We start from the raw sequence: 144,179 nt of genomic DNA, 5'->3' as shown, positions 1-144,179 counted from the left end.
TCCAGCTATCAGCGGTGTCGGTGAAGAAGTTTAACCTACTGACACAACACTGCAGCTGTCTCGTCCTTTGAGGTTGGGATTACGTTTTGTTATTTTAGTGATTATATAGATTTTTTTTTAATCGGCATTTTCCTTTCTATGTTTCATTCAATGCAGCAATTCCTGAACCTGCTAGCAGGTGATGAAGAGGAACATGCAGTTCTGCTCTGTAACTATTTCCTAGCAATGGGGAAGAAAGCTTGGCTGGTGATCGGAACTGCCATTCCTGAGGTAAGAGACTGTTTGTTCTTCATTACCATGTTTGCAGAGTTTCCATAGAGAGATGAATTCTTCAGTGACATTAGCCAACCTTCTCGTAAAATGATGATTGCTCTCATTTTATATTATAAAATAACTTGAGTATAGAGGATTAAGAGGTGATCTAACAGGTATTTTTAGATGAATAAAGGAGTTAATAGGATAGATGGAGAAAAACTATTTCCTCTGGTGAGGGGCTCCAGAACAAGGAGCATAATTTTAAAATTAGAGCTAGGCTGTTCTGGGGTGATGTCAGGAAGCACTTCTTCACACAAAGTGTAGTGGAAATGTGGAACTCTATCCATCAAAAAGCTGTTGAGGCTCGGACAATTGAAAATTTCAGAACTGAGATTGATACATTTTTTATTGGGTAAGGGTATTAAGAGTTACGGAACCAAGGCGGGTAGATGGAGTTAAGTTACAGATCAGCCATGATCTAATTGAATGGCAGAACAAGTTGAAGGATAGTCTGCTCCTGCTCATGTGTTACGATCCTTGTGATTCACCACATGGTCCAGTTGGTAAACGGATCACATGGTGTAGAACGGAACCATACAAACCAGAAAAAGTCCCAAGTTTGATTCCTAACCCAAGTCATTAGCTGATCTCAGCTAGAGAGGCAGAGGGGGGCACTACAACTGACTAGTGCTCCCGCTTCCAATTATTATCCAGTGACCCACCCACTCCCCCGCCACCAGAACATACACATGAGCAGGGACTTGAGAATTGAATCGGGCTCAGCTATGGTGTTCTCCGTACTGGATATTCTTTCAGCACTCACTGTCCAAGCTCACATGTGAAGACACAAAAACCATGCCAAAAATTGCTGGTCACGGGAATGTGGGACGGGAGGACCTTGAGATAATCACTATCACTAGGGGGGTAGTGCTGGACAGGCTAATGGGACTCAAGGTAGACAAGTTCCCTGGTCCTGATGAAATGCATCCTAGGGTATTAAAAGAGATGGCAGAAGTTATAGCAGATGCATTGGTTATAATCTACCAAAATTCTCTGGACTCTGGGGAGGTACCAGCGGATTGGAAAGCAGCTAATGTAACGTCTCTGTTTAAAAAAGAGGGCAGATAAAAGGCAGGTAACTATAGGCCGGTTAGTTTAACATCTGTAGTGGGGAAAATGCTTGAAGCTATCATTAAGGAAGAAATAGCGGGACATCTAGATAGGAATAGTGCAATCAAGCAGACGCAACATGGATTCATGAAGGGGAAATCATGTTTAACTAATTTACTGGAATTCTTTGAGGATATAACGAGCATGGTGGATAGAGGTGTACCGATAGATGTAGTGTATTTAGATTTCTAAAAGGCATTCGATAAGGTGCCACACAAAAGGTTACTGCAGAAGATAAAGGTACGCGGAGTCAGAGGAAATGTATTAGCATGGATAGAGAATTGGCTAGCTAACAGAAAGCAGAGAGTTGGGATAAATGGGTCCTTTTCGGGTTGGAAATCGGTGGTTAGTGGTGTGCCACAGGGATCGGTGCTGGGACCACAACTATGACCTGGAGGAGGGGACAGAGTGTAGTGTAACAAAATTTGCAGATGACACAAAGATTGGTGGGAAAGCGGGTTGTGTAGAGGACACAGAGAGGCTGCAAAGAGATTTCGATAGGTTAAGCGAATGGGCTAAGGTTTGGCAGATGGAATACAATGTCGGAAAATGTGAGGTCATCCACCTTGGAAAAAAAACAGTAAAAGGGAATATTATTTGAATGGGGAGAAATTACAACATGCTGCAGTGCAGAGGGACCTGGGGTCCTTGTGCATGAATCCCAAAAAGTTAGTTTGCAAGTGCAGCAGGTAATCAGGAAGGCGAATGGAATGTTGGCCTTCATTGCGAGAGGGATGGAGTACAAAAACAGGGAGGTCCTGCTGCAACTGTATACGGTATTGGTGAGGCCACACCTGGAGTACTGCATGCAGTTTTGGTCACCTTTCTTAAGGAAGGATATACTAGCTTTGGAGGGGGTACAGAGACGATTCACTAGTCTGATTCCGGAGATGAGGGGGTTACCTTATGATGATAGATTGAGTAGACTGGTTCTTTACTCGTTGGAGTTCAGAAGGATGAGGGGTGATCTTATAGAAACATTTAAAATAATGAAAGGGATAGACAAGATAGAGGCAGAGAGGTTGTTTCCACGGGTCAGGGAGACTAGAACTAGGGGGCACAGCCTCAAAATACGGGGGAGCCAATTTAAAACTGAGTTGAGAAGGAATTTCTTCTCCCAGAGGGTTGTGAATCTGTGGAATTCTCTGCCGAAGGAAGCAGTTGAGGCTAGCTCATTGAATGTATTCAAATCACAGAGAGATAGATTTTTAACCAATAAGGGAATTAAGGGTTATGGGGAGCGGGCGGGTAAGTGGAGCTGAGTCCACGGCCAGATCAGCCATGAGCTTGTTGAATGGCGGAGCAGGCTCGAGGGGCTAGATGCCCTACTCCTGTTTCTAATTCTTATATTCTTATGTTCTATTATTGACCATTTGAGGGGAGGGGAGAACATAATCTGTGGAAATGCGCACCAGCATTTTTTCACAACCTCCGGATTGGAGCCTTTTCAAATTCTGATTCTTCATCTGTTTACTTCATCAGTGTTGGGCATTTGTCAGTAGTAATCGACAATATGAAATTCAAGAATTATAATATAAAGTGGGTGAACAATTGCCCATGTATGAAATGCATGTGCGGTAATAGTGTTACAATTATTAATCCTTCTATTAACATGGAAGCTATTGCACATCATGGCTGGAATTTTCCCAGTCCTGCGAGTGTGGGTTTGGAGATGGGCCCGCTGTCAAAATGGCCGTGATTGACAGTGGATCGGGATCTCGCTCTGAACCCGCCTCTGTATGAGTTTCCCACATGTCAGATGTGCGTTCGGATAGCAGACCCGACAGCAAGTGGTGGGATAGGTAATTAACATCATTAAAAGGTACTTAAATGCTAGTTAAGAGGCTTAAAAGCAGGCACTCACAATTTTCCCAAACCTTTGACGGGTTTGCCGTTCCTCAGGTTTCATGCCAGGTAAGTGTGTTGGGTTCTCAGTGACTATTGCTTTGGTTAGTTGACAGCTGCAGAACTGGTATAAAAGCTACGATTTCACAGCTGTACACGTTCCAATGTCAGAAGCTGAAGCCTTCAGGATTTGGAAGAGTTTTTGAGCTGTATGCACTTTGGAAGTGTTTGCAATGAACTTTCTATTCACTGTCACCTCCTTGGCGTAATCTCTCTCACCATTGACAGATCGCTTCTGTCATCTCAGCCTCACCTGCCATCTATTCCAGTAGCATCGGTACCCTTCAAAAAATTTCACCTTGGTCCTTAGAATCCCTCCATGATCAGCCCCAGCACCAATGTCACTAAACACACAGTAGCTCAATGCTGCAAAAAACTGACAGAAGAACTGTCCAAAAAAAGTTGGGAATGGTCCCTTTAAGGAAACCAGCTAATTTCGTGTCATCAGATGACGGCATCAGACCGGCTTTCGGTTAATTGGCTGGGAAACCCGCAGGGAGAACTTAACAAGCCCCAGCCACAGAAGAGATCCGACTGTTCTTCGGAACGGGTTCCCCAAACTGCACCAATGCCACCCGCATCGAACTCGCCTCTGTTGGCGAAATCCTAGCCCATAAGTATGGAGCACACTTGTTGTTACCTGCACTGCTCCCTAAAACAATAATTACATTTTCTATGTTTACTCTCATATTTATTAATTTCTCAGTTGCTGTCTTGCAATCATTCCGTTAGTTGATATAAAAACTTTCACTATAAAACAATTCTCAAATTTATTTTCAGGGTCCAACGGCATACGTGCTAACACATGAACAGAACCAGTATGTGATCTGGAACGCCACCACTGGACAGTACTATGGACAGTTTGATGCATTCTGTCCATTGCAGAGTGTCAGCTGCTTGATTAGTGCTGACAATGTAAGTGTCGCTTAAATTTTCTCCGATAAATGATAGTGAAATCCAGCAAAGTAATCAAGTTATCAGTCCCATTAATCCCACCTCATCTGAATCCTGAAAGTTGATTAGATCAAAAACAGTCTCTGTTGATTGAACTCAATGTTCTAATTTGTTTACTTTGAAGATTTGTTTGCTACTTAAAAACTGCAGCTTCTAATCAAAAACCTGCTGAACTTCCATCAGCTGCACACAAGTTACATTCCTAGCTTGTACTTGCTGCAAAGTCTGGTTAATCAGTCGGTGCTTTACATTGTTGCTATTTTCCCACATAAAAGTAATATAAGAATTGTTCAGGTACCATTTTTTCTCTGCTAATCCATGTAGGATTTATTTTCTAGGTCTGGTTCAACATGCAGAAATATGACACTGTCATGAGAATACATTTTGACATCAGCAAGTCAAACTTCTGGAAGCCATTTTTTTCACGAAGCTTTCCTTTTCCAGGCTTGTCTAGTGTTCAGGTACAGTGGTATAAATGAAGATTCTGTTTTTTAAAACTACCATAATATGGATAAAATATTTGCAAGAAATGGCCTAAATACTGTACATAAGTGGCCAAAAAATGCAGTGGTATTATTTTATGACATTGTTATACAGTGTGTATATATCAAATGAATAAATTATGATGTGTGTCTGTGTATAGATATATATGTGTGTGTGTGTGTGTGTGTGTGTAGTCAATTGTGAAGGGCATTCTGGAGTACTGACTGCAGGGTTGGAATGCAAATCAATTAGCCCAGCTGTATTATTGACTGATCATGATGGTGGCTATTAAGGTATGACTTTATTGCCATGCATAAAGGGTAAATAACTATAAAAAGGTTTAGTCCAATGAGGACCTGGGCAGAAAAGTTAGCACACTGGTTGATGGATCAGCAGAGGAAAATCTTCAAAAAAAGAATGACTTGCATTTACATAGTGCCTTTCACGACCACCGGATATCTCAAAGCACTTTACAGCCAATGAAATACTTTTGGAGTGTAGTCACTGTTGTAATGTGCAAAACACGGATGCCAATTTGCACACAGCAAGCTCCCACAAACAGCAATGACCAGATAATCTGTTTTTGTTGTGTTGATAGAGGGATAAATATTGGCCAGGACACCGGGGATAACCTCCCTGCTCTTCAAAATAGTGCCATGGGATCTTTTATGTCCACCTGAGTGAGCAGACGGGGCCTCGGTTTAAGTGCTCTGAGAGTGCAGCACTCCCTCAGCACTGAAGTGGAGTGTCAGCCTCGATTTGAAGATACGAAGGCAGAGTTGCCTAAAGTGGACTGGGAAAATAGATTAAAGTGTAAGACAGTTGCTAAACAGTGTTAGACATTTAAGGAGATATTTCATAACTTTCAACAAAAATATATCCCAGTGAGAAGGAAAGACTTTAAGAGAAGGGAGAACCATCCGTGGCTAACTAAGGAAGTAAAGGATGGTATCAAATTGAAAACAAAGGCATACAAAGTGGCCAAGATTAGTGGGAAGCCAGAGGATTGGTTCCCAGCCACTTACAGTATTTATGCCAATTTGGCCAGAAAAATGTTGGACTAAACTAACTTAGGGCAGGGTATGTGTCCACTTTTGTCCACACAGAAAGACCATACTTACAGTTAAGGAATCGGCGCAAGTAACTACATTTAAAGCACCACCAAGCACCAAACAAAGCACAAAAAGTAAGAAACAATTAATTAACAAATAAAATAGAAGGAACCCTGCCCCTAAAGCACCAAGAACAAAGTAATAAACGATCAATAAATAACAAATAAAAAAAATAGAAGGAACCCTGCCCCTAAAGCACCAAGACCAAAGTAATAAGCAATCAATAAATAACAAATTAAAAAAATAGAAGGAACCCTGCATTTAAAGCACTAAAATCAATCAGTAAATAACAAATAAAAAATAGAAGTCCTACCTTAGGGAACGCAGCGGGCTGCCGATGAGGGAGCCCATTCGGCCAAGGCTAGGGACAGCGTGCTTCGGGCCCCTCCCACACAGCCTGCAGTGTGTACTCACAGATTCGGGCTGCCAGGAGCTACTGCACATGCGCGCAGACTCTAACCTGGCTCCGCCCCCAATCCATTGGGCCACGCTGCGCTACAACCAAAGAGAGGCTTGGGAGCCGCCAGAATACCGACGTCTTTTTTTGCCGTGCTTGGAGGCGGACAAAAACGGTGCACCCCTCGGGCGAGGGTGCCAGAAAAACAGGTTAGGGAAATTCTAGCCCATGGAGTATAAAAGCAGGGAAGTCCTGCTACAATTGTACAGGGTATTGATGAGGCCACACCTGGAGTACTGCGTACAGTTTTGATCTCCTTATTTAAGGAGGGATATACTTGCATTGGAGGCTGTTCAGAGAAGGTTCACTAGGTTGATTCCAGAGAGGAAGGGGTTGACCTATGAAGAAAGATTGAGCAGGTTGGGCCTATACTCGTTGGAGTTTAGAAGAATGAGAGGTGATCTTATTGAAACATATAAGATACTGAGGGGACTCAACAAGATAGATGCAGAGAGGATGTTCACCCCCCATGGGGGAATCTAGAACTTGGGGGCATAGTTTCAGAATAAAGGGTCGCCCATTCAGAATGGAGATGAGGAGGAATTTCTTCTCTCAGAGGGTCGGAAATCTCTGGAATTCTCTGATCCAGAGAGCTGTGGAGGCTGGGTCATTGAATATATTTAAGGTGGAGATCGACAGATTTTTGAGCGATTGTGAAGTGAGGGGTTATGGGGAGCAGGCAGCTAAGCCCATGATCAGATCAGCCATGATCTTATTAAATGGTGAAGCAGGTTCGAGGGGCCAAATGGCCAACCCCTGCTCCTATTTCGTATGTTCTTAAGTTCTTATTTATGTGCTCAAGTTCCTGGAGTGGGACTTGAAACCACAACCTCCTGACTCAGAAACAATGGTGCTACAGCTGACTCTACAAATATGAGATGGATAGAATACAAAATAAATATATTCCTATTAGGTAATTGGATAGCAGATGCAAGTTAATGTAGATAAGTGTGAGATAATACATTTTTGGGAGAATAAACAGGAACGGGAGTATATAATAGAGAAACCAAGCAGTGTGGATGAATAGAAAGATTCACAGTTCAAATGAATAATTCTTGGAAAGTGCAAATGCAGGTAGATTAAATATAGAATCATAGAATGGTTACACTACAGAAGAAGGCCATTCGGCCCATCGTGCCTCTGCAAGAGCACTTCAGCTAATCCCACTTCCCTGCAAATCCTTTTCCTTCAGGTACTTATCCAATTCCCTTTTGAAAGCCACGATCAAATCTGCCTCCACCACACTTTCAGGCAGTGCATTGCAGATCCTAACCACTCGCTGCATAAAAATGTTTTTCCTCATATCGTCTTTGGTTCTTCTGCCAATCACCTTAATCTGCGTCCTCTGGTTCTCGACTCTTCCACCAATGGGAACAGTTTCTATCTAATCTGTCTAGACTCCTCATGATTTTGAATACCTCTATCAAATCTTTGCTCAACCTCCTCTGCTCTCAGGATAACAGCCCCAGCTTCTCCAATCTATCCATGTAACTGAAGTTCCTTATCCCTGGAACCATTCTTGTAAATCTTTTCTGCACTGTCTCTAAGGCCTTCACATCCTTCCTAAAATGCAGTGCCCAGAATTGGACACAATGGGCCCAAGTTTCCACAGGATAAAAAACGGGCGCCCCTCCGAGCTGGGCGCCCGTTTTTCGCGCCTAAAACGGCGCCAGAAAAAAAACCCGCTATTCTGGAACGCTTTGCAGCTCCTTGTCTGCCTGGCGCGGCGCCCAGGGGAGCGGAGCCGACACTCGCGCCGATTTTGTAAGTGGGAGGGGGCGGGTACTATTTAAATTAGTTTTTTTCCTGCTGGCAACGTTGCGCGTGCGCGTTGGAGCGTTCGCGCATGCTCAGTGTGAAGAAAACATTGGCACTCGGTCATTTTTGTAGTTCTTTGTAGCTGTTTAATTTTTGAACATTTTTTAATAAAAGCACATTGCCATCAGCACATCAGCACTTGCAGCCTTCTCACTGTCTCCTCCCCCCCCCCCTCCCCTCCCTCCACGGCAACAAGCCGCTGTCTCCCTCCCCTCCCTCCCCTGCGCGGCAACAAGCCGCTGTCTCCTTCCCCTCCCTCACCTCCACGGCAACAAGCCGCTGTCTCCTTCCCCTCCCTCCCCTCCCTCCACGGCAACAAGTCGCTGTCTCCTTCCCCTCCCTCCCCTGCGCGGCAACAAGCCGCTGTCTCCTTCCCCTCCCTCCCTTGCGTGGCAACAAACGGCGGTTTCCTTCGAACGATGGCTGAAGCACTTTCACACAGGTAGGAAGATGGCTTATTTAATATTTTCTTTGCTTATAAATGTTTATTCAGGTTGGATTTATTTGTATAATATTTGTAGAAGTATAAATAAAGATTGATTGTAGAATTTAATGACTTCCCTTCCCCCCCCCCCCCCCCTCGTTCTGACGCCTAATTTGTAACCTGCGCCTGATCTTTTAATGTGTAGAACAGGTTTTTTCAGTTCTACAAAAATCTTCACTTGCTCCATTCTACTTTAGTTTGGAGTACGTTTTCACTGTGGAAACTTTGAAATCAGACGTCAGTGGCCGGACACGCCCCCTTTTGAAGAAAAAATTCTGCTCTAAAGTAGAACTGTTCTACCTGACTAGAACTGCAGAAAAGAAAATGTGGAGAATTGCGATTTCTAAGATAGTCCGTTCTCCACCAGTTGCTCCTAAAAATCAGGCGCAAATCATGTGGAAACTTGGGCCCTAAAAGCTTACCTACTACTGAGGTTAAATTGACTGGCCTGTAGCTGCTGGGTTTATCCTTACAACTTTTTTTGAACAAGGGTTTAACATTTGCAATTCTCCAGTCCTCTGGCACCACTCCCGTATCTAAGGAGAATTGTAAGATTATGGCCAATACTTCTGCGATTTCCACCTTTACTTACCTCAGCATCCCAGGATGCATCCCATCAGGTCCTGGTGATTTATTTACTTTATAAAAAAGGTCAACAACTTTTTTGGTTTCATGAACAGGGGCATAGAGTTATTGGGGTTTTTCTCTCTGTGCTAATGCAGCCGGAAACGAGCGTGTACTGGTTTCAAGCGATCTTTATTCAAGCGCATGCAGGGAGAGGCTCTCTCAGCCACAGTCTAAATTTTACATTCGAGCAGTTGGTTTATGTACAATCTTCGGGACTTGGCCAATTGATTTTCCAAATCATGTACACTTAATCACATCTCCACAAAACACATCTTGTTTTATCTCATTTGCCCTGTTTCCACATTGTTCTACTCTTCAGCTTTTATCCAATTTATGTACACTTAACCACACCGTCATAAAACACATCTTGTTTATCTCATTCTCCGCACGTCCTTGATTGGCGGCCCATTGTTCAATACATGTCCCCAATCATCGTGTAATATGCTGCTTCCAACATTTGACAACTGTCTTTGTTTTTGCCAGACTTCTCCTTTATTACATCAACCAGCTAGTCAGTTCAGCATGCTGATCTAACTTTTAACCACTTCGGAGTAAAAGAATAAAGGTGCAATAAATGTTCATAAAAACATTGATTAGATCTTGGTTAGAGTACTATGTGCTGTTTTGGGCATCCCATTGTAGAAAGTACACTATAGCCATAAAGTACAGGCCGCATAAATCGACCAGCATGATGCGAGGGATGAGAAACTATAGTAGTTACAAGGATAAGCTTGAGATAGAGGGACTATTTCCACTGGATCAGAGAAATTTAAGTGGAGATTTAATGGAGGTTTTTTTAAATTATGATGTGTTTTGATAGGGTGAATAGGAAAAGATTAGTTCCTGTGTTGGGGAATCAGTGACAAGAGGTCACTGAGAGTGAGAAGAGGGATTAAGAAAGAACATTTTAAGCAGAGGGTTGTTGGGGCATGGAGCTTTACCACAGTGGTTGATTAACCATTATTATCTTTTAAGGAAAAATGTGGTAAATATTTAAAGCAGAGGAAGAGACAGGGTTATGGGAGGAGGGGCGTGAAACGGTGGGATTAGTTTTGGATTGTTCTAGCAAAGAGCCGGCACAGACATGATGGGCTAAATGGTTTCTTTCTGTGCTGTAAACTTCTATGGCACAATGTTTTCCTTGTGTTGTGTTCATCTAATGAGATAAAGGAGTTCTGTGCTCAGTGGCATAAATTGGTTTATTTTCTTATGACTTTAATATTTAATCTGTATCCTCTGTTTATTGTGAACTTCTGTGCTCTATGTTCACATGTTCATGTATTTTCTCTCTTTTAGCCAGAAGAGCTGGTTTATCGCCGTACTGACAAGGCTGCTGCAGTAGAACTTCAGGACAAGTATGGCTGATTTATTGACAACTGAACTTGTGTTTTTAAAACCTTTTATGGTGGCCGCCATAAGTGAGAGTTTTTGGATTTCCTTAGCAAACAAACTACCTGTACTTCATTTCATACCATGAAGTTTTGTCTAAATTAATTTATCCTTGTTTTAATGTGTAAATAAGAAAGACACTTCAGTGCTTAAGTACTTTGTATGATATTTTTCTCTTGGTCTCTTAAGTGTCTAACACATGCAGATGCCCATCACCATGCTTAAGCGACTTCAACTCAAACTACTAAGAAACCCTGTTATACCATTCTCCATTGTGCACAGTCCATCATCTACAGGGATTGAGGTATTTGCTATAGATTTTTTAATTACCTTTATCTTTTGTGTTAATTCATGTAGAATTGAAAAGATTTTGAAAGAGAAGATTATGGAATGGAGACCAAGACATCCAACTCGCTGGAACAGATACTGTACCTCTACTCTTCGACAATTCTTGCCTAAACTGGAGCTCAGCCCGGGGGGAGAGGTTGGAGATGACCATTGTGCGGAACTGCAGAGTCTGCTGGGAGATTACAGGGTAATGACCCACTTTTAAACTCATAGGGCTCAAGTTTCGGCTCGAGTTGTTCCTATTTTTTTGGAGCAACTAGTTTAGTATGGACTATCTTCGAAATTGCAATCCTCGGCATTTAGTTTGTTCCAATTCTTGTTAGTTAGAATAGTTTTAGGACAGTTTTTTTTTCAAAAGGGTGCGTTACCAGCCACTTATTCCTGTTTTGCAAGTTTAAGCAGCGAAAACTTACTCCAAACTAACTTAGAATGGAGTAAGTGTCGATTTTTGTATGCTCAGAAAAACCTTGCCTACATTTTAAGAATTAGGCGCAGGGAGCGAGAGATGGGGTGGGAAGGGAAGTTAGGGGATTTTACAAAGCATTAAACACTTCACTTTTACCAATAAAGAGCCATCATCAATAATAAATGATAAATAAATCAACCAATAAATCAATCAATCAAAAAAAAAATTAAATTAAAAATAAAAAAAATAATAAAATATCAATCAATAAATAAAAAGATTAAAAGTTTCTATTCACTTACTGCAGCACCAGGAGCCTTCCTGAAGAGGAAGGCTGGATGGTATCTTGTACGGCCAATTCTATAAATTGAGAACCTACAGTCAGCTAGATCTTCAATGATTCATTTGCAGCTCTATTTGTCCTCTTTTTGCTCCTCCTTGTTCTCACATTCAGATTTTGCTTTTTCTGCTTAATCAAAACCTCCACTTCCTTCTGCTGGAGCACCTTTATGCGCGTTTTCCCGTTTTCTCTGGTTAGCGTTGCAATTTCCACATTTTCGGCCGATAGTTTGCTGACGTCCATAGTCTTATTCAACACTTTAACTGCCAATGCAAGTGCTGACTTTAAAGTCATATCTCCTTCTTTGAAGTCTTGTTTCAGCATAGATACTGCAGCGGCACTGTTATTCCCTCCGTAGTTTCCACTGGGGTCACTCTGATACAACTGGTAGCTATAGTGCTTATCCCATCCTATGTAGAGCAGCGAAACACCAAAAGGACGCTTCCCTCCGAACTGTGTGCAAGCCTGCTTGATATCACAGAGTGTTGTGACCAACTGCTCACATGGCCCGCCACCGAGGAGGCGTTCGGGCGGGCCCCGCCGTCGAGGAGGTAAGGGCAGGCAGGCTACTCGGCCCGGGATAGAGGCGATGTCCCTTCGGCCAAGGATAGGGTCGTTGCCCAGAGACAGGACGCGCTGGGAGGGCCAGGAGCTACTGCGCATGCGCGCAGCCTCCACTGGCTTTTGGCGCAGGGCTGTACTTCCAGCCCCTGCTGCACCGCGCCGAGCTGCAAATGGGTCTACAGATATCGGAGAATCACGAGGCAAATATTTGGCGCTTTTTCAGTTCTACAAATTAGGCGGGCCTCTCCCAGGTGCACCATTCTACCGGAGGTCCGAAACTTGGGCCCATAAATAGCAGTCCAAAATAGGGATCTGATTTGCTTTTGCCAGAAGTTTAATGTTTTAGTGTTTAGTAAACTAAATCAAATAATAATACATTTTCCTATGGTTGACTTCATACATTTCCTTTTGTCTCATTATTATTTGTTCTAATTTATTTGTGAGTAGTCCTTTTTAATCGTATACATGCAAATGATTTTTCAAATGAAACAGACTTTTCACAAGTATGTAATCCTAACATAAGAACATACGAAGTAGGAGCAGGAGTAGGCCGTACGGCCCATTGAGCCTGCTCCACCATTCAGCATGATCATGGCTGATCTTCGACCTCAGCTCCACATTCCTGTCCTATCCCTTGATTCCCTTAGAGTCCAAAAATCTACCTATCTCAGCCTAGAGTATACGCAACGATTCAGCAACTACAGCCCTTTGAGACAGAGAATCCCAAAGATTCACAACCCTCTGAGTGAAGAAATTCCTCCTCATCTCTGTCTTAAATGGCTGACAGCTTGTCCTGAGACTAGTTCTAGACTCTCCAGCCAGAGGAAACCACCTCGCAGCATCTACCCTGTCAATCCCCCTCAGAATCATGTCTGTTTCAATGAGATCACCTCTCATTCTTCTAAACCCCAGAGAGTATAGGCCTAATCTACTCAATTACTCTTCATAGGACACCCCTCTCATCCCAGGAATCAACCTTTTGTGGAAATAATGCAATAAAAAGTTTGAGGCTATGTCAAAAGATCTGGACATGTTTATTTAAGGACCTGCCTTACGTTCAGCACCAACTTCTATGTACATATGCATTATCAAAAAAACTGCAGAGGTTAATGAATTGACCAATAGTAGTTAAGCAACCTCTTCTTTGTTCTGGACAGAGAAAGAAAGCCTTTCTGCTTTTTCTCCTCTCCCATTATTACCCAGAGAACATTAAGAATTAATGACTTGGTAAAACATAGTCATAAAGTTATTTAAAAGGAACTCAAAATATTCTTTGTATTTGAATGCTCTCTTGGGCACAGACTGGTGATTGTGTTTTTTAGATATAATAAAAAGTTGATCTTGATTAACTTTGTATCAAATTTTTCTCTGCAGATTTCTGGGTTTCCTATTAACATGTCTTTCTCTGAATTGAGACCCGTTGTTGAAGCTGTACACAGCACTGGCGTCCATAACACAGAGGTTCCAAATGTAGAGTTTGCTTTGGCTGTGTATATCCAGCCGTATCCCAACAATGTATTGTCTATTTGGATTTATGTGGCATCCTTGGTCCACAACAGATAACAGAAGCAAAGGGTTGTAATCCTTGCCATCTTGATATCAGCAGAAAATGCCTCTTTGTGTGTCTGGTCCTGTCTATTTGAGAGGTTATTGTGTCTTGACACTAAGTACAGAAGCCAACAGTGGTTTTATTTGCTTTCAACCTGAAGCAGATTAGACCTAATGTCAAGTGGAACACAATGTAATACTACCTGTATTTTAACAGACTTATTTCAGTTTTATTCAAAAGACATTCTATAACTTTATTTTGTAAATACATATTTCTTGCACCTCCATGTACAATATTTTTAAAAATTGTTTTGTATTTATAAACTGGTGAGCCATTCCTCGTAATGCAGCCAGTCCGAATTCCTTCTCAGATCTGTGAACCTGTCACATATGACACGTGATGACATGCCACTTGCAGCCTCGTGGTTCTGACTGGGCACCTATGACAGACATGAAAGCATGTACTTTGGATCAGTACTCCGCTGCCCAGGAAACAATGTCATTTCCGCAGCTGTTTGCAGCTTGTTACTGCAGCAAGGCATGCATTGAAAGTGGTATCCCTGGTGCAGCACTGTCTGCGATTCAGGTTCCAATTCAGTTTTTTTGATAATTTTATACTTTTACAAGGCAGGTTGTTTTTACAATCACAGTTAACTTTGTGACCCTGATGCTCAAAACTATGGCACTTTCTTTTATCGTTCCTTTCTCTTACAGTTTTAAAAATGTTAAAACTATAACTTGGTATCACCTTATCACTGTTTTCTGATTTATTTCATTTTTCACTGGCCTTGTGTTCATTGTGGTGATGTTCTGCAATATGGACACTTCATCCTGCTTCCTCAATTTAAAAATATATGATATTTTTCTTTTTCTTCCTATATTCAAATAGGAAAACTATTTGATAAAACAGATCTCAAATAAACAGCAAAACTCTGTAAATGCTGGAAAGCCGAAACTAAAAAGGAAAATTCTGGAAACTGCTGACTGATCTGGGTGTTTCTAATATTCACTGCTTTTGAAATAGATCTCAAATGTTACTGAGCAAATCACAGGCTTGGAGTTTCTGCGAGGGTGCAATCGATGATATACTCTGGACACTGCACCCGTTTTGGAGTTACGCCCAAATTGACACTCAAACTCATTAACATAAGCCCGAACTTAAAATCTCCGTAGAATAAGCACATTCAAGCAGCATTAACGATGGTAATCGATTATTGACTGGGACATGACCGATGGGGCTTGAAAATGATTGAATTTAGTATCATTTAAACTGAAAATGTGTTCAAGTAATTGCAGCAGCTGAAGAAATAGGCCAATCATGGTTTCAATTGACTGCTGTTCACAGGTCTTCATACCAAGGACAGATCAGTTGACTGAATTTGAACTCATTTAAACTAAATTTCAAGTAATTGCAGCATCAGAATGGGAATCGGACTTGAGTGAGGCTTCAGTTGACAGCTGGTCACTGCTTCAGGTCATTAATGATGGATTAATGTCACCATGGGTGCCTGGCACCCGAGAAACTGTGGACCTCCCCAAACTAGCACAATTGGCAGAAACACTCCATCCCGCTCTGGGGGCATGGTCAATTTTGTGGATAGGGACTGATTCAGATAAATGGACTTTTGAACCAGCGTAAAAGATCATGGAAACTTCAGTGATTTATGGGGGTAACTCACATACACTTAAAATTCAGCGATCTCTTTTCCGGTTTCATTCCGCCCAGATTCCATTATTATCTGAGCAGAAATCATGCAGAAACTCTGGGCTACAGTGTTTTAAACAGTTTATTTATCACAGTAAATACTATTTACTTTAATATACATGGTGTGATTGTAATTTTTAAGGTTTGACTTTTCACTCGAGAACAATAATTGTAAAAAGATTCTTTGTATATTGAATATTACAGAAATGGCATTTTACATGTGAGATTATATTTTGTAAAAGTGTACAATTGTATCAATTTATTTGTTATTCAAATGACTTTCATAATAAAAATGATGGAACTGATGCCGATCCTTTCTGAGGATTATCATCTTAATATTGTACAGAACACAATCGTTTCCTAGGAGAAGAAATGGATTTAATGATGTAAACTTTGCAAGCGTTTATTTACATTATATAACAACCACAAATTTATATAGCGCCTTTAAAGTAGTAAAACATCACAGCGCATAGATAGATAGAAATTACTACTCAGAAACCGGCCATTCTGTCCAACTGGACCATGTTGGTGTTTATCCTCCACTTGAGCAATGATCCTAATCCCATGTGCCTGCTCTATTCCCATATCCCTTTTTTCCTCCTTCCCTTTGAACAAATATCTAACCCGGTTCTTAAATATTGACATGGTGTCTGCTTCAATCATTAACTCTGTTAGGGCATACCACAGCCTCACAACCCTCTACGTTAAAAAAAAAGGTTCTCCTGCTCTCTGTCCTAAGTATCTTGCATTATATCTATGTCCCCTCATTCAAGACTTCTTAATCATTGCAAATAATGTTCCTATCTATTCTTTGCCATCCCTTCTCTAATTTTAAACACCTCTATCAAATCATCCTTTAATCTCCTCTGCTCTAATGAAAATGACCTCAATTTTTCAAGCCTTCATTTATAAATCTCCTCAGACCAGACAGCTTCCTATTTTCACAGCACCCTTTCTATTGGTCAACATCCTTCCTGCAGTGTGCAACCCAAAACTGCGCATATCATCATCATCATAGGGGGTCCCTCGTATCAAGGATGACTTGCTTCCACGCCAAAAAGGGATGAGTTCATGGCTGTTTCAATGAAGGACCTAATATTCCAGGTCCCGAACTACATGTTGAAGGGTAGAAGAAGCCTGTGTGTGAATTTTATTAATGTGTGGTGGTCGTTGCACACCAGCCACCACACGGGCTTGACAGAGCTAGGTCCTGAGCCTGTGGTAAGGATTAACCAAGATGACTGGAGACCAGCTCTGCTGCACTGGGCTGTTAACTAGGCTAGATAATTCCTTCCATGCTCCAACAAAAGATAACTTGCACCTCAATTTTCCGTTGACTAGTTCTGCATAATGGATGCAGTATTCAATACTGGAGCACTCCTCTTTATATGGCTGCTAGCGGCACTGGATTATTGTATTGCACACACATCTAAACTGTACTCATTGTTTATTTATTCTTGAATCCAGTACCAACATGCACTGGTGTGCATTAGATGTCACAGTGGTAGCACTCTTGTCTCGGAGTCAGAAGGTTGTGCAGACAGCACTCCCAATGGCAGCAAAACTTGGGTGCCAAGTGGGAGGGACCTTATCAAGTGTTATTGACCACCCAGGCAGCTGTTAAAAGTCCAAGGAAAGAAAGCCTGGATCCACGCTTCACATGTTAAACGAGCACCCGTAACTGAAGCTGAAATCTAATAAGGACAATTACTTTTTGCTAAAATGTATAAATTTACTGTATTACTGATTGTAGGTATTCTAGGCATAGGCCTACTTCTTACTAGCCGACCCTCTGCACCAAAGGGAAATAGTAGGGTAGCAAGGGAATTACATGTAAATACCTTTTTATATATGTCATACATTTATGCCAAACAAGGTAACATTTCTAGTTGTTGGGTGTGTGCGCATATTCCTATTCACTCAAAGGGAGGGATTTCCTTGAGGCCAGTTCCCTTAAATATCTCGGAAATGGCTGTGTGGATAATTAATCAAAACAAAACAAACAATGCGTTTCAGGATACGGAAAACTGGGCACGTAAATGGAAGTCAGCAGGTTACAATCTGACTACCTTTGAAGGGGGATACCAACCGTGCTACAATAATTCCAAACGGCCCCCATTTTTTGTTATCACTAATACAACGGGAATAGGAAGACCGGGGGAATTGGTCTGTCTGATTAGAAACATCAAAGGAGGCCAAAATATGAGGTATAGTAACTGCTCCCGGAATTATAATATAATCAAGCCACGGAACCGTCCAAACTGGGCCGATGTGGGAATTTTTAACGTAACGGAGATTCTGAATAAAACAGATGGAAAAGCCTGGACAGGCCCCGGAGTGTTGGTGACAAAGAAACAGCTATCCTTCATTGCCTATAATGGCACCTATTGGGTGTGTGGCCACAAGGCCTAACCTTGGCTGCCCCAGAATTGGACGGGATTCTGCTATTTAGCCTACATTGTGCCTTATATGTATCATATAAAGTCACTGTCGGAAGATTTACACTGTCCTAAGAGAGCTATCACAGAAACAGAGAGGTTCTTTGCCATTCTGATCCCCGGGTGTGGGACCGCCAGACTGGAAGGGAATCCATTAACATGGCATCCATTGTGGAACAGGTAGCCAATGATACCTCAGAGGCCCTAGTTAAAATCAATGCAGAAATGGTAGCAATCCGCACAGTAGCCCTACAGAATAGACTGGCCCTGGACTACATCCTGGCTGAAAAGGGAGATACTTGCGCCCTACTCGGAACTGAGTGTTGCAGGTATATCCCAGATAGCTCCGAAGAAATTACCCACTTAGCGGAGCATATCCAAAAGGAGGTAGAAAAACTTAAGCAACTCCCATCATTCACTTTGTGGAGCGGAGCCACTGAAAGGCTAGGTTCAATAGGAACTTCATTGGTGGAAGGTATAATTCTATTCGTTGTAATTATTTTACTTTTATATTGTTTGTTTATATTGATTAAATGTTGTTGTGACCAGGCGGCTGTAGCTGCTGTCCCGCATGTGAGACACCTTGCAGGTCCCAGTAGACCATCTGTACGTGGCACAGGGGTATGTTATGCTTAAGGGAAGGTCGTTTACTGGTTGAATTAAGATATTGATTTGGATTAAATTGGAATAAGGTTAATTAACGTACTAAAACCAGACTTCCATTGTGGCCACAGATGGAACTCGGGTTGGTGTAAATTTATGTGGAAGCTACTAGTCCGGACATGTGGCGAAACACATCAACAAATTTTAGAAGGAAACTCTATTAACATGTATGAAATTATTTTGTAGAATGTTTAACCAGTGATACCGAATGTTGTATGATTCTGTTTGTGAAAGAATCAAAGAGGGGATTGAGAGAGAATTCAAGCTCTGCAGCCTGGCTGCAGTTTTTGAAAGAACACAGACCACATTGCATAAAGTCATCAATCAACTTGACATTTTAGGACCTTGGGTAGCGAGCCAATTAAAGGTTAAAAGACTATCAATTGAGCCAATAAGGTCAAAGAAGGCGAGTTCTTTTCTGTAAATTGAACCAGGTATAAGTACAGCCATTTTGGCCATGTGGTCTCAGAAGGACAAAGGCCTGGCTTAAAGCCAGAAGCTTGTTGCTGCTGCCAGAATAAAGTTACATTAAAACTACAATCGGAGTTCGTATTTCATTGGAAATTAAGAGATCTAACAATGCCATCATGCAGGACAAATCCAATCCAGCCACTTACTGCTCCATCAGGTTACTCTCATTTATCAGCAAAGTGATGGAAGATGTCGTCAACAGTGCTATCCAGCAGCACTTACCAATAACCTGCTCACCGATACTCAATTTGGGTTCCGCCAGGACCACTCGGCTTTAGACCTCATTACAGCCTTGGTCCAAACATGGACAAAAGAGCTGAATTCCAGAGGTGAGGTGGCAGTGCCTGCCCTTGACATCAAGTCAGCATTTGACCGAGTGTGGCACCAAGGAGCCCTAGTAAAACTGGAATCAATGGGAAACGGAGAAAACTCTCCACTGACTGGACTCATACCTAGCACAAAGGAAGATGGTTGTGGTGGTTGGAGCTTAATCATCACAGCCCCAGGATATCACTGCAGGAGCTCCTCAGAGCAATGTCCTAGGCCCAACCATCGTTAACTGCTTCATCATTGACCTTCCCTCTATCATAAAGTCAGCAGTGGGGATGTTCGCTGATGACTGCACAATATTCAATGCCATTTGCATCTCCTCAGATAATGCCAGATAATGCAGTCCATGCCTGAATGCAACAAGACCTGGACGACATTCAGGCTTGGGCTGATAAGTGGCCAGCAACATTCGCGCCACACAAGTGCCAGGCAATGACTCTCTCCAACAAGTGAGAGTCTAACCACCACCCCTTGACATTCAACAGCATAACCATCGCCGAATCCTCCACCATTAACATCCTGGGGGTCATCATTGACCAGAAACATAAATACTGTGGCTACAAGAGCAGCTCAGAGGCTGGGTATTCTGTGGCGAGTGTCTCACCTCCTGACTCCCCAAAGTCTTTCCACCATCTACAAGGCACAAGTCAGGAGTATGATGAAATACTCACCACTTGCCTGGATGAATGCAGCTCCAACAACACTCAAGAAGCTCAACACCATCCAGGACAGAGCAGCCCGCTTGATTGGCACCCCATCAACCACCTTAAACATTCACTCCCTCCACCATCGGTGCACTGGTGCAGTGTGTACCATCTATAAGATGCACTGCAGCAACTCACTAAGGCTTCTTCAGCAGCACTTCCCAAACTCGCGACCTCTACTACCTAGAAGAACATGGGCAGCAGGCGCATGGGAACACCATGACCTTCACGTTCCCCTCCAAGTCACACACCATCCTGACTTGGAAATATATTGCTGTTCCTTCATCGTCGCTGGGTCAAAATCCTGGAACTTCCCAACAGCACTGTGGGAGAACCTTCACCACAACGGCTGCTGCTGTTCAAGAAGGCGGCTCACCACCATCTTAAGGGCAATTAGGGATGTGCAATAAATGCTGGCCTTGCCAGCGACGCCCACATCCCAGGAACAATTTTTTTTTTAAACACAAAAGCTTCTTAGTGCCCTGTTTAGACCACACTTTGAATGTTGCATTCAGTTTGGGTCACTGTCTCTCTTGTCTCATTCAAGCTCTGGTGCAACGAAGAATGGCAAGTGTGATCACTGAGGTCCAGTCAGGGAACTGGATTATGGTGAAGGGTTAGGAAAACCAAACTTCTATCTTGAAAGGAGGTGTATGAGAGGAAACTTTATAAACACATACAAGGTACTAAATGGAATAGAAAAGATTCAAATTAAACCATAACTGCAGGACATAGGTATAAACTAGTAAAAAGGTAAGTTGAGGACTGATATCCGGATGTACTTTTTCAAATACACTAATACCTGCAGTGGAAGCAATATTTCAAATCATTCAAGAGACAACTGAATGCTTGCAATGGATGAGGGGATTGTAGGTTCCATGGAAGAATGAATTATAAAGGCCAAATAGCATCCCTCAACTGTACTCAGCTGTGAGGATCAGTAGGTAAGAAAACTGATGAATCAGGAGCTCAGTAATTGCCCAGGCTGCTAATTCAACCAATGAAAGCATGAAGCACACAATAACATTTCTGTTTTCAGCATAATCTGAGGGTGAAGCTCTGTTTTAGTCTAGATAAATGCCCATCCCAAGGTGCACACACTGCTCACTTGTTTCTGATTGATTGGGATTTAGTCTGATGTAGAACCATAGTGTCAAATCTGATAATTATGGCAATATTTTGCGGCTTCATGTTCATTATGCAAGGCACTAACTACATAATAAGTTTCTGATACTCATACCAGAGGTTGGTTTTGCTGTTATAGGATGGCAATACATTTCTAAAAAGACACCAAAAAACCTGCAGATCTGGAAATCAAACAAAAACAGAAATTGCTGGTTGCACTCAGCTGATAGCAAGTCAGTACCTGTGACAAAAGCTTTGATATTAACTTCCCCATCCTGTCATGTATCCTACATGACTACTGTTTGTACCATCACAAGGTGTACCACCAGAGGACACAGCAGTGGGAGACTTTTAGGTTACCTGTACAGGTGTCCCTGGCCTAGTATAAAAGGCAGGCCACCAGGTGTCATCCTCAATCTGGAGTTATCAATAAAGGACTAAGGTCACTACAGTTCAAGTACAACACGTTGCCTTGTGGAGTCATTATCAGAGCATCCAAGGACATAACAATTGGCGACGAGATTACGGACTTTCATGCAAAAATGGCTACCCTTTGGACGTTGCAGCAGTTCGCCGATGATGATTGGGATGCCTTTGTGGAGAGGCTCAACCATTTCTTCACAGCAAACGACCTGGCAGGAGAAAACCCGGCCACACTTTCTGGCAAGCGCAGAGCTATCCTCTAACCAGTTATGGGTCCACCCACTATGGGCTCGTCAGGGACTAGCTGGCACCAGCGAAGACAACGACCAAGACGTACGAGGAGCTTGTAACACTGATCCAGGAGCAACTCAAGCCCAAGGAGAGCAGCCTCACAGCCAGACTTCATGTTCTACACCCACCGACGACCCAAAGGCCAGGAAATCGCGAAATACACTGCAGACCTCAGGAGGCTGGCGACACCGTGTGATTTTGGTGACCACCTCACCGAAGCGCTGTGGGACATTTTTGTCATTGGAATAAGCCATGAGAGACTTCTTCATGAGCTACTGTCGGCAGATACCACAGTCACACTGCAGAAGGTCATCTCTGTGAGCCAGGCATTCATGACCTCGACCTGCAGCTCTAGGCAGATGACTCACCCTCAGGACTCAAACCTGGCAAGTACTGTGCACAGAGTGGCGCCTTTTAGAGGCTGGACTGTAGAACGCGAACCCTCTCAGGGAAGAGAGAACAGGCCCCCAAGTCCCTTAACTCAGAGTCTGCCGAGGGATCTAATCGAGTAGCTCCATGCTGGCGTTGTGGAGGGAATCACAGGGCTCATCAATGCCGCTTTAAAGACGATGTATGCAAAGACTGCAGCACAAAGGGCCACCTCCAGCGAATGTGTAAGAGAAATATGATTCACTGTGTCGATGAAGAGTCTGCAGATGGCCATGAATCCAGCACAGATAAGAAACGATAGTTAGAGAGGCAGCTCAGCCCCACGAGGAGGTATATAGCATGTTCACCTGCACCACCTAGTGTTCCCTGTTGAGGATGGAAGTCGAGATAGATGGTGTTTCAGTCTTCATGGAAGTGGACACAGGGGGGCGAGCCAGTCAGTAATGAGTCAAGAAGCCTTTGAGAGGCTAGGGGACAATCAAACTGAACGACCCAAGTTGGTCCCGGTTCAGGCAAAGCTGCACACCTACTCCAATGAACTTATCCCAGTCGTTGGTAGTGAGAATGTAAAGGTACTCCATGATGGCACGGTGCACAAGTTACCTCTGTGGATTGTTGCAGGTGATGGACCAACGCTACTCGGAAGAAGGTGGATGGAGAAGTTCCATTGGAAGTGGGAAGACTTCACCCCTCCAGCGATCGACACCCTCTGCGCTCAGAGGCAAAGCAAGCCCTCACCTGAGGTTGGATCCGGCACCAGAGAGCAGACCAGCACAGCACTCGAGGCACAGACCGCTCAGCTCGACTGCGTGGAGATGATCCAGCTGAGACGATCTGAATGCACCTTCCAGGCTCCAGTGGCAAGACTCCGGAGAAAGAAAATCGGATCCAGAGGCGACTTCCCAGTTTTGGAGGCAGAACCCGGAGAGAAGAGGATCACCGCAGTCGACATCGTGGATGGAGGAAAGATGGCGCCCGAACCACGAGGTAATGTGCTGAAGAAAAAGATGGCAGCGGCCAGACCACGAGGTGCAGCGCTGATGGAGCAACACGTGGCACCAAACGGAGAAGAGGATTGGGGTAAAGAAAGCAAGGCTCTCTAAATGAGGCCTGCATCCCACCACACTTAAAGGGACAGTTCCACACAATGTAATAGCAACTGTGAGTTAGAGATAAAATGTGTAACTGATGATCAGAGTTGTGTACATGCAATAAGCAAGGAAAAGTTGCGCGATTGCAATCATGTAAAATGTGTAAGTGATGATCAGAGATGTGTACATGCAACAAGCAAGGAAAAGTCATGGGATCGCAATCAAGTAAAATATGTAAGTAATGATCAGAGTTGTGTACATGCAATAAGCAAGGAAAAGTCACGGGATCGCAATTATGTAAAATTTGTAAGTGATGATCAGAATTGTGTACATGCAACAAGCAAGGAAAAGTTGCGCTATCGCGATCGGAGCTCCAGGGTATTCACAATAAGTAATGAAACGTTGTGCGATGTAGGATTTCAACTGCACACAGCCAATGCAGCAGGCAAACACCCATTGGGAGCACACAGGTCCAGGGAGCTACCCAATGCTGTAACCTGTGTCTGTGGGACCAGAGTTATGCACCATGGTGTGTGGCCACAAGCAGCCAATACACAGGAGCTGCAGAGCAAGCGATCTTTGGAGGGCAACGGCACGGGTATCAATACCCTGCTTCTGATCAGCTCCGACTCTCAGGCACCCGATGGCACCAACCACCACGAGCCTGAGAGAATAAACTGTGCTAAGGCGCCGCCCCCAGACCCCATCAACGCCATAAAGGGTCACCCGCAACAGTGCTACCAAAGGGGACCGGGACCAGCCAGGATCCCAAACCAAACAACGCCCAGGCCAACGAGTCAGCAGTTCCCTGTGCACTGCTAGACGACAGCTCCTCAGGGAGCAGCAGTGACCCAGGGTGCAAAGAAAGGACAGGGAGGTCACAGACATCTGTGAACCTGCCCGACGCTAGGAACCACAGCAACAGCCCCGAGAGCAGGCAACTTGAACCAACTGAGTTCCCACTGCCAGCCCTGGGCACCGTGCCGCCACAGACTGCAGGGACACCATCCAGCAGTTCTGGAACTAGTTTGTCCTTGCGCACCAGTCACCAACCCCCAGTACACATCGATAATGTATCTCACCTGTCGAACGTACTTTTCTCACAACTGAACCACAAATGTAATGCAAACTTGTTTTTCTGGACTTGAATGTATATGAATTTAATAAGCCCCCGGCATAATCGATATGTGGGGGGGGGAGAATGGAGTGGTCAGGGACACACACAAACAGCAACCACCAGCACTCTACTTCACCAACCACTTACCCAAGATTGAAACGGCCTGCCAAGGGTCAAACAGATAGAGCTAAGCCCAGAGCACAGTCAATGCAGAGGCGATTTGCACTAAAGGCTTGGGGGAGAGTGATGTCATGTATCCTACATGGCTACTGTTTGTACTATCACAAGATGTGCCACCAGAGGGCACAGCAGTGGGAGACTTGTAGGTTTCCTGTACAAGTGTGCCTGGCCTAGTATAAAAGGCAGGCCACCAGGTGTGATTCTCAGTCTGGGGTTATCAATAAAGGACTAAGGTCACTACAGTTCAAGTACATTGCCTCGTGGAGTCATTATCAGAGCATTCAAGGACATAACATATCCCCTCCTCCCACGACAAGTGGGAGAGGGTCAAAGTGGGTGGTTATAAAGTGAAATATGTGCAAAGCAATTCCAAACTCCACAGCGGGACACTTGGACGTCCCGATACCTGCCATGTGCGCGGCGAGACTTTTAATTAACATTTAAATCAGGCTCCTACAGTGCAATGGGAGCCTGATTTAAATTTTACTGTTGCTGCATGGGTTTCCATGGGGTTTGAAAACTTGGTAGCAGTCGACTCTACAAGGTAAGTGCCTCTTTCAGCACTCCTTGTGGGTCAAGCATAGCAGGAGTGCTCCCAGCCTCGATTGCTGATCACTCCCCAGCCCTCCGGATTCCCAACGGTTCCCAGCTGCGGCCTCCTGCCAGCCAAGTTGTCGATATGGCTAGCTGAGGTCTTGACATTAAGATTGACAGGACCTCCACATCTCCGGCCTTACTGGGTTCTTCAGCTGTTTTGGCCTTACCAGCACCTTCCCCACCTACCCATAAATATGTGGCCACGGTTTCTGCTGTTGGATTAGAGCAATGAGAAGGGGAGAGAAGAAGCAGAATTGACATGCAAAGTGCTGAAGTGGAAAACAGCAGAGACTTAAATGGTTGAATTTATATTAACGTGACATGGGAGAAATTAAAGGCATTGATGAGATACAGAGAAGATGCGAAAATGATTGGGTAATTCCATCATCAATCACACCTGGAGACCTGCTTTGCTGTTTACTGTAAAATTCACTATTTAGCAGTGAATCCGGCAGGTCGGAAGCGCCGACCCACCTCCAATCTCATTGGCTGAAACTGGTGTCAATGGACACTCCGAAGAAAAATAGTAGATTAACACCAAGGGTGCAGACCTCTCACTCTACACTCAGGTTGCAGACCACCTCACCAACACAAAGGGTCCCTTGATGCTTAGGGTGGTAATTCTCCATTGGAGCACTGTTGGTGGGCAGTCTGTCATCATCATCATAGGCAGTCCCTTGAAATCAAGGGAGACTTACTTCCACTCTAAAAGTCAGTTCTTAGGTGACTGTACAGTCCAATATGGGAATTACAGTCTCTGTCACAGGTGGGACAGACAGTGGTTGAAGGAAGGAGTGGGTGGGGAGTCTGGTTTGCCGCACGCTCCTTCCACTGCCTGTGTTTGATTTCTGCATGCTCTCAGCGACGAGAGTCGAGGTGCTCAACGCCCTCCCGGATGCTCTTCCTCCACTTAGGGCCGTCTTGGGCCAGGAATTCCCAGGTGTCGCTGGGGATGCTGCACCTTATCAAGGAGGCTTTGAGGGCGTCCTCAAAACGCTTCCTTTGCCCACCTGGGGCTTGCTTGCCATGAAGGAGTTCCAAGTAGAGCACTTGCTTTGGGAATCTCGTGTCAGGCAAGCGGACAATGTGGCCCGCCCAACGGAACTGGTTGAGTGTGGTCAGTGCTTCGATGCTGGGGATGTTGGCCTGAGCGAGAACATTGACTTTGGTGTGTCTATCCTCCCAGAGGATTTCCAGGATCCTACAGAGGCAGCGCTGGTGGTACTTCTCCAGCGCTTTGAGGTGTCTACTGCATATGGTCCACGTCTCTGAGCCATATAGGAGAGCGGGTATCACTACTGCTCAGGGCAGTCTGTAACCTGATGTCAACTCCTTTTTCCTTCTCCCACGCTACTGGAGCCTGCTGCACTTTACCGGGTTTTCCTGTTTCCATTCCTTACCCCTCCCCCAACTCAGCCGTTACTTATTTTCTGTGTCTTATCCGTATCTTTAATTTCTCATTATACCTCTTGCTATCTCTTGTCATTTAACTGTCTCATGCATTTCAGTTAAGGACTTTACAGGTCAAAATGCATCCATGTGTGTGAGTGCTTTCTGCCCCCTTCCTGTTGTTTGTTCCTTTTTAAATGCTGTTCTTCTGTGATTTAATCCAGTCCTAACAAAGGAGGAAAAATTCAATTTGTGTCTGTTTTCAGTGCGAAATGGGTGGCATGATTTGAATGCAGACCTGAAGACATTGGCGCCAGAACCCAGCCAAATTCTGCGGCGGGCCTTATTTGAATTAAACCAGCAAGCTGCAGATGCCAATCGGACATCCCAGTGGACCTCGCCGGGCAGCACCTTCGGAGTTTCTTCCAGCTCTGAAGCCAAACCGGCTCTGTGGTCAATCCCAGGATGAGGCGGGACGTGAGCCCAGGCCAATAACAGCTTGCTGTATTTTTGCCGAGCCATGAGGAGAATTCCTGGTTCCACAGAAATTAAGTGATTAGTTTTAAAAGGCTGCCTCCAGTGGTCTGTCCAAGGACCCAGAATAACTGGGTGTCAAAAATTCTGCCTATGTGATGATGAATGCACTTATGTCCAATTGTGCCCCCAATGTTCAATAACCTGCTCGTTCCACAAATTCTGACTGACCGGCTGATGGGTTCCAGCATTTTCTGTTTGGATTTGATATTAATAATCTGTTGTTTTAATAGTTTTTCAGTAGTTAATTATTAAATGTATCTTGCCACATCAAGTTTGTTTTCCATCATACAATTCTGATATGCTCAAGGACTAGTGAAAGAGTGCAGACGTGTATCTTTTAGTGCAAGAGCTTTGTTGAAATTGAGAGACTGGTAAGTTTTCAAAATGCCTAAATGGAGCATGGTTGTGTTTGGAATCCTACTGATGGGTTGCTCAGCTCCAGTCGATACAGCGATGAAGTCATGGCACGGAATTGGTACTGTTCACAACTTGGAAGAGATCATAATTGGCAGATGCTACAACTACATCAGAGTAATGAATCCTACAGTAGGGTAAGCCAACGGATTCTTCATAATATTTTAATGGAAATACAGATTGGCATGGCCCTTAGGACCATTAGCCACTTAACCTCTTTGTCAGTCGGCAGCTTTTAACTGTCATGGGCAAAATGCATGATGACAGAGTTGACTGCCAAGCAGAGTGGTTGATGGCTCCTGTGCTGTGAGTGGTTTGGACAAAGGGGCACAGCTAGAAGAATATTGCCAACCGTGAAGTTATTGATAAATATAAGGAAAAGCTGAGGCCCCAGTAGAGATCGCTGAGGGACACCACTTGTCAAATCCTGCCAATTGAGGTACGTACCCATTATCCCTACTCTGCCTCCATGTCAAAAAGTTGCCTCCATTCCATGCGTTTTCATTTTTGCCAAAACCTTAGCGAATGCCTTCTGGAAGTCCATATAAATAACATCCATAGACACTCCCTTATCTACTGCGTTAGTGACCTCCTCAAGAAATTCAATTAGGTTAGTTATACATGACTTGCCCTTTACAAATCTATGCTGGCTCTCTGATCAGTTCATATTTGTTCAAGTGCTCAATCACTCTGTCCCTAATAACAGACTCATTCGGGACAGAATGCCAGGAGCTACAGGCATGGAACCTGTCCACCTAAGGCTCGTGCATTGAAAGAAAGTCTTGCATTGAATTGTATTTGCAGCACAAATAACCTTAGTGTTCCAGCACACAGCTTTGTTATCTATTCACAGGGGGTGAGATAATAGTGAGACTGAAAATGACTGCAGAATCTTGCAGCTATCATTGGCTCTTAAAGTAGTTCTTCAGGTTGTTCTGGCATATATCATGCTGTAAAGGCATGCAGAGTAATCACAAGGGAACAAGCTACATTTTTCTCACGAGGAGTGTATAGAACAATGTGGTTTTATTTGAGATCTCAGAATGTCACAAAGCTCGGGACAACAACTTATGTTGCCTTGTCTAGTCATGTCCAAGCTGTGCCTAAGTTCTCTGAACTTGGATACATGGGTGCATCCCTACTGGAATAGAGCATGCAATCTGTATTTGCCAAACATAAACTCTACAGGTGTGGATTTCTCACAGCTTTGTTTGGAGACTCTGTAACATGGTCACGTGTTACTGTGCTTGTCTGACACCTGACTAACCAAACGAAAGGTTGGCAAGAAGAGATCAAAATGACGAAAACTTTGTTAAATTCATAATAAACGCAGACTTAGTTTGTCTTCAGGTATGACCCTCGTTAAATCACAGCTGCTGCCAAAAGCAACTTTTCTTCTCGTTGGGCCCTTTTGACAGCGATTCCATTTCTGTACTAGGTTTTGCAGCTTTTTAACTTTTAGAACAATTCTGTTCAAGCTTTAACTTGATTTTTACCTCTTCATTCAGCCACTATGGTCTTGATATTTTTCTCCTTTTTTAAAATCTTTTCTTGCCATGAATCTGAGAGAGATTCAAACCTAAAAAATAAGTGGGTTAACAGCACAGTTAAAGTAGCAGAGATCGGAATTTGATACACACTCATCTGGCATTCATATTATAAAGTTTTTGACCATTTGTGTTTGTAATATTTGAAATATCCTGTATTTCCCTATGTCTTAATGCTCCAGCACAGACACTTGCACAACAAAAGCGCAAACCAGAAATACAAGTGCACATTTTTCCAGCCAATAAAATTGATTCAGTCTGTCCATTAAAATTATTGAAGTGAGAACCATGGGGATGTGTGCCTGAATTCCAAATACATACTCTCAGCATTCAAAGTTCTCAGGCGTGCTAAAAACAAAAATTAACTCAATAAAGCAACGACAACAAGTTGTGTTTATATAGTGCCTTTAATGTAGTTAAACATTCCAAGATGCTTCACAGGTGTCATGTATCTCACATTACTGTATATCTGTATCTTACCATGCTATACATGACTGTAACTGGATATGACCTGCAACAATAAGCATACCTTACCATCAGGGATGCACTTGCAGGAGACACTCCATACCTGTCCCACTGTGGTATATAAAGGGGGGTCTCAGGCAAGTGCAGCAGTGGAGAGCTGGAATTAAAGGTGCAGATCCTGAGTGACCTTGAATTCAGCATGTGTCTCGTGTAAGTCAGTACAATAGAGTCAGGACTTAACAGTGGCGACGAGGATGGGATCACAGAATCCACAGAATGGCTACCAACAGCTCAGATGAGAAATACAATGCTAGAGACAATTGGGATGACTTTATAGAAAGGCTCCAGCAAAGATTTGTGACCAAAGACTGGCTGGGCGACGATAAGGCAGACAAGAGAAGAGCCCATCTCTTGACCAGCTGTGGCTCGAAAACATGCACTTTAATGAAAGACCTGCTGGCACCCGAGAAACCAGCAAGCAAGTAATTTGAGGAGTTCAGCACACTGGTGAGAGACCAACTGAAGCCAGCAAACAGCCTACATATGGCCAGACACAGGTTCTACAACTACAGACGCTGTGTGGGCCAAAGCATACCCGACTTCGTGGCGGAACTTTGGAGGCTGGCTAGTTCATGTGAGTTCCCCGATGAACTAAGGAGAGAAGTACTGAGAGACTTTTTTATTGAAGGAATAGGCCACGCAGGCATATTCCGAAAGCTTATAGAGACTAAGAACTTGGCTCTAGAGGCAGCAGCACTGATCGTACAGACATTCTTGGCAGGCGAAGAAGAAACAAGGCTGATCTATACTTCGGGTACGAGAACCAACGAGGCATCGGAACAAGGGGTTCACATTGTGAAACAAACCACTACCCCCACACACAGACAAAGGCAGGAGAGCAGACCTTCAACAGCAGACAGTGGCGCCAGAAGTCATCAAAATCAAGGGCCACATGAATGGCCGATCACACTTCATCAACCCACAATGCGAGCAATCAACAACAGATTGAGAGAAGCTCAAGAGAGATCAGCCAGACGCAGCTCATCCTTCGGAAACAATGGAAACGGTCTGTGTTGGAGATGTGGGGGAAGGCACTCAACCAGGGTGTGTCGATTTCAGCATGCCGTTTGCAGAAACTGCAACTACACAGGGCATCTGGCTCACACGTGCAGAAAAACAGCAGCTCGGATGGTATACGAATCGGAAGGGTCGGAAAGCGGACCAGAAGACAGTTGGAACAGTGCACGGGACTTTGGGGTACAGCGGGTTCTTACACCAAGACGCCTCCAATTATGATGAGGGTTCTACCCAACGGGATACCCGTCAACATGGAACTGGACACAGGGGCCAGTCAATCCTTCATGAGCGTTCAACAATTTGAACAGCTGTGGCCGCACAAAAGCAACAGACCAAAACTCACAAAGATCGACACCAAACTAAGGACCTATACGAAAGAAATCGGCCCAGTCCTTGGCAGCGCCATGCTCTCAGTCACACAAAAAGGGATGGTGCACCGACTTTCCCAGTGGATTGTCCCCGGGGATCTCCCAGCCCTGTTGGGGAGAAGCTGGCTAGCAGAACTTAATTGGAAATGGGATGAAGTTCACGCTATGTCGTCAGAGGAACGGACCTCCTGCTCAACAGTTCTAAACCGTTTTGAACATCTCTTTCAGCCAGGTGTGGGCACCTTCAAAGTGGCTAAAGTTAGAATCTACATCACACAGAATGCCAGACCGGTCCATCACAAGGCTAGAGCTGTGCCTTATGTGATGAGAGAAAAGATTGAAAACGAACTGGACCGGCTTCTGCGGTAAAGCATAATTTCTCCCGTAGAATTCAGCAATTGGGCAAGCCCCATCGTCCCCGTCATGAAGCCTGATGGATCCATGCGAACCTGTGGGGATTACAAGTCTACCATAAACAGAGTCTCCCTACAGGACCAATACTCGCTGCCCAGAGCGGAGGACCTATTTTCCATGTTGGCTGGAGGAAAACTTTTCTCGAAACTTGACCTCACATCTGCGTATATGACGCAAGGACTGACCGAAGAGTCTAAGCTACTCACCACCATCAACACACATCGAGGCCTTCTTGTGTACAATCGATGCCTATTCGGCATCAGATCAGCAGCTGCTATATTCCAGCGCAACATGGAAAGTCTGCTCAAGTCTATCCTGGGGATGGTTGTGTTTCAAGATGACATACTCATCACGGGCAGGGACACCGACTCTCATCTCCGCAATCTTGAGGAAGTACTAAGTCAATTGGATCAGGTAGGCCTAAGAGTTAAGAAATCCAAGTGACTGTTTCTCGCGCCTGAGGTTCAATTTTTGGGCAGAAGGATTGCCGCTGATGGAATCCACCCAACCGAATCCAAAACCGAAGCGATTCGCCTGTCACCCAGGCCCCGGAATGTCTCGGAATTGCGCGCCTTTCTCGGGCTACTAAATTACTTTGGGCACTTTATGCAGAACTTGAGCACGCTGCTGGAGCCTCTCCATGTGCTACTCAGAAAGTGGTGCGATTGGTTTTGGGGGGACGCCCAAGAACGCGCCTCCATAAGGCACACAACCTTCTATGTTCCAAGAGTGTTTTAGCCTTTTTTGACCCAGATAAAAAGTTAGTCCTTACGTGTGATGCGTCAGCGTATGGCGTTTTACAGCACGTCAATGATGCGGGTAAATTGCAGCCCATTGCTTATGCCTCCAGGTCACTTTCGCTGGCGGAGTGCGGGTACGGTATGGTTGAGAAGGAGGCACTCGCGTGCGTGTAGGGTGTCAAAAAGATGCACCAATACCTTTTCGGGGCCAAGTTTGCATTAGAAACCGACCACAAACCCCTCACGTCCCTACTATCCCAGTGCAAGGCAATCAACGCCAACGCCTCGGCGCACATTCAGTGGTGGGCACTTATGCTGGCGGCTTACGACGACACAATAAGGCACAGACCAGCCACAGACAACTGTGCCGACACGCTTAGCAGACTACCCCTGGTGACCACAGAAGGGTCCGATGAACAGGGCTGTGAGATGGTCATGGCAATCAATGCCTTTGAATCCACAGGTTCGCCCATGACGGTTCGCCAAATCAGAGCCTGGATGACCAGCGACCCCACGTTATCTCTGTTAAAAGATGCGTTTGACCTCCTCGGGGCAGAGGCTCGCGATGCCTGCCCCAAGGAGGTCAAATCCTTCCATAGGCGCATGGCATGAACTCTCACTACAGGCAGACTACCTGATGTGGGGCAGCCGAGTAGTTATGCCCTTACGAGGCAGGGAGGCGTTTGTCCGGGAGCTCCATCGCAAGCACCCGGGGATCGTCCTTATGAAGGCCTTAACCAGATCTCATGTCTGGTGGCCTGGCATTGACGCGGACTTGGAGCTCTGCGTCCATCGGTGCACCATTTGTGCCCAACTCAGTAATGCCCCCAGGGAGGCCCCCCTTATCCCCTGGCCTTGGCCCACCAAACCGTGGTCGTGGGTGCATGTAGACTATGCAGGCCCATTCATGTGCAAAATGTTCCTCGTAGTCATTGATGCATTTTCAAAATGGATCGAGTGCACCATTTTAAACTGGAGCACCACCCGAACGAATGTGGAGAGCTTTAGAACCATGTTTGCAACGCACAGAATTCCTGACATATTGGTCAGTGATAATGGTCCGTGCTTCACCAGCGCAAATTTCACGATTTTATAGTTGACCACGGTATAAATCACATTAAGACGGCACCTTTCAAGCCAGGTGGAGCGAGCAGTGCAGATCATTAAACAAGGCATGCTCAGAACCCAAGATCCCACGCTGCAGAGCCGCCTGTCACGACTTCTGCTGGCATCCAGATCTCGTCCGCATTTGTTGACTGGGGTTTCCCCCGCACAACTATTGATGAAACGAAAGACCAGGCTCTCGTTAATTTTCCCAGACCTGCATGAGATTGTTGAGGCAAAGCGTCAAAAGCTAACTGAGACCATGACCGAAATTCGAGGGGGAGGTGGAATGAGATAGGGGACAAAGTGTTTGTGCTAAACTATGGCAGGGGTCCCAAATGGCTTGCAGGGACAGTAACAGACAAAGAGGGAAGCAGGCTACTGGTTGTACAAATGGACAATGGCCAAACCTGCCGAAGTCATGTAGACCAAGTAAAATGTAGATTCACTGATAACACTGAAGAACCAGAGGCAGACTACAATGTGGAACTCACACCACACCTGGTGGACAGACAGGTGGAACAACCTGAGGAAAGGGCAGTCTCAACAGACAGCCCAGGCGAGATACCAGCAATCACACCGAACGAAACAGACAGCCCAGGCGAGATACCAGCAATCACACCGAATGAAAAACAGGCACCAAGGCAAACAACTGAACCACAACTAAGATGCTCCACGCTAGAGCGCAGACCACCTGAGAGACTGAATCGATAAAGGCAATAAGACCTTGGGGGAGGGTGATGTCATGTATCTCACATTACTGTATATAACTGTATCTTACCAGGCTATACATGACTTTAACTGGATATGACCTGTAACAATAAGCATACCTTGCCACCAGGGGTGCACTTGCAGGAGACACTCCATACCTGTCCCACTGTGGTATATAAAGGGAGGTCTCAGGCAAGTGCAGCACTGGAGAGCTGGAATTAAAGGTGTAGATCCTGAGTGACCCTGACTTCAGTATGTGTCTTGTGTAAGTCAGTACAGTAGATTCAGGACTTAACAACAGGAGCATCCAGCAATGCTTCAGTTTTTAAATTCTCACCCCTTGTTTTCAAATCCCTCCATAACCTCGCCCCTCTCTATCTCTAGCCTCCTCTAGCCCTACAACCCTCTGAGATCTCTGCGCTCCTCCAATTCTAGGTTCTTGCACATCCCCAAATTTCTTCCACCATTGACGGATATGCCTTCAGCTTCCTCGGACCTAAGCTCTGAAATTCCATCCCTATACCGCTCCGTCTCTCTACTTCTCCTCTTTTAAGACCATCCTTAAAACCTACCTCCTTGACCAAACTTTTGGTCACCTGTCTGAATATCTCCTTAAGTGGCTGGGTGTCAAATTTTGTTTGATAATCGCACTTGTGAAGCACATTGGGACATTTTACGATGTTAAAAGTGCTATATAAATGCAAGTAGTTGTTGTTCAAACATTATAACTTTTATTTGTCTGATCCCTATTTTATCTTAATATTAACTGGGCTTCCATTTTAGAATCCAAACACCTTGCGTTACTAACTTTGGTTGGACATTTCATCATTGGGCCTGTCACCTCCAACTGTCCTGCCCCACACTACAGCCCAAGGTCGCCCAACACGTCCATCCTCGTAGTACACCGCCTTTCCACACTAATTGGAAAATCAACAGACTCTTTGCTCCTGATTGGATCATTCCTTTTCCCTTCGTTATTATAACAAATAAACAAAAGCGTTCAAAGAAAATGAAAAAACACTTAAAAAAAAAATGGCGCTATAATTTTTCTCCCAGTTGCTCTCAGCAATTCGTCTTCAATTCCTTAAAACTCCACGACAATCCGGGAAGGTTGCCAACCCTATCTAGGTTATAAATTTTCTGCAATGCCTGATAAACCCAAGTTTTCATTTTATAAAATATGTATTTATACAGTTTAGGAACAAATGGATCTTGCTGAAAAAATGCTAAGGATGGGCTCATGGTTTGTGTTTTGATAACTTGGACCAAAATGAACATGCTGAGCTCTATTGTGTATGCATTATTGTTTGTAATTTGTTCTCCACTTTATTACTATTTACCTGACTAATGATAACATCTGTTACAATTGAACACAATGTAAGATTGCTGGTTTTCTTCCTGTTGTTGAGCAGGAATAGGATCAACTGTAGATATCAAATATACATTTGAGAATGGTCATTTTATTTTAGAGAAAAGAACTGCTCAGCAATCTGGGAAACATTTCGAAATGCCTTTGTTTATAAACACCCTTGCAATGTGAATCCAGTTGACTATGACGCTTTTATCAGGCTGGCACTGCATGATATCCCTCAGGATAAGGTAAGCTTCATTGATAACATGGAGTCACTTTTTTATCATATCATTCAAGCTGAATCGGGATTTGCTATTTTGTGTAATGTAAAAAGATGTGTAGTCCTGACTCCTTGCCCCTTGGTGCTGTAGTTCAGGCGTGGACTGCGTAAAAAATGTTTGCTTCTGTTATTTTCAAACATTAAGAGGACTATAATTTCGCATTTTGTGCCATTTTGTTTATGCCTCTAAAATTCTGACATGGTGAAATGTGTCCACTTTCATCGGAGGATTATATAGTTGTTCCGCAAGTAGTATGTGCCAGAGCGAATTGATTTATATTGCCTTTGGTCACTAACTGTCAGTGACATAGTTGACCTAGTGAGATGATCTCTTATTTTGCCCTTTCCAATAAAATCATAACAGCATTCGAGAAAAACATGCTTGGAATTTCATTAGAAATAGAGGATATCTCTACATTGTATTAACACATTTGTGCCAGAGGGAGTCTTTCAACCTGGTGGTAATGGATATGAATCATTCAAGTCCACGTTACTATAGTAGCTCTGGGCCCATAATGAACTGAGCACCATCTCTCCAAGCCATTCAATTTCTTGATAACTCCAAAAAGGCTCTCCTACTTTCCTTATTTATATGGAATAAATGATGCAACTGTTAACTTTTTAAAAAACTTAATTACAGGCATTATTCTGGGAAAATACCAAGCTTCTTGTGCATAGATATTCAGATAAAACCAGACGGATGATGCCTCTTGGTGAGACTCTGATTGGTTTCTTGGCAGATGACTTGGACTGGTGTGGACAAAATGAATCTCCAGGTGAGACACATGAACGTTGCATATGTTTAATGTTCTTAATAATAATACCAGGTAAAGATTACAGTGCATTACAAAGTCATGCCAGAAATAATTTGGGGCTAAATTGTATTGTGAATGTGCGTTCATCAGGAAATTGATAATGAACCATGCCTTACAGTATCTTTTTCTTTGTTCAGCCAGATCAGTCTGATGTGCATGGAAACCCATCACTACGTTTAAGAGTCTCCAAATGGAGTGCACACACTCTCTTCATTGGGACGCAATGCTCAAGGCACAATATATTCCAATTACCCATACTGAGTAATGGGCCATCACGATATCCTTTTGCAAGGCCATCCAGTGATCTGTGTCAATGTTGAATCTGCTTCATCACTCAGCACGTTGGTTTAAGGCCTCAACTGAAAGACAGTACCTCCAACAATGCAGCACACACTCAGTACTACACTCACGTGTCAGCCTACATTATGTGTTCAAGTCTCTGGAATGGGACTTGCAACCACAACTTTCTGCCTGCAAGAGTGCTACCACTGAGCCAAGGTTGTTACCTAGATGACTGGCCATTACCTAAATGACTGCCGAATACAATGGATCCAGCTAGTCTCTTTCTTGACCTCATTGCCTAAAGTCTCAAGGGTTCAAAAACATCAATTGAAAAGAGAGTGGCAAGCTACAAAGTATATGTAGGATTTTCCATACTGAAAGTGGGTTGTAGTCTTAGCGATAAAATATGCAATGAATACCAAAATCCCTCCCCCATTAAAGTAAGTGGACAAATAACTCTCACAAATATTGTAAAGTTGCCTCCTACCAAACCGGCATGCATTTATAGTCAATTTAGACTGACATCAATGTCACCATTAGAATATTCTAACTTTTATTGATGGTATTCTTATTGTTTGCAGGCATCAATTACCAATCCTGTCCCACAACAACTGAATGTGAAAATAACCCAGTGAATTCCTTTTGGAAAATAGCATCTGAGTCTGTAAGTTGTTTTTCGAAAAATGCCTTACTGAAGTTGCGCACAAATATTTTCTATGTCTCCTTCAAAAGGAAAGGCATGATAAATTTTCTGTTTCTTATACTCGCAACCATATAGGCATGCAAATCCATACCTTCTCAATGTTTCAATCATTTTTTTATTCAGTACTTCCATTATAGTTGCAAATTATAAAAATACTTCTATTCAGGAGTAAATCACAGCAAGTGATTGAGAACATGTATTTTATTAACTGTTATCATTGTTATATACGAATGCAAGTATTTGATTCTCATGTTTGTCCATCTTTGAATCTGGTTGTGTGTGTGTGTGATGCCCCATCTATTGTACTTAGACTGTCCAAATGTAAACTGAGAAGGCCTCACGCTGGATTTCAACGGTCTGTGCCAGTGGTGAAATTCTAAGATTTTCTGAGAAATCTTATGACCTTGTATCTTTTATGCCAATAATTTCAACAGGCATAATCTTACTCATTGGGCTGAAGTTTTACCTGTGAGTGGGTTCAGGTGCGGGGTTGGGCTCGTAGCAGGTCACCATCACGAACTTTCCATAAGTGCGCTCTCCACTCTGTGTTTAACTTAACTAGCTCACTTGACTGATTCATGCAGGTTTCCCAGCCAATTAACTGGAGCAGGTCTGATGATATCACAGATGACAACGCAGCCCACTTGATTGGCACCCCATCCAATACCTTAAACAGTCACTTCCTCCACCAGTGGCACACCGTGTCTGCGTGTGTACCATCTACAAGTTGCACTGCAGCAACTCACCAAGGCTTCTTCGAAGCACCTCCCCAACCCGCGAACTTTACCACCTAGGTGGACATGGGCAGCAGGTGCATGGGAACATGTCCACCTCCAAGTACCCAACCAAGTTGCGCTCCATCCTGACTTGGAAATATTTCGCTGTTCCTTCATTGTCGCTGGGTCAAAATCATGGAACTCAATCCCTAACAGTACTGTGGGAGTACCTTCACCACAAAGACTGCAGAGGTTCACGAAAGCAGCTCACTTTCTTTATTACGATTTACGAGGATGTTGCCAGGACTGGAGAATTTTAGCTTTGAGGAAAGGTTGGATAGGCTGAGGTTGTTTTCTTTGGAACAGAGGAGATTTAATTGAGGTGTATTAAATTATGAGGGGCCTAGATAGAGTGGATAGGAACAACCTATTCCCCTTAGAAGAGAGATCAATAACCAAGGGGCATAGATTTGAAGTAATTGGTAGAAGGAGCAGAGGAGAATTGAGAATTTTTTACACCCAGAGAATGGTGGGGGGTCTGGAACACATTGCGTGAAAGGGTGGTAGAGGCAGAAACCCTCATCACATTTAAGAAGTACTTCAATACGCACTTGAAGTGCCATAACCTACAAGGCTGCAGAGGTGGAAAGTGTGATTAGGCTGGGTAGCTCTTTTTCGGCTGGCATAGACACAGCCGAATGGTTTCCTTCTCCGCCTTAAATTTCTATGATTTTATGAATCTATGGTTCTCGAACAATTAGGGATGGGCAAAACAGTGACGCCCATATCCCATGAATGAGTAAACAAAAGGTGGTAATTGACAGTCTTGGCAATAGACCAGATGAGACTTAGAGCTTAGTTCTGGATCAAGATTGTGCAATGCTGAGTTTAGCAAAAGGGAGCAGCCAGGAAAGGACGTGGTATTGGGGTTTAGGTAGTGAAGTTTCAGGCGAGGGCTGAAAAAGATTGTTTGTGTTGATATTGCATTTAGCTAAGCACTACATTTTAAAAGTCAAATTAAATGTGTATTACATAATCACTTCCAAGCTATTGTTTTGTTTTAGTGATTCTGCTGGTTTTGAATTATAGTAATTTTATATTTAAAATTGTTACTTGCCTTTCTCATCTTTTACCAAAAATTAAGATTTGGTGTATCAGCAGATCTGTCAGTTATTTTTTTTAAGCATTTCATGAGGTAGGTCTTCTCAACTGGCAGGCAGTCCAAACTGACGTGATTGGTCCAGTGTCAAACGTCACTGGTTTTCAATAGTATTAAAGAACATAAGAAAAGTCATGGATGAGAAAAGGTAATTTGGTACATTGAAGATATCTCTTTGGTACCATGACTCTTTCGCTCTCTGTTATTTTAATGACCGCTAAATTATTTCCCCTCTACAATCTTGGATGGCAAATTATTCCAAAAAATTAACTAACTTGTTCTCATAGTGGTGAGGGAAAGTTGGAAACAAATGAATTGAAGTTATGTGACACTGAAATTAAAAAAGATACCAAAATTATTATTGAGTCAATCGGGATGAAATTTAACCTGGGTGGGAAGGGAAAACAAGCACTATCGCCTTGGTCACCTGTGAATACGCCCCTCATGATTTTAATTTCCACTGACTGCAATAGAACCGAATATTAGGCGCATCATACAGCAGGCATCAAAAGCGATTCTGCTTGCTCTGTGCCCCACCTGGATCAATTTCACCCCATTATGATTATAAATGGTGGATAAACATTGGCCCAGAATTTGCGGTGGGTAATGAGGGCAAACTATCTGCATTCGCCATCATTACTCCTCTGAAACTGACCGCAACTTCAGGATTTAGCACATGCGCATCTAATCTCGGAAATCCTGAAGTTGTGGTCAGTTATTCACTGCTCTGACACAGGCTGCACTGTGGATCTCCACTCCGTCCCACTCTTTCCCCCCCACCCTTCCGCCATAGCCGGCAATCAGTAGAACTGACAAAACTTAAGCTTTTCTGCACTAATATCGCTGTTATTAAATGTTAAGCCTTGTTGCAACAGGTGTAACTGGGGTTTTAACAGCGTATTGAATATTATATTTCAGTTGTGGCCCTAAAAAATAATGTTTATACTTATGGATTGTCAAATGTTTCCATTATGATAAAAATTACAATTTAAAAAAAGTTATTTTTTAAAAAGTTTTTTCATGATATTTGAGCTTTGTAACATGTTTTAAAAGTGCAGATAATTCAGTGCTTTTCATTTTCTGGTTTGCTATTATGTTAGAATTCTTTAATGTGATTGGCTGCTTAGACAGCTTGCTGACATCACTGCAGCTCTTCGCTGGGGATTCCTAATACATGGCGCTACAATCAATTGCACATCAAGAAAATAAACTTCTCACCACAGAGATTGTGAGATATCTGTGGGCAGCTTTCTTTGAGGTCAGCGGCGAGCGCCTTAACTTCACCACTGACCGCAAATTATGACCCAATCTTTTTGGTGTTTAGTTTAAAATATATTTGGGATTTCAAAAATGTTATCATGAAATGGTCTTGTCACTCATTATTGCGCAGTTTGTTGAATGACAAAGATGAAGGGATGTTAATTTATATGTTTGGAATGACACTTATCACTAGCCTCATTCCTAATTTAATATAATTATAAACGATAAAACATTGAATAATAGCTACCAATACAAGTTCTGAAAATTCTGAAAATGTCTTCATTTACTCTTCACTAAATACATTTCCTAAATTTGCCATTTCTTTTCAGTATGCAAAGGAGGCAGTGGGAATAGTGAGAGTGATGCTGAACGGCTCGATTTCTGATGGAGCTTTTCCAAAAAATAGGTAATTGAAAGGGTGTCACAAGTCTGTCAGAAATGTTCTGTGAAAATTGATCTTATTTTGAACTGCCCATTGAACAAGTTAAATGTATCAGCTTAGCACTTCTGTTCCTTTGGGGTGAGGTCAGGTATCCCAGTACCTGAGGGTCCCGAAATTAGGGCAGAACCTGTCTATTTGGGTTTTAATGCCTTCATTGGTACAGATAATTTCCAATGTAGTTGAGCATAAGGAGTTCCTAGAGGGGCTCATAGGCTCATCCAGAAATCCCATCAGATACGGCCAATTGTATGTATGTCTGCAAAGAGCAGGCATATATGCCAAACTGGGCTGTATGTGTGTCTTACTAAGCAGAATTCAAACAACAGTCAATCCAATGCTGTTTGAGTCTAGGGCCGACTGCCCAGGGAACAGGCAATTAGGTTTTCTAACTGCATTGTCAGATCAGCCTGTATTGTCCTCCCACAGGGTGGCAAAGTACTGTTCCGAAATCCATCCATGTCTGATGAGTGGGCTCCCACTCACAGCATCACTGCTGCTCCCAGCTTGGCAGGAAATATTGCACCATGCTCACCCCATCTACGAGTCCCCTTCTCTCCATCCCACCTTCGCCCCAGTCACCCCAACCCCCAGTCTACTACTAGGGTTGGAAGCATTCCTGGAGGTTTCATCAAGTGAAGTTCTGATCACGTGACCCGTACAAATGTATTGTATTTCACTTCTAAAGGTTGGGTCCCTGTAGTTGAGTATCTGTGCTTATGGTTTCACACCAGCAGATGTTGTATGAGAAGTTCCAAGTACCAGGCAGCCACCCATGAGCAGGCAAAGAGAGGAAACCAAGGGCTCGGAAGGGGGAAAATCAAAGGCGAGGAAGTGATTTACAAAGGGGAAACCAGAGATGGGAGGAACATAAATTCCACCAGTAACTAATGGTAACTCACTGAAATGGCACTGATAATTGAATAGTAATACTGGTAACACTGCGATATCCTTCATAACCAACAGTAATACAATAACTCACTGATAATCTATATGTATCTGGTATTAATGGGTGTAATGTCCTGATATCCTATCTTTAACTAGGAGTAATCCTATAACTTACTGATATTCACCCTGAAAATACAACTAGAATCACCCTGCAATGCACAAGGTATGTTTAGGCTACCCAGTCAATTCTGCTTTTAAAAGGCTGAGGGCTAGAATTTCCAAACAATCCACCAGCGCCCGATTGCCACCCAAAATATCGCTAAGATTTGCAAAATTATCGCCGGCGAAAAACTCCCCCCAAAAAAGAAAAAAATCCGCCCAGCGAAAAAAATGTGATTTGCACCTCGATTCTCGCCGAAAAAATGGAACCTTGGGCCGATTGGGCGGTTCTTTAAAAAAAAATGGACGATAATGAATAAATTTACTAAAAATTTGCACCGAGGCTACGGTTGGGGAGGAGAAAAATACAAAAAATATTTTTTCAAAAAACCAAATAAAAAATCATAAAAACATTCTCAGGACCCTTTTCACTTGAATCACGACAAGAGAATTTAAAAATAATTCGTAAAAAAACCAATTACTTACCTTTTTCTTGCAGGGTTACTCACCTACCGCCCAGCTCCACTGATTCTCGTGGGAGGTTATTTTTATACTTATTTACGGGTCACCGCTGAGCCAAAAATCACGCCGTGGCAATCTATGAACGGTGCACACCCACAGTCCGCTCCCCAGTGCTGCCTCTCAAACTACTGGCAGAACTCAGCTGGGGAATTTTTTGCCGACCCGGTTCTCATCCAAAAACAACCAATACCGCTGAGAAACTGGGCGGTGAAGCACTGGAAATTCTAGCACTACATCTCGCTCCCTATTTTCTTGAACTCTGGTTTGGATTCAGGTTCTGTGCGAAGGTGACAAATCTGAACTGGGAATCTCAGTCAAAGCCGATTTGTACTTGAATTTCACACGTCACAACTGGGTGGCACTGACCTGAACCAAAGCAAGGGACTACACAAAGGGCAGCATGCTCGGTGCTTGAGGCTCTTCTCACAGGGGACAGTCTCCTAAACTCAGCTTAGCACCAACATTTCTGAACCACTGTCTGCTCGGACTCAATAAGGAGAATATTAATAGAATGAAATTACAGCACAGGCCATTTGGCCCCTTGTGCTGGTGCTGGCACGCTCTCCTGTAACCCTGTTGCCCCCAGTTCCTTTTATATTCCACCTTTTCAAATATTGACCCATTCACTTTTGATGAAGGAGCTCATGGTCTATTAGACAACAGTTCAAGAACCTTCCTCGTCCCTTTCCCCTTGGTTCTTCCAGTAAGAATCTCTGGTCTCAATCCCCTCGTTCCCTATTCACCCACCAGTGGAAACAATCTTTCACTATTTCACCTCATTTCTGCCAGATATGCTGGATGGTCACCCACTTGGAGTGTGAAGAGGTTGGTGGTACAGTCTTTGCATCTGGCCTTCCTCAGATCAAAAGGTATACAAACCTGGAGAAAGTTTCTAAATTGCTGCAAAATGTTGCCTACACTTTAGCAGCACCTGTTAGCCCTTGTATTCCTTCAGTAGCATTCATACAGTGGTTGCAACCAGTAAAATGTGACTTCCTTTGATAAGACAGGTATTTCATTTGGAAGTTGAGCAAACTTGAAGCAACACCTGCCCCTCCCCCCCGCCCCCCGCATCCCGCCCTCCCACCCCACCACCACCCCTCCTCCCGATCTATATACAATGTTTTGAGTCCCAGTGTTGAATGTGGAGTTACACATGACAAGCTTGCTGGACTGGGTGTTAGTCTCGTCAGTGTGGTGCTGATGCAGATAACACCAGCGCCAGGTTAAACAAAATAGGTCAAAATATACAAGCTATACTGAAAAGTATATATATTTTTAATGTTTTTCTCTCTTCAGGTTTTTTGCTAAACATGAGCTTCCGAATTTGAGAAAAAGCAATATCTCTGAAATACAGATTTGGGTCATGGACAATATTGATGGACCTGATAGGTAAAGATGTGCTGTCTCTAATACTTGTCAACAGAAATATATAATTTTAACCAAACACAACAACATGGTATTATTTAGTTATCCCCAGTCTAAGCAATTTGAATTTAATAGTTAAGTTAGGAATCGCTTTGGTATATTTTCCAATTGGATTGTATCAAATTCTTGCTTGCCCTATTTTAATACAGGCAGTTAAATATCGCAGCATATAATGTATTTAGAAATGGATAGGGAAGGAAGTTGAGGTGGTAGGGCAGCTGATTTTATCAGAAATATCATAAAGGCAAAAGTAAGAAAGGACATAACTCACAGTGCTCGAAATCCAAACCAAATGATTGAGGCAAAGGATAGGAAGTGATCGGTCACACTATTATGGGTATACTACAGATCACAAAATAGTGGAAAGAAAATGGAGGGAGAAGTATGTAGGCAAATATATGAAATATATGCATATAACAGAATCATAATCATGGGAGATTTCAACTACCCAAAAATAAACTGATCGTTAGAGGGAGTGAAAGGGGAGAAACAGATGGAGTTTTTACTGTGTGTACAAGACTCCTTTCTGACCCACAATATAATAGGCCCAACAAAAGTGAAGTACTGCTAGACTTAGTAATGGGAAATGAATTAGAGCAGATAATAGCAGTAAGATTTAGAGAACATCTAGGGAGCAGTGATCACAATGTAAGTCTAAAGATAATGATTGAGAGAGATAAAGATAGTACAAAGACTAAATTAATAGATTGAAGAAAAGAGAACTTTGAGGGAATGTGGATGGAGCTAAGGGAAGTAAACTGGAGAAAAAAATTGACAAAGAAAGAAATTATATTTATATAGCACCGTTCATAATCTCAGGACTCCCCAAAGCACTTTTCAGCCAATGAAGTACTCCTGAAGTGCACTCACTGTAGTAAACACAGCAGCCAATGTGTACACAGCAAGGTGCCACAAACTGCATTGAAATAAATGAGCAGATAATATGTTTAGTGATGGTTTGAGGAATAAATATTGGCCAGAATACCAGGGTGAACTCCCCTGCTTTTCTTTGAATAGTGCCATGCGATCTTTCATATCCACCGAGGAGGGCAGACTTGGTTGAACACCTCATCCAAAAGAGTATACCTCTGGCAGTATTGATTTGGAGTATCAGTCTAGATTTTGTGCTCAAGAGAACAGCAGTGACCAGTATTTAATGGGGAGATAATAGCATTAAGGAGAAATATATTCCACTAAAGAATAAGAACAAAGTAACCAAGAATGAGATGCCATGAACAAATAAAGTGGTGAGAATAAAATTGAATCTAAAACAAAAGCCAGATGCAATGTACATAAAGAACAAAGGAGAGGATGTCACAAGGGAATATGATGAGCTTAGAAAAGAGTTTAACAAGACAAGAAGTAAGGAGACAAAATATGAATTTAAAATATCAAATAATATAAAAAGAAATAGTAAAGTTTCTATAGGCATGTTAAGATAGGGATAGGGTCACTAACAGATAAACAAGATAAACTCACAGGAGATGATACTGAAATAGTAGGAATAATGAATGGATGCATTGCTTCAGTTTTCACTGGAGAGGCTACCAAAGAGGAAATAACAACAGTAGAAGAAGTCAAGAGAGACATCACAACAGTTAAGATAGAAAGAAAGGAGACACTAGACAAACTAACCAAACTTAAGGAGGACAAATCCCCGGGTCCAAATGGATTGCACCTGCGGATAATCAAAAACTAAATTGGAGAGAGATGGCAAAGGCACAAGTAACCATTTATAAAAATTTAAGCAGATAACAAAATGGGATGGGATCTTGAGAAGATGAATATAATAAAAAAATGTCAATGTGAATTTCGAAAAGGAAGGTCATGTTTAACCAACATTATTTTATACTTTGAAGAAATAACAGAAAGTGTAGACAAAGTCAATGCAGTGGATGTGGTACATATGGACTTTCAGCAGGCCTTCGATAAGGTGCCACGTGAAACTCATGACAAAGATCAGAGTGTGTCTAATCAGTGGGCATGTAGCACAATGGAATGAAAGATGGCTACAAAACAAAAAACCGAGGAGAGGAGATAAGGGAAGTTTCTCAGTCTGGCAGAAAGTGGGAAGTGGTATCCCGCAGGGATCCATACTGAGACCACTTTTGTTTACGGTACACACAAATGATTTGAACTCAAAAGTAGGAGGTAGTGCATCAAAATTAAAATTGATACCAAATTGGGGGATATTGCTAATAATCTGGAGGACTGCACCAAAATACAGAAAAGCATAAGAATTGCTAGACAAAAATAGATTATGGTTCATCTAGTTTGCCTTCTACCATCCTGGTAGTTTCAGGATGGTAAAACAGGCTTCCAAGCATGGGAGGATAAATGGCAAAAGTAAATTCAATATAACAAGTGTGAGATGGTTCATTTTTGTAGGAGGAATAAGGAGGCCACTTATTCATTGGAAGGTAAGAAACATAAATGAGTTCGGGGAGAAAAGAAATCTGTGAAGACAGATACTTAGAATACTAAAAGTAGGAAATCAAGTTGAAAAGAATAATTATCATAAAGCATTCAAACAAAATAAGAACATAAGAACATAAAAAATAGGAGCAGGAGAAGGCCATATGGCCTCTCGAGCCTGCTCCGCCACTTAATACGATCATGGCTGATCCGATCATGGACTCAGGTCCACTTCCTTGCCCGCTCTCCATAACCCCTTATTCCCTTTTTATTTAAGAAACTGTCTATTTCTGCCTTAAATTTTTTTCAATGTCCCAGCTTCCACAGCTTTCTGAGGCAGCGAATTCCATAGATTTATAACCCTCTTGGAGAAGAAATTTCTCCTCATTTCATTTTTAAATGGGCGGCCCCTTATTCTAAGATCATGTCCTCTAGTTCTAGTCTCCCCTATAAGTGGAAACATCCTCTCTGCATCCACCTTGTCAAGCCCCCTCATAATCTTATACGTTTCGATAAGATCACCTCTCATTCTTCTGAATTCTAATGAGTAGAGGCCCAACCTACTCAACCTTTCCTCATAAGTCAACCCCCTCATCTCTGCAATCAACCTTGTGAACCTTCTCTGAACTGCCTCCAAAGCAAGTATATCCTTTCGTAAATATGGAAACCAAAACTGCACGCAGTATTCCAGGTGTGGCCTCACCAATACCCTGTACAGCTGCAGCAAGACTTTCCTGCTTTTATACTCCATTCCCTTTGCAATAAAAGCCAAGATTCCATTGGCCTTCCTGATCACTTGCTGTACCTGCATACTAACCTTTTGTGTTTCATGCACAAGTACCCCCAGGTCCCGCTGTACTGCAGCACTTTACAATCTTTCTCCATTTAAATAATAATTTGCTCTTGGATTTTTTTCTGCTAAACTGCATGACCTCACACTTTCCAACATTATACTCAATCTGCAAAATTTTTGCCCACTCACTTAGCCTTTCTATGTTCTTTTGCAGATTTAATGTGTCCTCCTCACGCATTGCTTTTCCTCCCATCTTTGTATCGTCGGCAAACTTGGCTACGTTACACTCAATCCCTTCCTTCAAGTCGTTAATATAGATTATAAATAATTGGGGTCCCAGCATGGATTCCTGCAGCACCTCACTAGTTACTGATTGCCAACCCGAGAATGAACCATTTATCCATACTCTCTGTTTTCTGTTAGTTAGCCAATCCTCTATCCATGCTAATATATTACCCCCAACCCCATGAACTTTTATCTTGTGCAGTAACCTTTTATGTGGTGCCTTGTCAAATGCCTTCTGGAAGTCCAAATACACCACATCCACTGGTTCCCCTTTATCTACCCTATTCAGTGCATCCTCAAAGAATTCCAGCAAATTTGTCAAACATGACTTGCCCTTCATAAATCCATGCTTGCTCTGCCTGACCGAATTTTGCTTTTCCAAATGTTCTGCTACTGGAGTTCATTTCTGGAAAGAAAGAAAAATTTGATCTATTTAGCAACTTTCACAACCACCGGACATCTCAAAGCGCTTTACAGCCAATTAAATACTTTTGGAGTGTAGTTACTGTTGGAATGGAGGAATGGAGGAATAGAAATCAAAAGCAGGGAGGTAATGGTAAATTTATACAGAACCATGGTTAGACCATGAGTACTCAGTGCAGTTCTGGGGGGTTAAATTGGATAAGGCCCAAAAATGGGCACAGGGATTACAATGCATGACCTGTCCATGCCCGTTGAAAGTAGTGCAGGCAGCATGCAAATTCATGTTGCCTGCTCATTAACAGGATTGCAGCACTAAGATCAGTGTTAAATGTGTTGCTGCTTGGCTCAGCGCTCAACAGTGGGCCCAATAACATGTGGATTCTTCCCTCTATTTAAAGGTTGCTTGCAGAGTGAAAGGCTGTCTGCACTTCTTAAAGGGGAGGTGCTTTGTGAGAGAAGAATCTCATTCGGACTGCAACTGGAACTTAGCAATGTCTCAACAAAGCAGAGAAAAGGCACCTTGATTCTCTGATGCAGCACTGGAGGCCTTGGTGCAGGGGTGTGCAGGTCCTCTACCCACAGGGGGTCAGGAAGCCTTCCATACACACTGTTCGAAGGCAGTGGGAAGAGATCACAGAAGCTATCAGTGCCACCTGTCTTTACCCCAGGACATGGATCTAGTGCCGAAAGATGTTTAATGACCTCACACAAGTGGTCAAGGTCATTGATGCATCTTCAAATGCTCTATCCCACCAACTGCACCATTAGCCTCACACACTTCTCAATGTACCACACCCTCATCGCTCACCTTCTATCAACCATGACTCATACTTCACAATTACAGCTTCACCTCCCCTTCACTTACCACTGTTGCAAGCCTCACACCCACATCACACACCTTGCACACAATGCTAGCTGTTCAGCCATGACTCATACTCATAGGCAGTTCCTTTGAAATCGAAGAAGACTTGCTTCCACCCTCAAAGTGGGTTCTCAGGTGACTGTACAGTCCAATAAGGGAATTACAGTCTCGGTCACAGGTGGGACAATCGTTGAAGGAAAGGGTGGGTGGGGAGTCTGGTTTGCCGCACGCTCCCTCCGCTGCCTACGCTTGTTTTCCGCATGCTCTCGGCGACGAGACTTGAGGTGCTCAGCGCCCTCCCAGATGCTCTTCCTCCATTTAGGGCGGTCTTTGGTCAGGGATTCCCAGGTGTCGATGGGGATGTTGCACTTTATCAAGGAGACTTTGAGGGTAGCCTTGAAACATTTTCTCTTCCCACCTGGGTGTTATGTCTTTGGATGCTCTGATAATGACTCCACGAGGCAATGTGTTGCACTTGAACAGTAGTGACAGTCCTTTATTGATAACTCCAGAATGAGGATCGCACCTGGTGGCCTGCCTTTTATACTAGGCCAGGCACACCTGTACAGGTAACCTGCAAGTCTCCCACTGCGGTGCCCTCTGGTGGCACACCTTGTAATAGTACAAGCAGTAACCATGTAGGATACATGACATCACACTCCCCCAAGCCTTTATTGCAAATCGCCTCTGCATTGACTGTGCTCTGGGCTTAGCTCTATCTGGTTGACCCTTGGTGGGTCGTTTCTATCTTGGGTGAGTGGATGGTGTTTTGTTGGTAGTGGAGTGCTGGTGGTTTCTGTTTGTATGTCGATGACCACTCCATTTCTCCCCCCCCACATATAGATTATGCCGGTGGCTCATTGCATTCATGTGCATTCAAGTTCAGAAAAAAATTTTGCATTTACATCATTGCATCTGTGGTACAGTTGTGAGGCAAGTACATGTGACTGGTGAGATACATTCTTGATACATACTTGGAAACAGTGCTGGTGTCAGCACCGGTGCGTGAGGACAAACTAGTGCCAGAACTGCTGGATGGTGTCCGAGTAGTCTGGTGGCAGCGCGGTGCCCAGTGCTGGCAGTGGGAACCCGGTTGGGTCAAGTTGCCTGCTCTCGGGGCTTTTGCCGGTGTTCCTAGCGTCGGGCAGGTTCACAGATGCCTGTGACCTCCCTGTCCTCTCCTTGCGCCCCGGGTCACTGCTGCTCCCTGAGAAGCAATCATCTAGCAGTGCACAGGGATCTGCTGACTCGCTTGCCTGGGCGTTATTTGGTTTGGGATCCTGGCTTGTCCCGGTCCCATTGGGGGAAGTGTTGTGGGTGACCCTTCGTTCCTGGGTATGGCCTTGGTGGCGATAGGGTCTGGGGGCTGCGCCTTAGCACAGTTTGCTCTTTCAAGCTCCTGGTGGTTGATGCCATTGGGTGCCTGAGAGTAGGAGCCGATCAGGGGCAGGGTATCGATACCAGTGCCATTGTCCTCTTGAGATCGCTTGCTCTGCAGCTTGTATGTATTGGCTGCTTGTGGCCACACTCCATGGTTCATTACTCTGGTCCCAGGGACACAGGCTACAGCGTTGGGTAGCTCGCTGGACCTGTGTACTCCCGATGGGTGTCTGCCTGCTGCATTGACTGAATGCAGTTGAAATCCTACATCGCATAACATTTCATTACTCATTGTAAATAACCTGTAGCTCCGATCGTGATCATGCGCCTTTTCTTTGCTTATTGCGTGTACACAACTCTGATCATCAATTGCACATTTTACATCTATCTCACAGTTGCTTTTACATTGATTGAGAATGTGAAACTTTCCTTTTAAGTGTGGTGGGTTGCCGGCCTCCTTTAAGAGAGCCTTGCTATCTGTACCTCAATCCTCTTCTCCGTTTGGTGCCACGTGTTGCTCCATCAGTGCTGCACCTCGAGGTCTGGCTGCCGCCATCTTTTTCTTCAGCGCATCACCTCATGGTTTGGGCGCCATCTTTCCTCCATCCACGATGTCGGCTGCAGTGATCCTCTTCTCCCCGGGTTCTGCCACCGAAGCTGGGAAGTCGCCTTTGGATCTGATTTTCTTCCTCCGGAGTCTTGCCACTGGGGCTTGTGTATATCCACCCGTATCCCAACAATGTATTGTCTGTTTGGATTTATGTGGCATCCTTGATCCACAACAGATAACAGAAGCAAAGAGTTGTAATCCTTGCTATCTTGATATCAGCAGAAAATGCCTCTTTGTGTGTCTGGTCCTGTCTATGTGAGAGGTTATTGTGTCTTGACACTAAGTACAGAAACCAACAGTGGTTTTATTTGCTTTCAACCTGAAGCAGATTAGACCTAATGTCAAGTGGAACACAATGTAATACTACCTGTATTTTAACAGACTTATTTCAGTTTTATTCAAAAGACATTCTATACCTTTATTTTGTAAATACATATTTCTTGCACCTCCATGTACAATATTTTTAAAAATTGTTATGTATTTATAAACTGGTGAGCCATTCCTCATAATGCAGCCAGTCCGAATTCCTTCTCAGATCTGTGAACCTGTCACATATGAAATGTGATGACATGCCACTTGCAGCCTCGTGGTTCTGACTGGGCACCTATGACAGACATGAAAGCATGTACTTTGGATCAGTACTCCGCTGCCCAGGAAACAATGTCATTTCCGCAGCTGTTTGCAGCTTGTTACTGCAGCAAGGCATGCATTGAAAGTGATATCCCTGGTGCAGCACTGTCTGCGATTCAGGTTCCAATTCAGTTTTTTTGATAATTTTATACTTTTACAAGGCAGGTTGTTTTTACAATCACAGTTAACTTTGTGACCCTGATGCTCAAAACTATGGCACTTTCTTTTATCGTTCCTTTCTCTTACAGTTTTAAAAATGTTAAAACTATAACTTGGTATCACCTTATCACTGTTTTCTGATTTATTTCATTTTTCACTGGCCTTGTGTTCATTGTGGTGATGTTCTGCAATATGGACACTTCATCCTGCTTCCTCAATTAAAAAATATATGATATTTTTCTTTTTCTTCCTATATTCAAATAGGAAAACTATTTAATAAAACAGATCTCAAATAAATAGCAAAACTCTGTAAATGCTGGAAAGCCGAAACTAAAAAGCAAATTTCTGGAAACTGCTGACTGACCTGTGTGTTTCTAATATTCACTGCTTTTGAAATAGATCTCAAATGTTACTGAGCAAATCACAGGCTTGGAGTTTCTGCGAGGGTGCAATCGATGATATACTCTGGACACTGCACCCGTTTTGGAGTTACGCCCAAATTGACACTCAAACTCATTAACATAAGCCCGAACTTAAAATCTCCGTAGAATCAGCACATTCAAGCAGCATTATCGATGGTAATCGATTATTGACTGGGACATGACCGATGGGGCTTGAAAATGATTGAATTTAGTATCATTTAAACTGAAAATGTGTTCAAGTAATTGCAGCAGCTGAAGAAATAGGCCAATCATGGTTTCAATTGACTGCTGTTCACAGGTCTTCATACCAAGGACAGATCAGTTGACTGAATTTGAACTCATTTAAACTAAATTTCAAGTAATTGCAGCATCAGAATGGGAATCGGACTTGAGTGAGGCTTCAGTTGACAGCTGGTCACTGCTACAGGTCATTAATGATGGATTAATGTCACCATGGGTGCCTGGCGCCCGAGAAACTGTGGACATCCCCAAACTGACACAATTGGCAGAAACACTCCATCCCGCTCTGGGGGCATGGTCAATTTTGTGGGTAGGGACTGATTCAGATAAATGGACTTTTGAACCAGCGTAAAAGATCGTGGAAACTTCAGTGATTTATGGGGGTAACTCGCATACACTTAAAATTCTGCGATCTCTTGTCCTATTTCATTCCGCCCAGATTCCATTATTATCTGAGCAGAAATCATGCTGAAACTCTGGGCTACAGTGTTTTAAACAGTTTATTTATCACAGTAAATACTATTTACTTTAATATACATGGTGTGATTGTAATTTTTAAGGTTTGACTTTTCACTCGAGAACAATAATTGTAAAATGATTCTTTGTATATTGAATATTACAGAAATGGCATTTTACATGTGAGATTATATTTTGTAAAAGTGTACAATTGTATCAATTTATTTGTTATTCAAATGACTTTCATAATAAAAATGATGCAACTGATGCCGATCCTTTCTGAGGATTATCATCTTAATATTGTACAGAACACAATCGTTTCCTAGGAGAAGAAATGGATTTAATGATGTGAACTTTGCAAGCGTTAATTTACATTGTATAACAACAACACAAATTTATATAGCGCCTTTAAAGTAGAAAAACATCACAGCGCATAGATAGATAGAAATTACTACTCAGAAACCGGCCATTCTGCCCAACTGGACCATGTTGGTGTTTATCCTCCACTTGAGCAATGATCCTAATCCCATGTGCCTGCTCTATTCCCATATCCCTTTTTTCCTCCTTCCCTTTGAACAAATATCTAACCCGGTTCTTAAATATTGACATGGTGTCTGCTTCAATCATTAACTCTGTTAGGGCATTCCACAGCCTCCCAACCCTCTACGTTAAAAAAAAGTTTTTCCTGCTCTCTGTCCTAAGTCTCTTGCATTATATCTATGTCCCCCCATTCAAGACTCCTTAATCATTGCAAATAGTGTTCCTATCTACTCTTTGCCATCCCTTCTCTAATTTTAAACACCTCTATCAAATCATCCTTTAATCTCCTCTGCTCTAATGAAAATGACCTCAATTTTTCAAGCCTTCATTTATAAATCTCCTCAGACCAGACAGTTTCCTATTTTCACAGCACCCTTTCTATTGGTCAACATCCTTCCTGCAGTGTGCAACCCAAGACTGCGCACATCATCATCGTCATAAGCGGTCCCTCGTATCAAGGATGACTTGCTTCCACGTCAAAAAGGGATGAGTTCACGGCTGTTTCAATGAAGGACCTAATATTCCAGGTCCCGAACTACATGTTGAAGGGTAGAAGAAGCCTGTGTGTGAATTTTATTAACATGTGGTGGCCGTTGCACACCAGCCACCACACGGGCTTGACAGAGCTCGGTCCTGGTCCTGTGGTAAGGATCAACCAAGACGACTGGAGACCAGCTCTGCTGCACTGGGCTGTTAACTAGGCTAGATAATTCCTTTCAGGTTCTAACAAAAGATAACTTGCACCTCAATTTTCCAGTGACTAGTTCTGCATAATGGATGCAGTGTTCAATACTGGAGCACTCCTCTTTATATGGCTGCTAGCTGCACTGGATTATTGTATTGCACACACATCTAAACTGTACTTATTGTTTATTTAATCTTGAATCCAGTACCAACATGCACTGATGTGCATTAGATGTCACAGTGGTAGCACTCTTGTCTCGGAGTCAGAAGGTTGTGCAGACAGCACTCCCAATGGCAGCAAAACTATGATTTTATATAGTCACCATTGCATTTCAGCTTTTATATCCTACACCTCGTGCCATAAAATACAGTATTCCATTAGTTTTTTTTATATGCCCTTATCCATTTGAGATTCTATTTTAATGTCTTGTGAATTTTTGCATCATGACTTTATAGTTATGATTTTATATTTTTATGCATATTTGTATTTTTATACAGAAACTTCTCATCGGGTGTTGCTATAATGGAAACAGAATCTACTTGTCAAATTTAAAATAGAAGTTATACATTGTTGGACTTGTTTATACATATGTGAATTGTACTTATATTTTTAAATATGAATCCATTTGCAGCTTGTACCTTCATTTTATGTTGCATCATAATGGCTCCATTGTACGAAAAGTGTTTCTTTAGCATAAAATATTTGTTTTGGTACTTGGTTTGCGAAAACGTTGCTATTTAAACCTTGAATACATTTTCCCAATAGCTTGCTAATGGTAAAATCATAATGTAATGATGTAATACAAAGCTGGTGGTACCATGTTTGATCCCCGATCTATGCTGAGTTAGCACTAAGGTGAGAATTGGGCCAGGGCTCCACCCCGGATTATCATGTAGATTCAATTGTATCCTGAAGATGTCCACTGTTAGAATATCTATTTCCTGATATTGGATGCAGTTATAGAAAATAAGGATTAATTTCTCCCATTACTATCTTGGAAGAGTGGGTCCATTTTGTCTTTTTTTTTATTGTTAATCATGCTTACAGCCACATTTTATGTTTTAAGTAAGGATTGTTTCCTAGAGTCTTTGCAATGATGTGGATGACACTTTCACACAAACTCAAATCTTCAATAAAGTTTGACGTGAAAGGGTACAACACAAGCTGAAGGCAACAGTCAACATAGGTGAATACAGAATTGAATAAAAGAGAGAAAACAGCAGATAATAAGGATGATGCTGGTCTGGGAGATATACTGAGTGGAGTGCCCCAGGGATCAGTGCTAGAGTCCTACAGTTTCTGATCTACATAAATAACCTGGATTCAAAATACTCAATGTAGTGTGGTAAGTTTCACAAATCATACTAATCTAGGCGGTGTGGCGGGCATGGAACAAAGAGAATAGTCGGGTAGCCAAGGAATTACACTAGGACGTAGAGCATACTTGCAAGTTCGATGGAATTCAATATATCTAAGTGCAAGGTTTTTACTTTGGAAGAAAAGATGGGGTACATAATAAATGGTGTTAAACTAACTTGAGAAAGGCTGAGAGAGATCTGGGAGGGATAGTAGACTCCACACTGACCATTTTCTAAAATTGTAGCACAGCGATTAACAAAGAGAACAGAATGCCGAACAGTACAGTTTAATGCCTGATAGAGAATTCAAGCTCTGCAGCCTGACTGCAGTTTTTGAAAGAACACAGACCACATTGCATTAACTCATCAATCAACTTGACATTTTAGGACCTTGGGTAGTGAGCCAATTAAAGGTTAAAAGACTATCAATTGAGCCAATAAGGTCAAAGAAGACGAGTTATTTTCTGTAAATTGAACCAGGTATAAGTACAGCCATTTTGGCCATGTGGTCTCAGAAGGACAAAGGCCTGGCTTAAAGCCAGAAGCTTGTTGCTGCTGCCAGAATAAAGTTACATTAAAACTACAATCGGAGTTTGTATTTCATTGGAAATTAAGAGATCTAACAATTTTGGTGTCACGAACAGGATTGCTGAGGAAAGAAACTGAATTTTGGACATAGGACCTACATACTGAGGTAAGGACCCCTCTTTATAAAAGTCCTCGGTCAAAAGCCTAAATTCGCGTCTCCTTCTACGCGATTCCGAAAGCCTCCGGTTTGCGAACCCTCCGGTTGGTAGTCGGCTCGAGGTCCCACAGACGTCTAACTTCGGCGGTGTGTTAGTTAATTAATCACCGACTGACTGATCGGCTGGAAAGCCTACGACTCGCGACCCCAGTAAAGAAATCAGTATTATGGCAGCAGGAGATAAGAGCAAAGAATTGCCTACAACTGTTAAAGGTGAGCAGGCAGGACCTGATATTTCGATAGATGAAATCCTCCAACAGTTGAAAGAATACATAGAGCAACAATTCAACTTATCTAAAACCCGTATTAAGATCGAACAAAAGTACGGAACCTCCAAAGGACAATGATCCTTGGACGAGATTTAAAGGGTCTGGGGAAAAACGACCCATATGAAAAATAAAGAGCGAACTAGATGGTCCCTAGCCGTTATGGGACAGATCCGAAAGCGGAATGAAATTATAATGCGTTCCCAACCTGATTAAGAACTGACCAGTACAAAGGACCAATTGCAAGCTGTTTGTGCACAGCTGCGACAGCAAAGATTTGAACTTGAAAAGTCGGAAGCGGAAGTTAAAGATCTTAAAGGTGAAATTAAAGAATGGAAAAAATCATTAGGTCAAGAGACAGTAATAGGAAAAGGAAAATGTATCGGTCAATTCCCAGGGTACCCATGTTTGAATAAATTAAAAGCGCAAACCCGAAGACACGACCAAGAAATAGATACGGATTCTGAATCCTCCGATGATACAGGGTCGGAGGATGAAGAATTAGGGGTGCCCCATTTAAAAAAAGACGAGTTGTAGTCAAATCAGAAGAGACTGCAGATGAGGGCGGAACCAAAAAAACGAGGAAAAGGGTGTGTGCAGAATACTTATTTCATGATCCGGCAGACCCGGAGAAAATTGATAAATGGTCCAAGGAATTGCCCAATCCAAAGAAAGGGGGAGTAAAAACATGGGACCAATTGGACCGCTTAAGAAATATATATCAACTTCATCCCTGGGACGGATGAAGTTGATATATATTTTGACCATAATGGTGCCAAAAACACAGGGAAGAAAATTGCACGACAAGGTAGAAGAAGCTTTGGGGCAGGATGAGCAAGAATTAGATGCAGGGTGGGATACGATTAAACACTGGCTGCAAGCCTTCAGTCCAGCTAAGACAGACTGGGGAAAAATTGCAGCCTGCCAACAGAAAGGAACAGAGGAGGTCCTGGAGTATGACGAGCGGTTTAGATGCACGTGGCTAGAACATTCGGGTATGAATAATACGGATGAGGAAATGGTTGAACAAGTGTTTGGACCCCTGAAAGCAGCTTTTGTGGCAGGTCTAAAGCCAGAACTGTCCAAAATGCTTAAGGTGGTGTTACCGGACTGGGAAGGTTGAGGAACAACCTTTGCAGCATTGGTGGATCGATGTAACCAATTAGATCGGGATATGGGAGCTAAAGTCCGAGCTGTACAGGCTATGGGATGGAAATTCCAGGATTACGATAAACAGTCATTTGGAAAATTACCCGGAAAACGTTATTATTGTGGGAAAGAAGGTCACTGGGCCAAGACGTGCAGGGCAAAACAGCAAGGTCGTGGCCGGGAACAAGGGCGCAGCCAGGGATACAATTCAACCAACAAACCAGGCTTGTCACAAGGTAATGACCTCATAGAAGCATTTAGGCGACTGACAATACAACAACAGAAGGAGTTACTTGGGATAGCAAAAAACGATTAGAGCCCATCCTGGCCCCCCTCCTCGCAACAATACAACAAAGGGGAGATAGGTTATATATAACTGTGAGGGTGGGCGATAAGGATGTGGACTGTCTTTTCGACACAGGGGCAGAATTAACATGCTTACCCCTACAATATGGAGACTCTTTGCTGTTGGATGGTACGGCATGTACAGCCTATGCAGTTGGGGGCCATAAAATGGAAATTAAAAGGACAACACCGGTACTTATAGGGCTGGGTCCACATGAACTAACCACGCCGGTCTGGATAGGCCCAGTAGATCGACCCCTTTTGGGAATGGATGTTCTAATCCAAGTAGATTCATCGTTGCATTTCGAGGATGGTCGGGTGACATGGTCAATTAGAACTTTGAAGAAAGAAGAATTGAAAGAACACCCGATATGGGCTAAAGATAAGAACGATTGTGGCCTACTCCAGGTGGAGCCTGCGTCATTTACCGGGACCAAGCCTCCATGCACTAAACAGTATCCCATCAGTCCAACTGCCATCGCGGGAATCTTACCGGTTATTCAACAATTGGAGAAACAAGGGGTGTTTATTAAAACGCATAGCTCCTCCAATAGCCCCGTGTGGCCGGTACAAAAATCTAATGAGACTTGGTGTTTGACTGTTGATTATAGGAAAGCTAACCAGTGTATTGATCAAAAAGCTCCTTTGGTCGCAGATCCCTCCACCATTTTTAATGCGCTCAAACCGGAACATAAATATTTCTCGGTTATAGATATGGCCAACGGATTTTGGTCGGTGCCTCTGGCACCGGAGGTTCGACAGTGGTTTGCTTTCACTGTTCAAGGACAACAGTATACTTGGACCCGGTTACCGCAGGGTTTCCACAACAGCCTTACGGTATTCCACATGGCTTTACAAAGCTATTTGCGAGAATTACCTCCCCTGTCATCCACAGTCATCCAATATGTAGACGATATCCTGCTAGCTTCAAACACGGCAGAACAGCATGAACAAGATTTACGAGCTTTGCTGGACCACCTTTGGATGAAAGGACATAAAGCCAGCATCGACAAAGCACAAATATCCCAAGAAGAGGTTGTATACCTGGGACAAAAGATTTCACAAGGAAAGAGAGAACTTACCCAGGATAGAACTGTAGCCATTCGGGCTGCGAAAAAACCCATCACTATTCAGGAACTAAGGTCTTTTTTGGGATTGTGTAACTTTAATAGAAATTGGATTGACTCCTTCACACAGCTTGCTCAGCCATTGAATGATACTTTAAAGGGGAAACGTGCCTCTAAAGAAGCCATCACCCTCACTAAGGAACAACAAGAGGCCTTCCTGAGTTTGAAAAAAGCTTTGTGTTCGGCACCGGCTCTGCGAATCCCCGACAGTGTTAAGCCATTTACCCTGTTTGTCCATGAGAAAGAAGGATATATGACAGCTATACTGACACAAGAACATGGGGATCGGCAAAGACCTATTGGCTATTATTCAGCAAAACTGGATGCGGTAGCCCTCGGATGGGGAAGTTGCCTAAGGGCCATGGAAGCTCCATGTCGAGCGGTAATGATCACTGCGGGTCTAGTCCTCGACCAAAAGCTGATTGTCAAGTGTCCCCACACCGTACATGCTTTGCTGTCTATGAATAGAATGTCTCAGGTGATGGCAGCTAGATGGACCCGCTGGACAGCAGTTTTGGAAGCTCCTAATCTCCATATCGTCCGGGCCAGGCCGGTTAATCCCGCAACTATGCTCCCGATGTCAGAATCGAGAGAGCAAGAGTGGGGAGAATGTGAAGAGCATGACTGCGTGGAGATTTAAAAGAAACAGAAGAAGCAGCCTTAGCAGCAGAGGAGCCTCTGCACAACCCAGACCTCATCCTGTTTACAGATGGTTCCTCCTTTGTTGACAATGGTACCAGAAAAGCAGGATGGGCAGTTACAACCTTATATGAGGTAGTGGCAAAAGGATGTTTACCCTCAGGAACGTCAGCACAACAGGCCGAGTTACGGGCCCTGTCAGAAGCATCTCGAATAGCAGAAGGACAGATAGCTAATGTCTACACAGATTTGCGTTATGCTTTTGGAGTCGCTCACGACTTTGGTCTGTTATGGCAGAAAAGAGGATTCCTCACTGCTGCTGGTACACCTATCCGAAATGGAAAAGATGCCCAAGACTTACTAGAGGCCATACAATTACCTCAGGAAGTGTCCATCCTGAAGTGTAAGGCTCATACCAAGGAAAATACCACAGAAGCACAGGGAAATGCCCTAGCCAACCAGGCAGCTAAAGATGCCGCCTCAAAGGGCGTTCCCCCAGAAGAACCAACACAGATGTGCAGATTGAAAGCACTCAGAACTCTGACATGAGACCTTCAAACAATGCAAGGCGAGTGCTCCCGAGAGGAAAAATGGACATGGATTGAGGCAGGAATTAAGCTATGTGAAGATGGTGTCTGGAGACAAAGGGTTACCGACAAGCTAGTTGCGCCACAAGCGCTTATGCCTTTTTTAGCCCAACAGATCCACTCGTGGGGACACCTGGCCTCACAACAGATGACGGAACGGTTCCAGAAAAGCTGGTGGGGTGGGGGATTTAAAAAACATGCCCAGCTGGTAGCAGACCACTGTGTGGTCTGCCAGAAAAATAATTCTGGACCCATCACGGTCATGCCCCAACTGAGGCCCCCTGCCCCAGTCGGACCATTCCAGCATCTGCAGGTTGATTATATATCTCTTCCTTCATGCCAAGGATACACTAACATTCTTGTCATGGTCGACAGATTCTCTAGATGGGTAGAAGCTGTCCCAACTAAAAGAGCCACAGCCAATCACACTGCAAAGGTCTTGTATAAGGATTACATTCCCCGATGGGGAGTCCCGAGTAGCATTGACTCAGATCAGGGAACACACTTCACAGGTGCTGTCTGCCAAGAAGTCTGTAGGTTACTGAACATTACGTGGGATTTACACTGTCCTTATCATCCACAATCATCAGGACAAGTAGAGCGTATGAATCGAACTCTGAAACAACAGCTTGCCAAATATCACCAAGAAGGAACACCATGGCCCCAGGCACTGCCAATAGTGCTATGTAGCATTAGGGCAACCCCGAACAGAACTACAGGTCTAAGGCCATTTGAAATTATAACAGGAAGACCCATGTCGCTGCCAGGAACTATCGTTTTAAGGAAAGCTGATGTTCACTTAATGAGTGACACTTTGTTATCATACTGTCAGAACTTAACCAATGCTGTTAGTTCTGTTTCCCGACAGGTATCGGCAGCTTGGGGTAATCCACCCGAAGGAGGACATGACATCATCCCGGGAGTCTGGGTCTATGTGAAAAAGTTGCATAAAGAACCTTTGGGTGCCAAGTGGGAGGGACCTTATCAAGTGTTATTGACCACCCAGGCAGCTGTTAAAGTCCAAGGAAAGAAAGCCTGGATCCACACTTCACATGTTAAATGAGCACCCGTAACTGAAGCTGAAATCTAATAAGGACAATTACTTTTTGCCAAAATGTATAAATTTACTGTATTACTGATTGTAGGTATTCTAGGCATAGGCCTACTTCTTACTAGCCGACCCTCTGCACCAAAGGGAAATAGTAGGGTAGCAAAGGAATTACATGTAAATACCTTTTTATATATGTCATACATTTATGCCAAACAAGGTAACATTTCTAGTTGTTGGGTGTGTGCGCATATTCCAATTCACTCAAACGGAGGGATTCCCTTGAGGCCAGTTCCCTTAAATATCTCGGAAATGGCTGTGTGGATAATTAATCAAAACAAAACAGACAATGCGTTTCAGAATACGGAAAACTGGGCACGTAAATAAAAGTCAGCAGGTTACAATCTGACTACCTTTGAAGGGGGATACCAACCGTGCTACAATAATTCCAAACGGCCCCCATTTGTTGTTATCGCTAATACAACGGGAATAGGAAGACCGGGGGAATCGGTCCGTCTGATTAGAAACATCAAAGGAGGCCAAAATATGAGGTATAGTAACTGCTCCCAGAATTATAATATAATCAAGTCACGGAACCGTCCAAACTGGGCCGATGTGGGAATTTTTAACGTAACGGAGATTCTGAATAAAACAGATGGAAAAGCCTGGATAGGCCCCGGAGTGTTCCTGACAAAGAAACAGCTATCCTTCATTGCCTATAATGGCACCTATTGGGTGTGTGGCCACAAGGCCTAACCTTGGCTGCCCCAGAATTGGACGGGATCCTGCTATTTAGCCTACATTGTGCCGTATATGTATCATATAAAGTCACTGTCGGAAGATTTACACTGTCCTAAGAGAGCTATCACAGAAACAGAGAGGTTCTTTGCCATTCTGATCCCCGGGTGTGGGACCGCCAGACTGGCAAGGGAATCCATTAACATGGCATCCGTTGTGGAACAGGTAGCCAATGATATCTCAGAGGCCCTAGTTAAAATCAATGCAGAAATGGTAGCAATCCGCACAGTAGCCCTACAGAATAGATTGGCCCTTGACTACATCCTGGCTGAAAAGGGAGGTACTTGCACCCTACTCAGAACTGAGTGTTGCACGTATATCCCAGATAGCTCCGATGAAATTACCCACTTAGTGGAGCATATCCAAAAGGAGGTAGAAAAACTTAAGCAACTCCCATCATTCACTTTGTGGAGCGGAGCCATTGAATGGCTAGGTTCAATAGGAACTTCATTGATGGAAGGTATAATTCTATTCGTTGTAATTATTTTACTTTTATATTGTTTGTTTATATTGATTAAATCTGTTGCGACCAGGCGGCTGTAGCTGCTGTCCCGCATGTGAGACACCTTGCAGGTCCCAGCAGACTGTCTGTACGTGGCACAGGGGTATGTTATGCTTAAGGGAAGGTTGTTTACTGGTTGAATTAAGATATTGATTTGGATTAAATTGGAATAAGGTTAATTAACGTACTAAAACCAGACTTCCATTGTGGCCACGATGGAACTCGGGTTGGTGTAAATTTGTGTGAAAGCTACTGGTCCGAACATGTGGCGAAACACATCAACAAATTTTAGAAGGAAACTCTATTAACATGTATGAAACTATTTTGTAGAATGTTTAACCAGTGATACCGAATGTTGTATGATTCATTTTGTGAAAGAATCAAAGAAGGGATTGATTGAGAATTCAAGCTCTGCAGCCTGGCTGCAGTTTTTGAAAGAACACAGACCACATTGCATAAAGTCATCAATCAACTTGACATTTTAGGACCTTGGGTAGCGAACCAATTAAAGGTTAAAAGACTATCAATTGAGCCAATAAGGTCAAAGAAGGCGAGTTCTTTTCTGTAAATTGAAGCAGGTATAAGTACAGCCATTTTGGCCATGTGGTCTCAGAAGGACAAAGGCCTGGCTTAAAGCCAGAAGCTTGTTGCTGCTGCCAGAATAAAGTTACATTAAAACTACAATCGGAGTTCGTATTTCATTGGAAATTAAGAGATCTAACAATGCCATCATGCAGGACAAATCCAATCCAGCCACTTACTGCTCCATCAGGCTACTCTCATTTATCAGCAAAGTGATGGAAGATGTCATCAACAGTGCTATCCAGCAGCACTTACCAATAACCTGCTCACCGATACTCAATTTGGGTTCCGCCAGGACCACTCGGCTTTAGACCTCATTACAGCCTTGGTCCAAACATGGACAAAAGAGCTGAATTCCAGAGGTGAGGTGGCAGTGCCTGCCCTTGACATCAAGGCAGCATTTGACCGAGTGTGGCACCAAGGAGCCCTAGTAAAACTGGAATCAATGGGAAACGGAGAAAACTCTCCACTGACTGGACTCATACCTAGCACAAAGGAAGATGGTTGTGGTGGTTGGAGCTTAATCATCACAGCCCCAGGATATCACTGCAGGAGCTCCTCAGAGCAATGTCCTAGGCCCAACCATCCTTAACTGCTTCATCGTTGACCTTCCCTCTATCATAAAGTCAGCAGTGGGGATGTTCGCTGATGACTGCACAATATTCAGTGCCATTTGCATCTCCTCAGATAATGAAGCAGTCCATGCCCGAATGCAACAAGACCTGGACGACATTCAGGCTTGGGCTGATAAGTGGCCAGCAACATTCGCGCAACACAAGTGCCAGGCAATGACTCTCTCCAACAAGTGAGAGTCTAACCACCACCCCTTGACATTCAACAGCATAACCATCGCCGAATCCTCCACCATTAACATCCTGGGGGTCACCATTGACCAGAAACATAAATACTGTGGCAACAAGAGCAGCTCAGAGGCTGGGTATTCTGTGGCGAGTGTCTCACCTCCTGACTCCCCAAAGTCTTTCCACCATCTACAAGGCACAAGTCAGGAGTGTGATGGAATACTCACCACTTGCCTGGATGAATGCAGCTCCAACAACACACAAGAAGCTCAACATCATCCAGGACAGAGCAGCCCACTTGATTGGCACCTCACCAACCACCTTAAACATTCACTCCCTCCACCATCGGCGCACCGGTGCAGTGTGTACCATCTATAAGATGCACTGCAGCAACTCACTAAGGCTTCTTCGGTAGCACTTCCCAAACTCGCGACCTCTATTACCTAGAAGAAGATGGGCAGCAGGCGCATGGGAACACCATGACCTTCACGTTCCCCTCCAAGTCACACACCATCCTGACTTGGAAATATATCGCTGTTCCTTCATCGTCGCTGGGTCAAAATCCTGGAACTTCCCAACAGCACTGTGGGAGAACCTTCACCGCAAGGGCTGCTGCTGTTCAAGAAGGCGGCTCATCACTATCTTAAGGGCAATTAGGGATGTGCAATAAATTCTGGCCTTGACAGCGACGCCCACATCCCAGGAACAATTTTTTTTTTAAACACAAAAGCTTCATAGTGCCCTGTTTAGACCACACTTTGAATGTTGCTATCAGTTTGGGTCACTGTCTCTCTTGTCTCATTCAAGCTCTGGTGCAACGAAGAATGGCAAGTGTGATCACTGAGGTCCAGTCAGGGAACTGGATTATGGTGAAGGGTTAGGAAAACCAAACTTCTATCTTGAAAGGAGGTGTATGAGAGGAAACTTTATAAACACATACAAGGTACTAAATGGAATAGAAAAGATTCAAATTAAACCATAACTGCAGGACACAGGTATAAACTAGTAAAAAGGCAAGTTGAGGACTGATATCCGGATGTACTTTTTCAAATACACTAATACCTGCAGTGGAAGCAATATTTCAAATCATTCAAGAGACAACTGAATGCTTGTAATGGATGAGGGGATTGTAGATTCCATGGAAGAATGAATTATAAAGGCCAAATAGCATCCCTCAACTGTACTCAGCTCTGAGGATCAGTAGGTAAAAAAACTGATGAATCAGGATCTCAGTAATTGCCCAGGCTGCTAATTCAACCAATGAAAGCATGAAGCACACAATAACATTTCTGTTTTCAGCATAGTCTGAGGGTGTAGCTCTGTTTTAGTCTCGATAAATGCCCATCCCAAGGTGCACACACTGCTCACTTGTTTCTGATTGATTGGGATTTAGTCTGATGCAGAACCATAGTGTCAAATCTGATAATTATGGCAATATTTTGCGGCTTCATGTTCATTATGCAAGGAACTAACTACATAATGAGTTTCTGGTACTCATACCAGAGGTTGGTTTTGCTGTTATAGGATGGCAATACATTTCTAAAAAGACACCAAAAAACCTGCAGATCTGGAAATCAAACAAAACAGAAATTGCTGGATGCACTCAGCTGGTAGCAAGTCAGTACCTGTGACAAAAGCTTTGATATTAACTGCCCCATCCTGTCATGTATCCTACATGACTACTGTTTGTACCATCACAAGGTGTACCACCAGAGGACACAGCAGTGGGAGACTTTTAGGTTACCTATACAGGTGTCCCTGACCTAGTATAAAAGGCAGGCCAGCAGGTGTCATCCTCAATCTGGAGTTATCAATAAAGGACTAAGGTCACTACAGTTCAAGTAGAACACGTTGCTTTGTGAAGTCATTATCAGAGCATCCAAGGACATAACAATTGGCGACGAGATTACGGATTTTCATGCAAAAATGGCTACCCTTTGGACGTTGCAGCAGTTCGCCGATGATGATTGGGACGCCTTTGTGGAGAGGCTCAACCATTTCTTCACAGCAAACGACCTGGCAGGAGAAAACCCGGCCACACTTTCTGGCAAGCGCAGAGCTATCCTCTAACCAGTTATGGGTCCACCGACTATGGCCCCGTCAGGGACTTGCTGGCACCAGCGAAGACAACGACCAAGACGTACGAGGAGCTTGTAACACTGATCCAGGAGCAACTCAAGCCCAAGGAGAGCATCCTCATAGCCAGACATCAGTTCTACACCCACCGACGACCCAAAGGCCAGGAAATTGCGAAATACGCTGCAGACCTCAGGAGGCTGGCGACACCGTGTGATTTTGGTGACCACTTCACCGAAGCGCTGTGGGACATTTTTGTCATTGGAAAAGGCCATGAGAGCCTTCTTCATAAGCTACTGTCGGCAGATACCACAGTCACACTGCAGAAGGTCATCTCTGTGAGCCAGGCATTCATGACCTCGACCTGCAGCTATAGGCAGATGACTCACCCTCAGCACTCAAACCTGGCAAGTACTGTGCACAGAGTGGCACCTTTTAGAGGCTGGACTGTAGAACGCGAACCTTCTCAGGGAAGAGAGAACAGGCCTCCAAGTCCCTTAACTCAGAGTCTGCCGAGGGGTCTAATCGAGTAGCTCCATGCTGGCGTTGTGGAGGGAATCACAGGGCTCATCAGTGCTGCTTTAAAGACTATGTATGCAAAGACTGCAGCACAAAGGGCCACCTCCAGCGAATGTGTAAGAGAAATATGACTCACTGTGTCGATGAAGAGTCTGCAGATGGCCATGAATCCAGCACGGATTATGAAACGATAGGCAGAGAGGCAGCTCAGCCCCACGAGGAGGTATATAGCATGTTCACCTGCACCACTGAGTGTTCCCTATTGAGGATGGAAGTCGAAATAGATGGCGTTTCAGTCTTCATGGAAGTGGACACGGGGGCACGAGCCAGTCAGTAATGAATCAAGAAGCCTTTGAGAGGCTATGGGACAATCAAACTGAACGATCCAAGTTGGTCCCGGTTCAGGCAAAGCTGCACACCTACTCCAATGAACTTATCCCAGTCGTTGGTAGTGAGAATGTAAAGGTACTCCATGATGGCACGGTGCACAAGTTACCTCTGTGGATTGTTGCAGGTGATGGACCAACGCTACTCGGACGAAGGTGGATGGAGAAGTTCCATTGGAAGTGGGAAGACTTCACCTTTCCAGCGATCGACACCCTCTGCACTCAGAGGCAAAGCAAGCCCTCACCTGAGGTTGGATCCGGCACCAGAGAGCAGACCAGCACAGCACCCGAGGCACAGACCGCTCAGCACGACTGCGTGGAGATGATCCAGCTGAGACGATCTGAATGCACCTTCCAGGCTCCAGTGGCAAGACTTCGGAGAAAGAAAATTGGATCCAGAGGTGACTTCCCAGTTTCGGAGGCAGAACCCGGAGAGAAGAGGATCACAGCAGTCGACATCGTGGATGGAGGAAAAATGGCGCCCGAACCACGAGGTAATGCGCTGAAGAAAAAGATGGCAGCGGCCAGACCACAAGGTGCAGCGCTGATGGAGCAACACGTGGCACCAAACGGAGAAGAGGATTGGGGTAAAGAAAGCAAGGCTCTCTAAATGAGGCCTGCATCCCACCACGCTTAAAGGGACAGTTCCACACACTCAAACAATGTAATAGCAACTGTGAGTTAGAGATAAAATGTGTAAGTGATGATCAGAGATGTGTACATGCAACTAGCAAGGAAAAGTCACGCGATCGCAATCATGTTAAATGTGTAAGTGATGATCAGAATTGTGTACATGCAACAAGCAAGGAAAAGTTGTGCTATCGCGATCGGAGCTCCAGGGTATTCACAATAAGTAATGAAACGTTGTGCGATGTAGGATTTCAACTGCACACAGCCAATGCAGCAGGCAAACACCCATTGGGAGCACACAGGTCCAGGGAGCTACCCAACGCTGTAGCCTGTGTCCGTGGGACCAGAGTTATGCACCATGGAGTGTGGCCACAAGCAGCCAATACACAGGAGCTGCAGAGCAAGCGATCTCAGTAGGGCAACGGCACCGGTATCGATACCCTGCTTCTGATCGGCTCCGACTCTCAGGCACCCGATGGCACCAACCACCACGAGCCTGAGAGAATAAACTGTGCTAAGGCGCAGCCCCCAGACCCCATCAAGGCCATAAAGGGTCGTCCGCAACACTGCTACCAAAGGGGACCGGGACCAGCCAGGATCCCAAACCAAACAACGCCCAGGCCAGCGAGTCAGCAGTTCCCTGTGCACTGCTAGATGACAGCGCCTCAGGGAGCAGCAGCGACCCAGGGTGCAAAGAAAGGACAGGGAGGTCACAGGCATCTGTGAGCCTGCCCGACGCTAGGAACCACAGCAACAGCCCCGAGAGCAGGCAACTTGAACCAACTGAGTTCCCACTGCCAGCATTGGGCACCGTGCCGCCACCAGACTGCGGGGACACCATCCAGCAGTTCTGGAACTAGTTTGTCCTTGCGCACCAGTCACCGACCCCCAGTACACATCGATAATGTATCTCACTAGTCGAACGTACTTTTCTCACAACTGAACCACAAATGTAATGCAAACTTGTTTTTCTGGACTTGAATGTATATGAATTCAATAAGTCCCCGGCATAATCTATATGTGGGGGGTGGGGGGGGAGAATGGAGTGGTCAGGGACACACACAAACAGCAACCACCAGCACTCTACTTCACCAACCACTTACCCAAGATTGAAACGACCTGCCAAGGGTCAAACAGATGGAGCCCATATAGAGCTAAGTCCAGAGCACAGGCAATGCAGAGGCGATTTGCACTAAAGGCTTGGGGGAGTGTGATGTCATGTATCCTACATGGCTACTGTTTGTACTGTCACAAGGTGTGCCACCAGAGGGCACCGCAGTGGGAGACTTGTAGGTTACCTGTACTGGTGTGCCTGGCCTAGTATAAAAGGCAGGCCACCAGCTGTGATCCTCAGTCTGGGGTTATCAATAAAGGACTAGGGTGGTAATTCTCCATTGAAGCACTGTTGGTGGGCAGTCTGTCATCATCATCAAAGGCAGTCCCTCGAAATCAAGGGAGACTTACTTCCACTCTAAAAGTCAGTTCTTAGGTGACTGTACAGTCCAATATGGGAATTACAGTCTCTGTCACAGGTGGGACAGACAGTGGTTGAAGGAAGGAGTGGGTGGGGAGTCTGGTTTGCCGCACGCTCCTTCCACTGCCTGTGTTTGATTTCTGCATGCTCTCAGCGACGAGAGTCGAGGTGCTCAACGCCCTCCCGGATGCTCTTCCTCCACTTAGGGCCGTCTTGGGCCAGGAATTCCCAGATGTCGCTGGGGATGCTGCACCTTATCAAGGAGGTTTTGAGGACGTCCCCAAAACGCTTCCTTTGCCCACCTGGGGCTTGCTTGCCATGAAGGAGTTCCGAGTAGAGCACTTGCTTTGGGAATCTCGTGTCAGGCAAGTGGACAATGTGGCCCGTCCAATGGAACTGGTTGAGTGTGGTCAGTGCTTCGATGCTGGGGATGTTGGCCTGAGCGAGAACACTGACTTTGGTGCGTCTATCCTCCCAGTGGATTTGCAGGATCTTGCAGAGGCAGCGCTGGTGGTATTTTCTCCAGCGCTTTGAGGTGTCTACTGCATATGGTCCACGTCTCTGAGCCATATAGGAGAGCGGGTATCACTACTGCCCAGGGCAGTCTGTAACCTGATGTCAACTCCTTTTTTCTTCTCCCACGCTACTGGAGCCTGCTGCACTTTACCGGGTTTTCCTGTTTCCATTCCTTACCCCTCCCCCAACTCAGCCGTTACTCATTTTCTGTGTCTTATCCGTATCTTTAATTTCTCATTATACCTCTTGCTATCTCTTGTCATTTAACTGTCTCATGTATTTCAGTTAAGGACTTTACAGGTCAAAATGCATCCATGTGTGTGAGTGCTTTCTGCCCCCTTCCTGTTGTTTGTTCCTTTTTAAATGCTGTTCTTCTGTGATTTAATCCAGTCCTAACAATGGAGGAAAAATTCAATTTGTGTCTGTTTTCAGTGCGAAATGGGTGACATGATTTGAATGCAGACCTGAAGACATTGGCGCCAGAACCCAGCCAAATTCTGCGGCGGGCCTCATTTGAATTAAACCAGCAAGCTGCAGATGCCAATCGGACATCCCAGTGGACCTCGCCGGGCAGCACCTTCGGAGTTTCTTCCAGTTCCGAAGCCAAACCGGCTCTGTGGCCAATCCCAGGATGATGCGGGACGTGAGCCCAGGCCAATAACAGCCTGCAGTATTTTTGTCGAGCCATGAGGAGAACTCCTGGCTCCACAGAAATTAAGTGATTTTTTTTTAAAAGGCTGCCTCCAGTGGTCTGTCCAAGGACCCAGAATAACTGGGTGTCAAAAATTCTGCCTATGTGATGATGAATGCACTTATGTCCAATTGTGCCCCCAATGTTCAATAACCTGCTTGTTCCACAAATTCTGACTGACCGGCTGATGGGTTCCAGCATTTTCTGTTTGGATTTGATATTAATAATCTGTTGTTTTAATAGTTTTTTAGTAGTTAATTATTAAATGTATCTTGCCACATCAAGTTTGTTTTCCATCATACAATTCTGATATGCTCAAGAACTAGTGAAAGAGTGCAGACGTGTATCTTTTAGTGCAAGAGCTTTGTTGAAATTGAGAGACTGGTAAGTTTTCAAAATGCCTAAATGGAGCATGGTTGTGTTTGGAATCCTACTGATGGGTTGCTCAGCTCCAGTCGATACAGCGATGAAGTCATGGCACGGAATTGGTACTGTTCACAACTTGGAAGAGATCATAATTGGCAGATGCTACAACTACATCAGAGTAATGAATCCTACAGTAGGGTAAGCCAACGGATTCTTCATAATATTTTAATGGAAATACAGATTGGCATGGCCCTTAGGACCATTAGCCACTTAACCTCTTTGTCAGTCGGCAGCTTTTAACTGTCATGGGCAAAATGCATGATGACAGAGTTGACTGCCAAGCAGAGTGGTTGATGGCTCCTGTGCTGTGAGTGGTTTGGACAAAGGGGCACAGCTAGAAGAATATTGCCAACCGTGAAGTTATTGATAAATATAAGGAAAAGCTGAGGCCCCAGTAGAGATCGCTGAGGGACACCACTTGTCAAATCCTGCCAATTGAAGTACGTACCCATTATCCCTACTCTGCCTCCATGTCAAAAAGTTGCTTCCATTCCATGTGTTTTCATTTTTGCCAAAATCTTAGCGAATGCCTTCTGGAAGTCCATATAAATAACATCCATAGACACTCCCTTATCTACTGCGTTAGTGACCTCCTCAAGAAATTCAATTAGGTTAGTTATACATGACTTGCCCTTTACAAATCTATGCTGGCTCTCTGATCAGTTCATATTTGTTCAAGTGCTCAATCACTCTGTCCCTAATAACAGACTCATTCGGGACAGAATGCCAGGAGCTACAGGCATGGAACCTGTCCACCTAAGGCTCGTGCATTGAAAGAAAGTCTTGCATTGAATTGTATTTGCAGCACAAATAACCTTAGTGTTCCAGCACACAGCTTTGTTATCTATTCACAGGGGGTGAGATCATAGTGAGACTGAAAATGACTGCAGAATCTTGCAGCTATCATTGGCTCTTAAAGTGGTTCTTCAGGTTGTTCTGGCATATATCATGCTGTAAAGGCATGCAGAGTAATCACAAGGGAACAAGCTACATTTTTCTCACGAGGAGTGTATAGAACAATGTGGTTTTATTTGAGATCTCAGAATGTCACAAAGCTCGGGACAACAACTTATGTTGCCTTGTCTAGTCATGTCCAAGCTGTGCCTAAGTTCTCTGAACTTGGATACATGGGTGCATCCCTACTGGAATAGAGCATGCAATCTGTATTTACCAAACATAAACTCTACAGGTGTGGATTTCTCACAGCTTTGTTTGGAGACTCTGTAACATGGTCACGTGTTACTGTGCTTGTCTGACACCTGACTAACCAAACGAAAGGTTGGCAAGAAGAGATCTGAATGACAAAAACTTTGTTAAATTCATAATAAACGCAGACTTAGTTTGTCTTCAGGTATGACCCTCGTTAAATCACAGCTGCTGCCAAAAGCAACTTTTCTTCTCGTTGGGCCCTTTTGACAGCGATTCCATTTCTGTACTAGGTTTTGCAGCTTTTTAACTTTTAGAACAATTCTGTTCAAGCTTTAACTTGATTTTTACCTCTTCATTCAGCCACTATGGTCTTGATATTTTTCTTCTTTTTTAAAATCTTTTCTTGCCATGAATCTGATAGAGATTCAAACCTAAAAAATAAGTGGGTTAACACCACAGTTAAAGTAGCAGAGATCGGAATTTGATACACACTCATCTGGCATTCATATTATAAAGTTTTTGACCATTTGTGTTTGTAATATTTGAAATATCCTGTATTTCCTTATGTCTTAATGCTCCAGCACAGACATTTGCACAACAAAAGCGCAAACCAGAAATACAAGTGCACATTTTTCCAGCCAATAAAATTGATTAAGTCTGTCCATTAAAATTATTGAAGTGAGAACCATGGGGATGTATGCCTGAATTCCAAATACATACTCCCAGCATTCAAAGTTCTCAGGCGTGCTAAAGACAAAAGTTAACTCAATAAAGCAACAACAACAAGTAGCATTTATATAGTGCCTTTAATGTAGTTAAACATTCCAAGATGCTTCACAGGTGTCATGTATCTCACATTACTGTATATAACTGTATCTTACCATGCTATACATGACTGTAACTGGATGTGACCTGCAACAATAAGCATACCTTACCACCAGGGGTGCACTTGCAGGAGACACTCCATATCTGTCCCACTGTGGTATATAAAGGGAGGTCTCAGGCAAGTGCAACACTGGAGAGCTGGAATTAAAGGTGCAGGTCCTGAGTGACCTTGACTTCAGCATGTGTCTCGTGTAAGTCAGTACATTAGAGTCAGGACTTAACAGTGGCGACGAGGATGAGATCACAGAATCCACAGAATGGCTACCAACAGCTCAGATGAGAAATACAATGCTAGAGACAATTGGGATGACTTTATAGAAAGGCTCCAGCAAAGCTTTGTGACCAAAGACTGGCTGGGCGACGATAAGGCAGACAAGAGAAGAGCCCATCTCTTGACCAGCTGTGGCTCGAAAACATACGCTTTAATGAAAGACCTGCTGGCACCCGAGAAACCAGCAAGCAAGTCATTTGAGGAGTTCAGCACACTGGCGAGAGACCACCTGAAGTCAGCGAACAGCCTACACATGGCCAGACACAGGTTCTACAAATACAGACGCTGTGTGGGCCAAAGCATACCCGACTTCGTGGCGGAACTTCTGGGGCTGGCTAGTTCATGTGGGTTCCCTGATGAACTAAGGAGAGAAGTACTGAGAGACTTTTTTATTGAAGGAATAGGCCACGCAGGCATATTCCGAAAGCTTATAGAGACTAAGAACTTGACTCTAGAGGCAGCAGCACTGGTCGCACAGACGTTCTTGGCAGGCGAAGAAGTAACGAGGCTGATCTATACTTCGGGTACAACAACCAACGAGGCATCGGAACAAGGGGTTCACATTGTGAAACAAACCACTACCCCCACACACAGACAAAGGCAGGAGAGCAGGCCTTCAACAGCAGAATGTGGCGCCAGAAGCCATCAAAATCAAGGGCCACATGAACGGCCAATCACACCTCATCAACCCACAATGCGAGCAATCAACAACAGATTGAGAGAAGCTCAAGGGAGATCAGCCAGATGCAGCTCATCCTTCGGAAACAATGGAAACGGTCTGTGTTGGAGATGTGGGGGAAGGCACTCAACCAGGGTGTGTCGATTTCAGCATGCCATTTGCAGAAACTGCAACTACACAGGGCATCTGGCTCACACGTGCAGAAAAACAGCAGCTTGGCTGGTATACGAATCGGAAGGGTCGGAAAGTGGACCAGAAGATGGTTGGAACAGTGCACGGGACGCCGAGGTACAGCGGGTTAACACGATCAATGTCCACTGTCCTTACACCAAGACGCCTCCAATTATGATGAAGGTTCTACTCAACGGGATACCCGTCAACATGGAACTGGACACAGGGGCCAGTCAATCCCTCATGAGCGTTCAACAATTTGAACAGCTGTGGCCGCACAAAAGCAACAGACCAAAACTCACAAAGATCGACACCAAACTAAGGACCTATACTAAAGAAATCGGCCCAGTCCTTGGCAGCGCCATGCTCTCAGTCACACACAAAGGGATGGTGCACCGACTTTCCCTGTGGATTGTCCCCGGGGATCTCCCAGCCCTGTTGGGGAGAAGCTGGCTAGCAGAACTTAATTGGAAATGGGATGATGATCACGCCATGTCGTCAGAGAAACGGACCTCCTGCTCAACAGTTCTAAGCCGTTTTGAACATCTCTTTCAGCCAGGTGTGGGCACCTTCAAAGGGGTTAAAGTTAGAATCTACATCACACAGAATGCGAGACCGGTCCATCACAAGGCTAGAGCTGTGCCTTATGTGATGAGGGAAAAGATTGAAAATGAACTGAACGGCTTCTGCGGAAAGGCATAATTTCTCCCGCAGAATTCAGCAATTGGGCAAGCCCCATCGTCCCAGTCATGAAGCCTGATGGATCCGTGCGAATCTGTGGGGATTACAAGTCTACCATAAACAGAGTCTCCCTACAGGACCAATACTCGCTGCCCAGAGCGGAGGACCTATTTGCCACGTTGGCTGGAGGAAAACTTTTCTCGAAACTTGACCTCAAATTTGCGTATATGACGCAAGAACTGACAGAAGAGTCTGAGCTACTCACCACCATCAACATACATCGAGGCCTTTTTGTGTACAATCGATTCCCATTCGGCATCAGGTCGGCAGCTGCTATATTCCAGCGCAACATGGAAAGTCTGCTCAAGTCCATCCTGGGGACGGTTGTGTTTCAAGATGACATACTCATCACGGGCAGGGACACCGACTCTCATCTCCGCAATCTTGAGGAAGTACTAAGTCGATTGGATTGGGTAGGCCTAAGAGTTAAGAAATCCAAGTGTCTGTTTCTCGCGCCTAAGGTTGAATTTTTGGGCAGAAGGATTGCCGCTGATGGAATGCACCCAACCGAATTCAAAACCGAAGCGATTCGCCTGTCACCCAGGCCCCGGAATGTCTCGGAACTGCGCGCCTTTCTCGGGCTACTCAATTACTTTTGGCACTTTATGCAGAATTTGAGCATGCTGCTGGAGCCTCTCCATGTGCTACTCAGAAAGTGGTGCGATTGGTTTTGGGGGGAGGCCCAAGAATGCGCTAACATAAGGCACGCAACCTTCGATGTTCCAAGAGTGTTTTAGACTTTTTTGACCCAGGTAAAAAGTTAGTCCTTACGTGGGATGCATCAGCGTACGGGGTCGTGTGCGTTTTAGAGCACGTCAATGATGCGGGTGAATTGCAGCCCCGTTGCTTATGCCTCCAGGTCACTTTCGCGGGCGGAGTGCGGGTACGGTATGGTTGAGAAGGAGGCGCTCGCGTGCGTGTACGGTGTCAAAAAGATGCACCAATACCTATTCGGGTCCAAGTTTGCATTAGAAACCCACCACAAACCCCTCACGTCCCTACTATCCGAGTGCAAGGCAATCAACGCCAACGCCTCGGCGCGCATTCAGCGGTGGGCACTCATGCTGGCGGCTTACGACTATACAATAAGGCACAGATCAGGCACAGACAACTGTGCTGACGCACTTAGCAGGCTACCCTTGGCGACCACAGAAGGGTCCGACAAACAGGACTGTGAGATGGTCATGGCAATCAATGCCTTTGAATCCACAGGTTCACCCATGATGGCTCGCCAAATCAGAGCCTGGATGACCAGCGACCCCACGTTATCTCGAGTTAAAAGATGCGTTTTAACCGGTGACTGGGCAGAGGCTCGCGATGCCTGCCGCGAGGAGGTCTAACCCTTCCATAGGCGCATGGCATAAACTCTCACTACAGGCAGACTGCCTGATGTGGGGCAGCCGAGTAGTTATGCCCTTACGAGGCAGGGAGGCGTTTGTTCGGGAGTTCCATCGCGAGCACCCGGGGATCGTCCTTATGACGGCCATAACCAGATCTCATGTCTGGTGGCCTGGCATTGACGCGGACTTGGAGCTCTGCGTCGTCGGTGCACCATTTGTGCCCAACTCAGTAATGCCCCCAGGGAGGCCCCCCTTAGCCTCTGGCCTTGGCCCACCAAACCGTGGTCGGGGGTGTATGTAGACTATGCGGGCCAATTCATGGGCAAAATGTTCCTCGTAGTCGTTGATGCATTTTCAAAATGGATCGAGTGCACCATTTTAAACTCGAGCACCACCTCCACCACTGTGGAGAGCTTTAGAACCATGTTTACAACGCACAGAATTCCTGACATATTGGTCAGTGATAATGGTCCGTGCTTCACCAGCGCAGAATTTCACGATTTTATAGTTGACCACAGTATAAATCACGTTAAGACGGCACCTTTCAAGCCGGCCTCCAATGGCCAGGCAGAGCGAGCAGTGCAGATCACTAAACAAGGCATGCTCAGAACCCAAGGTCCCACGCTGCAGAGCTGCCTGTCGCGACTGCTGCTGGCATCCAGATCTCGTCCACATTTGTTGACTGGGGTTCCCCCCGCACAACTATTGATGAAACGAACCTTAAAGACCAGGCTCTCGTTAATCCTCCCAGACCTGCATGAAATTGTTGAGGCAAAGCGTCAAAAGCTAACTGAGTACAATGACCGAAATTCGAGAGGGAGGTGGAATGAGATAGAGGACAAAGTGTTTGTGCTAAACTATGGCAGGGGTCCCAAATGGCTTGCAGGGACAATAACAGACAAAGAGGGAAACAGGCTACTGGTTGTACAAATGGACAATGACCATACCTGCCGGAGTCATGTAGACCAAGTAAAAAGTAGATTCACTGATAACACTGAAGAACCAGAGGCAGACGACAATGTGGAACTCACACCACACCTGGTGGATAGACAGGTGGAACAACCTGAGGAAAGGGCAGTCTCAGCAGACAGCCCAGGCGAGATACCAGCAATCACACCGAATGAAAAACAGGCACCAGTTCAAACAACTGAACTAAGATGCTCCACGCGAGAGCGCAGACCACCTGAGAGACTGACTCGATAAAGGCAATAAGATCTTGGGGGAGGGTGATGTCATGTATCTCATATTACTGTATATAACTTTATCTTACCAGGCTATACATGACTGTAACTGGATATGACCTGTAACAATAAGCATACCTTACCACCAGGGGTGCACTTGCAGGAGACACTCCATACCTGTCCCACTGTGGTATATAAAGGGAGGTCCCAGGCAAGTGCAGCACTGGAGAGCTGGAATTAAAGGTGCAGATCCTGAGTGACCCTGACTTCAGCATGTGTCTCGTGTCAGTCAGTACATTAGATTCAGAACTTAACAACAGGAGCATCCAGCAATGCTTCAGTTTTTAAATTCTCACCCCTTGTTTTCAAATCCCTCCATAACCTCGCCCCTCTCTATCTCTAGCCTCCTCTAGCCCTACAACCCTCTGAGATCTCTGCGCTCCTCCAATTCTAGGTTCTTGCACATCCCCAATTTTCTTCCACCATTGACGGACATGCCTTCAGCTTCCTCGGACCTAAGCTCAGGAATTCCATCCCGATACCTCTCCGTCTCTCTACCTCTCCTCTTTTACATACCCCCAATCCCATGTGCTTTAACTTTGCACATTAATCTCTTGTGTGGGACCTTGTCAAAAGCCTTCTGAAAGTCCAAATATACCACATCAACTGGTTCTCCCTTGTCCACTCTACTGGAAACATCCTCAAAAAATTCTAGAAGATTTGTCAAGCATGATTTCCCTTTCACAAATCCATGCTGACTTGGACCTATCATGTCACCTCTTTCCAAATGCATTGCTATGACATCCTTAATAATTGATTCCATCATCTTACCCACTTACCGATGTCAGGCTTACCGGTCTATAATTCCCTGTTTTCTCTCTCCCTACTTTTTTAAAAAGTGGGGTTACATTGGCTACTCTCCACTCGATAGGAACTGATCCAGAGTCAATGGAATGTTGGAAAATGACCGTCAATGCATCCACTATTTCCAAGGCCACCTCCTTAAGTACTCTGGGATGCAGTCCATCAGGCCCTGGGGATTTATCGGCCTTCAATCCCATTAATTTCCCCAACACAATTTCCCGACTAATAAGGATTTCCCTCAGTTCCTCCTCCTTACTAGACCCTCTGACCCCTCTTATATCCGGAAGGTTGTTAGTGTCCTCCTTAGTGAATACCGAACCAAAGTACTTGTTCAATTGGTCCGCCATTTCTTTGTTCCCCGTTATGACTTCCCCTGATTCTGAATGCAGGGGACCTACGTTTGTCTTCACTAACCTTTTTCTCTTCACATATCAATAGAAACTTTTGCAATCCGTCTTAATGTTCCCTGCAAGCTTCTTCTCGTACTCCATTTTCCCTGCCCTAATCAAACCCTTTGTCCTCCTCTGCTGAGTTCTAAATTTCTCCCAGTCTCCGGGTTCACTGCTATTTCTGGCCAATTTGTATGCCACTTCCTTGGCTTTAATACTATCCCTGATTTCCCTTGCTAGCCACGGTTCATCCACCTTCCCTTTTTTATTTTTACGCCAGACAGGAATGTACAATTGTTGTAGTTCATCCATGCGGTCTCTAAATGTCTGCCATTGCCCATCCACAGTCAACCCCTTAAGTATCATTCGCCACTCAATCCTAGCTAATTCACGCCTCATACCTTCAAAGTTACCCTTCTTTAAGTTCTGGACCATGGTCTCTGAATTAACTGTTTCATTCTCCATCCTAATGCAGAATTCCACCATATTATGGTCACTCTTCCCCAAGGGGCCTCGCACAATGGTATTGCGAATTAATCCTCTCTCATTACACAACACCCAGTCTAAGATGGCCTCCCCCCTAATTTTCCAACATTCCATTGACTCTGGATCAGTTCCTATCGAGTGGAGGGTAGCCAATGTAACCCCACTTTTTAAAAAAGGAGGGAGAGAGAAAACAGGGAATTATAGACCGGTCAGCCTGACATTGGTCGTGGGTAAGATGATGGAATCAATTATTAAGGATGACATAGCAGCGCATTTGGACAGAGGTGACATGATAGGTCCAAGTCAGCATGGATTTGTGAAAGGGAAATCATGCTTGACAAATCTTCTGGAATTTTTTGAGGATGTTTCCAGTAGAGTGGACAAGGGAGAACCAGTTGATGTGGTATATTTGGACTTTCAGAAGGCTTTCAACAAGGTCCCACACAAGAGATTAATGTGCAAAGTTAAAGCACATGGGATTGGGGGTAGTGTGCTGACATGGATTGAGAACTGGTTGTCAGACAGGAAGCAAAAAGTAGGAGTAAATGGGTACTTTTCAGAATGGCAGGCGGTGACTAGTGGGGTACCGCAAGGTTCTGTGCTGGGGCCCCAGCTGTTTACACTGTACATTAATGATTTAGACGAGGGGATTAAATGTAGTATCTCCAAATTTGCGGATGACACTAAGTTAGGTGGCAGTGTGAGCTGCGAGGAGGATGCTATGAGGCTGCAGAGTGACTTGGATAGGTTAGGTGAGTGGGCAAATGCATGGCAGATGAAGTATAATGTGGATAAATGTGAGGTTATCCACTTTGGTGGTAAAAACAGAGAGACAGACTATTATCTGAATGGTGACAGATTAGGAAAAGGGGAGGTGCAACGAGACCTGGGTGTCATGGTACATCAGTCATTGAAGGTTGGCATGCAGGTACAGCAGGCGGTTAAGAAAGCAAATGGCATGTTGGCCTTCATAGCGAGGGGATTTGAGTACAGGGGCAGGGAGGTGTTGCTACAGTTGTACAGTGCATTGGTAAGGCCACACCTGGAGTATTGTGTACAGTTTTGGTCTCCTAACCTGAGGAAGGACATTCTTGCTATTGAGGGAGTGCAGCGAATGTTCACCGGACTGATTCCCGGGCTGGCGGGACTGACCTATCAAGAAAGACTGGATCAACTGGGCTTGTATTCACTGGAGTTCAGAAGAATGAGAGGGGACCTCATAGAAACGTTTAAAATTCTGATGGATTTATACAGGTTAGGTGCAGGAATAATGTTCCCAATGTTGGGGAAGTCCAGAACCAGGGGTCACAGTCTAAGGATAATGGGTAAGCACTTAGGACCGAGATGAGGAGGAACTTCTTCACCCAGAGAGTGGTGAACCTGTGGAATTCTCTACCACAGAAATTTGTTGAGGCCAATTCACTAAATATATTCAAAAAAGAGTTAGATGTAGTCCTTACTACTAAGGGGATCAAGGGGTATGGTGAGAAAGAAGGAAGGGGGTACTGAAGTTGCATGTTCAGCCATGAACTCATTGAATGGCCGTGCAGGCGAGAAGGGCCGAATGGCCTACTCCTGCACCTATTTTCTATGTTTCTGTGTTTCTAAGACCATCCAAAAAACCTACCTCTTGGACCAAGCTTTTGGTCACCTGTCTGAATATCTCCTTAAGTGGCTGGGTGTCAAATCTTGTTTGATAATCACACTTGTGAAGCACATTGGGACATTTTACTATGTTAAAAGTGCTATATAAATGCAAGTAGTTGTTGTTCAAACTTTATACCTTTTATTTGTCTGATCCCTATTTTATCTTAACATTAACTGGGCTTCCATTTTAGAATCCAAGCACATTGCGTTACTAACTTTGGTTGGACATTTCATCATTGGGCCTGTCACCTCCAACTGTCCTGCCCCACACTACAGCCCAAGGTCACCGAACGCGTCCATCCTTGTAGTACACCGCCTTCCCACACTAATTGGAAAATCAACAGACTCTTTGCTCCTGATTGGATCATTCCTTTTCCCTTCGTTATTATAACTAATAAACAAAAGCGTTCAAAGAAAATGAAAAAACACTTTTAAAAAAAATGCCGCTATAATTTTTCTCCCAGTTGCTCTCAGCAATTCGTCTTCAATTCCTTAAAACTCCACGACAATCCGGGAAGGTTGCCAACCCTATCTAGGTTATAAATTTGCTGCAATGCCTGATAAACCCAAGTTTTCATTTTGTAAAATATGTATTTATACAGTTTAGGAACAAATGGATCTTGCTGAAAAAATGCTAAGGATGGGCTCATGGTTTGTGTTTTGATACCTTGGACCAAAATGAACATGCTGAGCTCTATTGTGTATGCATTATTGTTTGTAATTTGTTCTCCACTTTATTACTATTTACCTGACTAATGATAACATCTGTTACAATTGAACACAATGTAAGATTGCTGGTTTTCTTCCTGTTGTTGAGCAGGAGTAGGATCAACTGTAGATATCAAATATACATTTGAGAATGGTCATTTTATTTTAGAGAAAAGAACTGCTCAGCAATCTGGGAAACATTTCGAAATGCCTTTGTTTATAAACACCCTTGCAATGTGAATCCAGTTGACTATGACGCTTTTATCAGGCTGGCACTGCATGATATCCCTCAGGATAAGGTAAGCTTCATTGATAACATGGAGTCACTTTTTTATCATATCATTCAAGCTGAATCGGGATTTGCTATTTTGTGTAATGTAAAAAGATGTGTAGTCCTGACTCCTTACCCCTTGGTGCTGTAGTTCAGGCGTGGACTGTGTAAAAAATGTTTGCTTCTGTTATTTTCAAACATTAAGAGGACTACAATTTCGCATTTTGTGCCATTTTGTTTCTGCCTGGAAAATTCTGACATGGTGAAATGTGTACACTTTCATCGGAGGATTATATAGTTGTTCCGCAAGTAGTATGTGCCAGAGCGAATTGATTTATATTGCCTTTGGTCACTAAATGTCAGTGACATAGTTGACCTAGTGAGATGATCTCTTATTTTGCCCTTTCCAATAAAATCATAACAGCATTCGAGAAAAACATGCTTGGAATTTCATTAGAAATAGAGGATATCTCTACATTGTATTAACACATTTGTGCCAGAGGGAGTCTTTCATCCTGGTGGTAATGGATATGAATCATTCAAGTCCACGTTACTATAGTAGCTCTGGGCCCATAATGAACTGAGCACCATCTCTCCAAGCCATTCAATTTCTTGATAACTCCAAAAAGGCTCTCCTACTTTCCTTATTTATATGGAATAAATGATGCAACTGTTAACTTTTAAAAAAACTTAATTACAGGCATTATTCTGGGAAAATACCAAGCTTCTTGTGCATAGATATTCAGATAAAACCAGACGGATGATGCCTCTTGGTGAGACTCTGATTGGTTTCTTGGCAGATGACTTGGACTGGTGTGGACAAAATGAATCTCCAGGTGAGACACATGAACATTGCATATGTTTAATGTTCTTAATAATAATACCAGGTAAAGATTACAGTGCATTACAAAGTCATGCCAGAAATAATTTGGGGCTAAATTGTATTGTGAATGTGCGTTCATCAGGAAATTGATAATGAACCATGCCTTACAGTATCTTTTTCTTTGTTCAGCCAGATCAGTCTGATGTGCATGGAAACCCATCACTACGTTTAAGAGTCTCCAAATGGAGTGCACACACTCTCTTCATTGGGACACAATGCTCAAGGCACAATATATTCCAATTACCCATACTGAGTAATGGGCCATCACGATATCCTTTTGCAAGGCCATCCAGTGATCTGTGTCAATGTTGAATCTGCTTCATCACTCAGCACGTTGGTTTAAGGCCTCAACTGAAAGACAGTACCTCCAACAATGCAGCACACACTCAGTACTACACTCACGTGTCAGCCTACATTATGTGTTCAAGTCTCTGGAATGGGACTTGCAACCACAACTTTCTGCCTGCAAGAGTGCTACCACTGAGCCAAGGTTGTTACCTAGATGACTGGCCATTACCTAAATGATTGCCGAATACAATGGATCCAGCTAGTCTCTTTCTTGACCTCATTGCCTAAAGTCTCAAGGGTTCAAAAACATCAATTGAAAAGAGAGTGGCAAGCTACAAAGTATATGTAGGATTTTCCATACTGAAAGTGGGTTGTAGTCTTAGCGATAAAATATGCAATGAATACCAAAATCCCTCCCCCATTAAAGTAAGTGGACAAATAACTCTCACAAATATTGTAACGTTGCCTCCTACTAAACCGGCATGCATTTATAGTCAATTTAGACTGACATCAATGTCACCATTAGAATATTCTAACTTTTATTGATGGTATTCTTATTGTTTGCAGGCATCAATTACCAATCCTGTCCCACAACAACTGAATGTGAAAATAACCCAGTGAATTCCTTTTGGAAAATAGCATCTGAGTCTGTAAGTTGTTTTTCGAAAAATGCCTTACTGAAGTTGCGCACAAATATTTTCTATGTCTCCTTCAAAAGGAAAGGCATGATAAATTTTCTGTTTCTTATACTCGCAACCATATAGGCATGCAAATCCATACCTTCTCAATGTTTCAATCATTTTTTTATTCAGTACTTCCATTATAGTTGCAAATTATAAAAATACTTCTATTCAGGAGTAAATCACAGCAAGTGATTGAGAACATGTATTTTATTAACTGTTATCATTGTTATATACGAATGCAAGTATTTGATTCTCATGTTTGTCCATCTTTGAATCTGATTGTGTGTGTGTGTGATGCCCCATCTATTGTACTTAGGCTGTCCAAATGTAAACTGAGAAGGCCTCACGCTGGATTTCAACGGTCTGTGCCAGTGGTGAAATTCTAAGATTTTCTGAGAAATCTTATGACCTTGTATCTTTTATGCCAATAATTTCAACAGGCATAATCTTACTCATTGGGCTGAAGTTTTACCTGTGAGTGGGTTCAGGTGCGGGGGTGGCTGCGTAGCAGGTCACCATCACGAACTTTCCATAAGTGCGCTCTCCACTCTGTGTTTAACTTAACTAGCTCACTTGACTGATTCATGCAGGTTTCCCAGCCAATTAACTGGAGCAGGTCTGATGATATCACAGATGACTCGCCTTCATCTTACCTATTTAAAGGAGCCTTGCACACATGAGAGTTGAAGGTTGTTGTAGGAGGGTATGAGGTGGTTGTGAGAGGTGCCTATCGCTGTTACATCCAATACATTGACTGTGAGGGTGCAAGCATTTATAGTCAGTCTCAGTGCCAGAAGTCTGTGCCCAGGTTTTCTAATTCTTCCCTGGAAATCCTGCTCCAGGGAGTGAGATCACAGAAGGAGGTCCTCTTCCCTGGTAATGTACACACTGCCTATTTCAGGTTCAAAAATCGCCAAAGACCAATCTCTAGGCCTACGTATTTGAAACTCTTTGTTCATTCACACCATTCAGTGTCTTTTCTTTGTGTGTGTTCTCACATTCATTGTATTCTTCTCTGAAAATGTATTACCTCACACTTGTCCACTTAAGTTTTATCTGCCATCATGGTAGAGGAGAGGTAACCACATGTGTAGGCCAAACTCAAAAGCGCTCCCACATGGAGCTGGGAAAGTTACAGAGGAAGGGTGAGCAAGGCCCTGGAGGGATTTATATACAAGGAAAGGAATTTTGAAATCAATCCACTGGGTACTGGGATGCCAGTATAGGTTAGTGAGGGCAGTGGTGTTAGGTGAGCAGAATTTAGTGTGCAGTCACAGAGTTCTGGATGAGTTGGAATTTGGGTAGGGTGTAGCTTGGGAGGACATCAAGGAAATCATTAGAGATGGCAAGCCTGGAAGTCAGAAATGCATGAATGAAACTGGTGGTCGTGATATAGGGATGAAGACAGGCAATATTGCAGAGGTGTAATACTACATAGACCTAGTCTTCTTCACAACAGACCCAAGCAGCTCATTTTACAGACACAGGAAGGAAGGGACAGAAAGAGAGAGAAAGAGATACCATTGACCAGAATCTTAACTGGACCAGCCACATAAATAGAGTAGGTCAGAAGCTGGGTATTCTGCGGCGAATAGTTCACCTCCACAGCCTTTCCACCATCTACAAGGCATAAGTCGGGAGTGTGATGGAATACTCTCCACTTGCCTGAATAAGTGCAGTTCCAGCAACACTCAAAAAACTCGACACCATCCAGGACAATGTAGCCCACTTGATTGGCACCCCATCCACCACCTTAAACAGTCACTTCCTCCACCAGTGGCACACCGTGTCTGCGTGTGTACCATCTACAAGTTGCACTGCAGCAACTCACCAAGGCTTCTTCGAAGCACCTCCCCAACCCGCAACCTTTACCACCTAGATGGACAAGGGCAGCAGGTGCATGGGAACATGTCCACCTCCAAGTACCCAACCAAGTTGCGCTCCATCCTGACTTGGAAATATTTCGCTGTTCCTTCATCGTCGCTGGGTCAAAATCATGGAACTCAATCCCTAACAGTACTGTGGGAGTACCTTCACCACAAAGACTGCAGAGGTTCACGAAAGCAGCTCACTTTCTTTATTACGATTTACGAGGATGTTGCCAGGACTGGAGAATTTTAGCTTTGAGGAAAGATTGGATAGGCTGAGGTTGTTTTCTTTGGAACAGAGGAGATTTAATTGAGGTGTATTAAATTATGAGGGCCCTAGATAGAGTGGATAGGAACAACCTATTCCCCTTAGAAGAGAGATCAATAACAAAGGGGCATAGATTTAAAGTAATTGGTAGAAGGAGCAGAGGAGAATTGAGAATTTTTTACACCCAGAGAATGGTGGGGGGTCTGGAACTCATTGCGTGAAAGGGTGGTAGAGGCAGAAACCCTCATCACATTTAAGAAGTACTTCAATACGCACTTGAAGTGCCATAACCTACAAGGCTGCAGAGGTGGAAAGTGTGATTAGGCTGGGTAGCTCTTTTTCGGCTGGCATAGACACAGCCGAATGGTTTCCTTCTCCGCCTTAAATTTCTATGATTTTATGAATCTATGGTTCTCGAACAATTAGGGATGGGCAAAACAGTGACGCCCATATCCCATGAATGAGTAAACAAAAGGTGGTAATTGACAGTCTTGGCAATAGACCAGATGAGACTTAGAGCTTAGTTCTGGATCAAGATTGTGCAATGCTGAGTTTAGCAAAAGGGAGCAGCCAGGAAAGGACGTGGTATTGGGGTTTAGGTAGTGAAGTTTCAGACGAGGGCTGAAAAAGATTGTTGGTGTTGAGATTGCATTTAGCTTCGCACTACATTTTAAAAGTCAAATTAAATGTGTATTACATAATCGTTTCCAGGCTATTGTTTTGTTTTAGTGATTCTGCTGGTTTTGAATTATAGTAATTTTATATTTAAAATTGTTACTTGCCTTTCCCATCTTTTACCAAAAATTAAGATTTGGTGTATCAGCAGATCTGTCAGTTATTTTTTTTAAGCATTTCATGAGGTAGGTCTTCTCAACTGGCAGGCAGTCCAAACTGACGTGATTGGTCCAGTGTCAAACGTCACTGGTTTTCAATAGTATTAAAGAACATAAGAAAAGTCATGGATGAGAAAAGGTAATTTGGTACATTGAAGATATCTCTTTGGTACCATGACTCTTTCGCTCTCTGTTATTTTAATGACCGCTAAATTATTTCCCCTCTACAATCTTGGATGGCAAATTATTCCAAAAAATTAACTAACTTCTTCTCATCGTGGTGAGGGAAAGTTGGAAACAAATGAATTGAAGTTATGTGACACTGAAATTAAAAAAGATACCAAAATTATTATTGAGTCAATCGGGATGAAATTTAACCTGGGCGGGAATGGAAAACAAGCACTATCGCCTTGGTCACCTGTGAATACGCCCCTCATGATTTTAATTTCCACTGACTGCAATAGAACCTAATATTAGGCGCATCATACAGCAGGCATCAAAAGCGATTCTGCTTGCTCTGTGCCCCACCTGGATCAATTTCACCCCATTATGATTATAAATGGTGGATAAACATTGGCCCAGAATTTGCGGTGGGTAATGAGGGCAAACTATCTGCATTCGCCGTCATTACTCCTCTGAAACTGACCGCAACTTCAGGATTTAGCACATGCGCATCTAATCTCGGAAATCCTGAAGTTGTGGTCAGTTATTCACTGCTCTGACACAGGCTGCACTGTGGATCTCCACTCCGTCCCACTCTTTCCCCCCCACCCTTCCGCCATAGCCGGCAATCAGTAGAACTGACAAAACTTAAGCTTTTCTGCGCTAATATCGCTGTTATTAAATGTTAAGCCTGATTGCAATAGGTGTAACTGGGGTTTTAACAGCGTATTGAATATTACATTTCAGTTGTGGCCCTAAAAAATAATGTTTATACTTATGGATTGTCAAATTTTTCCATTATGATAAAAATTACAATTTTAAAAATGTAATTTTTTAAAAAGTTTTTTCATGATATTTGAGCTTTGTAATATGTTTTAAAAGTGCAAATAATTCAGTGCTTTTCATTTCCTGGTTTGCTATTATGTTAGAATTCTTTAATGTGATTGGCTGCTTAGACAGCTTGCTGACATCACTGCAGCTCTTCACTGGGGATTCCTAATACATGGCGCTACAATCAATTGCACATCAAGAAAATAAACTTCTCACCACAGAGATTGTGAGATATCTGTGGGCAGCTTTCTTTGAGGTCAGCGGCGAGCGCCTTAACTTCACCACTGACCGCAAATTATGACCCAATCTTTTTGGTGTTTAGTTTAAAATATATTTGGGATTTCAAAAATGTTATCATGAAATGTTCTTGTAACTCATTATTGCGCAGTTTGTTGAATGACAAAGATGAAGGGATGTTAATTTATATGTTTGGAATGACACTTATCACGAGCCTCATTCATAATTTAATATAATTATAAACGATAAAACATTGAATTATAGCTACCAATATAAGTTCCGAAAATTCTGAAAATGTCTTCATTTACTCTTCACTAAATACATTTCCTAAATTTGCCATTTCTTTTCAGTATGCAAAGGAGGCAGTGGGCATAGTGAGAGTGATGCTGAACAGCTCAGTTTCTGATGGAGCTTTTCCAAAAAATGGGTAATTGAAAGGGTGTCACAAGTCTGTCAGAAAGTTCTGTGAAAATTGATCTTATTTTGAACTGCCCATTGAACAAGTTAAATGTATCAGCTTAGCACTTCTGTTCCTTTGGGGTGAGGTCAGGTATCCCAGTACCTGAGGGTCCCGAAATTAGGGCAGAACCTGTCTATTTGGGTTTTAATGCCTTCATTGGTACACATAATTTCCGATGGAGTTAAGTGTAAGGAGTTCCTAGAGGGGTTCATAGGCTCATCCAGAAATCCCATCAGATATGGCCAATTGTATGTATGTCTGCAAAGAGCAGGCATATATGCCAAACTGGGCTTTATGTGTGTCCTACGAAGCAGAATTCAAACAACAGTCAATCCACAGGGATTGAGTACTGTTTGAATCTAGGGCCGACTGCCCAGGGAGCAGGCAATTAGGTTTTCTAACTGCATTGTCAGATCAGCCTGTGTTGTCCTCCCACAGGGTGGCAAAGTACTGTTCCGAAATCCATCCATGTCTGATGAGTGGGCTCCCACTCACAGCATTACTGCTGCTCCCAGCTTGGCAGGAAATACTGCACCATACTCACCCCATCTACGAGTCCCCTTCTCTCCATCCCACCTTCGCCCCGGTCACCCCAACCCCCAGTCTACTACTAGGGTTGAAAGCATTCCTGGAGGTTTCATCAAGTGAAGTTCTGATCACGTGACACGTACAAATGTATTATATTTCACTTCTAAAGGTTGGGTCCCCTGTAGTTGAGTATCTGTGCTTATGGTTTCACACCAGCAGATGTTGTATGAGAAGTTCCAAGTACCAGGCAGCCACCCATGAGCAGGCAAAGAGGGGAAACCAAGGGCTCGGAAGGGGGAAAACCAAAGGCGAGGAAGTGATTTACAAAGGGGAAACCAGAGATGGGAGGAACATAAATTCCACCAGTAACTAATGGTAACTCACTGAAATGGCACTGATAATTGAATAGTAATACTGGTAACACTGCGATATCCTTCATAACCAACAGTAATACAATAACTCACTGATAATCTATATGTATCTGTTATTAATGGGTGTAATGTCCTGATATCCTATCTTTAACTAGGAGTAATCCTATAACTTACTGATATTCACCCTGAAAATACAACTAGAATCACCCTGCAATGCACAAGGTATGTTTAGGCTACCCAGTCAATGCTGCTTTTAAAAGGCTTAGAGTTAGAATTTCCAAACAATCCACCAGCGCCCGATTGCCACCCAAAATATCGCTAAGATTCGCAAAATTATCGCCGGCGAAAAACTCCCCCCAAAAAAGAAAAAAATCTGCCCCGCAAAAAAAATGGGATTTGCATCTCGATTCTCGCCGAAAAATGGAACCTTGGGCCGATTTGGTGATTCGTAAAAAAAAAATGGGCTATAATGAATAAATTTACTAAAAATTTACACCGAGGCTACGGTTGGGGAGGAGAAAAATACAAAAAATATTTTTTCAAAAAACAAAATAAAAAATCAAAAAAACATTCTCAGGACCATTTTCACTTAAATCACTACAAGAGAATTTAAAAATAATTAGTAAAAAAAAACAATTACTTACCTTTTTCTTGCAGGGTTGCTCACCTACCGCCCAGCTCCACTGATTCTCGTGGGAGATTATTTTTATACTTAGTTATGGGTCACCACTGAGCCAAAAATCACGCCGTGGCGATCTATGAACGGTGCACACCCACAGTCCGCTCCCCAGTGCTGCCTCTCAAACTGCTGGCACAACTCAGCTGGGGAATTTTTTGCCGACCCGGTTCTCATCCAAAAACAACCAATACCGCCGAGAAACCGGGCGGTGAAGCACTGGAAATTCTAGCACTACATCTCGCTCCCTATTTTCTTGATCTCTGGTTTGGATTCAGGTTCTGTGCGAAGGTGACAAATCTGAACTGGGAATCTCAGTCAAAGCCGATTTGTACTTGGATTTCACACGTCACAACTGCGTGGCACTGACCTAAACCAAAGCAAGGGACGACACAAAGGGCAGCATGCTCGGTGCTTGGGGCTCTTCTCACAGGGGACAGTCTGCTAAACTCAGCTTAGCACCAACATTTCTGAACCACTGTCTGCTCGGACTCAATAAGGAGAATATTAATAGAATGAAATTACAGCACAGGCCATTCGGCCCCTTGTGCTGGTGCTGGCACGCTCTCCTGTAACCCTGTTGCCCCCAGTTCTTTTTATATTCCACCTTTTCAAATATTAGCCCATTCACTTTTGATGAAGGATCTCATGGTCTATTAGACAACAGTTCAAGAACCTTCCTCGTCCCTTTCCCCTTGGTTCTTCCAGTAAGAATCTCTGGTCTCAATCCCCTCGTTCCCTATTCACCCACCAGTGGAAACAATCTTTCACTATTTCACCTCATTTCTGCCAGATATGCTGGATGGTCACCCACTTGGAGAGTGAAGAGGTTGGTGGTATAGTCTTTGCATCTGGCCTTCCTCAGATCAAAGGGTATACAAACCTGGAGAAAGTTTCTAAATTGCTGCAAAATGTTGCCTACACTTTAGCAGCACCTGTTAGTCCTTGTATTCCTTCAGCAGCATTCATACAGTGGTTGCAACCAGTAAAATGTGACTTCCTTTGATAAGACAGGTATTTCATTTGGAAGTTGAGCAAACTTGAAGCAACACCTGCCCCTTCCCCCCGCCCCCCGCATCCCGCCCTCCCACCCACCACCACCCCTCCTCCCGATCTATATACAATGTTTTGAGTCCCAGTGTTGAATGTGGAGTTACACATGACAAGCTTGCTGGACTGGGTGTTAGTCTCGTCAGTGTGGTGCTGATGCAGATAACACCAGCGCCAGGTTAAACAAAATAGGTCAAAATATACAAGCTACACTGAAAAGTATATATATTTTTAATGTTTTTCTCTCTTCAGGTTTTTTGCTAAACATGAGCTTCCGAATTTGAGAAAAAGCAATATCTCTGAAATACAGATTTGGGTCATGAACAATATCGATGGACCTGATAGGTAAAGATGTGCTGTCTCTAATACTTGTCAACAGAAATATATATTTTTAACCAAACACAACAACATGGTATTATTTAGTTATCCCCAGTCTAAGCAATTTGAATTTAATAGTTAAGTTAGGAATCGCTTTGGTATATTTTCCAATTGGATTGTATCAAATTCCTGCTTGCCCTATTTTAATACAGGCAGTTAAATATTGCAGCATATAATGTATTTAGAAATGGATAGGGAAGGAAGTTGAGGTGGTAGGGCAGCTGATTTTATCAGAAATATCATAAAGGCAAAAGTAAGAAAGGACATAACGAACAGTGCTCGAAACCCAAACCAAATGATTGAGGCAAAGGATAGGAAGTGATCGGTCACACTATTATGGGTATACTACAGATCACAAAATAGTGGAAAGAAAATGGAGGGAGAAGTATGTAGGCAAATATATGAAATATATGCATATAACAGAATCATAATCATGGGAGATTTCAACTACCCAAAAATAAACTGATCGTTAGAGGGAGTGAAAGGGGAGAAACAGATGGAGTTTTTACCGTGTGTACAAGACTCCTTTCTGACCCACTATATAATAGGCCCAACAAAAGTGAAGTACTGCTAGACTTAGTAATGGGAAATGAATTAGAGCAGATAATAGCAGTAAGATTTAGAGAACATCTAGGGAGCAGTGATCACAATGTAAGTTTAAAGATAATGATTGAGAGAGATAAAGATAGTACAAAGACTAAATTAATAGATTGAAGAAAAGAGAACTTTGAGGGAATGTGGATGGAGCTAAGGGAAGTAAACTGGAGAAAAAATTGACAAAGAAAGAAATTATATTTATATAGCACCGTTCATAATCTCAGGACTCCCCAAAGCACTTTTCAGCCAATGAAGTACTCCTGAAGTGCACTCACTGTAGTAAACACAGCAGCCAATGTGTACACAGCAAGGTGCCACAAACTGCATTGAAATAAATGAGCAAATAATATGTTTAGTGATGGTTTGAGGAATAAATATTGGCCAGAATACCAGGGTGAACTCCCCTGCTTTTCTTTGAATAGTGCCATGCGATCTTTCATATCCACCGAGGAGGGCAGACTTGGTTGAACACCTCATCCAAAAGAGTGTACCTCTGGCAGTATTGATTTGGAGTATCAGTCTAGATTTTGTGCTCAAGAGAACAGCAGTGACCAGTATTTAATGGGGAGATAATAGCATTAAGGAGAAATATATTCCACTAAAGAATAAGAACAAAGTAACCAAGAATGAGATGCCATGAACAAATAAAGCGGTGAGAATAAAATTGAATCTAAAACAAAAGGCATATGCAATGTACATAAAGAACAAAGGAGAGGATGTCACAAGGGAATATGATGAGCTTAGAAAAGAGTTTAACAAGACAAGAAGTAAGGAGACAAAATATGAATTTAAAATATCAAATAATATAAAAAGAAATAGTAAAGTTTCTATAGGCATGTTAAGATAGGGATAGGGTCACTAACAGATAAACAAGATAAACTCACAGGAGATGATACTGAAATAGTAGGAATAATGAATGGATGCATTGCTTCAGTTTTCACTGGAGAGGCTACCAAAGAGGAAATAACAACAGTAGAAGAAGTCAAGAGAGACATCACAACAGTTAAGATAGAAAGAAAGGAGACACTAGACAAACTAACCAAACTTAAGGAGGACAAATCCCCAGGTCCAAATGGATTGCACCTGCGGATAATCAAAAACTAAATTGGAGAGAGATGGCAAAGGCACAAGTAACCATTTATAAAAATTTAAGCAGATAACAAAATGGGATGGGATCTTGAGAAGATGAATATAATAAAAAAATGTCAATGTGAATTTCGAAAAGGAAGGTCATGTTTAACCAACATTATTTTATACTTTGAAGAAATAACAGAAAGTGTAGACAAAGTCAATGCAGTGGATGTGGTATATATGGACTTTCAGCAGGCCTTCGATAAGGTGCCACGTGAAACTCATGACAAAGATCAGAGTGTGTGGAATCAGTGGGCATGTAGCACCATGGAATGAAAGATGGCTGCAAAACAAAAAACCGAGGAGAGGAGATAAGGGAAGTTTCTCAGTCTGGCAGAAAGTGGGAAGTTGTATCCCGCAGGGATCCATACTGAGACCACTTTTGTTTACGGTACACACAAATGATTTGAACTCAAAAGTAGGAGGTAGTGCATCAAAATTTAAAGTTGATACCAAATTGGGGGATATTGCTAATAATCTGCAGGACTGCACCAAAATACAGAAAAGCATAAGAATTGCTAGACAAAAATAGATTATGGTTCATCTAGTTTGCCTTCTACCATCCTGGTAGTTTCAGGATGGTAAAACAGGCTTCCAAGCATGGGAGGATAAATGGCAAAAGTAAATTCAATATAACAAGTGTGAGATGGTTCATTTTTGTAGGAGGAATAAGGAGGCCACTTATTCATTGGAAGGTAAGAAACATAAATGAGTTCGGGGAGAAAAGAAATCTGTGAAGACAGACACTTCGAACACTAAAAGTAGGAAATCAAGTTGAAAAGAATAATTATCATGAAGCATTCAAACAAAATAAGAACATAAGAACATAAAAAATAGGAGCAGGAGAAGGCCATATGGCCCCTCGAGCCTGCTCCGCCATTTAATACGATCATGGCTGATCCGATCATGGACTCAGGTCCACTTCCTTGCCCGCTCTCCATAACCCCTTATTCCCTTATTATTTAAGAAACTGTCAATTTCTGTCTTAAATTTTTTTCAATGTCCCAGCTTCCGCAGCTTTCTGAGCAGCGAATTCCATAGATTTATAACCCTCTGGGAGAAGAAATTTCTCCTCATTTCATTTTTAAATGGGCGACCCCTTATTCTAAGATCATGTCCTCTAGTTCTAGTCTCCCCTATCAGTGGAAACATCCTCTCTGCATCCACCTTGTCAAGCCCCCTCATAATCTTATACGTTTCAATAAGCTCACCTCTCATTCTTCTGAATTCTAATGAGTAGAGGCCCAACCTACTCAACCTTTCCTCATAAGTCAACCCCCTCATCTCTGCAATCAACCTTGTGAACTTTCTGTCATCTGCCTCCAAAGCAAGTATATCCTTTCGTAAATATGGAAACCAAAACTGCATGCAGTATTCCAGGTGTGGCCTCACCAATACCCTGTACAGCTGCAGCAAGACTTTCCTGCTTTTATACTCCATTGCTTTTGCAATAAAGGCCAAGATTCCATTGGCCTTCCTGATCACTTGCTGTACCTGCATACTAACCTTTTGTGTTTCATGCACAAGTACCCCCAGGTCCCGCTGTACTGCAGCACTTTACAATCTTTCTCCATTTAAATAATAATTTGCTCTTGGATTTTTTTCTGCTAAAGTGCATGACCTCACACTTTCCAACATTATACTCAATCTGCCAAATTTTTGCCCACTCACTTAGCCTTTCTATGTCCTTTTGCAGATTTAGTGTGTCCTCCTCACGCATTGCTTTTCCTCCCATCTTTGTATCGTCGGCAAACTTGGCTACGTTACACTCAATCCCTTCCTTCAAGTCGTTAATATAGATTGTAAATAGTTGGGGTCCCAGCATGGATTCCTGCGGCACCTCACTAGTTACTGATTGCCAACCCGAGAATGAACCATTTATCCATACTCTCTGTTTTCTGTTAGTTAGCCAATCCTCTATCCATGCTAATATATTACCCCCAACCCCATGAACTTTTATCTTGTGCAGTAACCTTTTATGTGGTGCCTTGTCAAATGCCTTCTGGAAGTCCAAATACACCACATCCACTGGTTCCCCTTTATCTACCCTATTCAGTGCATCCTCAAAGAATTCCAGCAAATTTGTCAAACATGACTTGCCCTTCATAAATCCATGCTTGCTCTGCCTGACCGAATTTTGCTTTTCCAAATGTCCTGCTACTGGAGTTCATTTCTGGAAAGAAAGAAAAATTTGATCTATTTAGCAACTTTCACAACCACCGGACATCTCAAAGTGCTTTACAGCCAATTAAATACTTTTGGAGTGTAGTTACTGTTGGAATGGAGGAATGGAGGAATAGAAATCAAAAGCAGGGAGGTAATGGTAAATTTATACAGAACCATGGTTAGACCATGATTACTCAGTGCAGTTCTGGGGGGTTAAATTGGATAAGGCCCAAAAATGGGCACAGGGATTACAATGCATGACCTGTCCATGCCCGTTGAAAGTAGTGCAGGCAGCATGCAAATTCATGTTGCCTGCTCATTAACATGATTGCAGCACTGAGATCAGTGTTAAATGTGTTGCTGCTTGGCTCAGCGCTCAACAGTGGGCCCAATAACATGTGGATTCTTCCCTCTATTTAAAGGTTGCTTGCAGAGTGAAAGGCTGTCTGCACTTCTTAAAGGGGAGGTGCTTTGTGAGAGAAGAATCTCATTCGGACTACAACTGGAACTTAGCAATGTCTCAACAAAGCAGAGAAAAGGCACCTTGATTCTCTGATGCAGCACTGGAGGCCTTGGTGCAGGGGTGTGCAGGTCCTCTACCCACAGGGGGTCAGGAGGCCTTCCATACACACTGTTCGAAGGCAGTGGGAAGAGATCGCAGAAGCTATCAGTGCCACCTGTCTTTACTCCAGGACATGGATCCAGTGCCGAAAGAAGTTTAATGACCTCACACGAGTGGTCAAGGTCATTGATGCATCTTCAAATGCTCTATCTCACCAACTGCACCATTAGCCTCACACACTTCTCAATGTATCACACCCTCATCGCTCACCTTCTATCAATCATGACTCATACTTCACAATTACAGCTTCACCTCCCCCTCACTTACCACTGTTGCAAGCCTCACACCCACATCACACACCTTGCACACAATGCTAGCTGTTCAGCCATGACTCATACTCATAGGCAGTTCCTTGAAATCGAAGAAGACTTGCTTCCACCCTCAAAGTGGGTTCTCAGGTGACTGTACAGTCCAATACGGGAATTACAGTCTCGGTCACAGGTGGGACAATCGTTGAAGGAAAGGGTGGGTGGGGAGCCTGGTTTGCCGCACGCTCCTTCCGCTGCCTACGCTTGTTTTCCGCATGCTCTCGGCGACGAGACTTGAGGTGCTCAGCGCCCTCCCAGATGCTCTTCCTCCATTTAGGGTGGTCTTTGGCTAGGGATTCCCAGGTGTCGATGGGGATGTTGCACTTTATCAAGGAGACTTTGAGAGTATCCTTGAAACATTTCCTCTTCCCACCTGGGTGTTATGTCTTTGGATGCTCTGATAATGACTCCACGAGGCAATGTGTTGCACTTGAACAGTAGTGACAGTCCTTTATTGATAACTCCAGAGTGAGGATCGCACCTGGTGGCCTGCCTTTTATACTAGGCCAGGCACACCTGTACAGGTAACCTGCAAGTCTCCCACTGCGGTGCCCTCTGGTGGCACACCTTGTAATAGTACAAGCAGTAACCATGTAGGATACATGACATCACTCTCCCCCAAGCCTTTAGTGCAAATCACCTCTACATTGACTGTGCTCTGGGCTTAGCTCTATCTGGTTGACCCTTGGTGGGTCGTTTCTATCTTGGGTGAGTGGATGGTGTTTTGTTGGCAGTGGAGTGCTGGTGGTTTCTGTTTGTATGTCCATGACCACTCCATTTCTCCCCCCCACATATAGATTATGTCAGTGGCTCATTGCATTCATGTGCATTCAAGTTCAGAAAAACATTTTGCATTTACATCATTGCATCTGTGGTACAGTTGTGAGGCAAGCACATGTGACTGGTGAGATACATTCTTGATACATACTTGGAATCGGTGCTGGTGTCAGCACCGGTGCGTGAGGACAAACTAGTGCCAGAACTGCTGGATGGTGTCCGAGTAGTCTGGTGGCAGCGCGGTGCCCAGTGCTGGCAGTGGGAACCCGGTTGGCTCAAGTTGCCTGCTCTCGGGGCTTTTGCCGTTGTTCCTAGCGTCGGGCAGGTTCACAGATGCCTGTGACCTCCCTGTCCTTTCCTTACGCCCTGGGTCACTGCTGCTCCCTGAGAAGCAATCATCTAGCAGTGCACAGGGATCTGCTGACTCACTTGCCTGGGCGTTATTTGGTTTGGGATCCTGGCTTGTCCCGGTCCCATTGGGGGAAGTGTTGCGGGTGACCCTTCGTTCCTGGGTATGGCCTTGGTGGCGATAGGGTCTGGGGGCTGCGCCTTAGCACAGTTTGCTCTTTCAAACTCCTGGTGGTTGATGCCATTAGGAGAGTAGGAGCCGATCAGGGGCAGGGTATCGATACCAGTGCCATTGCCCTCTTGAGATCGCTTGCTCTGCAGCTTGTATGTATTGGCTGCTTGTGGCCACACTCCATGGTTCATTACTCTGGTCCCAGGGACACAGGCTACAGCGTTGGGTAGCCGCTGCATTGACTGAATGCAGTTGAAATCCTACATCGCACAACATTTCATTACTCATTGTAAATAACCTGTAGCTCCGATCGTGATCATGCGCCTTTTCTTTCTTATTGCGTGTACACAACTCTGATCATCAATTGCACATTTTACATCTATCTCACAGTTGCTTTTACATTGATTGAGAATGTGAAACTTTCCTTTTAAGTGTGGTGGGTTGCCGGCCTCCTTTAAGAGAGCCTTGCTATCTGTACCTCAATCCTCTTCTCCGTTTGGTGCCACGTGTTGCTCCATCAGTGCTGCACCTCGAGGTCTGGCTGCCGCCATCTTTTTCTTCAGCGCATCACCTCGTGGTTTGGGCGCCATCTTTCCTCCATCCACGATGTCGGCTGCAGTGATCCTCTTCTCCCCGGGTTCTGCCACCGAAGCTGGGAAGTCGCCTTTGGATCTGATTTTCTTCCTCCGGAGTCTTGCCACTGGGGCTTGTGTATATCCACCCGTATCCCAACAATGTATTGTCTGTTTGGATTTATGTGGCATCCTTGATCCACAACAGATAACAGAAGCAAAGAGTTGTAATCCTTGCCATCTTGATATCAGCAGAAAATGCCTCTTTGTGTGTCTGGTCCTGTCTATGTGAGAGGTTATTGTGTCTTGACACTAAGTACAGAAACCAACAGTGGTTTTATTTGCTTTCAACCTGAAGCAGATTAGACCTAATGTCAAGTGGAACACAATGTAATACTGCCTGTATTTTAACAGACTTATTTCAGTTTTATTCAAAAGACATTCTATACCTTTCTTTTGTAAATACATATTTCTTGCACCTCCATGTACAATATTTTAAAAAAAATTTTGTATTTATAAACTGGTGAGCCATTCCTCGTAATGCAGCCAGTCCGAATTCCTTCTCAGATCTGTGAACCTGTCACATATGACACGTGATGACATGCCACTTGCAGCCTCGTGGTTCTGACTGGGCACCTATGACAGACATGAAAGCATGTACTTTGGATCAGTACTCCGCTGCCCAGGAAACAATGTCATTTCCGCAGCTGTTTGCAGCTTGTTACTGCAGCAAGGCATGCATTGAAAGTGGTATCCCTGGTGCAGCACTGTCTGCGATTCAGGTTCCAATTCAGTTTTTTTGATAATTTTATACTTTTACAAGACAGGTTGTTTTTACAATCACAGTTAACTTTGTGACCCTGATGCTCAAAACTATGGCACTTTCTTTTATCGTTCCTTTCTCTTACAGTTTTAAAAATGTTAAAACTATAACTTGGCATCACCTTATCACTGTTTTCTGATTTATTTCATTTTTCTCTCGCCTTGTGTTCATTGTGGTGATGTTCTGCACTATGGACACTTCATCCTGCTTCCTCAATTTAAAAATATATGATATTTTTCTTTTTCTTCCTATATTCAAATAGGAAAACTATTTGATAAAACAGATCTCAAATAAACAGCAAAACTCTGTAAATGCTGGAAAGCCGAAACTAAAAAGCAAAATTCTGGAAACTGCTGACTGATCTGGGTGTTTCTAATATTCACTGCTTTTGAAATAGATCTCAAATGTTACTGAGCAAATCACAGGCTTGGAGTTTCTGTGAGGGTGCAATCGATGATATACTCTGGACACTGCACCCGTTTTGGAGTTACGCCCAAATTGACACTCAAACTCATTAACATAAGCCCGAACTTAAAATCTCCGTAGAATCAGCACATTCAAGCAGCATTATCGATGGTAATCGATTATTGACTGGGACATGACCGATGGGGCTTGAAAATGATTGAATTTAGTATCATTTAAACTGAAAATGTGTTCAAGTAATTGCAGCAGCTGAAGAAATAGGCCAATCATGGTTTCAATTGACTGCTGTTCACAGGTCTTCATACCAAGGACAGATCAGTTGACTGAATTTGAACTCATTTAAACCAAATTTCAAGTAATTGCAGCATCAGAATGGGAATCGGACTTGAGTGAGGCTTCAGTTGACAGCTGGTCACTGCTACAGGTCATTAATGATGGATTAATGTCACCATGGGTGCCTGGCGCCCGAGAAACTGTGGACCTCCCCAAACTAGCACAATTGGCAGAAACACTCCATCCCGCTCTGGGGGCATGGTCAATTTTGTGGGTAGGGACTGATTCAGATAAATGGACTTTTGAACCAGCGTAAAAGATCGTGGAAACTTCAGTGATTTATGGGGGTAACTCGCATACACTTAAAATTCTGCGATCTCTTGTCCTATTTCATTCCGCCCAGATTCCATTATTATCTGAGCAGAAATCATGCAGAAACTCTGGGCTGCAGTGTTTTAAACAGTTTATTTATCACAGTAAATACTATTTACTTTAATATACATGGTGTGATTGTAATTTTTAAGGTTTGACTTTTCACTCGAGAACAATAATTGTAAAATGATTCTTTGTATATTGAATATTACAGAAATGGCATTTTACATGTGAGATTATATTTTGTAAAAGTGTACAATTGTATCAATTTATTTGTTATTCAAATGACTTTCATAATAAAAATGATGGAACTGATGCCGATCCTTTCTGAGGATTATCATCTTAATATTGTACAGAACACAATCGTTTCCTAGGAGAAGAAATGGATTTAATGATGTGAACTTTGCAAGCGTTTATTTACATTGTATAACAACAACACAAATTTATATAGCGCCTTTAAAGTAGAAAAACATCACAGCGCATAGATAGATAGAAATTACTACTCAGAAACCGGCCATTCCGCCCAACTGGACCATGTTGGTGTTTATCCTCCACTTGAGCAATGATCCTAATCCCATGTGCCTGCTCTATTCCCATATCCCTTTTTTCCTCCTTCCCTTTGAACAAATATCGAACCCGGTTCTTAAATATTGACATGGTGTCTGCTTCAATCATTAACTCTGTTAGTGCATTCCACAGCCTCCCAACCCTCTACGTTAAAAAAAAAGTTTTTCCTGCTCTCTGTCCTAAGTCTCTTGCTTTATATCTATGTCCCTCCATTCAAGACTCCTTAATCATTGCAAATAGTGTTCCTATCTACTCTTTGCCATCCCTTCTCTAATTTTAAACACCTCTATCAAATCATCCTTTAATCTCCTCTGCTCTAATGAAAATGACCTCAATTTTTCAAGCCTTCATTTATAAATCTCCTCAGACCAGACAGTTTCCTATTTTCACAGCACCCTTTCTATTGGTCAACATCCTTCCTGCAGTGTGCAACCCAAGACTGCGCACATCATCATCATCATAGGCGGTCCCTCGTATCAAGGATGACTTGCTTCCACGTCAAAAAGGGATGAGTTCACAGCTGTTTCAATGAAGGACCTAATATTCCAGGTCCCGAACTACATGTTGAAGGGTGGAAGAAGCCTGTGTGTGAATTTTATTAACATGTGGTGGCCGTTGCACACCAGCCACCACACGGGCTTGACAGAGCTAGGTCCTGGTCCTGTGGTAAGGATTAACCAAGACGACTGGAGACCAGCTCTGCTGCACTGGGCTGTTAACTAGGCTAGATAATTCCTTTCAGGTTCTAACAAAAGATAACTTGCACCTCAATTTTCCAGTGACTAGTTCTGCATAATGGATGCAGTGTTCAATACTGGAGCACTCCTCTTTATATGGCTGCTAGCTGCACTGGATTATTGTATTGCACACACATCTAAACTGTACTCATTGTTTATTTAGTCTTGAATCCAGTACCAACATGCACTGGTGTGCATTAGGTGTCACAGTGGTAGCACTCTTGTCTCGGAGTCAGAAGGTTGTGCAGACAGCACTCCCAATGGCAGCAAAACTATGATTTTATATAGTCACCATTGCATTTCAGCTTTTATATCCTACACCTCGTGCCATAAAATACAGTATTCCATTAGTTTTTTTTATATGCCCTTATCCATTTGAGATTCTATTTTAATGTCTTGTGAATTTTTGCATCATGACTTTATAGTTATGATTTTATATTTTTATGCATATTTGTATTTTTATACAGAAACTTCTCATCGGGTGTTGCTATAATGGAAACAGAATCTACTTGTCAAATTTAAAATAGAAGTTATACATTGTTGGACTTGTTTATACATATGTGAATTGTACTTATATTTTTAAATATGAATCCATTTGCAGCTTGTACCTTCATTTTATGTTGCATCATAATGGCTCCATTGTACGAAAAGTGTTTCTTTAGCATAAAATATTTGTCTTGGTACTTGGTTTGCGAAAACGTTGCTATTTAAACCTTGAATACATTTTCCCAATAGCTTGCTAATGGTAAAATCATAATGTAATGATGTCATACAAAGCTGGTGGTACCATGTTTGATCCCCGATCTATGCTGAGTTAGCACTAAGGTGAGAATTGGGCCAGGGCTCCACCCCGGATTATCATGTAGATTCAATTGTATCCTGAAGATGTCCACTGTTAGAATATCTATTTCCTGATATTGGATGCAGTTATAGAAAATAAGGATTAATTTCTCCCATTACTATCTTGGAAGAGTTGGTCCATTTTGTCTTTTTTTTTTATTGTTAATCATGCTTACAGCCACATTTTATGTTTTAAGTAAGGATTGTTTCCTAGAGTCTTTGCAATGATGTGGATGACACTTTCACACAAACTCAAGTCTTCAATAAAGTTTGACGTGAAAGGGTACAACACAAGCTGAAGGCAACAGTCAACATAGGTGAATACAGAATTGTTTAAAAGAGAGAAAACAGCAGATAATAAGGATGATGCTGGTCTGGGAGATATACTGAGTGGAGTGCCCCAGGGATCAGTGCTGGGGTCCTACAGTTTCTGATCTACATAAATAACCTGGATTCAAAATATTCAATGTAGTGTGGTAAGTTTCACAAATCATACTAATCTAGGCGATGTGGCAGGCATGGAACAAAGAGAATAGTCGGGTAGCCAAGGAATTACACTAGGACGTAGAGCATACTTGCAAGTTCGATGGAATTCAATATATCTAAGTGCAAGGTTTTTACTTTGGAAGAAAAGATGGGATACATAATAAATGGTGTTAAACTAACTTGAGAAAGGCTGAGAGAGATCTGGGAGGGATAGTAGACTCCACACTGACCATGTTCTAAAATTGTAGCACAGCGATTAACAAAGAGAACAGAATGTTGAACAGTACAGTTTAATGCCTGATAGAGAATTCAAGCTCTGCAGCCTGACTGCAGTTTTTGAAAGAACACAGACTACATTGCATTAACTCATCAATCAACTTGACATTTTAGGACCTTGGGTAGTGAGCCAATTAAAGGTTAAAAGACTATCAATTGAGCCAATAAGGTCAAAGAAGACGAGTTATTTTCTGTAAATTGAACCAGGTATAAGTACAGCCATTTTGGCCATGTGGTCTCAGAAGGACAAAGGCCTGGCTTAAAGCCAGAAGCTTGTTACTGCTGCCAGAATAAAGTTACATTAAAACTACAATCGGAGTTTGTATTTCATTGGAAATTAAGAGGTTTAACAATTTTGGCGTCACGAACAGGATTGCTGAGGAAAGAAACTGAATTTTGGACATAGGACCTACATACTGAGGTAAGGACCCCTCTTTATAAAAGTCCTCGGTCAAAAGCCTAAATTCGCGTCTCCTTCTACGCGATTCCGAAAGCCTCCGGTTTGCGAACCCTCCGGTTGGTAGTCGGCTCGAGGTCCCATAGACGTCTAACTTCGGCGGTGTGTTAGTTAATTAATCACCGATCGACTGATCGGCTGGAAAGCCTACGACTCGCGACCCCAGTAAAGAAATCAGTATTATGGCAGCAGGAGATAAGAGCAAAGAATTGCCTACAACTGTTAAAGGTGGGCAGGCAGGACCTGATATTTCAATAGATGAAATCCTCCAACAGTTGAAAGAATACATAGAGCAACAATTCAACTTATCTAAAACCCGTATTAAGATCGAACAAAAGTACGGAACCTCCAAAGGACAATGATCCTTGGACGAGATTAAAAGGGTCTGGGGAAAAACGACCCGTATGAAAAATAAAGAGCGAACTAGATGGTCCCTAGCCGTTATGGGACAGATCCGAAAGCGGAATGAAATTATAATGCGTTCCCAACATGATTAAGAACTGACCAGTACAAAGGACCAATTGCAAGCTGTTTGTGCACAGCTGCGACAGCAAAGATTTGAACTTGAAAAGTCGGAAGCGGAAGTTAAAGATCTTAAAGGTGAAATTAAAGAATGGAAAAAATCATTAGGTCAAGAGACAGTAATAGGAAAAGGAAAATGTATCGGTCAATTCCCAGGGTACCCATGTTTGGATAAATTAAAAGCGCAAACCCAAAGGCACGACCAAGAAATAGATACGGATTCTGAATCCTCCGATGATACAGGGTCGAAGGATGAAGAATTAGGGGTGCCCCATTTAAAAAAAGATGAGTTGTAGTCAAATCAGAAGAGACTGCAGATGAGGGCGGAACCAAAAAAACGAGGAAAAGGGTGTGTGCAGAATACTTATTTCATGATTCGGCAGACCCGGAGAAAATTGATAAATGGTCCAAGGAATTGCCCAATCCAAAGAAAGGGGGAGTAAAAACATGGGACCAATTGGACCGCTAAAGAAATATATATCAACTTCATCCCTGGGACGGATGAAGTTGATATATATTTTGACCATAATGGTGCCAAAAACACAGGGAAGAAAAGTGCACGACAAGGTAGAAGAAGCTTTGGGGCAGGATGAGCAAGAATTAGATGCAGGGTGGGATACGATTAAACACTGGCTGCAAGCCTTCAGTCCAGCTAAGACAGACTGGGGAAAAATTGCAGCCTGCCAACAGAAAGGAACAGAGGAGGTCCTGGAGTATGACGAGCGGTTTAGATGCACGTGGCTAGAACATTCGGGTATGAATAATACGGATGAGGAAATGGATGAACAAGTGTTTTGGACCCCTGAAAACAGCTTTTGTGGCAGGTCTAAAGCCAGAACTGTCCACAATGCTTAAGGTGGTGTTACCGGACTGGGAAGGTTGAGGAACAACCTTTGCAGCATTGGTGGATCGATGTAACCAATTAGATCGGGATATGGGAGCTAAAGTCCGAGCTGTACAGGCTATGGTATGGAAATCCCAGGATTACGATAAACAGTCATTTGGAAAATTACCCGGAAAACTTTATTATTGTGGGAAAGAAGGTCACTGGGCCAAGACGTGCAGGGCAAAACAGCAAGGTCGTGGCCGGGAACAAGGACGCAGCCAGGGATACAATTCAGCCAACAAACCAGGCTTGTCACAAGATAATGACCTCATAGAAGCATTTAGGCGACTGACAATACAACAACAGAAGGGATAGCAAAAAACGATTAGAGCCCACCCTGGCCCCCCTCCTCGCAACAATACAACAAAGGGGAGATAGGTTATATATAACTGTGAGGGTGGGCGATAAGGATGTGGACTGTCTTTTAGACACAGGGGCGGAATTAACATGCTTACCCCTACAATATGGAGACTCTTTGCTGTTGGATGGTAGGGCATGTACAGCCTATGCAGTTGGGGGCCATAAAATGGAAATTAAAAGGACAACACCGGTACTTATAGAGCTGGGTCCACATGAACTAACCACGCCGGTCTGGATAGGCCCAGTAGATCGACCCCTTTTGGGAATGGATGTTCTAATCCAAGTAGATTCATCATTGCATTTTGAGGATGGTCGGGTGACATGGTCAATTAGAACTTTGAAGAAAGAAGAATTGAAAGAACACCCGATATGGGCTAAAGATAAGAACGATTGTGGCCTATTCCAGATGGAGCCTGCATCATTTACCGGGACCAAGCCTCCATGCACTAAACAGTATCCCATCAGTCCAACTGCCATCGCGGGAATCTTACCGGTTATTCAGCAATTGGAGAAACAAGGGGTGCTTATTAAAACGCATAGCTCCTCCAATAGCCCCGTGTGGCCGGTACAGAAATCTAATGAGACTTGGTGTTTGACTGTCGATTATAGGAAAGCTAACCAGTGTATTGATCAAAAAGCTCCTTTGGTCGCAGATCCCTCCACCATTTTTAATGCCCTCAAACCAGAACATAAATATTTCTCGGTTATAGATATGGCCAACGGATTTTGGTCGGTGCCTCTGGCACCGGAGGTTCGACAGTGGTTTGCTTTCACTGTTCAAGGACAACAGTATACTTGGACCCGGTTACCGCAGGGTTTCCACAACAGCCTTACGGTATTCCACATGGCTTTACAAAGCTATTTGCGAGAATTACCTCCCCTGTCATCCACAGTCATCCAATATGTAGACGATATCCTGCTAGCTTCAAACACGGAAGAACAGCATGAACAAGATTTACGAGCTTTGCTGGACCACCTTTGGATGAAAGGACATAAAGCCAGCATCGACAAAGCACAAATATCCCAAGAAGAGGTTGTATACCTGGGACAAAAGATTTCACAAGGAAAGAGAGAACTTACCCAGGATAGAACTGTAGCCATTCGGGCTGCTAAAAAACCCACCACTATTCAGGAACTGAGGTCTTTTTTGGGATTGTGTAACTTTAATAGAAATTGGATTGACTCCTTCACACAGCTTGCTCAGCCATTGAATGATACTTTAAAGGGGAAACGTGCCTCTAAAGAAGCTATCACCCTCACTAAGGAACAACAAGAGGCCTTCCTGAGTTTGATAAAAGCTTTGTGTTCGGCACCGGCTCTGGGAATCCCCGACAGTGTTAAGCCATTTACCCTGTTTGTCCATGAGAAAGAAGGATACATGACAGCTATACTGACACAAGAACATGGGGATCAGCAAAGACCTATTGGCTATTATTCAACAAAACTGGATGCGGTAGCCCTCGGATGGGGAAGTTGCCTAAGGGCCATGGAAGCTCCATGTCGAGCGGTAATGATCACTGCGGGTCTAGTCATCGACCAAAAGCTGATTGTCAAGTGTCCCCACACCATACATGCTTTGCTGTCTATGAATAGAATGTCTCAGGTGATGGCAGCTAGATGGACCCGTTGGACAGCAGTTTTGGAAGCTCCTAATCTGCATATCGTCCGGGCCAGCCCGGTTAATCCCGCAACTATGCTCCCGATGTCAGAATCGAGAGAGCAAGAGGGGGGAGAATGTGAAGAGCATGACTGCGTGGAGATTTAAAAGAAACAGAAGAAGCAGCCTTAGCAGCAGAGGAGCCTCTGCACAACCCAGACCTCATCCTGTTTACAGATGGTTCCTCCTTTGTTGACAATGGTACCAGAAAAGCAGGATGGGCAGTTACAGCCTTATATGAGGTAGTGGCAAAAGGATGTTTACCCTCAGGAACGTCAGCACAACAGGCCGAGTTACGGGCCCTGTCAGAAGCATCTCGAATAGCAGAAGGACAGATAGCTAATGTCTACACAGATTTGCGTTATGCTTTTGGAGTCGCTCACGACTTTGGTCTGTTATGGCAGAAAAGAGGATTCCTCACTGCTGCTGGTACACCTATCCGAAATGGAAAAGAAGCCCAAGACTTACTAGAGGCCATACAATTACCTCAGGAAGTGTCCATCCTGAAGTGTAAGGCTCAGACCAAGGAAAATACCACAGAAGCACAGGGAAATGCCCTAGCCGACCAGGCAGCTAAAGATGCCGCCTCAAAGGGCGTTCCCCCAGAAGAACCAACACAGATGTGCAGATTGAAAGCACTCAGAACTCTGACATGAGACCTTCAAACAATGCAAGGCGAGTGCTCCCGAGAGGAAAAATGGACATGGATTGAGGCAGGAATTAAGCTATGTGAAGATGGTGTCTGGAGACAAAGGGTTACCGACAAGCTAGTTGCGCCACAAGCGCTTATGTCTTTTTTAGCCCAACAGATCCACTCGTGGGGACACTTGGCCTCACAACAGATGACGGAACAGTTCCAGAAAAGCTGGTGGGGTCGGGGATTTAAAAAACATGCCCATCACGGTCATGCCCCAAATAAGGCCCCCTGCCCCAGTCGGACCATTCCAGCATCTGCAGGTTGATTATATATCTCTTCCTTCATGCCAAGGATACACTAACATTCTTGTCATGGTCGACAGATTCTCTAGATGGGTAGAAGCTGTCCCAACTAAAAGAGCCACAGCCAATCACACTGCAAAGGTCTTGTATAAGGATTACATTCCCCGATGGGGAGTCCCGAGTAGCATTGACTCAGATCAGGGAACACACTTCACAGGTGCTGTCTGCCAAGAAGTCTGTAGGTTACTGAACATTACGTGGGATTTACACTGTCCTTATCATCCACAATCATCAGGACAAGTAGAGCGTATGAATCGAACTCTGAAACAACAGCTTGCCAAATATCACCAAGAAGGAACACCATGGCCCCAGGCACTGCCAATAGTGCTATGTAACATTAGGGCAACCCCGAACAGAACTACAGGTCTAAGGCCATTTGAAATTATAACAGGAAGACCCATGTCGCTGCCAGGAACTATCGTTTTAAGGAAAGCTGATGTTCACTTAATGAGTGACACTTTGTTATCATACTGTCAGAACTTAACCAATGCTATTAGTTCTGTTTCCCGACAGGTATCGGCAGCTTGGGGTAATCCACCCGAAGGAGGACATGACATCATCCCGGGAGTCTGGATGAGTTGCATAAAGAACCTTTGGGTGCCAAGTGGGAGGGACCTTATCAAGTGTTATTGACCACCCAGGCAGCTGTTAAAGTCCAAGGAAAGAAAGCCTGGATCCACGCTTCACATGTTAAACGAGCACCCGTAACTGAAGCTGAAATCTAATAAGGACAATTACTTTTTGCCAAAATGTATAAATTTACTGTATTACTGATTGTAGGTATTCTAGGCATAGGCCTACTTCTTACTAGCCGACCCTCTGCACCAAAGGGAAATAGTAGGGTAGCAAAGGAATTACATGTAAATATCTTTTTATATATGTCATACATTTATGCCAAACAAAGTAACATTTCTAGTTGTTGGGTGTGTGCGCATATTCCAATTCACTCAAACGAAGGGATTCCCTTGAGGCCAGTTCCCTTAAATATCTCGGAAATGGCTGTGTGGATAATTAATCAAAACAAAACAGACAATGCGTTTCAGAATACGGAAAACTGGGCACGTAAATAGAAGTCAGCAGGTTACAATCTGACTACCTTTGAAGTGGGATACCAACCGTGCTACAATAATTCCAAACGGCCCCCATTTGTTGTTATCGCTAATACAACGGGAATAGGAAGACCGGGGGAATCGGTCCGTCTGATTAGAAACATCAAAGGAGGCCAAAATATGAGGTATAGTAACTGCTCCCAGAATTATAATATAATCAAGCCACGGAACCGTCCAAACTGGGCCGATGTGGGAATTTTTAACGAAACGGAGATTCTGAATAAAACAGATGGAAAAGCCTGGACAGGCCCCGGAGTGTTGCTGACAAAGAAACAGCTATCCTTCATTGCCTATAATGGCACCTATTGGGTGTGTGGCCACAAGGCCTACCCTTGGCTGCCCCAGAATTGGACGGGATCCTGCTATCTAGCCTACATTGTGCCGTATATGTATCATATAAAGTCACTGTCGGAAGATTTACACTGTCCTAAGAGAGCTATCACAGAAACAGAGAGGTTCTTTGCCATTCTGATCCCCGGGTGTGGGACCGCCAGACTGGCAAGGGAATCCATTAACATGGCATCCGTTGTGGAACAGGTAGCCAATGATATCTCAGAGGCCCTAGTTAAAATCAATGCAGAAATGGTAGCAATCCGCACAGTAGCCCGACAGAATAGATTTGCCCTTGACTACATCCTGGCTGAAAAGGGAGGTACTTGCAACCTACTCGGAACTGAGTGTTGCACGTATATCCCAGATAGCTCCGATGAAATTACCCACTTAGTGGAGCATATCCAAAAGGAGGTAGAAAAACTTAAGCAACTCCCATCATTGACTTTGTGGAGTGGAGCCATTGAATGGCTAGGTTCAATAGGAACTTCATTGGTGGAAGGTATAATTCTATTCGTTGTAATTATTTTACTTTTATATTGTTTGTTTATATTGATTAAATCTGTTGCGACCAGGCGGCTGTAGCTGCTGTCCCGCATGTGAGACACCTTGCAGGTCCCAGTAGACCGTCTGTACGTGGCACAGGGGTATGTTATGCTTAAGGGAAGGTTGTTCACTGGTTGAATTAAGATATTGATTTGGATTAAATTGGAATAAGGTTAATTAACGTACTAAAACCAGACTTCCATTGTGGCCACGATGGAACTCGGGTTGGTGTAAATTTGTGTGAAAGCTACTGGTCCGAACATGTGGCGAAACACATCAACAAATTTTAGAAGGAAACTCTATTAACATGTATGAAATTATTTTGTAGAATGTTTAACCAGTGATACCGAATGTTGTATGATTCATTTTGTGAAAGAATCAAAGAAGGGATTGATTGAGAATTCAAGCTCTGCAGCCTGGCTGCAGTTTTTGAAAGAACACAGACCACATTGCATAAAGTCATCAATCAACTTGACATTTTAGGACCTTGGGTAGCGAGCCAATTAAAGGTTAAAAGACTATCAATTCAGCCAATAAGGTCAAAGAAGGCGAGTTCTTTTCTGTAAATTGAACCAGGTATAAGTACAGCCATTTTGGCCATGTGGTCTCAGAAGGACAAAGGCCTGGCTTAAAGCCAGAAGCTTGTTGCTGCTGCCAGAATAAAGTTACATTAAAACTACAATCGGAGTTCGTATTTCATTGGAAATTAAGAGATCCAACAATGCCATCATGCAGGACAAATCCAATCCAGCCACTTACTGCTCCATCAAGCTACTCTCATTTATCAGCAAAGTGATGGAAGATGTCATCAACAGTGCTATCCAGCAGCACTTACCAATAACCTGCTCACCGATACTCAATTTGGGTTCCGCCAGGACCACTCGGCTTTAGACCTCATTACAGCCTTGGTCCAAACATGGACAAAAGAGCTGAATTCCAGAGGTGAGGTGGCAGTGCCTGCCCTTGACATCAAGGCAGCATTTGACCGAGTGTGGCACCAAGGAGCCCTAGTAAAACTGGAATCAAAGGGAAACGGAGAAAACTCTCCACTGACTGGACTCATACCTAGCACAAAGGAAGATGGTTGTGGTGGTTGGAGCTTAATCATCACAGCTCCAGGATATCACTGCAGGAGCTCCTCAGAGCAATGTCCTAGGCCCAACCATCCTTAACTGCTTCATCATTGACCTTCCCTCCATCATAAAGTCAGCAGTGGGATGTTCGCTGATGACTGCACAATATTCAGTGCCATTTGCATCTCCTCAGATAATGAAGCAGTCCATGCCCGAATGCAACAAGACCTGGACGACATTCAGGCTTGGGCTGATAAGTGGCCAGCAACATTCGCGCAACACAAGTGCCAGGCAATGACTCTCTCCAACAAGTGAGAGTCTAACCACCACCCCTTGACATTCAACAGCATAACCATCGCCAAATCCTCCACAATCAACATCCTGGGGGTCACCATTGACCAGAAACATAAATACTGTGGCAACAAGAGCAGCTCAGAGGCTGGGTATTCTGTGGCGAGTGTCACACCTCCTGACTCCCCAAAGTCTTTCCACCATCTACAAGGCACAAGTCAGGAGTGTGATGGAATACTCACCACTTGCCTGGATGAATGCAGCTCCAACAACACACAAGAAGCTCAACATCATCCAGGACAGAACAGCCCGCTTGATTGGCACCTCACCAACCACCTTAAACATTCACTCTCTCCACCATCGGCGCACCGGTGCAGTGTGTACTATCTATAAGATGCACTGCAGCAACTCACTAAGGCTTCTTCAGCAGCACTTCCCAAACTCGCGACCTCTATTACCGAGAAGAACATGGGCAGCAGGCGCATGGGAACATCATGACCTTCACATTCCCCTCCAAGTCACACACCATCCTGACTTGGAAATATATCGCTGTTCCTTCATCGTCGCTGGGTCAAAGTCCTGGAACTTCCCAACAGCACTGTGGGAGAACCTTCACCGCAAGGGCTGCTGCTGTTCAAGAAGGCGGCTCATCACCATCTTAAGGGCAATTAGGGATGTGCAATAAATGCTGGCCTTGACAGCGACGCCCACATCCCAGGAACAATTTTTTTTTTTAAACACAAAAGCTTCATAGTGCCCTGTTTAGACCACACTTTGAATGTTGCTCTCAGTTTGGGTCACTGTCTCTCTTGTCTCATTCAAGCTCTGGTGCACCGAAGAATGGCAAGTGTGATCACTGAGGTCCAGTCAGGGAACTGGATTATGGTGAAGGGTTAGGAAAACCAAATTTCTATCTTGAAAGGAGGTGTATGAGAGGAAACTTGAAAACACATACAAGGTACTAAATGGAATAGAAAAGATTCAAATTAAACCATAACTGCAGGACATAGGTATAAACTAGTAAAAAGGCAAGTTGAGGACTGATATCCGGATGTACTTTTTCAAATACACTAATACCTGCAGTGGAAGCAATATTTCAAATCATTCAAGAGACAACTGAATGCTTGTAATGGATGAGGGGATTGTCGATTCCATGGAAAAATGAATTATAAAGGCCAAATAGCATCCCTCAACTGTACTCAGCTCTGAGGATCAGTAGGTAAGAAAACTGATGAATCAGGAGCTCAGTAATTGCCCAGGCTGCTAATTCAACCAATGAAAGCATGAAGCACACAATAACATTTCTGTTTTCAGCATAATCTGAGGGTGTAGCTCTGTTTTAGTCTCGATAAATGCCCATCCCAAGGTGCACACACTGCTCACTTGTTTCTGATTGATTGGGATTTAGTCTGATGTAGAACCATAGTGTCAAATCTGATAATTATGGCAATATTTTGCGGCTTCATGTTCATTATGCAAGAACTAACTACATAATGAGTTTCTGGTACTCATACCAGAGGTTGGTTTTGCTGTTATAGGATGGCAATACATTTCTAAAAAGACACAAAAAAACCTGCAGATCTGGAAATCAAACAAAACAGAATTTGCTGGATGCACTCAGCTGACAGCAAGTCAGTACCTGTGACAAAAGCTTTGATATTAACTGCCCCATCCTGTCATGTATCCTACATGACTACTGTTTGTACCATCACAAGGTGTACCACCAGAGGACACAGCAGTGGGAGACTTTTAGGTTACCTGTACAGGTGTCCCTGGCCTAGTATAAAAGGCAGGCCAGCAGGTGTCATCCTCAATCTGGAGTTATCAATAAAGGACTAAGGTCACTACAGTTCAAGTACAACACGTTGCTTTGTGGAGTCATTATCAGAGCATCCAAGGACATAACAATTGGCGACGAGATTACGGACTTTCATGCAAAAATGGCTACCCTTTGGACGTTGCAGCAGTTCGCCGATGATGATGATTGGGACGCCTTTGTGGAGAGGCTCAACCATTTCTTCACAGCAAACGACCTGGCAGGAGACAACCCGGCCACACTTGCTGGCAAGCGCAGAGCTATCCTCTAACCAGTTATGGGTCCACCGTCTATGGCCTCGTCAGGGACTTGCTGGCACCAGCGAAGACAATAACCAAGATGTACGAGGAGCTTGTAACACTGATCCAGGAGCAACTCAAGCCCAAGGAGAGCATCCTCATAGCCAGACATCAGTTCTACACCCACCGACGACCCAAAGGCCAGGAAATCGCGAAATACGCTGCAGAGCTCAGAAGGCTGGCGACACCGTGTGATTTTGGTGACCACTTCACCGAAGCGCTGTGGAACATTTTTGTCATTGGAATAGGCCATGAGAGCCTTCTTCATAAGCTACTGTCGGCAGATACCACAGTCACACTGCAGAAGGTCATCTCTGTGAGCCAGGCATTCATGACCTCGACCTGCAGCTCTAGGCAGATGACTCACCCTCAGCACTCAAACCTGGCAAGTACTGTGCACAGAGTGCCACCTTTTAGAGGCTGGACTGTAGAACGCGAACCTTCTCAGGGAAGAGAGAACAGGCCTCCAAGTCCCTTAACTCAGAGTCTGCCGAGGGGTCTAATCGAGTAGCTCCATGCTGGCGTTGTGGAGGGAATCACAGGGCTCATCAGTGCCGCTTTAAAGACGATGTATGCAAAGACTGCAGCACAAAGGGCCACCTCCAGCGAATGTGTAAGAGAAATATGACTCACTGTGTCGATGAAGAGTCTGCAGATGGCCATGAATCCAGCGCGGATTATGAAACGATAGGCAGAGAGGCAGCTCAGCCCCACGAGGAGGTATATAGCTTGTTCACCTGCACCACCGAGTGTTCCCTATTGAGGATGGAAGTCGAAATAGATGGCGTTTCAGTCTTCATGGAAGTGGACACGGGGGCGCGAGCCAGTCAGTAATGAATCAAGAAGCCTTTGAAAGGCTATGGGACAATCAAACTGAACGACCCAAGTTGGTCCCGGTTCAGGCAAAGCTGCGCACCTACTCCAATGAACTTATCCCAGTCGTTGGTAGTGAGAATGTAAAGGCACTCCATGATGGCACGGTGCACAAGTTACCTCTGTGGATTGTTGCAGGTGATGGACCAACGCTACTCGGAAGAAGGTGGATGGAGAAGTTCCATTGGAAGTGGGAAGACTTCACCCCTCCAGCGATCGACACCCTCTGTGCTCAGAGGCAAAGCAAGCCCTCACCTGACGTTGGATCCGGCACCAGAGAGCAGACCAGCACAGCACCCAAGGCACAGACCGCTCAGCACGACTGCGTGGAAATGATCCAGCTGAGACGATCTGAATGCACCTTCCAGGCTCCAGTGGCAAGACTTCAGAGAAAGAAAATTGGATCCAGAGGCGACTTCCCAGTTTCGGAGGCAGAACCCGGAGAGAAGAGGATCACCGCAGGTCGACATCGTGGATGGAGGAAAAATGGCGCCCGAACCACGAGGTAATGCGCTGAAGAAAAAGATGGCAGCGGCCAGACCACGAGGTGCAGCGCTGATGGAGCAACACGTGGCACCAAACGGAGAAGAGGATTGGGGTAAAGAAAGCAAGGCTCTCTAAATGAGGCCTGCATCCCACCACACTTAAAGGGACAGTTCCCACACTCAAGCAATGTAATAGCAACTGTGAGTTAGAGATAAAATGTGTAAGTGATGATCAGAGATGTGTACATGCAACTAGCAAGGAAAAGTCACGCGATCGCAATCATGTTAAATGTGTAAGTGATGATCAAAATTGTGTACATGCAACAAGCAAGGAAAAGTTGTGCTATCGCGATCGGAGCTCCAGGGTATTCACAATAAGTAATGAAACGTTGTGCGATGTAGGATTTCAACTGCACACAGCCAATGCAGCAGGCAAACACCCATTGGGAGCACACAGGTCCAGGGAGCTACCCAACGCTGTAGCCTGTGTCCGTGGGACCAGAGTTATGCACCATGGAGTGTGGCCACAAGCAGCCAATACACAGGAGCTGCAGAGCAAGCGATCTCAGTAGGGCAACTGCACCGGTATCGATACCCTGCTTCTGATCGGCTCCGACTCTCAGGCACCCGATGGCACCAACCACCACGAGCCTGAGAGAATAAACTGTGCTAAGGCGCAGCCCCCAGACCCCATCAAGGCCATAAAGGGTCGTCCGCAACAGTGCTACCAAAGGGGACCGGGACCAGCCAGGATCCCAAACCAAACAACGCCCAGGCCAGCGAGTCAGCAGTTCCCTGTGCACTGCTAGATGACAGCGCCTCAGGGAGCAGCAGCGACCCAGGGTGCAAAGAAAGGACAGGGAGGTCACAGACATCTGTGAACCTGCCCGACGCTAGGAACCACAGCAACAGCCCCGAGAGCAGGCAACTCGAGCCAACTGAGTTCCCACTGCCAGCATTGGGCACCGTGCCGCCACCAGACTGCGGGGACACCATCCAGCAGTTCTGGAACTAGTTTGTCCTTGCGCACCAGTCACCGACCCCCAGTACACATCGATAATGTATCTCACTAGTCGAACGTACTTTTCTCACAACTGAACCACAAATGTAATGCAAACTTGTTTTTCTGGACTTGAATGTATATGAATTCAATAAGTCCCCGGCATAATCTATATGTGGGGTGGGTGGAGAATGGAGTGGTCAGGGACACACACAAACAGCAACCACCAGCACTCTACTTCACCAACCACTTACCCAAGATTGAAACGACCTGCCAAGGGTCAAACAGATAGAGCCCAGAGCACAGTCAATGCAGAGGCGATTTGCACTAAAGGCTTGGGGGAGTGTGATGTCATGTATCCTACATGGCTACTGTTTGTACTGTCACAAGGTGTGCCACCAGAGGGCACCGCAGTGGGAGACTTGTAGGTTACCTGTACTGGTGTGCCTGGCCTAGTATAAAAGGCAGGCCACCAGCTGTGATCTTCAGTCTGGGGTTATCAATAAAGGACTAGGGTGGTAATTCTCCATTGAAGCACTGTTGGTGGGCAGTCTGTCATCATCATCAAAGGCAGTCCCTCGAAATCAAGGGAGACTTACTTCCACTCTAAAAGTCAGTTCTTAGGTGACTGTACAGTCCAATATGGGAATTACAGTCTCTGTCACAGGTGGGACAGACAGTGGTTGAAGGAAGGAGTGGGTGGGGAGTCTGGTTTGCCGCACGCTCCTTCCACTGCCTGTGCTTGATTTCTGCATGCTCTCAGCGACGAGAGTCGAGGTGCTCAACGCCCTCCCGGATGCTCTTCCTCCACTTAGGGCCGTCTTGGGCCAGGAATTCCCAGGTGTCGCTGGGGATGCTGCACCTTATTAAGGAGGCTTTGAGGACGTCCCCAAAACGCTTCCTTTGCCCACCTGGGGCTTGCTTGCCATGAAGGAGTTCCGAGTAGAGCACTTGCTTTGGGAATCTCGTGTCAGGCAAGCGGACAATGTGGCCCGTCCAACGGAACTGGTTGAGTGTGGTCAGTGCTTCGATGCTGGGGATGTTGGCCTGAGCGAGAACACTGACTTTGGTGCGTCTGTCCTCCCAGTGGATTTGCAGGATCTTGCAGAGGCAGCGCTGGTGGTATTTTCTCCAGCGCTTTGAGGTGTCTACTGCATATGGTCCACGTCTCTGAGCCATATAGGAGAGCGGGTATCACTACTGCCCAGGGCAGTCTGTAACCTGATGTCAACTCCTTTTTTCTTCTCCCACGCTACTGGAGCCTGCTGCACTTTACCGGGGTTTCCTGTTTCCATTCCTTACCCCTCCCCCAACTCAGCCGTTACTCATTTTCTGTGTCTTATCCGTATCTTTAATTTCTCATTATACCTCTTGCTATCTCTTGTCATTTAACTGTCTCATGTATTTCAGTTAAGGACTTTACAGGTCAAAATGCATCCATGTGTGTGAGTGCTTTCTGCCCCCTTCCTGTTGTTTGTTCCTTTTTAAATGCTGTTCTTCTGTGATTTAATCCAGTCCTAACAAAGGAGGAAAAATTCAATTTGTGTCTGTTTTCAGTGCGAAATGGGTGGCATGATTTGAATGCAGACCTGAAGACATTGGCGCCAGAACCCAGCCAAATTCTGCGGCGGGCCTCATTTGAATTAAACCAGCAAGCTGCAGATGCCAATCGGACATCCCAGTGGACCTCGCCGGGCAGCACCTTCGGAGTTTCTTCCGGCTCCGAAGCCAAACCGGCTCTGTGGTCAATCCCAGGATGAGGCGGGACGTGAGCCCAGGCCAATAACAGCCTGCAGTATTTTTGCCGAGCCATGAGGAGAACTCCTGGCTCCACAGAAATTAAGTGATTTTTTTTTAAAAGGCTGCCTCCAGTGGTCTGTCCAAGGACCCAGAATAACTGGGTGTCAAAAATTCTGCCTATGTGATGATGCACTTATGTCCAATTGTGCCCCCAATGTTCAATAACCTGCTCGTTCCACAAATTTTGACTGACCGGCTGATGGGTTCCAGCATTTTCTGTTTGGATTTGATATTAATAATCTGTTGTTTTAATAGTTTTTCAGTAGTTAATTATTAAATGTATCTTGCCACATCAAGTTTGTTTTCCATCATACAATTCTGATATGCTCAAGGACTAGTGAAAGAGTGCAGACGTGTATCTTTTAGTGCAAGAGCTTTGTTGAAATTGAGAGACTGGTAAGTTTTCAAAATGCCTAAATGGAGCATGGTTGTGTTTGGAATCCTACTGATGGGTTGCTCAGCTCCAGTCGATACAGCGATGAAGTCATGGCACGGAATTGGTACTGTTCACAACTTGGAAGAGATCATAATTGGCAGATGCTACAACTACATCAGAGTAATGAATCCTACAGTAGGGTAAGCCAACGGATTCTTCATAATATTTTAATGGAAATACAGATTGGCATGGCCCTTAGGACCATTAGCCACTTAACCTCTTTGTCAGTCGGCAGCTTTTAACTGTCATGGGCAAAATGCATGATGACAGAGTTGACTGCCAAGCAGAGTGGTTGATGGCTCCTGTGCTGTGAGTGGTTTGGACAAAGGGGCACAGCTAGAAGAATATTGCCAACCGTGAAGTTATTGATAAATATAAGGAAAAGCTGAGGCCCCAGTAGAGATCGCTGAGGGACACCACTTGTCAAATCCTGCCAATTGAAGTACGTACCCATTATCCCTACTCTGTCTCCATGTCAAAAAGTTGCCTCCATTCCATGCGTTTTCATTTTTGCCAAAACCTTAGCGAATGCCTTCTGGAAGTCCATATAAATAACATCCATAGACACTCCCTTATCTACTGCGTTAGTGACCTCCTCAAGAAATTCAATTAGGTTAGTTATACATGACTTGCCCTTTACAAATCTATGCTGGCTCTCTGATCAGTTCATATTTGTTCAAGTGCTCAATCACTCTGTCCCTAATAACAGACTCATTCGGGACAGAATGCCAGGAGCTACAGGCATGGAACCTGTCCACCTAAGGCTCGTGCATTGAAAGAAAGTCTTGCATTGAATTGTATTTGCAGCACAAATAACCTTAGTGTTCCAACACACAGCTTTGTTATCTATTCACAGTGGGTGAGATAATAGTGAGACTGAAAATGACTGCAGAATCTTGCAGCTATCATTGGCTCTTAAAGTGGTTCTTCAGGTTGTTCTGGCATATATCATGCTGTAAAGGCATGCAGAGTAATCACAAGGGAACAAGCTACATTTCTCTCACGAGGAGTGTATAGAACAATGTGGTTTTATTTGAGATCTCAGAATGTCACAAAGCTCGGGACAACAACTTATGTTGCCTTGTCTAGTCATGTCCAAGCTGTGCCTAAGTTCTCTGAACTTGGATACATGGGTGCATCCCTACTGGAATAGAGCATGCAATCTGTATTTACCAAACATAAACTCTACAGGTGTGGATTTCTCACAGCTTTGTTTGGAGACTCTGTAACATGGTCACGTGTTACTGTGCTTGTCTGACACCTGACTAACCAAACGAAAGGTTGGCAAGAAGAGATCTGAATGACAAAAACTTTGTTAAATTCATAATAAACGCAGACTTAGTTTGTCTTCAGGTATGACCCTCGTTAAATCACAGCTGCTGCCAAAAGCAACTTTTCTTCTCGTTGGGCCCTTTTGACAGCGATTCCATTTCTGTACGATGTTTTGCAGCTTTTTAACTTTTAGAACAATTCTGTTCAAGCTTTAACTTGATTTTTACCTCTTCATTCAGCCACTATGGTCTTGATATTTTTCTCCTTTTTTAAAATCTTTTCTTGCCATGAATCTGATAGAGATTCAAACCTAAAAAATAAGTGGGTTAACAGCACAGTTAAAGTAGCAGAGATCGGAATTTGATACACACTCATCTGGCATTCATATTATAAAGTTTTTGACCATTTGTGTTTGTAATATTTGAAATATCCTGTATTTCCTTATGTCTTAATGCTCCAGCACAGACATTTGCACAACAAAAGCGCAAACCAGAAATACAAGTGCACATTTTTCCAGCCAATAAAATTGATTAAGTCTGTCCATTAAAATTATTGAAGTGAGAACCATGGGGATGTATGCCTGAATTCCAAATACATACTCCCAGCATTCAAAGTTCTCAGGCGTGCTAAAGACAAAAGTTAACTCAATAAAGCAACAACAACAAGTAGCATTTATATAGTGCCTTTAATGTAGTTAAACATTCCAAGATGCTTCACAGGTGTCATGTATCTCACATTACTGTATATAACTGTATCTTACCATGCTATACATGACTGTAACTAGATATGACCTGCAACAATAAGCATACCTTACCACCAGGGGTGCACTTGCAGGAGACACTCCATACCTGTCCCATTGTGGTATATAAAGGGAGGTCTCAGGCAAGTGCAGCAGTGGAGAGCTGGAATTAAAGGTGCAGGTCCTGAGTGAACTTGACTTCAGCATGAGCAGTGCAGATCATTAAACAAGGCATGCTCAGGACCCAAGGTCCCACGCTGCAGAGCTGCCTGTCGCAACTGCTGCTGGCATCCAGATCTCGTCCACATTTGTTGACTGGGGTTCCCCCCGCACAACTATTGATGAAACGAACCTTAAAGACCAGGCTCTCGTTAATCCTCCCAGACCTGCATGAAATTGTTGAGGCAAAGCGTCAAAAGCTAACTGAGTACAATGACCGAAATTCGAGAGGGAGGTGGAATGAGATAGAGGACAAAGTGTTTGTGCTAAACTATGGCAGGGGTCCCAAATGGCTTGCAGGGACAATAACAGACAAAGAGGGAAACAGGCTACTGGTTGTACAAATGGACAATGACCATACCTGCCGGAGTCATGTAGACCAAGTAAAAAGTAGATTCACTGATAACACTGAAGAACCAGAGGCAGACGACAATGTGGAACTCACACCACACCTGGTGGATAGACAGGTGGAACAACCTGAGGAAAGGGCAGTCTCAGCAGACAGCCCAGGCGAGATACCAGCAATCACACCGAATGAAAAACAGGCACCAGTTCAAACAACTGAACTAAGATGCTCCACGCGAGAGCGCAGACCACCTGAGAGACTGACTCTATAAAGGCAATAAGATCTTGGGGGAGGGTGATGTCATGTATCTCATATTACTGTATATAACTTTATCTTACCAGGCTATACATGACTGTAACTGGATATGACCTGTAACAATAAGCATACCTTACCACCAGGGGTGCACTTGCAGGAGACACTCCATACCTGTCCCACTGTGGTATATAAAGGGAGGTCCCAGGCAAGTGCAGCACTGGAGAGCTGGAATTAAAGTTGCAGATCCTGAGTGACCCTGACTTCAGCATGTGTCTCGTGTCAGTCAGTACATTAGATTCAGAACTTAACAACAGGAGCATCCAGCAATGCTTCAGTTTTTAAATTCTCACCCCTTGTTTTCAAATCCCTTCATAACCTCGCCCCTCTCTATCTCTAGCCTCCTCTAGCCCTACAACCCTCTGAGATCTCTGCGCTCCTCCAATTCTAGGTTCTTGCACATCCCCAATTTTCTTCCACCATTGACGGACATGCCTTCAGCTTCCTCGGACCTAAGCTCTGGAATTCCATCCCGATACCTCTCCGTCTCTCTACCTCTCCTCTTTTACATACCCCCAATCCCATGTGCTTTAACTTTGCACATTAATCTCTTGTGTGGGACCTTGTCAAAAGCCTTCTGAAAGTCCAAATATACCACATCAACTGGTTCTCCCTTGTCCACTCTACTGGAAACATCCTCAAAAAATTCTAGAAGATTTGTCAAGCATGATTTCCCTTTCACAAATCCATGCTGACTTGGACCTATCATGTCACCTCTTTCCAAATGCGCTGCTATGACATCCTTAATAATTGATTCCATCATCTTACCCACTGACCGATGTCAGGCTTACCGGTCTATAATTCCCTGTTTTCTCTCTCCCTACTTTTTTAAAAAGTGGGGTTACATTGGCTACTCTCCACTCGATAGGAACTGATCCAGAGTCAATGGAATGTTGGAAAATGACCGTCAATGCATCCGCTATTTCCAAGGCCACCTCCTTAAGTACTCTGGGATGCAGTCCATCAGGCCCTGGGGATTTATCGGCCTTCAATCCCATCAATTTCCCCAACACAATTTCCCGACTAATAAGGATTTCCCTCAGTTCCTCCTCCTTACTAGACCCTCTGACCCCTCTTATATCCGGAAGGTTGTTAGTGTCCTCCTTAGTGAATACCGAACCAAAGTACTTGTTCAATTGGTCCGCCATTTCTTTGTTCCCCGTTATGACTTCCCCTGATTCTGAATGCAGGGGACCTACGTTTGTCTTCACTAACCTTTTTCTCTTCACATATCTATAGAAACTTTTGCAATCCGTCTTAATGTTCCCTGCAAGCTTCTTCTCGTACTCCATTTTCCCTGCCCTAATCAAACCCTTTGTCCTCCTCTGCTGAGTTCTAAATTTCTCCCAGTCTCCGGGTTCACTGCTATTTCTGGCCAATTTGTATGCCACTTCCTTGGCTTTAATACTATCCCTGATTTCCCTTGCTAGCCACGGTTCATCCACCTTCCCTTTTTTATTTTTACGCCAGACAGGAATGTACAATTGTTGTAGTTCATCCATGTGGTCTCTAAATGTCTGCCATTGCCCATCCACAGTCAACCCCTTAAGTATCATTCGCCACTCAATCCTAGCTAATTCACGCCTCATACCTTCAAAGTTACCCTTCTTTAAGTTCTGGACCATGGTCTCTGAATTAACTGTTTCATTCTCCATCCTAATGCAGAATTCCACCATATTATGGTCACTATTCCCCAAGGGGCCTCGCACAATGGTATTGCGAATTAATCCTCTCTCATTATACAACACCCAGTCTAAGATGGCCTCCCCCATAATTTTCCAACATTCCATTGACTCTGGATCAGTTCCTATTGAGTGGAGGGTAGCCAATGTAACCCCACTTTTTAAAAAAGGAGGGAGAGAGAAAACAGGGAATTATAGACCGGTAAGCCTGACATCGGTAGTGGATAAGATGATGGAATCAATTATTAAGGATGACATAGCAGCGCATTTGGACAGAGGTGACATGATAGGTCCAAGTCAGCATGAATTTGTGAAAGGGAAATCATGCTTGACAAATCTTCTGGAATTTTTTGAGGATGCTTCCAGTAGAGTGGACAAGGGAGAACCAGTTGATGTGGTATATTTGGACTTTCAGAAGGCTTTCAACAAGGTCCCACACAAGAGATTAATGTGCAAAGTTAAAGCACATGGGATTGGGGGTAGTGTGCTGACATGGATTGAGAACTGGTTGTCAGACAGGAAGCAAAGAGTAGGAGTAAATGGGTACTTTTCAGAATGGCAGGCGGTGACTAGTGGGGTACCGCAAGGTTCTGTGCTGGGGCCCCAGCTGTTTACACTGTACATTAATGATTTAGACGAGGGGATTAAATGTAGTATCTCCAAATTTGCGGATGACACTAAGTTAGGTGGCAGTGTGAGCTGCGAGGAGGATGCTATGAGGCTGCAGAGTGACTTGGATAGGTTAGGTGAGTGGGCAAATGCATGGCAGATGAAGTATAATGTGGATAAATGTGAGGTTATCCACTTTGGTGGTAAAAACAGAGAGACAGACTATTATCTGAATGGTGACAGATTAGGAAAAGGGGAGGTGCAACGAGACCTGGGTGTCATGGTACATCAGTCATTGAAGGTTGGCATGCAGGTACAGCAGGCGGTTAAGAAAGCAAATGGCATGTTGGCCTTCATAGCGAGGGGATTTGAGTACAGGGGCAGGGAGGTGTTGCTACAGTTGTACAGTGCATTGGTAAGGCCACACCTGGAGTATTGTGTACAGTTTTGATCTCCTAACCTGAGGAAGGACATTCTTGCTATTGAGGGAGTGCAGCGAATGTTCACCGGACTGATTCCCGGGCTGGCGGGACTGACCTATCAAGAAAGACTGGATCAACTGGGCTTGTATTCACTGGAGTTCAGAAGAATGAGAGGGGACCTCATAGAAACGTTTAAAATTCTGATGGATTTATACAGGTTAGGTGCAGGAAGAATGTTCCCAATGTTGGGGAAGTCCAGAACCAGGGGTCACAGTCTAAGGATAATGGGTAAGCACTTAGGACCGAGATGAGGAGGAACTTCTTCACCCAGAGAGTGGTGAACCTGTGGAATTCTCTACCACAGAAATTTGTTGAGGCCAATTCACTAAATATATTCAAAAAAGAGTTAGATGTAGTCCTTACTACTAAGGGGATCAAGGGGTATGGTGAGAAAGAAGGAAGGGGGTACTGAAGTTGCATGTTCAGCCATGAACTCATTGAATGGCGGTGCAGGCTCGAAGGGCTGAATGGCCTATTCCTGCACCTATTTTCTATGTTTCTGTGTTTCTAAGACCATCCAAAAAACCTACCTCTTGGACCAAGCTTTTGGTCACCTGTCTGAATATCTCCTTAAGTGGCTGGGTGTCAAATCTTGTTTGATAATCACACTTGTGAAGCACATTGGGACATTTTACGATGTTAAAAGTGCTATATAAATGCAAGTAGTTGTTGTTCAAACTTTATACCTTTTATTGTCTGATCCCTATTTTATCTTAACATTAACTGGGCTTCCATTTTAGAATCCAAGCACATTGCGTTACTAACTTTGGTTGGACATTTCATCATTGGGCCTGTCACCTCCAACTGTCCTGCCCCACACTACAGCCCAAGGTCACCGAACGCGTCCATCCTTGTAGTACACCGCCTTCCCACACTAATTGGAAAATCAACAGACTCTTTGCTCCTGATTGGATCATTCCTTTTCCCTTCGTTATTATAACTAATAAACAAAAGCGTTCAAAGAAAATGAAAAAACACTTTTAGAAAAAATGCCGCTATAATTTTTCTCCCAGTTGCTCTCAGCAATTCGTCTTCAATTCCTTAAAACTCCACGACAATCCGGGAAGGTTGCCAACCTTATCTAGGTTATAAATTTGCTGCAATGCCTGATAAACCCAAGTTTTCATTTTGTAAAATATGTATTTATACAGTTTAGGAACAAATGGATCTTGCTGAAAAAATGCTAAGGATGGGCTCATGGTTTGTGTTTTGATACCTTGGACCAAAATGAACATGCTTAGCTCTATTGTGTATGCATTATTGTTTGTAATTTGTTCTCCACTTTATTACTATTTACCTGACTAATGATAACATCTGTTACAATTGAACACAATGTAAGATTGCTGGTTTTCTTCCTGTTGTTGAGCAGGAGTAGGATCAACTGTAGATATCAAATATACATTTGAGAATGGTCATTTTATTTTAGAGAAAAGAACTGCTCAGCAATCTGGGAAACATTTCGAAATGCCTTTGTTTATAAACACCCTTGCAATGTGAATCCAGTTGACTATGACGCTTTTATCAGGCTGGCACTGCATGATATCCCTCAGGATAAGGTAAGCTTCATTGATAACATGGAGTCACTTTTTTATCATATCATTCAAGCTGAATAGGGATTTGCTATTTTGTGTAATGTAAAAAGATGTGTAGTCCTGACTCCTTGCCCCTTGGTGCTGTAGTTCAGGCGTGGACTGCGTAAAAAATGTTTGCTTCTGTTATTTTCAAACATTAAGAGGACTACAATTTCGCATTTTGTGCCATTTTGTTTATGCCTGGAAAATTCTGACATGGTGAAATATGTCCACTTTCATCGGAGGATTATATAGTTGTTCCGCAAGTAGTATGTGCCAGAGCGAATTGATTTATATTGCCTTTGGTCACTAAATGTCAGTGACATAGTTGACCTAGTGAGATGATCTCTTATTTTGCCCTTTCCAATAAAATCATAACAACATTCTAGAAAAACATGCTTGGAATTTCATTAGAAGTAGAAGATATCTCTACATTGTATTAACACATTTGTGCCAGAGGGAGTCTTTCAACCTGGTGGTAATGGATATGAATCATTCAAGTCCACATTACTATAGTAGCTCTGGGCCCATAATGAACTGAGCACCATCTCGCCAAGCCATTCAATTTCTTGATAACTCCAAAAAGGCTCTCCTACTTTCCTTATTTATATGGAATAAATGATGCAACTGTTAACTTTTTAAAAAACTTAATTACAGGCATTATTCTGGGAAAATACCAAGCTTCTTGTGCATAGATATTCAGATAAAACCAGACGGATGATGCCTCTTGGTGAGACTCTGATTGGTTTCTTGGCAGATGACTTGGACTGGTGTGGACAAAATGAATCTCCAGGTGAGACACATGAACGTTGCATATGTTTAATGTTCTTAATAATAATACCAGGTAAAGATTACAGTGCATTACAAAGTCATGCCAGAAATAATTTGGGGCTAAATTGTATTGTGAATGTGCGTTCATCAGGAAATTGATAATGAACCATGCCTTACAGTATCTTTTTCTTTGTTCAGCCAGATCAGTCTGATGTGCATGGAAACCCATCACTACGTTTAAGAGTCTCCAAATGGAGTGCACACACTCTCTTCATTGGGACGCAATGCTCAAGGCACAATATATTCCAATTACCCATACTGAGTAATGGGCCATCACGATATCCTTTTGCAAGGCCATCCAGTGATCTGTGTCAATGTTGAATCTGCTTCATCACTCAGCACGTTGGTTTAAGGCCTCAACTGAAAGACAGTACCTCCAACAATGCAGCACACACTCAGTACTACACTCACGTGTCAGCCTACATTATGTGTTCAAGTCTCTGGAATGGGACTTGCAACCACAACTTTCTGCCTGCAAGAGTGCTACCACTGAGCCAAGGTTGTTACCTAGATGACTGGCCATTACCTAAATGACTGTCGAATACAATGGATCCAGCTAGTCTCTTTCTTGACCTCATTGCCTAAAGTCTCAAGGGTTCAAAAACATCAATTGAAAAGAGAGTGGCAAGCTACAAAGTATATGTAGGATTTTCCATACTGAAAGTGGGTTGTAGTCTTAGCGATAAAATATGCAATGAATACCAAAATCCCTCCCCCATTAAAGTAAGTGGACAAATAACCCTCACAAATATTGTAAAGTTGCCTCCTACCAAACCGGCATGCATTTATAGTCAATTTAGACTGACATCAATGTCACCATTAGAATATTCTAACTTTTATTGATGGTATTCTTATTGTTTGCAGGCATCAATTACCAATCCTGTCCCACAACAACTGAATGTGAAAATAACCCAGTGAATTCCTTTTGGAAAATAGCATCTGAGTCTGTAAGTTGTTTTTCGAAAAATGCCTTACTGAAGTTGCGCACAAATATTTTCTATGTCTCCTTCAAAAGGAAAGGCATGATAAATTTTCTGTTTTTCATACTCGCAACCATATAGGCATGCAAATCCATACCTTCTCAATGTTTCAATCATTTTTTTATTCAGTACTTCCATTATAGTTGCAAATTATAAAAATACTTCTATTCAGAAGTAAATCACAACAAGTGATTGAGAACATGTATTTTATTAACTGTTATCATTGTTATATACGAATGCAAGTATTTGATTCTCATGTTTGTCCATCTTTGAATCTGGTTGTGTGTGTGTGTGATGCCCCATCTATTGTACTTAGGCTGTCCAAATGTAAACTGAGAAGGCCTCACGCTGGATTTCAACGGTCTGTGCCAGTGGTGAAATTCTAAGATTTTCTGAGAAATCTTATGACCTTGTATCTTTTATGCCAATAATTTCAACAGGCATAATCTTACTCATTGGGCTGAAGTTTTACCTGTGAGTGGGTTCAGGTGCGGGGGTGGCCGCGTAGCGGGTCACCATCACGAACTTTCCATAAGTGCGCTCTCCACTCTGTGTTTAACTTAACTAGCTCACTTGACTGATTCATGCAGGTTTCCCAGCCAATTAACTGGAGCAGGTCTGATGATATCACAGATGACTCGCCTTCATCTTACCTATTTAAAGGAGCCTTGCACACATGAGAGTTGAAGGTTGTTGTAGGAGGGTATGAGATGGTTGTGAGAGGTGCCTATCGCTGTTACATCCAATACATTGACTGTGAGGGTGCAAGCATTTATAGTCAGTCTCAGTGCCAGAAGTCTGTGCCCAGGTTTTCTAATTCTTCCCTGGAAATCCTGCTCCAGGGAGTGAGAGCACGGAAGGAGGTCCTCTTCCCTGGTAATGTACACACTGCCTATTTCAGGTTCAAAAATCGCCAAAGACCAATCTCTAGGCCTACGTATTTGAAACTCTTTTTTCATTCACACCATTCAGTGTCTTTTCTTTGTGTGTGTTCTCACATTCATTGTATTCTTCTCTGAAAATGTATTACCTCACACTTGTCCACTTAAATTTTATCTGCCATCACGGTAGAGGAGAGGTAACCACATGTGTAGGCCAAACTCAAAAGCGCTCCCACATGGAGCTGGGAAAGTTACAGAGGAAGGGTGAGCAAGGCCCTGGAGGGATTTATATACAAGGAAAGGAATTTTGAAATCAATCCACTGGGTACTGGGATGCCAGTATAGGTTAGTGAGGGCAGTGGTGTTAGGTGAGCAGAATTTAGTGTGCAGTCACAGAGTTCTGGATGAGTTGGAATTTGGGTAGGGTGTAGCTTGGGAGGACATCAAGGAAATCATTAGAGATGGCAAGCCTGGAAGTCAGAAATGCATGAATGAAACTGGTGGTCGTGATATAGGGATGAAGACAGGCAATATTGCAGAGGTGTAATACTACATAGACCTAGTCTTCTTCACAACAGAGCCAAGCAGCTCATTTTACAGACACAGGAAGGAAGGGACAGAAAGAGAGAGAAAGAGATACCATTGACCAGAATCTTAACTGGACCAGCCACATAAATAGAGTAGGTCAGAAGCTGGGTATTCTGCGGCGAATAGTTCACCTCCACAGCCTTTCCACCATCTACAAGGCATAAGTCGGGAGTGTGATGGAATACTCTCCACTTGCCTGAATAAGTGCAGTTCCAGCAACACTCAAAAAACTCGACACCATCCAGGACAACGCAGCCCACTTGATTGGCACCCCATCCACCACCTTAAACAGTCACTTCCTCCACCAGTGGCACACCGTGTCTGCGTGTGTACCATCTACAAGTTGCACTGCAGCAACTCACCAAGGCTTCTTCGAAGCACCTCCCCAACCCGCAACCTTTACCACCTAGATGGACAAGGGCAGTAGGTGCATGGGAACATGTCCACCTCCAAGTACCCAACCAAGTTGCGCTCCATCCTGACTTGGAAATATTTTGCCGTTCCTTCATCGTCGCTGGGTCAAAATCATGGAACTCAATCCCTAACAGTACTGTGGGAGTACCTTCACCACAAAGACTGCAGAGGTTCACGAAAGCAGCTCACTTTCTTTATTACGATTTACGAGGATGTTGCCAGGACTGGAGAATTTTAACTTTGAAGAAAGATTGGATAGGCTGAGGTTGTTTTCTTTGGAACAGAGGAGATTTAATTGAGGTGTATTAAATTATGAGGGGCCTAGATAGAGTGGATAGGAACAACCTATTCCCCTTAGAAGAGAGATCAATAACCAAGGGGCATAGATTTAAAGTAATTGGTAGAAGGAGCAGAGGAGAATTGAGAATTTTTTACACGCAGAGAATGGTGGGGGTCTGGAACTCATTGCGTGAAAGGGTGGTAGAGGCAGAAACCCTCATCACATTTAAGAAGTACTTCAATACGCACTTGAAGTGCCGTAACCTACAAGGCTGCAGAGGTGGAAAGTGTGATTAGGCTGGGTAGCTCATTTTCGGCTGGCATAGACACAGCCGAATGGTTTCCTTCTCCGCCTTAAATTTCTATGATTTTATGAATCTATGGTTCTCGAACAATTAGGGATGGGCAAAACAGTGACGCTCATATCCCATGAATGAGTAAACAAAAGGTGGTAATTGATAGTCTTGGCAATAGACCAGATGAGACTTAGAGCCTAGTTCTGGATCAAGATTGTGCAATGCTGAGTTTAGCAAAAGGGAGCAGCCAGGAAAGGACGTGGTGTTGGGGTTTAGGTAGTGAAGTTTCAGGCAAGGGATGAAAAAGATTGTTTGTGTTGAGATTGCATTTAGCTTCGCACTACATTTTAAAAGTCAAATTAAATGTGTATTACATAATCGTTTCCAGGCTATTGTTTTGTTTTAGTGATTCTGCTGGTTTTGAATTATAGTAATTTTATATTTAAAATTGTTACTTGCATTTCCCATCTTTTACCAAAAATTAAGATTTGGTGTATCAGCAGATCTGTCAGTTATTTTTTTTAAGCATTTCATGAGGTAGGTCTTCACAACTGGCAGGCAGTCCAAACTGTGACGTGATTGGTTCAGTATCAAAGGTCACTGGTTTTCAATAGTGTTAAAGAACATAAGAAAAGTCATGGATGAGAAAAGGTAATTTGGTACATTGAAGATATCTCTTTGGTACCATGACTCTTTCGCTCTCTGTTATTTTAATGACCCCTAAATTATTTCCCCTCTACAATCTTGGATGGCAAATTATTCCAAAAAATTAACTAACTTGTTCTCATAGTGGTGAGGATAGGGAGGGAAAGTTGGAAAGAAATGAATTGAAGTTATGTGACACTGAAATTAAAAAAGATACCAAAATTATTATTGAGTCAATCGGGATGAAATTTAACCTGGGATGGAATGGAAAACAAGCACTATCGCCTTGGTCACCTGTGAATACGCCCCTCATGATTTTAATTTCCACTGACTGCAATAGAACCGAATATTAGGCGCATCATATAGCAGGCATCAAAAGCGATTCTGCTTGCTCTGTGCCCTGCCTGGATCAATTTCACCCCATTATGATTATAAATGGTGGATAAACATTGGCCCAGAATTTGCGGTGGGTAATGAGGGCAAACTATCTGCATTCGCCGTCATTACTCCTCTGAAACTGACCGCAACTTCAGGATTTAGCACATGCGCATCTAATCTCGGAAATCCTGAAGTTGTGGTCAGTTATTCACTGCTCTGACACAGGCTGCACTGTGGATCTCCACTCCGTCCCACTCTTTCCCCCCCACCCTTCCGCCATAGCCGGCAATCAGTAGAACTGACAAAACTTAAGCTTTTCTGCGCTAATATCGCTGTTATTAAATGTTAAGCCTGATTGCAATAGGTGTAACTGGGGTTTTAACAGCGTATTGAATATTACATTTCAGTTGTGGCCCTAAAAAATAATGTTTATACTTATGGATTGTCAAATTTTTCCATTATGATAAAAATTACAATTTTAAAAATGTAATTTTTTAAAAAGTTTTTTCATGATATTTGAGCTTTGTAATATGTTTTAAAAGTGCAGATAATTCAGTGCTTTTCATTTCCTGGTTTGCTATTATGTTAGAATTCTTTAATGTGATTGGCTGCTTAGACAGCTTGCTGACATCACTGCAGCTCTTCACTGGGGATTCCTAATACATGGCGCTACAATCAATTGCACATCAAGAAAATAAACTTCTCACCACAGAGATTGTGAGATTTCTGTGGGCAGCTTTCTTTGAGGTCAGCGGCGAGCGCCTTAACTTCACCACTGACCGCAAATTATGACCCAATCTTTTTGGTGTTTAGTTTAAAATATATTTGGGATTTCAAAAATGTTATCATGAAATGTTCTTGTAACTCATTATTGCGCAGTTTGTTGAATGACAAAGATGAAGGGATGTTAATTTATATGTTTGGAATTACACTTATCACGAGCCTCATTCCTAATTTAATATAATTATAAACGATAAAACATTGAATAATAGCTACCAATACAAGTTCTGAAAATTCTGAAAATGTCTTAATTTACTCTTCACTAAATACATTTCCTAAATTTGCCATTTCTTTTCAGTATGCAAAGGAGGCAGTGGGCATAGTGAGAGTGATGCTGAACGGCTCAGTTTCTGATGGAGCTTTTCCAAAAAATGGGTAATTGAAAGGGTGTCACAAGTCTGTCAGAAATGTTCTGTGAAAATTGATCTTATTTTGAACTGCCCATTGAACAAGTTAAATGTATCAGCTTAGCACTTCTGTTCCTTTGGGGAGAGGTCAGGTATCCCAGTACCTGAGGGTCCCGAAATTAGGGCAGAACCTGTCTATTTGGGTTTTAATGCCTTCATTGGTACACATAATTTCCGATGGAGTTAAGCGTAAGGAGTTCCTAGAGGGGTTCATAGGCTCATCCAGAAATCCCATCAGATACGGCCAATTGTATGTATGTCTGCAAAGAGCAGGCATATATGCCAAACTGGGCTGTATGTGTGTCCTACGAAGCAGAATTCAAACAACAGTCAATCCACAGGGATTGAGTGCTGTTTGAATCTAGGGCCGACTGCCCAGGGAGCAGGGAATTAGATTTTCTAACTGCATTGTCAGATCAGCCTGTGTTGTCCTCCCACAGGGTGGCAAAGTACTGTTCCGAAATCCATCCATGTCTGATGAGTGGGCTCCCACTCACAGCATTACTGCTGCTCCCAGCTTGGCAGGAAATACTGCACCATACTCACCCCATCTACGAGTCCCCTTCTCTCCATCCCACCTTCGCCCCGGTCACCCCAACCCCCAGTCTACTACTAGGGTTGGAAGCATTCCTGGAGGTTTCATCAAGTGAAGCTCTGATCACGTGACACGTACAAATGTATTATATTTCACTTCTAAAAGTTGGGTCCCCTGTAGTTGAGTATCTGTGCTTATGGTTTCACACCAGCAGACGTTGTATGAGAAGTTCCAAGTATCAGGCAGCCACCCATGAGCAGGCAAAGAGGGGAAACCAAGGGCTCGGAAGGGGGAAAACCAAAGGCGAGGAAGTGATTTACAAAGGGGAAACCAGAGATGGGAGGAACATAAATTCCACCAGTAACTAATGGTAACTCACTGAAATGGCACTGATAATTGAATAGTAATACTGGTAACACTGCGATATCCTTCATAACCAACAGTAATACAATAACTCACTGATAATCTATATGTATCTGTTATTAATGGGTGTAATGTCCTGATATCCTATCTTTAACTAGGAGTAATCCTATAACTTACTGATATTCACCTTGAAAATACAACTAGAATCACTCTGCAATGCACAAGATATGTTTAGGCTACCCAGTCAATGCTGCTTTTAAAAGGCTCAGAGCTAGAATTTCCAAACAATCCACCAGCGCCCGATTGCCACCCAAAATAGCGCGAAGATTCCCAAAATTATCGCCGGCGAAAAACTCCCCCCAAAAAAGAAAAAAATCTGCCCCGCAAAAAAAATGGGATTTGCATCTCGATTCTCGCCGAAAAAATGGAACCTTGGGCCGATTTGGTGATTCGTAAAAAAAAAAATGGGCTATAATGAATAAATTTACTAAAAATTTACACCGAGGCTACGGTTGGGGAGGAGAAAAATACAAAAAATATTTTTTCAAAAAACAAAATAAAAAATCATAAGAACATTCTCAGGACCCTGTTCACTTAAATCACGACAAGAGAATTTAAAAATAATTAGTAAAAAAAAACAATTACTTACCTTTTTCTTGCAGGGTTACTCACCTGCCGCCCAGCTCCACTGATTCTCGTGGGAGGTTATTTTTATACTTATTTACGGGTCACCACTGAGCCAAAGATCACGCCGTGGCAATCTATGAACGGTGCACACCCACAGTCCGCTCCCCAGTGCTGCCTCTCAAACTGCTGGCAGAACTCAGCTGGGGAATTTTTTGCCGACCCGGTTCTCATCCAAAAACAACCAATACCGCCGAGAAACCGGGCGGTGAAGCACTGGAAATTCTAGCACTACATCTCGCTCCCTATTTTCTTGAACTCTGGTTTGGATTCAGGTTCTGTGCGAAGGTGACAAATCTGAACTGGGAATCTCAGTCAAAGCCGATTTGTACTTGAATTTCACACGTCACAACTGGGTGGCACTGACCTAAACCAAAGCAAGGGACTACACAAAGGGCAGCATGCTCGGTGCTTGAGGCTCTTCTCACAGGGAACAGTCTGCTAAACTCAGCTTAGCACCAACATTTCTGAACCACTGTCTGCTCGGACTCAATAAGGAGAATATTAATAGAATGAAATTACATCACAGGCCATTCGGCCCCTTGTGCTGGTGCTGGCACGCTCTCCTGTAACCCTGTTGCCCCCAGTTCCTTTTATATTCCACCTTTTCAAATATTAACCCATTCACTTTTGATGAAGGATCTCATGGTCTATTAGACAACAGTTCAAGAACCTTCCTCGTCCCTTTCCCCTTGGTTCTTCCAGTAAGAATCTCTGGTCTCAATCCCCTCGTTCCCTATTCACCCACCAGTGGAAACAATCTTTCACTATTTCACCTCATTTCTGCCAGATATGCTGGATGGTCACCCACTTGGAGTGTGAAGAGGTTGGTGGTATAGTCTTTGCATCTGGCCTTCCTCAGATCAAAGGGTATACAAACCTGGAGAAAGTTTCTAAATTGCTGCAAAATGTTGCCTACACTTTAGCAGCACCTGTTAGTCCTTGTATTCCTTCAGTAGCATTCATACAGTGGTTGCAACCAGTAAAATGTGACTTCCTTTGATTAGGCAGGTATTTCATTTGGAAGTTGAGCAAACTTGAAGCAACACCTGCCCCTCCCCACCCCCCCTAATCCCGCCCTCCCACCCCACCACCACCGTTCCTCCCGATCTATATACAATGTTTTAAGTCCCAGTGTTGAATGTGGAGTTACACATGACAAGCTTGCTGGACTGGGTGTTAGTCTCGTCAGTGTGGTGCTGATGCAGATAACACCAGCGCCAGGTTAAACAAAATAGGTCAAAATATACAAGCTATACTGAAAAGTATATATATTTTTAATGTTTTTCTCTCTTCAGGTTTTTTGCTAAACATGAGCTTCCGAATTTGAGAAAAAGCAATATCTCTGAAATACAGATTTGGGTCATGGACAATATTGATGGACCTGATAGGTAAAGATGTGCTGTCTCTAATACTTGTCAACAGAAATATATATTTTTAACCAAATACAACAACATGGTATTATTTAGTTATCCCCAGTCTAAGCAATTTGAATTTAATAGTTAAGTTAGGAATCGCTTTGGTATATTTTCCAATTGGATTGTATCAAATTCCTGCTTGCCCTATTTTAATACAGGCAGTTAAATATTGCAGCATATAATGTATTTAGAAATGGATAGGGAAGGAAGTTGAGGTGGTAGGGCAGCTGATTTTATCAGAAATATCATAAAGGCAATAGTAAGAAAGGACATAACTAACAGAGCTCGAAATCCAAACCAAATGATTGAGGCAAAGGATAGGAAGTGATCGGTCACACTATTATGGGTATACTACAGATCATCAAATAGTGGAAAGAAAATGGAGGAATGGAGGGAGATATATGAAATATATATATATATATATAACAGAATTATAATCATGGGAGATTTCAACTACCCAAAAATAAACTGATCATTAGAGGGAGTGAACGGAGAGAAACAGATGGAGTTTTTACCGTGTGTATAAGACTCCTTTCTGACCCACAATATAATAGGCCCAACAAAAGTGAAGTACTGCTAGACTTAGTAATGGGAAATGAATTAGAGCAGATAACAGCAGTAAGATTTAGAGAACATCTAGGGAGCAGTGATCACAAAGTAAGTTTAAAGATAATGATTGAGAGAGATAAAGATAGTACAAAGACGAAAGTAATAGATTGAAGAAAAGAGAACTTTGAGGGAATGTGGATGGAGCTAAGGGAAATAAACTGGAGAAAAAAATTGACAAAGAAAGAAATTATATTTATATAGCACCGTTCATAATCTCAGGACTCCCCAAAGCACTTTTCAGCCAATGAAGTACTCCTGAAGTGCACTCACTGTAGTAAACACAGCAGCCAATGTGTACACAGCAAGGTGCCACAAACTGCATTGAAATAAATGAGCAGATAATATGTTTAGTGATGGTTTGAGGAATGAATATTGGCCAGAATACCAGGGTAAACTCCCCTGCTTTTCTTTGAATAGAGCCATGGGATCTTTCATATTCACCTAGGAGGGCAAACTTGGTTTAACTCCTCATCCAAAAGAGTGTACCTCTGGCAGTATTGATTTGGAGTGTCAGCCTAGATTTTATGCTCAAGAGAACAGCAGTGACCAGTATTTAAAGGGGAGATAATAGCATTAAGGAGAAATATATTCCACTAAAGAATAAGAACAAAGTAACCAAGAATGAGATGCCATGAACAAATAAAGCGGTGAGAATAAAATTGAATCTAAAACAAAAGGCAGGTGCAACGTACATAAAGAATAAAGGAGAGGATGTCACAAGGGAATATGATGAGCTTAGAAAAGAGTTTAACAAGACAAGAAGAAAGGAGACAAAATATGAATTTAAAATATCAAATAATATAAAAAGTAATAGTAAAGTTTCTATAGGCATGTTAAGATAGGGATAGGGTCATTAATAGATAAACAAGATAAACTCACAGGAGATGATACTGAAATAGTAGGAATAATGAATGGATGCATTGCTTCAGTTTTCACTGGAGAGGCTACCAAAGAGGAAATAACAACAGTAGAAGAAGTCAAGAGAGATATCACAACAGTTAAGATAGAAAGAAAGGAGACACTAGACAAACTAACCAAACTTAAGGAGGACAAATCCCCGGGTCCAAATGGATTACACCCGCGGATAATCAAAAACTAAATTGGAGAGAGATGGTAAAGGCACAAGTAACCATTTATAAAAATTTAAGCAGATAACAAAATGGGATGGGATCTTGAGAAGATGAATATAATAAAAAAATGTCAATGTGAATTTCTAAAAGGAAGGTCATGTTTAACCAACATTATTTTATACTTTGAAGAAATAACAGAAAGTGTAGACAAAGTCAATGCAGTGGATGTGGTACATATGGACTTTCAGAAGGCCTTCGATAAGGTGCCACGTGAAACTCATGACAAAGATCAGAGTGTGTGGAATCAGGGGGCATGTAGCACAATGGAATGAAAGATGGCTGCAAAACAAAAAACCAAGGGGAGGAGATAAGGGAAGTTTCTCAGTCTGGCAGAAAGTGGGAAGTTGTATCCCGCAGGGATCCATACTGAGACCACTTTTGTTTACGGTACACACAAATGATTTGAACTCAAAAGTAGGAGGTATTGCATCAAAATTTAAAGTTGATACCAAATTGGGGGATATTGCTAATAATCTGCAGGACTGCACCAAAATACAGAAAAGCATAAGAATTGCTAGACAAAAATAGATTATGGTTCATCTAGTTTGCCTTCTACCATCCTGGTAGTTTCAGGATGGTAAAACAGGCTTCCAAGCATGGGAGGATAAATGGCAAAAGTAAATTCAATATAACAAGTGTGAGATGGTTCATTTTTGTAGGAGGAATAAGGAGGCCACTTATTCATTGGAAGGTAAGAAACATAAATGAGTTAGGGGAGAAAAGAAATCTGTGAAGACAGATACTTAGAACACTAAAAGTAGGAAATCAAGTTGAAAAGAATAATTATCATAAAGCATTCAAACAAAATAAGAACATAAGAACATAAAAAAATAGGAGCAGGAGAAAGCCATATGACCTCTCGAGCCTGCTCCGCCATTTAATATAATCATGGCTGATCCGATCAGGGACTCAGGTCCACTTCCCTGCCCGCTCTCCATAACCCCTTATTCCCTTACTGTTTAAGAAACTGTCTATTTCTGTCTTAAATTTATTCAATGTCCCAGCTTCCACAGCTTTCTGAGGCAGCGAATTCCATAGATTTATAACCCGCTGAGAGAAGAAATTTCTCCTCATTTCATTTTTAAATAGGCGGCCCCTTATTCTAAGATCATGTCCTCTAGCTCTAGTCTCCCCTATCAGTGGAAACATCCTCTCTGCATCCACCTTGTCAAGCCCCCTCATAATCTTATACGTTTCAATAAGATCACCTCTCATTCTTCTGAATTCTAATGAGTAGAGGCCCAACCTACTCAACCTTTCCTCATAAGTCAACCCCCTCATCTCCGGAATCAACCTAGTGAACCTTCTCTGAACTGCCTCCAAAGCAAGTATATCCTTTCGTAAATATGGAAACCAAAACTGCACGCAGTGTTCCAGGTGTGGCCTCACCAATACCCTGTACAGCTGTAGCAAGACTTCCCTGCTTTTATACTCCATCCCCTTTGCAATAAAGGCCAAGATTCCATTGGCCTTCCTGATCACTTGCTGTACCTGCATACTAACCTTTTGTGTTTCATGCACAAGTACCCCCAGGTCCCGCTGTACTGCAGCACTTTACAATCTTTCTCCATTTAAATAATAATTTGCTCTTTGATTTTTTTCTGCCACCTCACACTTTCCAACATTATACTCAATCTGTCAAATTTTTGCCCACTCACTTAGCCTGTCTATGTCCTTTTGCAGATTTAGTGTGTCCTCCTCACACATTGCTTTTCCTCAAATCTTTGTATCGTCAGCAAACTTGGCTACGTTACACTCAATCCCTTCCTCCAAGTCGTTAATATAGATTGTAAATAGTTGCGGTCCCAGCATGGATTCCTGCAGCACCTCACTAGTTATTGATTGCCAACCCGAGAATGAACCATTTATCCCTATTCTCTGTTTTCTGTTAGTTAGCCAATCCTCTATCCATGCTAATATATTACCCCCAACCCCGTGAACTTTTATCTTGTGCAGTAAACTTTTATGTGGTGCCTTGTCAAATGCCTTCTGGAAGTCCAAATACACCACATCCACTGGTTCCCCTTTATCTACCCTATTCAGTGCATCCTCAAAGAATTCTAGCAAATTTGTCAAACATGACTTGCCCTTCATAAATCCATGCTCACTCTGCCTGACCGAATTTTGCTTTTCCAAATGTCCTGCTACTGGAGTTCATTTCTGGAAAGAAAGAAAAATTTGATCTATTTAGCACCTTTCACAACCACCGGACATCTCAAAGCACTTTACAACCAATTAAATACTTTTGGAGTGTAGTTATTGTTGTAATGTAGGAATAGAGGAATAGAAATCAAAAGCAGGGAGGTAATGGTAAATTTATACAGAACCATGGTCAGACAATGAGTACTCAGTGCAGTTCTGGGGGGTTAAATTGGATAAGGCCCAAAAATGGGCACAGGGATTACAATGCATGACCTGTCCATGCCCGTTGAAAGTAGTGCAGGCAGCATGCAAATTCATGTTGCCTGCTCATTAACATGATTGCAGCACTGAGATCAGTATTCAATGTGTTGCTGGTTGGCTCAGCGCTCAACATGGGGCCCAATAACATGTGGATTCATCCCTCTATTTAAAGGTTGCTTGCAGAGTGAAAGGCTGTCTGCACTTCTTAAAGGGGAGGTGCTTTGTGAGAGAAGAATCTCATTCGGACTGCAACTAGAACTTAGCAATGTCTCAACAATGCAGAGAAAAGGCACCTTGATTCTCTGATGCAGCACTGGAGGCCTTGGTGCAGGGGTGTGCAGGTCCTCTACACACAGGGGGTCAGGAGGCCTTCCATACACACTGTTCGAAGGCAGTGGGAAGAGATCGCAGAAGCTGTCAGTGCCACCTATCTTTACCCCAGGACATGGATCCAGTGCCGAAAGATGTTTAATGACCTCACACGAGTAGTCAAGGTCATTGATGCATCTTCAAATGCTCTATCCCACACTCTATGCACCATTAGCCTCACACACTTCTCAATGTACCACACCCTCATCGCTCACCTTCTATCAACCATGACTCATATTTCACAATTACAGCTTCACCTCCCCCTCACTTACCACTGTTGCAAGCCTCACACCCACATCACACACCTTGCACACAATGCTAGCTGTTCAGCCATGACTCATACTCGTAGGCAGTTCCTTGAAATCGAAGAAGACTTGCTTCCACCCTCAAAGTGGGTTCTCAGGTGACTGTACAGTACAATAAGGGAATTACAGTCTCGGTCGCAGGTGGGACAGTTTTTGAAGGAAAGGGTGGGTGGGGAGCCTGGTTTGCCGCACGCTCCTTCCGCTGCCTACGCTTGTTTTCCGCATGCTCTCGGCGACGACACTTGAAGTGATCAGCGCCCTCCCATATGCTCTTGATCCATTTAGGGTGGTCTTTGGCCAGGGATTCCCAGGTGTCGATGGGGATGTTGCACTTTATCAAGGAGACTTTGAGGGTATCCTTGAAACATTTCCTCTTCCCACCTGGGTGTTATGTCTTTGGATGCTCTGATAATGACTCCACGAGGCAATGTGTTGTACTTGAACAGTAGTGACAGTCCTTTATTGATAACTCCAGAGTGAGGATCGCACCTGGTGGCCTGCCTTTTATACTAGGCCAGGCACACCTGTACAGGTAACCTGCAAGTCTCCCACTGCGGTGCCCTCTGGTGGCACACCTTGTAATAGTACAAGCAGTAACCATGTAGGATACATGACATCACTCTCACCCAAGCCTTTAGTGCAAATCGCCTCTGCATTGACTGTGCTCAGGGCTTAGCTCTATCTAGTTAACCCTTGGTGGGTCGTTTCTATCTTGGGTGAGTGGATGGTGTTTTGTTGGCAGTGGAGTGCTGGTGGTTTCTGTTTGTATGTCCATGACCACTCCATTTCTCCCCCCCACATATAGATTATGTCGGTGGCTCATTGCATTCATGTGCATTCAAGTTCAGAAAAAAAATTTGCATTTACATCATTGCATCTGTGGTACAGTTGTGAGGCAAGTACATGTGACTGGTGAGATACATTCTTGATACATACTTGGAATCAGTGCTGGTGTCAGCACCGGTGCGTGAGGACAAACTAGTGCCAGAACTGCTGGATGGTGTCCGAGTAGTCTGGTGGCAGCGCGGTGCCCAGTGCTGGCAGTGGGAACCCAGTTGGGTCAAGTTTCCTGCTCTCGGGGCTTTTGTCGTTGCTCCTAGCGTCGGGCAGGTTCACAGATGCCTGTGACCTCCCTGTCCTTTCCTTATGCCCTGGGTCACTGCTGCTCCCTGAGAAGCAATCATCTAGCAGTGCACAGGGATCTGCTGACTCACTTGCCTGGGCGTTATTTGGTTTGGGATCCTGGCTTGTCCCGGTTCCATTGGGGGAAGTGTTGCGGGTGACCCTTCGTTCCTGGGTATGGCCTTGATGGCAATAGGGTCTGGGGACTGCGCCTTAGCACAGTTTGCTCTTTCAAGCTCCTGGTGGTTGATGCCATTGGGTGCCTGAGAGTAGGAGCCGATCAGGGGCAGGGTATCGATACCAGTGCCATTGCCCTCTTGAGATCGCTCGCTCTGCAGCTTGTATGTATTGGCTGCTTGTGGCCACACTCCGTGGTTCATAACTCTGGTCCCAGGGACACAGGCTACAGCATTCGGTAGCTTGCTGGATCTGTGTACTCCCAATGGGTGTCTGCCCGCTGCATTGACTGAATGCAGTTGAAATCCTACATCGCACAACGTTTCATTACTCATTGTAAATAACCTGTAGCTCCGATCGTGATCATGCGCCTTTTCTATGCTTATTGCCTGTACACAACTCTGATCATCAGTTGCACATTTTACATCTATCTCATAGTTGCTTTTACATTGATTGAGAATGTGAAACTTTCCTTTTAAGTGTGGTGGGTTGCCGGCCTCCTTTAAGAGAGCCTTGCTAACTTTACCCCAATCCTCTTCTCCGTTTGGTGCCACGTGTTGCTCCATCAGTGCTGCACCTCATGGTCTGGCTGCCGCCATCTTTTTCTTCAGCACATCCCCTCGTGGTTTGGGTGCCATCTTTCCTCCATCCACGATGTCAACTGCTGTGATCCTCTTCTCCCCGGGTTCTGCCACCGAAGCTGGGAAGTCGCCTTTGGATCCGATTTTCTTCCTCCGGAGTCTTGCCACTGGAGCCTGGAAGGTGCATTCAGGTCGTCTCCAGCTGGATCATCTCCACGCAGTCGTGCTTGGCGGTCTGTGCCTCGAGTGCTGTTGTGGTCTGCTCTCTGGTGCCGGGTCCACCCTCAGGTGAGGGCTTGCTTTGCCTCTGAACGCGGAGGATGCGATCGCTGGAGGGTTGACGTCTTCCCACTTCCAGTGGATCTTCTCCATCCATCTTCTTCCGAGTAGCGTTGGTCCATCACCTGCAACAATCCACAGAGGTAACTTGTGCACTGCGCCATCATGGAGTACCTTTACATTCTCACTACCAACGACTGGGATAAGTTCATTGGTGTAGGTGCGCAGCTTTGCTTGAACCGAGACCAACTTGGGTCGTTCAGTTTGATTGTCCCCTAGCCTCTCAAAGGCTTCTTGACTCATTACTGACTGGCTTGCCCCCGTGTCCACTTCCATGAAGACTGGAATGCCATTTATCTCGACTTCCATCCTAAACGGGGAACACTCGGTGGTGCAGGTAAACATGCTATATATCTCATTGTGGGGCTGAGCTGCCTCTCTGACTGTCGCTTCATAATCCATGCTGGATTCATGGCCATCTGCAGACTCTTCATCAACACAGTGAGTCATATTTCTTTTACACATTCGCTGGAGGTGGCCCTTTGTGCTGCAGCCTTTACATGGTTTTTAAAACAGCACTGGTGAGCCCTGTGATTCCCTCTGCAACGCCAACATGGAGCTACTCGAATAGCCCCCCTCTGAGTTAACGGACTCGGGGGTCTGTTCTCTCTTCCCTGAGAAGGTTCACATTCTACAGTCCAGCCTCAAAAAGACGGCACTCTGTGCACAGTACTTGCCGGGTTTGAGTCCTGAGGGTGAGTCATCTACCTAGAGCCGCAGGTCGAGGTCATGAATGCCTGGCTCACGGAGATGACCTTCTGCAGTGTGACTGTGGTATCCACAGACAGTAGCTTATGAAGAAGGCCCTCATGGCCAATTCCAATGACAAAGATATCTCGCAGCGCTTCGGTGAGATGGTCGCCGAAATCACACGGTCCCGCCAGCCTCCTGAGGTCTGCAGCATATTTCGCGATTTTCATAGAAACATAGAAAATGGGTGCAGGAGTAGGCCATTCGGCCCTTCAAGCCTGCACCGCCATTCAATGAGTTCATGGCTGAACATAAGAAAATAAGAATTAGGAACAGGAGTAGGCCATCTAGCCCCTCGAGCCTGCTCCGCCATTCAACAAGATCATGGCTGATCTGGCCGTGGACTCAGCCCGCTCCCCATAACCCTTAATTCCCTTATTAGTTAAAAATCTATCTATCTGTGACTTGAATACATTCAATGAGCTAGCCTCAACTGCTTCCTTGGGCAGAGAATTCCACAGAGTCACAACCCTCTGGGAGAAGAAATTCCTTCTCAACTCGGTTTTAAATTGGCTCCCCCGTATTTTGAGGCTGTGCCCCCTAGTTCTAGTCTCCCCGACCAGTGGAAACAACCTCTCTGCCTCTATCTTGTCTATCCCTTTCATTATTTTAAATGTTTCTATAAGATCACCCCTCATCCTTCTGAACTCCAACGAGTAAAGACCCAGTCTACTCAATCTATCATCATAAGGTAACCCCCTCATCTCCGGAATCAACCTAGTGAATCGTCTCTGTGCCCCCTCCAAAGCCAGTATATCCTTCCTTAAGTAAGGCGACCAAAACTGCACGCAGTACTCCAGGTGCGGCCTCACCAATATCCTATACAGTTGCAGAAGGACCTCCCTGCTTTTATAATCCATCCCTCTCGCAATGAAGGCCAACATTCCATTCGCCTTCCTGATTACCTGCTGCACCTGCAAACTAACTTTTTGGGATTCATGCACAAGGACCCCCAGGTCCCTCTGCACCGCAGCATGTTGTAATTTCTCCCCATTCAAATAGTATTCTCTTTTTTTGTTTTTTTTCCCAAGGTGGATGACCTCACACTGGCTGACATTGTATTCCATCTGCCAAACCTTAGCCCATTCGCTTAACCTATCCAAATCTCTGCAGCCTCTCTGAGTCCTCTACACAACCCGCTTTCCCACTAATCTTTGTGTCATCTGCAAATTTTGTTACACTACACTCTGTCCCCTCTTCCAGGTCATCTATGTATATTGTAAACAGTTGTGGTCCCAGCACCGATCCCTGTGGCACACCACTAACCACCGATTTCCAACCCGAAAAGGACCCATTTATCCCGACTCTCTGCTTTCTGTTAGCCAGCCAATTCTCTATCCATGCTAGTACATTTCCACTGACCCCGCGTATTTTTATCTTCTGCAGTAACCTTTTGTGTGGCACCTTATCGAATGCCTTTTGAAAATCTAAATAGACCACATTCATCGGTACACCTCTATCCACCATGCTCGTTATATCCTCAAAGATTTCCAGTAAATTAGTTAAACATGATTTCCCCTTCATGAATCCATGCTGCGTCTGCACTATTCCTTCCTTAATGATAGTTTCAAGCATTTTCCCCACTACAGATGTTAAACTAACTGGCCTATAGTTACCTGCCTTTTGTCTGCCCCCTTTTTTAAACAGAGGCGTTACATTAGCTGCTTTCCAAATCCGCTGGTACATGCAACTTCAGTACTCCATTCCTGCTTTCTTGCCATACCCCTTGATTCCCCCTAGTAGTAAGGACTACATCAAACTCCTTTTTGAATATATTTAGTGAATTGGCCTCAACAACTTTCTGTGGTAGAGAATTCCACAGGTTCACCACTCTCTGGGTGAAGAAGTTTCTCCTCATCTCGGTCCTAAATGGCTTACCCCTTATCCTTAGACTGTGACTCCTGGTTCTGGACTTCCCCAACATTGGGAACATTCTTCTTGCATCTAACCTGTCTAAACCCGTCAGAATTTTAAACGTTTCTATGAGATCCCCTCTCATTCTTCTGAACTCCAGTGAATACAAGCCCAGTTGTTCCAGTCTTTCTTGATATGTCAGTCCTGCCATCCCGGGTCTCGTGAACCTTCGCTGCACTCCCTCAATAGCAAGAATGTCCTTCCTCAAGTTAGGAGACCAAAATTGTACACAATACTCCAGATGTGGCCTCACCAAGGCCCTGTACAACTTTTGTAACACCTCCCTGCCTCTGTACTCAAATTCCTGGCTTTCGGGTCGTCGGCGGGT

The 144,179-nt window shown here is 43.7% G+C and overlaps 4 protein-coding genes across 4 annotated transcripts in view; all 4 read left to right on the top strand.

Annotated features, from left to right (window-relative positions):
• Positions 1 to 15,804, top strand: part of cc2d2a (coiled-coil and C2 domain containing 2A) — a 221,278-nt gene extending 205,474 nt beyond the window's left edge. Inside the window, exons 29-34 of the mRNA XM_070861305.1 lie at positions 157 to 270; positions 4,111 to 4,245; positions 4,623 to 4,745; positions 10,562 to 10,620; positions 11,012 to 11,189; positions 13,684 to 15,804. Coding sequence (XP_070717406.1) covers positions 157 to 270; positions 4,111 to 4,245; positions 4,623 to 4,745; positions 10,562 to 10,620; positions 11,012 to 11,189; positions 13,684 to 13,872 — 798 coding nt within the window. The 3' untranslated portion in view covers positions 13,873 to 15,804. The remainder of the gene's footprint in view (positions 1 to 156; positions 271 to 4,110; positions 4,246 to 4,622; positions 4,746 to 10,561; positions 10,621 to 11,011; positions 11,190 to 13,683) is intronic.
• An 11,888-nt stretch (positions 15,805 to 27,692) lies between these two features.
• Positions 27,693 to 44,118, top strand: LOC139229741 (ADP-ribosyl cyclase/cyclic ADP-ribose hydrolase 2-like). Its single transcript, XM_070861291.1, has 6 exons — positions 27,693 to 27,859; positions 35,618 to 35,747; positions 36,420 to 36,555; positions 37,458 to 37,540; positions 41,044 to 41,120; positions 44,022 to 44,118. The coding sequence occupies exons 1-6, from the start codon at positions 27,693 to 27,695 to the stop codon at positions 44,116 to 44,118; spliced, it is 690 nt and encodes a 229-aa protein (XP_070717392.1).
• Positions 44,119 to 70,685: 26,567 nt separating this feature from the next.
• Positions 70,686 to 116,965, top strand: LOC139229730 (ADP-ribosyl cyclase/cyclic ADP-ribose hydrolase 2-like). The gene is made up of 8 exons (XM_070861279.1): positions 70,686 to 70,852; positions 81,395 to 81,524; positions 82,197 to 82,332; positions 83,235 to 83,317; positions 87,900 to 87,976; positions 90,887 to 90,979; positions 93,404 to 93,435; positions 116,763 to 116,965. Exons 1-8 carry the CDS (start codon positions 70,686 to 70,688, stop codon positions 116,963 to 116,965), a joined length of 921 nt encoding a protein of 306 aa, XP_070717380.1.
• Positions 116,966 to 117,414: 449 nt separating this feature from the next.
• LOC139229721 (ADP-ribosyl cyclase/cyclic ADP-ribose hydrolase 2-like) lies at positions 117,415 to 134,129 on the top strand. Its single transcript, XM_070861269.1, has 6 exons — positions 117,415 to 117,581; positions 124,529 to 124,658; positions 125,331 to 125,466; positions 126,369 to 126,451; positions 131,044 to 131,120; positions 134,033 to 134,129. The coding sequence occupies exons 1-6, from the start codon at positions 117,415 to 117,417 to the stop codon at positions 134,127 to 134,129; spliced, it is 690 nt and encodes a 229-aa protein (XP_070717370.1).
• Positions 134,130 to 144,179: the final 10,050 nt, after the last annotated feature.

The sequence above is a fragment of the Pristiophorus japonicus genome, chromosome 2 (genome assembly GCF_044704955.1).
Source record: "Pristiophorus japonicus isolate sPriJap1 chromosome 2, sPriJap1.hap1, whole genome shotgun sequence".
Lineage (NCBI taxonomy): Eukaryota > Metazoa > Chordata > Chondrichthyes > Pristiophoridae > Pristiophorus > Pristiophorus japonicus.
This window is presented reverse-complemented; position numbering and strand designations above follow the sequence as displayed.

Bases quoted from the DNA above. Each gene is read 5' to 3' on its own strand.
- LOC139229741 (XM_070861291.1), top strand. From the start codon at position 27,693: ATGCCTAAATGGAGCATGGTTGTGTTTGGAATCCTACTGATGGGTTGC. The intron at 36,556-37,457 runs GTGAGACACATG...TATTGTTTGCAG, and splicing joins TGGACAAAATGAATCTCCAG to GCATCAATTACCAATCCTGT. The intron at 37,541-41,043 runs GTAAGTTGTTTT...ATTTCTTTTCAG, and splicing joins GGAAAATAGCATCTGAGTCT to TATGCAAAGGAGGCAGTGGG.
- LOC139229721 (XM_070861269.1), top strand. From the start codon at position 117,415: ATGCCTAAATGGAGCATGGTTGTGTTTGGAATCCTACTGATGGGTTGC. The intron at 124,659-125,330 runs GTAAGCTTCATT...ACTTAATTACAG, and splicing joins ATGATATCCCTCAGGATAAG to GCATTATTCTGGGAAAATAC. The intron at 131,121-134,032 runs GTAATTGAAAGG...TTCTCTCTTCAG, and splicing joins GGAGCTTTTCCAAAAAATGG to GTTTTTTGCTAAACATGAGC.
- LOC139229730 (XM_070861279.1), top strand. From the start codon at position 70,686: ATGCCTAAATGGAGCATGGTTGTGTTTGGAATCCTACTGATGGGTTGC. The intron at 70,853-81,394 runs GTAAGCCAACGG...ATTTTATTTTAG, and splicing joins GTAATGAATCCTACAGTAGG to AGAAAAGAACTGCTCAGCAA. The intron at 81,525-82,196 runs GTAAGCTTCATT...ACTTAATTACAG, and splicing joins ATGATATCCCTCAGGATAAG to GCATTATTCTGGGAAAATAC.